Here is a 128,664-nt window from a genome sequence, read left to right as displayed (position 1 = left end):
ATTTTTTTTTTTAAACAAATGTCTATGAATTTCATTAAAGGTAAATTTTGGGGTATTATTTCTATTGCATTGGGTGATTTCCAAGAGAATGAGAGGAAAGAGATGATTTAACTTATTATCCTAGTTACAGTATGGCAATGTTTTGCAAGAACATGAGATTGGACATGAGAAATTCTTTTGGGAGGCTATTGAAATATTCCAAGAGCTGATCAGCACATCATCTGATAGTGGCTTGTGTTTGGGTGGTAATTGTGCAAGTGGTGAGAAGTTTGAGAATTCCAAAAATATATAACAGATTTAGCAGGACTGGGTTAAGTGATGGCACATGATGAGTGAAGTAGAAAGAGATATGGATGTTTTTCATATTTCTGGCATAAGCAACTATGTGAGTGTTAGTTCCATTGGCAAAGAGAATTGTTTCATAACAATGGATTTGTCTTCATATTTCTTTTTTTCTTTTCTTTCTCATGTTTCTCATATTTAAGAAAATAGTTGTGACTCTTATAAATTGACAGTTTTTTATTCAATAAAAAGGTAAGTCAATAAGATTATAAAGTTAATATTAAGACATGTCTGAAAGCTTTGAATATTTTTCTCCCAGAGTATAAATAAATTGCTGGAGTCTTCCCCCATGTCCTCCTACTTTGTGATCTACATCTTTCTTTCTTTTCCTTTTTCCTTTTTTAAGATTTTATTTATTTATTTGGGAGAGAGAAAGAGTAAGAGCACAGAGGGAGAGTGAGAGACAGAAGCAGACTGCGGGCTAAGCAGAGAACCCAGTGTGGGCCTGGATCCCAGGACCCTGAGATCATGACCTGAGCTGAAGGTAGTTGCTTAAGGGGCTGGAGCCACCCAGGCTCCCTCTACATCTTTCTTTCTTTATCCAGCAGTGGAAATGGGTGAAGCAGGGAATGACTGAAGCATAGTAGAGGATGTGGCATAAGAGAATTTTACGACTTTGGGAGTAAATAGTGCTTAAAACAGCCTGATACCTCTGAAAGGGGAAGGCGATGGAGATGTGTTATTCACACAGCAGAAAGGGTGTGGTTTTAAGGGTTCGCATGTGATGTGCTATGTAGTGCTTGGGGAAGATAGACTAAGTACACTATTCCTCAATCCTTACTTGACTCTGAAGTTAGAAAGTTATTTGGAATTTGGGATTTGTGTGTATGTCCTTGACAGTCTCTGGAAGTAGGTAAGCCATATTTCATAACTGTCCTCACCCCTATTACCAGCAGATAGGTACATTTTGATGGTGGAGAAAAATTAACCTCCCAGTGAGAATGTTTCTTGTTTCTGACTGTCCTACCTTCTCCCTACAAGGTAAATAATATAATGCCCAGGTTATGCAGATAATATTTGACAAGGAGCAGGTATGGGAGTGAAAATCTTAAGTTTAGTTTAGCATATTGAGGTTCAGGTACCTGTGAGATATCCAAGGGGACACCTCAGTTAAGCAACGGGATTGGCAAAGTGAGACTTAGAAATGTTTGAGCTGACGATATAATTTTGGGTGTTATCATATAGGAGGCATTTAAAACTGTAGGAATGGATGAGTTTGGCTAGGAATAGAGTGCAGAGAAGTGCTCTGGAGAACCTGGGATTCCCCCAGGCATACGCATTTAAAAGTTGGGGACAGGAGGGACACCTGGCTGGCTCAGTTTGTAGAGCCTTTGACTCTTGATCTCAGGGTTGTAAGTTCAAGACCCATGTTGGTACAGAGATTATGTAAAAATAAACTCTTCATTAAAAAAATAAGCTGGGTGGGGGGCGCCTGGGTGGCTCCGTGGGTTAAGCCACTGCCTTCGGCTCAAGTCATGATCTCGGGGTCCTGGGATCGAGTCCCGCATCGGGCTCTCTGCTCAGCGGGGAGCCTGCTTCCCTCTCTCTCTCTGCCTGCCTCTCTGTCTACTTGTGATCTCTCTCTGTCAAATAAATAAATAAAATCTTAAAAAAAAAATAAGTTGGGGAGAGGAGAATGGGTTACCAAGGGAAGTTGAGATGGGCTGGTCATAGGAAAATAGAAGGGAACCCAGGGAGATCTGAGCTCACAGAATTCAAGGGAGAGAGAATTTTAAAGAGGAGATCAAGGCCAATTACATCAAATGCTGTTAAGAAATCCTGTAAAATGAAGAATCAAAACTTTTTTTGAGTCACAAAGTATATTGGCTGTGTTGAAATGTGCTTTCATTGGTGGCATGGGAGAAGCCATGCTGGAATGGGTTGAAGAGTCACTAGAAAGAAGAGATAAGAAAGATGCAGAACTGTCCACTGAGCGTGAAGAGGAGAAAAGAGAAGAAAGAAGAATAGCTTAGGAGAACATGGGATCCAAGGACCTTTTTTTTTTTTTTTTTAAATCCTGTAAAGGGATGATTAAAGCATTCCCTCTGGGAGAGGGAAATATTCAGCAAACAGGCAGGGACAGAGAGCTGTGAAAAAGCATCAGGTAAGGTGTTTTTTTAGGAGGAAGGATATTTCCTCCATTTTCAAAGTAGAGAAAGAGGTGAATCCAAGTATCTATGTGGGTATGTCTGTGTATTTGATGATGGGAGTTCTATAAGTTCCCCTGTGATTGATGTCATTTATTTTAATTTATTTATGATTCTAATTTGTTGATTTTAGCAAACTCAGAGAGAGGATTGTCTGCTGAAATTGCAGTCGGTAGAGAAGGGTCAGGATTTAGGGAGAATGCAGAAGACTTAAAATGACCACTGTGGAGGGGTGGGAAACAAGCCAGGCAATCTTGAAGCCCTTGATGAGTTTAGAGACCGTATATGTGCCCCATTGCATTATATTTCCCTGGCATTTTAAAGCTATCTGAAAAAGATCAAACTTATGACCCTGGCACAAAGTCTGGCAAAAAGTTTCTGTGTTGTCTCTCTCCAATGTACTTAATATACTGCCACAGGGAAGCTAGTTTTATCTCTGTTGAGCAAACTCCCTTTGTTGCTTAACTGAGAACTTCTCATGCTAGATATGCCACCTAAAGTGACTTTACTCTCTTACATAAAATTACCCCATGGACCAGTGATTATAAAGGCCAACAGGTGGATTTTGACATAAGAAATTAAAACCTGCCTTTCATTGATTATACAGTCATTTTCCACAATTCTCTACTTGAAATTCAATTTAAAGTGTTTTTTTTTTTAATATTACTATGTGCCTAGCTATGTGGTAGACACAACAGATAAAGAAATACAGAACAGAGACTTTCCTTCAAAGCTTGATTTTAAGACGTTATTTTCTTAATATTTACATCAAACTTTTAAAATATATTAACTCATCAAATACTAAATTTACATATATGAATCTGTGTTTAGATCAGAAACAAGTTACTTCTAAGGCAGTATATTTTATAATACTTTATTTCTATAACAAAACCTGCATCCTAAATTTTTAGTTTTGCTGATATCCAAGTAATACTGTACCTTAGAAAGAGCAACAAGCTAACTTTGTAGGACATAGGTTAAAGGGTTAATATATATGGATACTTCTTTTTTTTTTTTTAAATTAGAGACCAAGTTCTAATTTTCTAAAATTCTCTTTTTTCTTACCCGTATCAGTATTAGAACTACTTTCTCATTCCCTATTTCTCAAACAATTCCAAGAAATGTCATAAAGATTAAAAAAAAAAATTAAAGTTATGTTTTCATGGGGTGGGGAACTGTTAAGTAATAATTGCGTATGTTGAAGCATGAATAGGAAGTGGAGGCAGAAAGTTAGCAGACATTGTTTTCCAGGAGGCAAGTTAACTCCTTTATTGAGTCTTAAGTATGGCTATGCATGAAAATTTTTACCGTGCATATCCAAACCCAAAACACAAAGAATGAAATAAAGCTGGTAGTTTTCAGCTGCTCTAGGTGACCTATTCAGAATTTCTAAGAAGGAAGAATTCTGTATATCTTTTTGTGTAAGAATTGTTTTTATAAAAGGTATATGTGGGTAGCTTTCCTCTAAAACCAAAATATTTTGACAGATCAAAACTTCAACTAGAACCACTGTGACTAAATTTAAATCCATACATTGAGATATAGAATGGCACTAATCACATATTTTAGCTGTCAAAATCCCTGGCAAGAGTAGATTAGTGAAAAAAAGAAGTCATAAAAGAACAAGGGAAAAAAATCTGACAAGGAAAAAAAGATGGTTATAAATGCAGCAAATTTTCTCAGCAGATTCTAATGTTTTCACTAAACAAGTCAAGAAAGGATAATTTAAAATCTCTGTAAGAGGATGTGGAAAGTCAAAATAGACATAAAAAAGAGAGGCTGTGCAAGTGACAGTTAAAAGTCTGGGGAGAAATCCCTGATAATTTATATCTAAGTTCTTTTAATCTCATTGAATTTGAATGCCATTCTAACTTGGAGACTTTAGGAAATCTAAGATCACATTAGTTTTTCCTATTGATATTCAGCTGGAAGGGTAAGTCATACATTATTTAAATAAAGAATAATAAATCCATTTGAAAGGGCTACATCAAACTCATAGAGATATGTATTATTCTCCCAGAACTTCACAGACTCCAAAGGCAAGTAGAAGACCCCACAGGTCACACAGTTCATTTTCCTGTACTTAGAGCACTCCAGAAAGACAGCTTTGTTTCTTCTTATTAATTTTGCAGACAGGCAGTTGCTATACCACTGGTCCAATATCCTCCATTAAGGTTTGGTTCAGTGATTTCTTCTCTATCAACTTCAACGTTCCATTTATTCAACAATTGGGAACCATCTAGTATATGTCAGGTACTGTACTAACCACTGAAGGAACCAAGGTGAGTAAGAAGGTCCCTCTCCTTGGAAAAGTACCAAGCGCTAAGTGGAATGAACGGGATGCCCTGGGTGTTTAGGGAAGGGCGTGAAAGCCAGATGAAGGCAGACCAAGAAAGGACATTTGAACTGTGTCTTGAAAATGCCGTATCAATTAGGTAGGAGAAAGAGTGAAAGCAGAACATTTCAGGAGGAGGAGGGATCACAGGCAAAGATGAGAGGGTGTTAAGACCGTGATGGGTTCCAGCAGTTCCGTATGCCATGGGTAAAGGCTACTGCTGGTGGGATAGAGTAGGAGGTGAGGCCAGAACAACACTTTTCGAAATAGTTTTTGGGGAACATTCATCCTGCTAGAAGCATTACAAAAAATGTTTTCAGATTCAGTTGGTATGGGGTAACAAAATAAATCATATTCTTCTTCTGGAGATTCATAAAGATATGATCACATTTTCATTGTAAGAAATCCTGTACTATTGAATTCTATTTAATACCAAACTCATTGTACTAAGGGAATTCTTGTTTTAGTACAACACTTTCAGTAACAGAAATGGTGCTCCGTAGTGCATACTTTGGGAAACATGGAACCAGCATGGGAGAATAAGCCATGATAGTTCGGCCTATAAACCAAACCAAGAGTTTCAGTCTTCATCGTGAACATCTTGAGGGACAGTTGAATTAGTATTTTTTTTGACATTAATCCAGCCCATTTACCAATACTTTTAATTACCATTATTTTTTGCAAAGCTGCCTTTTTAATATAGAATAATATTCTTTTGATCTATAATACTTTTAAAAATTTTCCTTTAGTGTGATTCTAAACTCAGAATTTTTTTAAAAACATTTTTTTTCAAAGTATATTCCATACATGAAAATATTAACGTATACAACTTGATGTGTTTGTAGGTAAGTATACTCCTGTGAAACTATCACCCCAATTTATGCCATACATCTATTCAACACTTCCCTTTTGTTATTATTATTATTATTATTTGTGTGTGTGTGTGTTAAGAACACGTAACATTAAGATCAACTCTCTTAGCAGATTTAACCGGAAAATTCACCAATATGTGGAATTTAAACAACACACTCTTCAATGTTCACTGGGTCAAAGAGGAAATCGAAAAGGAAAGTAGAAATAAGGTGAATGATTTTAAAGCAGGGAACGGACATGGTCAGGTCAGGTATTCCTTTTAGAACTTCCTCTGGCAGTTTTGTACGCTGTCAGCTTTGCCAGCTTCAGTGGCTACGTTAGCAAAGGGTGAAAAGGTCCAGAGAAACCAGTTGCAGACTGCGGTGTGATTTAAGAACAGCAATGCAGTTGTGAACCAAACAGCAATGAGACGGAGAGAAGAGGTGGAACAAGAAGAATGCTGATGAAGGAGATGGAATCTGATGGGGGTTCCCGATAAAAATAACGGGATCCGGAGGCTCTCAGGAGGTTTGCTTGGCAGGGCAGGCATGGGAGGAAGCGCTGGAGGCCTCAGAAAGCCTGGAGCAGTGTTGGGATAAAAGTCCAGGCAAGGAAAGCAAAACAGAGGTGTTCCTATTGGAAGCAGTGGCTTGGGAACCTGAGGCTGAGGGTAATGTCTGGAGCTTTAGTTTCTTCACTACTAGGTGGCGGGACTGTGGAGGTATTATTATGTAAGACTATAGGATGCTTCAAGCCTGTGGTCCAGTCAGGCTTCGTCTACAGATCTTTTGTAGTAAAATAGATTATGTTTTGGCTTCTCCCCAAGTGGTATGTATGGGTACCTACACATGTGTGTGGCTTCCTTTATACTTCCTTTCGCCATCGGATGTTTCCCTGTAGGTCACAGACTATGGAAGGTTTCCTCAAGGACCAGTTAGAGCTTCAAGGATTCTCATTTGGCTCTGTCAACTGTTCACTCACTAGATTCCCCAGCACCTCCTGTTTGTAATCTAGTTCTTCATCTTCTTACCAGCCCATTTAGAATTCTCTAATTCTCATGCTAACTTCAGTTCCGGATGAAGGCTAATACTTCCACTTTCCCTTTTGACTCCTCTCTGAAACGATAGTTTCACACTGTGGTCATATTCTTGCTGGCATCTAGATATAGTCTGTTAGATGGAATGTTCTGGTAGGATGGCTCACTGTCCTGGTTTACCTGTGGCTGAGGAGTTTCTGGGATGCAGGATTTTCTTTGCGAAAACTGGGAAAGTCCTGGGTAGACCAGGACAGCTGGCCACCCTAAGTTGTTTTTCTTCCCAACATAGTGCCTGTCACAGTAGACCTGTTTCAAATAAATACTAGCTTAATTAATCAGACATCTATGATTATCTTGATGGTAGATACTACTCTACTTATTTTACATATGAGGAACTTGAAACTCAAGAGGTTGTCATCTACCCAGGGCTGCAGTAACTTAGTAAGTAAGTGACAGAGTCAGGATTCAAACCCAGGTCTGTCTGATTTCAGACTTGAGTTATTTCTGGAATGCAACCATGTCGGTATCACACCTCCCATCATCCACCTGCTTCAGTTTTTGTGTTAGTGCTGAGCTTTAGGAGCTGTCAGAGGCAGGCTCCTGGGGAAGGAGGAGTGTTAACAGAGTGCAGCACTCTGCGTGCATGCACGCACAGTGATGGTTACCACCCTTTTCTCCCCAGGGCCCTTTTCCCCAGGGCAGCTTGTTATCTACAAAAAACATGAATTCACGAGAAAGAGCAAATTCCTCACTATCAGCATGAGTTACAAGTCAGACATTGGTAGTTACTTTTATCTTCGTGCACATATGATAAAACATATTGCTTTAATAACCCTAAGTCTTCATGTACTCTTTACACAACAGCTTTTGTAACTAAAACTAAAATACTACAAGATTAAAGGATAGGTTTCTTTTCTGTGTTTACCTACAGGTATGTTCACAGTGGAATAGATGCCTTATGTATGTCGTATGGACCATCTTATGACTAGAGCTGGCACATGACATCTTCTAGTTTGGAACAAAATTAGTCTCTAATCCCTTTGAATTCTCTTTGTAGTGTGGATTTATAATGTAACACTGAATACTTTTAATAGAATATTATTATCAGATTAGTTATTCATATGGCATCTATTATTTTAGTATAATAAACAAGTGCAGCTCATAATTGTAAATTATGTTATGATTAATGAGTGTGTCACCCTTGCACAGCAGTAACATATTTGCTCTTTGTTTAATCAAATTTAAAAGGAGATGGAAGAAGGGATTATGATATGACACTTACTAGAGATGAAACCGATAAAGGAGCTCCAGGTCAGTGCTTTCTTTTCCTGTATATGAGCAGTTTCCTTGATATAAATTATTTATGTAGCCAGAGATCACAGTGAACTAAAATGTACACAGGGTCACACATCCATCATTAATTATATAATGTGGTATGAAACGTTTCCTGTTTCTGAAAGAGCAATGAAAATGGAAATAACTGAGCCATGAAAATAGAGTAAATGCTTTGCCTAATATTTATTTTTAAACTTTCAGATTGTCACTGTTTTGGCTCCCAGCTACGTGAACTATTGGCAAATCTATAATTTGTGTATTAGTGGGCTTAGCAGATTAAACTTTTAGAACTGGTATCTAGACCACAGTCCTTAGAATCTTCACTAATAAAAATGACAGCCTAATGTAGAAACTAATAATTTGACTATCAGAATGGTGTAAGAAATAGTTATGGGAATAATTTAAAGGCCAATATTTTATAAGGGCAAGTCAAAACAAAACTACCTTTATCATTAGAAATTAGACTGGTTTTGGGGTGCCTAGGTGGCTCAGTCAGGTGGTTGTTTGACTTGGCTCAGGTCATGCTCTCGGAGTCTTGGGGTTGAACCGCACATGGAGCCCTGTCTTGAAGATCCTACCCTCTGTCTGGTTTCCAGCTCAGGCACTCAATGAGGAGTCTGCTACTTTTCCCCCAACCCCCTTTGTCCTTCCCCCACATCATGCATGCACATGTGCTTTCTCTCTCTCAAGTAAATCAATCAATCAATCGATTGATTATTCTATCTTTAAAAAAGTAATTAGGCTGTTTTGTAGTTTTCATCTTTGAGGAAAATAAGGATATTCTTATTTCTACCAAATATATCTACCAAGTATCTCATATCTACCAAGTATAATGAAGGCTTTGGGCAGCTAATGAAGCATCATGAGGCAGAAATCCAGTGTATGACAATCCGAAAACTGGTGTAATGGCGGTCATTGTTTTAAAGAGATTCAAACTACTCATTTGGCATACTTACTACATCTTCTTCTCTCTCTCCCTCTCTTTCACTTACAAAATATCTTTTACGTTTTTAGTTCCCAGTTATCTAATATTTAAGTACCTTGGTGACAAAAGAGATTTTATCTTTTCTTGTAGCCCCCATAAAGCCTACCATGAGCACTCACACCTTTATGGCACTTGTAAATACATATTGATTCCTTGATCTATAATTTTGGAATAACTGTGTTGAGAACATGGCAAGATTGCTATTGAGACAAGCAAAATAAATTGATGCGACATATCTCAAAGTTAAGGGATTAATCAATTATGCTTCAAATTTGATAGACGGAATAATATCCCACTAATTACCAGAATTTAATGATCCATTCTTGCCATCAATTTACTGCTGCTGCCAGGAGCTAGACGAGGGCCTGATTCCTGATTTGGATGTGGTTGGCTAAATGCAGCCTTCTTACTCATGCCCAATAAGGTCCAGCATTTTGCCAAACTTGACAACTATTTCTATTTAAAAGTCATATTTAAGTTGTTCTCACAATATTATGATATTTAGAGAATATCAGTGCTTTAGAATAGTTTCTACGATTTTTTTTTCTGGATGGGGGCTATCTTAAGTTATTTTTCAAAATGTAAACAGATAGACGTCAATTAAGCTATATCTGGCCGCAGTTTAGGCATCAAATAATTGCTGGGAGGGAGTTAAAAAGAAAGGGCAACCCTGCTCCCGTGACAGCAGGCTTTCAGGATGATCATGACCATGTGGCAGACGTAAGGTAGAGAACTAGAAGTCTCTTTTGCTACGGGTACAGAAGGGTGTAGAAGTTCTAAGAAGGGGTGCCTGTGTGGCTCAGTGGGTTAAAGCCTCTGCCTTCAGCTCAGGTCATGATCCCAGGGTCCTGGGATCGAGCCCCACATTGGGCTCTCTGTTCAGCGGGGAGCCTGCTTCCTCCTCTCTCTCTCTCTCTGCCTGCCTCTCTGCCTACTTGCGATCTCTGCCTGTCAAATAAATAAATAAAATCTTAAAACAAAACAAAACAAAACAAAAGAAGTTCTAAAAACAAGTAGGCTTGTTTTTAGGTAGGTAAACCAAATTATTTTCCTAGTTAATGTGGACACTCTGATTATAGTCTGGCTGTGACAGAGAAGTTAACAGAATCTTGGGACACTCAAATGCTGAGGATGGTTGAGAATAAACTTCTGGAGAGATTTTTAACCCCACTCTGAGGTGTGTATGTGTGTTAAAAGGGAAATGACGGAGGTTTTTTTGTTTTTCCTTCAAAGTAGTCACTAAGAAATATATCCTAGGTCTTTACTTCTGAAAGAAATCTTTCTCTAAAAGAATTGTATTTATATTTACTTGCTTTAGTAAAGAGTTATGTTTCAGTACCCAAATATATATTCTAATCTCTTAAATATAAGTGACTATACTCTCTTCTTTAAAGGCACAGATGCGGTGTGGTGATCTAAAATTGCAGGCATGGTGTTTTTCGAGTGGTGAATAAGCTTAATTTTAAAGGCTGGCTCTCCTAAACTAAAAAACACAGCCTAGAAGTACGTTGTGTGCCTGAATAGAATCACTAATAATAATGAACTAAACCATTGATTTGGGAACAGAAGGGACAATATGGATTCTATTTGCTAGGGCTCAGAATCTTTGGAGGCAAACCCCATATTCCTAAGCAATATTAAACCTCTCAATTCCTGGCTCTGTGTTCATTTATAGCAACATATACTTTATTATTGAAAAGAAAAATCTGCAGAGGCCAGCTAATTAAAAATTCTCCTTTCTCTCCACCACACAACTAGAGGAATGTTCTAAAAATTCTCAGGCAAACACAAAACTTTGGATAAAATCGGTAAATATACTATTAGTCCAGTGAGGAAGGTAAATGGTTGACATTGTCGGTTTTTGTTGTTGTTGTTGTTTAAAGATTTTATTTATTTGTGAGAGAGAGAGAGAGAACAGGCACAAGCAGGGGGAGTGGCAGGTAGAGGCAGGGGGAGAAGCGGGATCCCTGACGAGTGAGGAGCCAGATGCAGGACTCCATTTCAGGATCATGACCTGAGTCAAGGGCAGATACTTGACGGCCTAAGCCACCCAGGCACCCCAACACTGTCAGTTAAAAAAAAAAAAAATTCTATTGAGATATAATTTACCCACCACACAATTCACTTTTAAATTGTACAACTCAATTGTCTAGCGTGTTCAACAGTAGAGCAACTATCACCACAATTTTAGAACATCTTGATGACCTCAAAATGAAACCCTGCAACTATTAGTTTTCACTTACCATTTCTTCCCAATGTCTCCAACTTCTGGCAACCACTCCTTTCTATATCTTGGAACAAAAGGGGCTCTTTTGTGGCTAGCTCATGTCACTAGTACGTTTTCAAGGTTCATTCGTGTTTATAGCAGGTATCAGTTTTTCATTCTTTTCCTGTTGACACGTAATATTTCTATCATATGAGTATACCACATTTTATTTATCCATTTACCAGTTGATGGGCATTTTGTTGCCAGGGGAACTGGGTAGATTTTAACCCAGACCGTCCCAAAGGACTAGCTGAAGATTCTTAATCTCCTCTCTAGAAGGAATTCAAGGGCAGACACACAACACAGCAGAGGAGTGACAGAAGCTGATGAGGGAGCAGAAGGCTAGCTGAGAACAAAGCAGAAGCTGGCACCTTATACCCCTCATTCCCCATGTGATTATGTGTGACATTTCCTCAGGGGCTCCTGGCTGTCCTAAAGGAAAAACAAATGGTTAATGGATATAGATCACAGTTCTGCAGGACAGGAGTCTCCCTCAATTTACAAATGTCCTAGTGATTTACAAGGAAGACCCTTTCTTGGGCGCCTGGGTGGCTCAGTGGGTTAAGCCGCTGCCTTCGGCTCAGGTCATGATCTCAGGGTCCTGGGATCCAGTCCCGCATCGGGCTCTCTGCTCAGCGGGGAGCCTGCTTCCTCCTCTCTCTCTGCCTGCCTCTCTGCCTACTTGTGTTCTGTCAAATAAATAAATAAAAAATCTTTAAAAAAAAAAAGAAAAAAAAAAGAAAGACCCTTTCTTACCAACAGTCTATCTTCGAGAGACCCATAACTCCGTTTCCTGAAGCCTTAACATCACCCTCCCCTCCATAAAATTGGGCTGAGGAATTAGGCTGAGGAAACTTCATCAAAGCAAAGCAGAAAGGCTTATTAAAGCCAAAGTACACTCGGGAGATGTGAGTGGGAGAGCTCCAGTGAGAGAAAGCGGAGTCCCTGGGGTCCAGGTTTTTATCCTTTTATTGCCAGTTGTTAACAACAGGGTATGAGATACTCATTACTTGAGGCGAGGAGGCAGAGTTTCTGCCTTTTCCTTTCTTATTCGGTCAGGGGTTTCGTGTCATGGCACCCACCATCTTGGGCTTACCTGGTCTGATCCCACTTCCTATGGAGTGCTGCCTGGACAGGTGCCTAGTCTAACAATTTGCGTCATTTTCACTTTTTTATTCATTATGAATGCTATTGATGTAATTTTTGAATATAGGTGCGGTTTGGTGGGGCGAAATCTGGAGTTGATGACCAAGAAAGAATTCTTGAGATATGTTTGGTGCAGACTGGTGGTTTTATTAAAGCCCAGAGACTGGACCCGTGGGCAGAAAGAGCTGCTACACCCGGGTTGTGAAGGGTGTGGCTGATTATATACTCGGGAGCTGGGGGAGGTAAGGAAAAGGGAGGTCTCAGAAGGATTTTTTTTTTTTTTTAAAGGATTTTATTTATTTATTTGACAGACAGAGATCAGAAGTAGGCAGAGACACAGGCAGGAGGCAGAGAGGAGGAAGCAGGCCCTCTGCCGAGCAGAGAGCCCGATGCGGGGCTCGATCCGAGGACCCAGAGATCATGACCTGAGCCGAAGGCAGAGGATTAACCCACTGAGCCACCCAGGCGCCCCAGAAGGATTTTTATTTGTTAAAAAAAAAACCTCACAGGATACCGGAGACCTTGTCATTGTCAAATTATGGTTGTTTTCCCTTCTGGCAAGGCATTAACTGTAAGATAGTTGGGAGCTTCCTGGAACAATGTTGTACCTGCCCCACTCAGGAGTAGGGGAGGGGAGAGTTGCAGGGTGTCAGCTTGTGCTTTGACCTTAGCTAGCCTTCTCCTCTCTCTCTCATCACTATGAACATTTGTTCATACATTTTTTGTGTGGAGATATGTTTTCTTTTGTGGGGGGGAGTCAATGCTTAGCAGTGGAGTTGTTGGGTCATATGGAGCTGTATTTTTCAACTTTTGAGGGATCACCTCTTTTCCAAAGTGGCTACACCCCTTGGTATTTCTACCATTTTTTTCTGTGGGTTCCAACTCTGGATACTGGTGCACCCCCTCCAGGGCTTGCTGTGGCTGTTGATGTTTGTTTATATTTTTAGTTTCTTGGCTGGATTAGTTCTGTGAAATCTGTGTCCCCCACAGTGTCCCGCCTCAGTGGATACCACCTTTGGCACTGCACATAGTCACCCTGGGAAGACAGTGGCTTTAGCAGGGCTCTCTTTTGTCTTTTTCTCTGATCTCTGTTGTTAAAATTGTTTGCCTAGGGGCGCCTGGGTGGCTCAGTGGGTTAAGCTTCTGCCTTCGGCTCCGGTCATGATCTCAGGGTCCTGGGATCGATGGAGCCCTGCATCATGGGGCTCTCTGCTCAGTGGGGATCCTGCTTCCCCCTCTATCTCTGCCTGCTGCTCTGCCGACTTGTGATCTCTCTGTCAAATAAATAAATAAAGTCTTTAAAAAAAAAAAAAAACCAAACCAAAAACCTGGTTGACTCCAATGGTATCATATCCAGCTGCTGGCTTCCTCTAATTGCTGACTGATTGTTCTATTGTTTTCAGCAATGTCCTGGGGTTTATATCAACTCCAGTCTAATCCAATTAAATTTTGGTCTCAGCAGGGGTTGTCTTTGAAGCTGGCCTTTGAGGTTTGCTCTGACCCCAAGTGGAATCTTCTTAGCTCTTTCCCTGGTCCTTTCTGTTATGTCTGCCTGGTCTGCGGTTTAGCTTGTTGGAGTTACAGCCTTATTTTAATTGCTTGCGACCAAACCTCTGTATCATTGCTCTAGACCTTGGGGTAAGGAAAGTGACTCACTTATCTAGAAGTGACATCCCTTTACGAGTGGGGCATTAACTTCTGACCTTGGCTTGCCTCTTCAGACAGAGAAATTCTATCCCACCTGTAGGTGAGCAGAGACAGGCAATCAGGAATCAGTATTTTTGGTCTGATGCACCTGGTGTGGGGCCTCCACCAATGGAGTGAGGGCTGGGTGGAGAAAGGGAGCTCCAGATTGCTCAGCCACTCTTGCCTGGAATAGAGCTTCTGCCTCACAGAGCTGTGGGATGAGTTCTAGTGGTGTGCCCTGCCAAGACAGCTAGTGCAATCCTGGACAGGTTGCTGCGGAAGGAATCCCTGTGTTCTTGGCTGCACCTGCTTGGAGTAGGCTTATGATCCCAGTGCACCCGGGGAAAGGTGATAAAAGCTCAAAATCCAGACTCGCTGTTCATAATTTATGAAGATTGCATAGATTTTTCTTAAATAAATGTTTCTCCGTTTTCTATATGCCCATAGGACAATATCCAGAGACTTCATTTATTTTTTCAATAATTTTCACCAGTTGTGATTGTTTCACTGGTGATAGTGATATGGGAAACAAAGGCAGAAGGAAATGGAGATAAAACTAAATTTCCTTATAACCTGCAGCCCATTGACAAATCCTTGAGGAAGGCAGAGTATAACCTTCCTACAGGAAACTCTCAGTTGTCTTAATGTTAATGCCTTGCCAGAGGGAAAAACAACCTTAGCTTGATAATAGCTAGAGCTCCAGGATTATCTGAGTATAGTTTAGCATATGAAAGTCCTTTTGGAAATATTCCTTTGTCTTTACTTCCCCCAGCTCCAGAGTTTATAATCAGCCATTCCTCAGAAGCCCAGTGCAGCTCTTTTTGTCCACAGGCCCATCTCTGTGCTTTAATAAAACCACCTTTTTGCACCGAAGATGTCTCAAGGATTCTTTCTTGGTCATCAGTGCTGAAATCCAACATTTCCCACATCATTAGGGTCGGAGCTCCGCGTGTTGCTCTTTCAGATGTATCCCTATTCGTAGTCTCCCGAGAAGAATGCGTAACTTGTACATATGTCAATTCAGCTAAGTCGAAAAGAAAATTCTAACAAACACGAAAAGAACAAGAGCAAATCACCTAATCACCTACAAAGGACCCCAAGTCAATTAGTTGTATGTTATACTTTCTGCAACAGAAACCCAATTGCAGAAGATAATGGAAAGTTTCTAAAACATATTGAAGGAAGAGGAAAAATAAATAAATCCACTATTTTCTCACAGCTTCTGGGGGACAGGAGTATAGACACAGATGAGCTGGGGTTTCTGCTCAGGGTCTCAAACAATCTGCAATCAAGGTATTAGCCGTACTAGATTTTCATCAGAGCCTTGACTAAGGAAAGCTCTGCTTCTAAGCTCCTTCCAGTTGTCCACAGAGTTCATCTCCTTGTAGCTATGGAACAAATGAAGTGCGAGAGGGGGGTACTGGTCTCTCGGAGTTGAAGAATTAATCTCACAGACAAAGGAGAGTGAGTAAAGCCATCAAGTTTTATTAACCAAGGATACAGAAAAAAGCTCTCAGGAGTGAGAGGGGTCGCGACAGGGTTGCCATTGATGGCTTTTAGGCTGGTCTTTTATTGAAAGCTAAGCAAGGAACTTAAATCTTTTTAACTTCTCTATTGGCAGCACCATTGATTAAGGACTACTGATAACATCTTCAAGCGCTTACTTCTTTTTAGGGTCTGGCTGTTTTCGGTTGACCACAGGAGACTGTCACAGGACAGCTTGCCTAGGACAGGGTGATCTGGTGTGCTCCCTTATCTCTGATTTCCTTAACCCTCCACATTTGCTAATCACGTAGCCCCCTAACTATCTCTCCATACCTGGCCCTGCCTGTCCCTTACTCAGTGAGGGCACCATTTCCTTGCTCACTCTTGGCTGGGGTCTACACACCTCCCATGGTTCCTTGCTACGGGAGCTTCCCCATCAGTTCCTCACAACATGGCTGCTTACTTCACCACCACGGGGAGAATTTCTCTCTCCAGCCTTCTAAGTCAGAGGCTTATATAATATAACAAATTCATGGGAGTGACATTGCATCACCTTTGCTATATAAAGTAACTTAATCAAAGGCATTACATCCTATCTCTTTTGTTACAATCTATCATTTAGAAGCACCAGCAATTTCCACCCTCCTTTAAAAGCAGGCAGTTACACGAGGGCGTGACTCACCAGGGTCACTTTAGAGTGTGCACCAAATCTTTCTAAACTAGGAATATTTTAAAGGAATTCCAGGCACACGGTTTTTACTTAATTTTAGAATAGTCCGTGGTAGGTTACTCGTTGAACAATCAGTTTGTGGAGAAAAGCCTGCTGAACATCTTCCTTCCAAACCTCCCTGATGCAGAAACCCTTCTCTCCGGGCAGTGCCCTGACCTTTATGTATTTGCTCTGTAGACTCTGATGGGAATCACAACATCAAATTACAACATACATTATTTATTTTCCATTTTCACTTTATATTCTGTGGCTTCAGCCTCCAAGGAGTAGGGTACATCCTTGGAAACTTTTGAGTTCTAAACTAAATCTTCAAACAGTACAGGAGGAACTCTGACTAGGGAAGTTGTGCAAAAGCAGGACTGGGTTAGCCCTGGGAAAGATTTTAGGAGACAGATGCATACCTAAGATAAAGAAGAACAGGAATCACCGGGGAACAAAAGGGCAGACTTTGTAATCTTGTTCATAGTTGGGTAGCCAATCCAAAGAGGAGTAAAATCAGCTCAGTTGTTCACTCTCATGCCTATTTTTAATTGCCAGTGAATCAGTTAATGAAATGTTAAAAAAGGAAGTTTAGGAGGTGTGAGGAACATTCAAGGCTACGACATTACTCAAGATTAACCTGATGAGTTTCATTCTGTAGTCTGCGGTGACTCCAACTAAAATCTATTAAGGCAGCCAGTGACTTATCAACAAGACAGAAAAAGGCTATTTCTCTCTCTATCCTTGTGGATCTAGTACTCACTGGACTGCAAGTCTATGTCAGCACAGCGGCTTTGGTTGGCTTTGATTTCCAGAAGCTGATTAATGATGGTCGTCGTAAGTAAGCAGAAGTTACCAATAAAATTGACTCTAATGGGTGCTTGGGGTGTTGTTATTACACAGCTGCAGACAATAAGCCAAGAGGAACAGCTGATGTACATCTCGAGATCAAGATAAGAGGTGGTGCTTGGAGCTATAGTTCAGTAGAAATTGCAGAGTATTTATAGTACTTATTGTATTTGTGGTGCATTAGTTGAATTGGCAGGAGTATAGCTTGAAGAGAGCTATGGATCTACTGGTCAAAAGCATGTTGAGTAGAGGCTGAAAACTGCTAACTCTAGCTAGTCTTCTCATATGTCTGTGCCAGTCATTCATGTGGAGAGCCTCTCCAGTTGGAAAATCTGCTCATGGCTTTCATCTGCTTAATTTATGTCTGTTTTTATCCTTTTGGGTGAATTCCCCAAACCTTACATAACCTATATGATTTCTTCCTTGGCTCCAGCCCTCCTTTTGGGTGCTCGCCTTCCTGAATATCATTTTTCTTCAAAGTATCTGATTCATTCTTGCTTCAGATTTTTCATGCCTGCTGCCTCCTTCACTACAAGCACTGTCCCTTTCCCTCATTGACCCCGCTCATTGTTCATGAGGAGTCCTTTTCTTGCCCACAGAATAAGTCCTCATTGAGGAGTCCTTTCCTTGTCCACAGAATAAGTTAAGGGTTTCCCCATGACATGCTCTTAAAACTTCTTAAACCACTTATGGGCAGAACCCATAATGCCGATCAGGATGTATTTATTTTCTAGCTCTTCTACTAGACTGAAAGCTTCATGAGGGCATGTGTCCTCGGCTGCTGGTTCAGTACTGGGCACTCAACAGACCCCTTTGTATCTGTCACTCAGGTAGAGGGATGAAGGGCAGGAGTCTGGAGGCAGAAGCAGCTGGCTACCTGTTGAATGTGCAGTGTCACCGTGAGCAAGGTGCTTAATCTTGCTAACCTTATTTCTTTTCCATGTGAAAAGAAATGATATCTTCCTGGCACAGTTTCCTGAGAATTCAATGAGATCATGCATATCAATCTGTAGGAATAGCATAAAAACTATGGTTAATGAAGCACAGATAATTTAGATGTGGCTTTTGCATGATATGAAACTCTTTATCTTCCTATGTTTTTACTTTTCTTTCTTTCTTTCTTTCTTTTTTTTTTTTTTAGACTTATTATTTATTTGAAAGAGGGAGAGAGAGAGAAACTATGGGAGGGAGGCACGGAGGGAGAGAAAATCTCAAGCAGATTCTGGGTTGAGCATGGAGCTCGATTTCATGACCCTGAGATCAGGACGGGAGCTAAAACCAAGAGTCGGTTGCTTAAACGACTGCAGCACCCAAGTGTTCCTTTACTTCTTTTCTTAATGAAAAATGTACTCGACATATTCCAGAGTAATGAGAAACATATTTCATAATATACGTAACTAATTTAATCCTTTTTTGACAGTTGTGCTTAATGTCTCAGATTTTTTTCTCCCCCTCTCGGTCATCAGCCATTCTGTTGGGTCATTAAGGGTCATAAGTTTACACCTAATTCCTCCTACGGTCATGTGTGGACATTGTTGCCACGTGGTTGACACTTCATAAAGGCTAGGTCTCTTGTTTCATCCTTGTGCGATAGAAAATACCCTTGTCTGCGTATTCTCTTTCTTTCAAGAGATTAACAGTATTAGGAAGATGGTAAAAGACAAAAAAGATGTTTCAAAACCTTTCATCTTTTTTTTTTTTTAATTTTGAGTAGGCACCCCCAAGGGCTTGAATTCATAATCCTGAGATTAAGAGTCATATGATCTACCAACTGAGCCACCCAGGCACCCCAGAAGTTTCAAAAACTTTAAAAATTAGCTTTTAATGAAGAATAGTTAGCATGTTGCAAAAACGGCGAAAATGCAACAGTACAATAGGGTCACCACACGGATTTCATTGAGACTCCACTTTTTTTTTTTTTTTTTAATGTCTTACTATTTTTATCTCCATAGTGTGACTGTTAATAATAGTTGGAGCCAAGATTTATTGAGCCAGGAACTATACTAAACACTTTCTGTATATTAATATTTGCAACAACATTTGAGAACAGGTACTCTTATTATTCTCATTTTAGTTACCAACGCACGAGAAAAAAGGTAACATGACTTACTTAAGGTAAGGCACACCATTATTTGGCTTGATGGAGGTGGCATTCAAACTCTTAACTACTTTGCCATTCAATAAGACACTGGAAGTACATTTCTCTCATTTTAGGGTTATTAAGAGCCACCCGGGAAGCATTTTTTTTTTTTTAAGCATACATTTTCCCTAGACCTACTACTATAGATGATTCTGATTTAGGAGCCAGGGTTGGGGCTTAAAAAACTGCATTTTTAACCCGTGATTCTAATGGATTCAATGCAGGTGTTCCACAGATTACTTTGAGAAGCGTGGGATCTATACATCTTTGAAGAAAATTCAATTAATTCTTTGAGTTCTCCTATAAGGTAAAAATGCAGGACTGAAATTCTTAAGTCATTTCCTAGGAGAGAAAATAATTTCTGTGTGCAAAACCATTTCTATCTTGGTATAATCCAAACCAATACTAGCCAGATTAACTATTACTGCATTCAAAACAAAGGGTTTCCCATCCAAGTACTAACCAGGCCTGACTCTGCTTAGCTTCTGAGATCAGAAGAGATTGGGCGCTTTCAGGGTGGAATGGGGCACCTGGGTGGCTCAGTGGGTTAAAGCTTCTGCCTTCAGCTCAGGTCATGATCCCAGAGTCCTGAGATCAAGCCCCGCAGGGGCTCCCTGCTCAGTGGGGAGCCTTCTTCCCCCTCTCTCTGCCTGCCTCTCTGCCTACTTGTGATCTCTGTCTGTCAAATAAATAAATAAAATCTTTAAGAAAACAAAACAAAGGGTTTCATAATAAATGCTCATTGCATGTAGGCTGGAGGCATAAGATTGTCCTCAGGTTCTAAGAACCAACACCCTTGTCCATGACTCACGGGATGTGGGCTCCTCAAACTGGGCCTTCGTCCATGTACTCAATTCATTGCACATAGCTCTTTCAGATTTCTCTTCTGGGTTGCAAGCAAGAAAGAACTTGCTAAGAAAACCTGATAAAATACATTTGGTTAATTCAGGTGAAGGAAATCCAGGGCCTTCTATAAAATAAGCCTGTTGTCTTATTATTATAATAATTCCCTCTGCTCCACTCTGAGAAAATAGAATGGGTCTGGAATGACTTGTCTGCGGTTGATTGTGCCATACCCCAGTATCTTGTTTCTTTTTTTAACCTCTTTTTCGTGTTCCTCACTAAAAATTACATCTCCAGTTAGACAAAAATATAGCACCTGTCTTGACTTCGGGCTTTCCTTTGCCAAGTTGTGCTCAGTGAATCCAAGATCAGATTCTCCTGAGGCCAAGCAGGGTAATCAGCCTGCCCAGACTGACCCAATTAAGTTTAATTAGTTGTTTCTTTATCTTTAAATTTCCTAGCTAGCTGGATTTTATGGTTTTTATTAAACAACGAAGAAGAGCTGAATCTTTGGAATTAGTTGGCCTCTCAGGTATTTTCTGTTGGTAATAAAACTCCAGGAAATCTTCAAGTCTCCATAAGGAAGTCAAACGATACTAAAAAACAATTTGGCTGCTCTTCTCTCTGGCTCTCTCTTTGAAACGGAAAGTGTTCCTTTCTCAGCTTGAACAAATATCAATCTCCTCTATCATTCTTTGCCAAGATCGTGTCTCAGTGGCGAACCTTCCGCTGTGACAGTCTTGAGTGTCACCCCACCTCAACTGTGCCTTTGCAACTTTTTCTGGTAGCTGGAAGTCAGGTGGATGGGTGCCAGTGTAGGCAGTAAAGGGGATTTCAAGGAAGTCATGAAGTGTCTGGAATGGAAGCAGAGTTCAAGTAAGTCAAGGGGTGGATTAGATAGTTCGTAATAAAGGTGAGCAATGAAGGTTAAGAACATGGCTGTGTGGGCGTCTGGGTGGCTCAGTCATTAAGCATCTGCCTTCAGCTCAGGTCAAGATCCTGGAGTCCTAGGATCCAGGCCCACATCGGGCTCCCTGCTCCACAGGAAGCCTGCTTCTCCCTCTCCCCCTCCCCCTGCTTGTGTTCCTTCTCTCACTGTGTCTCTCTGTCAAATAAATAAATAAAATCCTAAAAAATAGAAAAAAAAAAAAAAAAAAGAACGTGGCTGCGCTGAGCAAATTTCATATTGAGCTGTTTTGTGACCAGTCATTTTATACAGATGTCACCAATACTGGGTGCCAGGGCACCTGGAAAAGTGTTTTACTTTAATTTTCTCAGTTCTTACAGCAGTAGTCTGAGGTAATGATTCTGCCCTTCTAATTAGTAGACACCTCGCTGCTTACTACTATCTTAGGATAACTATGGTTCTCTTTCCTTAGTGTTCCCCTTTTTGGCCCTTTTTTCTTGCTTTCCTTTCTGTTTTGCCCCTTCTCCTCTCTCCTTGCTCCCTTTCTCTCGCCCCTTCTAGTCCTTCTCCTTGGGTCCTCTGCCCTCCCGCTTTCCCTTCGCTCACTCTTGCTTCTCAGACTCTTTTGTACATTGCAATCTACGGGGGAGCCTGTGGAAAACAGCGGGGGCGGGCCTCTACCCAGAGTGTAGAGCTCAGTAGATCTGGGGTGTGGCCTGTGAACTCGCATTTCTAACAGATTCCCAGGTGAGAACACGGCTTCGGCTCTAGGGACCGTACTTCACGAACCACTTGAACGGACATGATAACCCAGTCTCAGCTTTCAGAGTTAAACCAGCACACCTTTAGATCAATCTTGAAATTTATTTGTAAAATTGCCGGGATTGTCCTAGGCAATCTTTATTGTCATTCCGTGTAATGAAAATTGGGGTTACAAATACTTAAAAATGAATATTTGATAGCTTTTCTTGATGTAATATTATAATATTAATACCATCAATCAGAATTACTTTCAAAATGGGAAGAACTGAAGCTCCTAAATTGGGGTAATCCCTGAGCTATGTGTAATGCTGCCGCAATGAGTTGTAGAGGCAAGAAAATTAGAAAAGCATAAACGATTGCAAAAATTTTCACCTGATTTAAACAACTTATAATTTTATGTCCAAGATAATTGCTTTTCAAGACTGTTTTTCTTTGCTTCTGCTATCTCTTGCACTATTAAACTATTGCCCCCTGATACATATTAAACGTGATTTACTTACCCTATCTTTAGGAAGAGATGCTAAAACTGAAAAGGGCTACTGTCTTGGTTGCGAGGAGGGAACCAGTTGTCAGAAGGCAGGGCAATGCTGGAGACAGGATAAGAGTTAATAAGGCCAGGGGGACACGGATAATGACAGAATGGAATTGCTGAAAATGGCTTTCAACTCTAAATTTGAAAATCAAGTGTTCAGCAGCATTTGACAACTCCTTCTTCCTAGAAACTTATTGTCAAGTATTTCTTTCTGATACTCCTTGGATCTCACTGACAGGTCTTCCTTCTCCATTTCCTTCGCTAGATCCTTCTTCCCAACCTCCGAATGTTGAAGCACCTCAGTGTCCTGAGACTTCTGTTTATACTCACGCCCTGTGTGATCTCACTTAGCTAAACACCTTGAAATGATGTATTTATGCTAAAGCATTCTACATTTACAGCTTCACTTCTCACCACTCCTCTTAATTCAGACTCCTGTGTCCAACTGCCTACATGGTATCTCTATCTGAATGTCTAATTTTCAAATTTCTAATTTTTATCGTACAGTGGTCACAAACGATGTCTTGTTTTCTTCTAGAAACTGTTTCTCTCCCTGTCTTTTCCAGCCCAATAAGTTCGATCTCCATTTCCCCCATTGCTCAGGTCAAAATCGTTGGTGTCCTTCTAGCTTCTTCTCCTTTACTTCTTGAATCCATTAAGTGAATTTGTTAGCTCTTGTTTCAAAATGTTTCTTGCCACCTTTGCCCTTGTCCAAGCAACATTGTTTCTCCAGCAATATTCCAGAAGTACGCCAGTAATATTCTTAGCAGTGTTGTTTCTCCTGTGAATTCCAGAATTATCCTCTTGACTTATTTATCTACTTTAGCCCTTACCCCTCTAGAGCCTTACTTCACAGAGCATCCAGAGTGATCTTATAAAGCATAAATTTTATCATGTCATGTTTTTGTTCAAATCCTCAATCATGGCCTTTCATGTGCTAGACCCTCAGTTATATTCATTTAATGGGTCTCATTTCTTGGCCGTCTGATTCAACTTTGCTTTGTCACTCACTTGGGACTATGGTTCACTGTGGATACCATGCTGCTGCTTTCTCTATACTTTCTAGACTGGGTTTCTGTGTTGGGAATGTTCTTTTTATTTCCTCATCTCCTACCTTTAACATGTCTCTCTTCTATCAGGTCTTTCTAGATATTACTTCTTCCTCCTATTGCATGTTTGGTTAAAGAACTGTCTTTGTTTCCCACATGCCCTTTTACTACATTTAATACAGTAATACATTAATACATTTAATACAAATAACAATCAATTCCCCATTTCTATGTTTTACGTGCTTGACTAGGCTGTGGGTTTCTTGAGAGTAGGGACTGGTCTTAATTCTTCTTCTATCTCCAAAGCCAAAGTCATTGTCCCATGAGTAGTAACAAATATGCAATGTGTGTTTACTGAAGAATGAATGAATGAAGAGAACTTTAGTTTGAGAAAGGAGGTTGGCAATTTTCCCTTCGAGGTTGTACCAAAGAGAAGAACAAGAGTGGATAGAATAGATTTGAGCACACACTAGTATGAGAATGGTCCAAAAAGTTGGAGGTTTCACATGAGAGACTTTTTTTTCCTTTTTTTTTATTTTTGGTATCACTTAGTAAGAACATCTACAAAAACTGGGAAAGCCATAAGTAGGTAGGATGTCTAAAGTGACTAGTGTTTGGGAATAGCTATTTTTAGAAAGTGGATTATTAGTTAGATTTCTTACGGGAACAAGTGACAGAATCTCTGCTCAAAGTACTTTAATCCTAACACCCCCCTCCTCCCACTACAAATGGGAGCTGTAAAAAGCTGGCAAGTCTATGGTCACGTCAGTGTCAGAAACTCACATGATGTAAGATAGTTTTCAGTTTCTTCTACTCCCCTTTTCTTCCTGTCTTTTTGTTTCCCTTTGTGGCCTGTCCTCCTTACTGTAGAAAGTCTTTCTCCTCATGTCAGGAGAAGTTTAGAGGCTGTGACTGTTCTACACGTGCATCATTCAGACTAAAACCCCACAGGAAGCAGTCTTAGGTACCTACAGTCTCTGAAGGACCCTGGTTGATCCCGCTTGGATTTTATGCTCATTGCTAGGCGATCCACCATTTGGGGGCTAGGGACTGATTCAGACTTGAGTGATTGCAGTGGATGTCTGTCCTTTTTAAATGAAATGATATTATTTTAGTGATAGGATCCCAAATTTTGGAGGTGTGTGTGTGTGTGTGTGTGTGTGTGTGTGTGTGTGGTGGTGGTGGTGGCAGTGGTGGTGGTGGAGTTTACTTGTCTTCTTACTGTATGCAACTTGGCCATTCCACAAGGTGTCCTGGCCTTTCTAATGGGACTAAGCTAGGTCCACCGGACTTTTTTCCTCTGGGATTTGAATGTTGATTTGAGTGATATAAAGACAGAAGATTGTTAGAACTCATTCTTTTGTGAAGAGACCATGGAGAATTGCCTGCTCTGTGGGCTGTGGAATACCTCTGGTTTCTGCCAGTTTCTAAGCTAGATATTTTCTTCGCTTTCCATTTAATTTTAGGAGCAGTCTGATACGTTTTTTCCCTCACATTTTTCTTAATGTAGCCAGAGTCATGTTTTGTTGCTGGCACCCAAACAATGTGTATATACACACAAATACACACACACACACACAGGTGCACGCACACACACACAGGCACACACACAGTGATACAAACTAGTCGACTATGTAGCTGTATTTGACCTTTTTACCAAACTCCCGAGAAGAACCTGTGTGATGAATTTATAAATCTGATCTGAAGGGAAAAAAAGTCACATCTTAATCTCTTCTGTATCTTTTCCCCACTGCTAAGTACAAAATTTTCTAGATGTTAAAGAGGGGAAGAATGCATCACTCTAAGGTCCTTATGTCTATTTGTAAGTGACACGGTCATTTCTCTTAACCTCCAGGAAATCTTATTTCAAGTTTCAGTTCTTTCTCAGTTCTTTTTATTATCTTTTTTAAAATTTTCCTGTTACAGTCATGATATGGAGGAAATCGTATCTGTTAGCTATCAGTGAAGTGCGATGCAAAATGCTTAATGAGTTACCATTTCCTCAAGCTCATATACTTCAGTAAATGAAAGGGGATGATCAGTCTACTCTGTCTAACCTAATTAAATTTAATTAGTGCTTTTGTTTTTAATTTTTCTCATTCAGGTGGATTTTGCAATTATAAGCACTGGTTTTCTATTGGATGCATCTCAACTATAGCCCATAAATTACTGAAAAGTAGGGGGGAAAAAAGTAAAATAAATCATCAGGTAGTCTTTATGATAGAAGAAATTGTTCAATTTTGGATTGTCAGAACAAAATACATTCATCAACAAGTAATTTTTGTGTGAGGAATGTGGAAGCTCAGCAGTGCAGTCAGGTCAGGAGAGGATGTTAAAAAGAAATGTAAAATTGTGGTCCTTCTTCTTATAGAAACTTGTAATCCAGTCTCATGAAAGGGCATAGGAACTAAATGTTGCTAGGAATTGACCACACTCTCACCTCATCTGAATTAAAACATGGTTTAGTCAAGTACAGTTAGGCATTTTGGCTTGGCTTTTCCTTTTCCTTCCCAAACCTTTCTTTCTGACCTTCTGTATATTTTTGTTGTTTCTTGTTTTTTTTAAATTTGATTTTAACCTTTGACTGACACCCTGACTTGAAAGCCTATTCATTCCCATACCCCCTTACCCCTCATTCCATGCCACAGACTATAGACATGGCTTTCTTGGAAATCTAAGAAGGACCTACTGACTTGAGGGTGCACGTTGGCATCAAGAGAGTATGTGATAGCATTTCAAAGCATAATTCAAAGTCATAAACTTGCACAAGTTTATTTAGAACAAATCTCTCTATATATCACATAAAATCATTCATATAATCTTTTCATAGTTTAACTTTCTGATCATTGTGACAGCATCAATTCCAGCAAAAGCTGTGAGGTTCCTGGCATAGAAGATAAGAAAAGTCAAAAGAACAAGTCAACAAATGCAAACTTTGTCTTCATGTCAAAGTTATTTCTCATGGGGGTGTTTTCCAGGCTTCTTCATGAGCCCTTCAAATTCTCAGGCATACTAGCCAACTAGGATTTGACAGTCCTCTGTCAATTTAGGTGTCTCTGACAAGATGCTGTTCAAGGGAATACTGTCCTTCTTAAACTCCAGAGGTAACTGATAGGATAGATGAAAAAATTCTTAATCAATATGAATGATCCAACCAGTAATAGAAAGCCCAACTCAAACTGGCCTAACTAACAAGGCAATGAATTGACTCCTTGTCCCAGAAGTTTCTTACGTGTCATCTTTGGAGAGCAGCCCTAACACCTGTGGCAATTACCTGTAACTTGTAGCCACAGATTATAGTGCTGTAGATTAAATCATCCCAACTCAAATTATATAGTAATAGGCTAATCATAGAGCCTATAAAAGTACTAGAATAAAATGGAAGTTTTCACTGGGTATCTTTTAAACAAAGGTGGTAGAGATTCATAAAATATTAGTAAGGTGAATTAATCAGTATGGAAAACATACATGGGAGTAAAAGTTTGATTATTGTCCATGGAAGGTCTAAGTAATGATCCCCAGTATTAATCCTCTTTCTTTCTATAATAGAATTCTGTAAGTTTTAGCTGGCACATGGCTGTATAGCTAAGGACTGTACTGCCTAGCCTTTGGCAGTGAGGCATGGCCTCACTAATATTATTCTTACTAATAGATAGAATAAATATTTTGGTAGGGAGTGGGGGTGAGGTAGGGAATGAACGGAAGTGATATGTGCAATTTCTCTTCCTCCTCTCCTTCCTCCTCCCCCTGCTTCTAGCTTCTTTCTCTTTATTCTTTTTAACCCTTCCATGCCAGCTAGGAAATGGCAGCAAAAAAATAAAAACTGCCTCAAGTCTAGAGTTGAAAGCTAAATGTTGAGAGTGGAAGAGCCACCCACCAGATTTGGACTAATCATATTGGGATTGTTATGTGGGAGAAAAATAAACTTACATTTTGTTAAATGGGTGGATTTTTTTAAAAAAATGTTTATTGTTATAGCACTTACCCTGAACTTTAAGTGATATACTAACCAAAAATGGTAGAATTGAAATGCTAATTGCTTTCCTTTATCCTTCTATCTTGGTGTTGCTCAGCCCAGTTCTGTTTGTAAAGCCTCCTTTCAAGTCTCCTTGAAGAATGGACTACTGGATAACTGAACCATGCATTCCCTATTTCTATGATCTGTTGACAATATACCGAAGGAAGACATGTCATTACACTACTACTCTCTGAGCTATAGCCACTTAAGTCTGTTGGTTATCTAACCTATGCAAACTGGTCAGGTTTATTCTCCTGGGAATTAGGAATTCTGACAAGAGAAAGGCAGAGGTTGGTGGCTGAATTATATTATTGGACGTAAACCAGATGAAGTCAGAAACTCCTATACTGAAGTCTCCTAAGCTCTACTTCGTTATGCTTTTCTTGATCAGATTGTTCAAATGTTTCCTTTGCCTTTAGTAATCTATTCCTATATACTTAGAATCATGTGTTTGTTTTTTTAAATAAAAATTTTAGTTTGGACATTTTAACAATGTTTATTCTTCTGATCCATGAGCATGAAATGCTCTTTCATCTTTTTGTGTCTTCTTCAATTTCTTTCATGAGTGTTCTGTAGTTTCTTGAGTAAAGATACTTTACTTCTTTGGTTAGGTCTATTCCCAGGTATCTTATGGTTCTTAGTGCTACAGTAAATGGAATTAATTCTCTAATTTCCCTTTCTATGTTTTTGTTGTTAGTGTATAAGAAAGCAAAAGATTTCTGTACATTGATTTTGTGTCCTGCCACATTACTGAATTGCTGTATGAGTTCTTATAGTATGGGGGTGGAGTCTTCGAGTTTTCCATATAAAGTGTCATGTCATCTGTAAAGAGAGAGAGTTTGACTTCTTCATTCCCAATTGAATACCTTTTATTTTTGTTGTCTACTGTTGCTAGGACTTTTAGTACCATGTTGAACGACAGTGGTGAGAGTGGACATCCTTCTTGTGTTCCTGATCTCAAAGGGAAGGCTGTCAGCTTTTCCCCATTGAGGATGATATTCACTGTGGGTTTTTCATAGATAGATTTTATCAAGTTGAGGAATTGGGTGAGGAATTTTTGTGCTTTCTGGTACTATGAGATGTTTCAGGTTCATGTTGCACATTTCCTGCCCCAGTCCTAGAATCGGTCATTTCTCTAAGGAACCCTAGTTCCTTTTTGGGGGGGTATAGTATTAGAAACTAACATCTGGGTACTAGATGTGCACATTACTGATGGGATATCACTGTTTCCAGGCCCTTCCAGCTGTCAGAGCAAAGAGGCATGTGTATATACTAGCCCATGTACATGCACATTTCTACAAATATTTCTGTATAAAATCATCTGTATCTGTATTAAGCAGAATATGAATTTATACTGATGTGTCCACCTCTAAATCCATTACAACATGGATCATTCTATCTTCTTTCCTTTGATTACTTATAATGTTTTATTCTAACAGTGAAAAATCTGGCTCTCCCATCTGCCATGCATTTATTTAATTATTCAATTTCATTACACATGCATTTTAATATCAGAATGGTAAACCTGTATCCCCAATGGAAAATTATTTTATAAACTAGAGTATAGTCCTTATGTACAGTTTGTTTTGCCTTTAGTCTTATAGACTGCTCATTTCCAAAGTTACTTGGATTAGCACCTTTCCCCCCAGTCATGTCAGTGGTGGTCTCATGTATTTATAGTATACTTAGATTATTTTGTCATATTCTGAATTCCTTCTGGGATTTCCTGTTATTATTATGTATTTTTAAAAATATTGCTAGAGCCAGTTTGAATTCATTTCATTAATTATAGCCAATCCAAATTTAACACACTGTACAATAAAATCTATGGGGAAGTAGGGTTTGCAATAGTAGACAAGTCCACATCAATCCCAAAGGATGCCTTTGTGTGAATTAGAAAGAGACTTCTCACCCCATTACAGTTTACTTCCCCTCCCTTCTGCCAAAAAAAATTGTTAGAATAAACTACAAATAGAGGGAGACCGTGACATGAAAAGTGTACCTTGTACAACTTGACCAACATTACCAAGTGACCCTAATCCATGTTCCAGGTAGCAGAATAACTAAGTGGATAGAGAATTGTTTGGTACAAATATGCAATGGTGCCCACCTGGAAGTGAGAGGAATGTCCATCTGTGGGACACAGAGATGACACTATGATAGAGAACATCTCCAGACATTCAGGTTCAGGAAAGTTCAAGTCTCAGGAAGGAGTTTAGGCAGCATGAAGAGTAAGAGATAGAGCAGCTCCACGGGATCTGAGAACCAGGATAGGAGTAAGGTCGGTAGAGTCAGGACACACCAGATGTTTGTCTCATGAAAAGAAAGAGATTGTGAGACTCAAGAATAAATTCAAAGTAGCACTGATGTTATCGCACTGTATATTGACTAATTGGAATTTAAATAAAAACTTAAAGAATCTGTAGTGGCACCTGAATGGCTTAGTGGGTTAAATGTTTGCTTCTGGCTCAGGTAATGATGCCAGGGTCCTAGGATTGAGCTCTCCATTGGGCTCCCTCCTCAATGGGGAGTCTGCTCCCCTGCTTGTGGTCTCTCACTAGCACACACTCTCTCTCAAATAAATAAACAAAATATTTTTTAAAAAGGTAGCACTCACATAAAGGCTTAGTGGAGGCTCTGCCTAGAGCTCTTTACATCTCTCATAATGGAGAATATCTAGAGCAACTTGTTAATGTATATATTACCCATTCATGTTTTTTCTATCATTTACACAATTATTTTAAAAATATTTTTTATTTTATTTTAATAGTTTTAAATATTAAATTAATTGCCAATATTGTAAGAAATCAGTAGATTGCATATTTAAAAATGTAGATTTCTGGCCTCTGTTGAGCAACTGGAAAATCTGACCACTTGGACCTGTTTTATTGCTGACAACAATAGGCTGGAGCAGAAGGAATCTGACACTCTGCTTTGCCAGCATCCCCATCATTCTTGCTGTCTTACTCTGGATTGCTGAGTTTGTAATCTCTGTTTTAGAGTCCAAATCTAGGGGTTACAAAGCCTCCAGTATGAAAGTTGAAAGGTCACAGAACCAAGGAACTTGGTAGATAATTATATCCATTCTCCTAGCTTAGCCCTGCAAGGCAGAGTGTGAGAAAGATTGCCTTGTCATGACGAATATGTTCTTTTTCACTAATCATATCTATTTCTCAGGTGTCCATCGTTCTCTAGCTTATTACATTATTTTATGTAACCTAAACTGCATTTATTTCCTGTTTGCTTGTTTTGACAGCTATCTGGTTTATATTGTTCTGTCTGGTTTATGTTGCTTCCAGGTTCCCACGGCTTATCTGTGCTTTTCAATCTTTTAACTATCATAACTGCTCTCATTCTTTCCAATGCAATCAGATATTTTTCTTCTGAAATTTTTGGGCATTCACTCACATTCATTGGTAAGAAATATGGATCAGAAAACATCAAAGTCTGCTTGAAGGTTTGAAGTCTTCAGGGGGGCACTAGCAAGTTCTGTCCCAAGGGAGGACGATTCCCCTCAGCATCACTTCCCATGAACTCACGATGGTCATTAGTAACCCCACTTTCTTTTCTATGTACTCATAATCCATTTGTATAATAACTTGTTCTGAACTTTGGCCAGGGAACAATGCCAGTGTAAACAGTCAGGACATACAGTATTCAATAATCTCTTCTTTCTTAAAATCAAGATTTTTGATAGTGTTTAGTATTGTAATACTCTCCTGAATGTTTCTGTAATTTGAAGATTCAAAAAATGATTAACCTTCCCTACAAGTTCTTTCTGTCTCCTAGATTTTATTTTTCCAAAAGAAAATTATCTTCTCATCCATATCATATTTGATTTTAATTATCTCTGATAACGTGTATTCCTACTCTTTCTATGTTGAAAATCATTGTGTATTTTTTAAAAGATAAAAGCAAGATAGAATTTTATTAAATCTACTTTCTGTCTCATGTGACTATTATACTATTTTTTGTAAGCTGACTTAAATCCTAGCAAGCTTTTCAATGCAAGGTTATTGTCCTCTTACTGTATAGAAGAATCTCACATGAACATTTCATGAGGAAAACTTTGATTTTTGAGTAGCTTAGCTCATTGTACATCATTTGAGTGAAAAAGGAGCAAAATATGAGCTCTTCAGTAATTATTCAATTTCTGTAAAACAAGGACATTTGCACAACTCTGTGTCCCCACAGTTCAGTGTTTAAATTTCTCTTCCAATGCTTACCCTGGTATCCCTTATAGACTTGATAAAACAGCTTTCTCTCTTTCCTTCAATTTTCTACTTAAAGACATTTTGATGAGTCAGCAAATAAATACTCTACCAAACATGTTCTCCTTGTTCTGTTCTCTTTGACATTCTTCCTTTTACTTGCTAAATTTCTTTATTCTGATATAAAACTGATAAGAATTGTGTGATTATTAATATTAACAGTATAATACAAGGATGTTTTTGACTCTGCCTCAATTTTTCTTTCCTCGAATACACAAACACATGCACACACACACACGAATTCCATGAACTAAACCCTCTTCTTGGGTTTAGCTAAATGGATGGTCACTGCTTTATTCATCCTTTTAGTATGTTCTATCTCCTACTGGCCTATCAGTAGGGTATTACATTGGTGGTTACTAACACTTTAAGGATCATTTGAGAATTTGATGGAAGCTATAAGATTCTCAGAATAATGCACACAGATTAACAAAGTATACTATGTGTGTGGCGGGGAGAGGATTGGATTTTTGGCTTTCTTGAATAGTGTTTGTGGACCCCACATTAAATACTCTTGCATTAAGGTACCAATCCAAACTTCTTTTGGAGGTATTTTTCACTCTCCTGAGACAGAGGAACACATAGTTTGTGTGCTAGGTAAGTGTTTGCTGTCTTTTTGACCTTCTGACCTGTCTCTGCAGAACAACGCTGTTGACTGGTAATGTTGGTTAGCCAGACCAGTACTGGTGGTTTGTAATGACTGGTATGAATACAGTCTTCTTTCTTTTCCTCAAAAGTATTTCACCTATATGTGTAAAAATAGAGATTCTTGCCTGCTGGGGCCTAAGAAGTCCCTATTTATGTTCAATAGAGAATATGGTCCTATGACTTTCATACTAACATTCCTACAAAACTTTGAATCTTTGATAAAGAGATGCAGATTTTCTTCTCATGTTCTTCCCTTCATTTTAAGATGGCTTATATTCTGCTCACTCTGTTTCAGCTTCTAGAATTCCTCCTGGCCCCTCTCCCCTCAACTTTCCCTGAATATATATATATATATATGTGTGTGTGTGTGTGTGTGTGTGTGTGTGTGTGTGTGCAGTCTCAGATCTGTTCATCTGCTCCCAAAAACTAGAGAGAATGAAGACATTCTCCAGACACCACCTCACTTCCTCCAACGAGATCAGCAAGTGTATAAGGACGATACCTTTACCTGTATCCAGCAGGAACACAGATCCTCCCTGTAGGTGAATGGAAGAGTTTCCGTACCTCTTGTACTTGTAGTCGTGGTACTTTGTAAACTTCCCTGGGAAAATCCTCCATAAACATCACAACAAATGGCCCATTTGCTCCTTCTTTTGACATCTGGACTACATGTTTCTGTGTTGATTTACTCCCTTTCCTGTTCGTTTCTGTCAATTCATTAATCATCTGCAATTGGCACTCACAAGAACTAAATGTTTCTTCCTTTCCTTCAGCAAACCCAAAGAAGTCCTTGACTTGTTTTGTAAAATCTTTTGTAGTTAGCATCAAACTGGACATCGAGTGATTTATTTTGGTTTGGGAAAAGATAAGCTTTGTTTCTCAGCTTTAAGTATGATAAAAAAGTGCTTCCCAGCCTGCTCAGTTTGACTAGTGGTAGTAGCATGCTCTTCTCTCACTGAGTTTGAAACTTTGCTCTGGTGAAGCCTATTTAAAGGAATGGAACATGGTTCCTAGTAATGACTCTTACGGGATGTAGTGGGTAAAGCAGGAGACTTTGAAAACAAAGCAGCTTTGTTGTTGTTGTTGTTGTTATTTTTAAAGCACTTGAGTCCATCTGATGGATTTTTAAGCTATCAAGTAGACAGAATGTCAGAAACAGAGAATTTACTGGTCTTCCATGGCTCTGATTTACCCTAGAAGGTGACAGTAAAAACCCTATATAGATGGATCGGCAGGAATACTATGTGGCATCTGGAAAACTCTTTGTTTGAAAAATAATGTTTTCCCCAATACTTATCTTTCTTCATTGATTATCTTTAAAATTTTTTTTTCTTTTTTTTTTTTTAGATTTTATTTATTTGACAGAGAGAGACTCAGTGAGAGAGGGAACAGAAGCAGGGGGAGTAGGATACGGAGAAGCAGGCTTCCCCATGAGAAGGGAGCCTTAGGAGGGCTCGATCCCAGGACCTTGGGATCATGACATGAGCCAAAGGCAGACAGTTAACTGACCAAGCCACCCAGGTGCTCCTGATTATCTTTCTTAAAGTGACTGGCCAAATTAGAATATAGGATTTTTATTTATTTATTTTTATTTTATTTTTTATTTTTTTAAAGATTTTATTTATTTTACAGACAGATCACAAGTAGACAGAGAGGCAGGCGGAGGGAGAGGGAGAAGCAGGCTCCCCACTGAGCAGAGAGCCCGATGTGGGGCTCAATCCCAGGACTCTGGGATCATGACCTGAGCCGAAAGCAGAGGCTTTAACCCACTGAGCCACCCAGGTGCCCTAGAATATGGGATTCTTAGATAGTGATGCTATACTATCTGTTTATGAATAGAAATGATTTTCACTTTTTAAAATGCCTATTGGACTATATTATTTTAACTTTGGGCTTCTGGGCTTCAAATATCCATAGCTTTCAATGTATGTATGCCAAATATAAAAGTAAATTTGCTGACAAGGAAATTGCAATTGATTAAAAATAACATTTTTGCAGGATCAGTATGTGGTTTTGTCATTGATTTTAATGCATGCCAAATTAAGTTACACTGAATTACTGTTGTAATTATTAATAATAATGGTCAGCATAATTATGAAAACTTTCACCCAGACAATCAAAGCATTTTACTCATTTTTTGTCTTAATTAAATACATGGAGAGTTAAGTAATTAGGGGAAATTCAGAAAAACAAAACAAAAAAAGTGTCTTTATTTATTGATCTTTTGTTTAAAACATTTTCTGAAGACTCTTCATACCAGTGACATCTAAAAAAATTATTTGAATATGTGTTTCTTTTGTTTTTTTTTTTTTTTAAGATTTTGTTTATTTATTTGACAGAGATCACAAGTAGGCAGAGAGAGAGGGAGAAGGAGGCTCCCTGCTGAGCAGAGGGTCCAATGAGGTATTGGATCCCAGGACCCTGAGATCGTGACCTGAGCTGAAGGCAGAGGCTTAACCCATTGAGCCACCCAGGAGCCCCTTGGATATGTGTTTCTTGATAAAGATAAAATTTACACAGTTTTGGATTATACTCATAATATTAAAAAGAATCACATATAATAATTAAGACAGAGCTTTTATGAAATACTCATTATCATGGGAGTAAATTCTGACTTGCAAATGTCCCAATAAATCTGGGTAGATGACACCTTTTTTTTTCTTTTTCTCCCTCCTTCTCTCTGCTTTTCTCCTTCTTTTTTAATGAAAGCTTTTTTACTTCTATATTGCTTTGTTTTTTGAGAACCCGGGAAGAACTGAAGCAAAATTACTGAATATCCTAATAGGAACTCAATTTGGACATAGAAACTATTATAGATCTCCTAATAAGGCAACTTGCTGGGGAAGTAGTGGCCCCTTTTTTAGTCCTACCAAATACTTTTTGTTCTAGAAAACACATGAATTCATAGCTGACACTAAACTTACCATGGGTGATGTGCAAATTTGACTTTGAAGAGATAAGAATGTTTTGATGAAAATTTTCTCTTATTGGGCAATCACCCTGTTAAAGGTACATAAGAATTCTCTGTATGTCCAGCTCTGTTAGTAGGTATGCAAATACACATCCAAGATTCCCCATTTACCATTCTGAAATTCTAAATCTCAGAAAACTAAAAGATTTCTTTCAAGTCACTTGGTGGCAAACTCTGACCTAAACTGAGCTGAGGTGACTTACAATCTTTTTAAAGCTGTACTTAATTTGAATATTCATACATTTCTCTACAGAATATTAATATGCTTAATTATGGGGTGCTGCCTCAGACCTTGCTGGAGGTATGAAATATGCAGGCTATGCTGTATATTACCTTTCTAAGATCTGAGTAATTCTGAATTTTGAAATGTGGCCCAAGAATTTTAGTTAAGGGACTGCAGACCTGTGCTACCATCATTACAAATCATTTGGCAAAATGCTTTATAATCAATTCTTCAGTAGTTATTTTTTTATACCATATTGATTTCATACTATGATCGATTACTTGTTTGGCATACAAAATTTCTAAGAGTAAAATGTATTTTTTGAAATGACTTTCTATTGAATATTTATTATGTCAGTGTTCCCACTAACTATGTTTTATGTATGTATATTATACAAATTAGAAGAGTGAGATAAAGCAATGTGCCCAGAATCCTGTCAATAGTAAGTGTCAGGGCCAGGTTTTGAAATCAGGTATTTATAACACTAGAGCCTAAACTCTCGATGGGAGTTTATATTATTATTACCTCCCTTCTTACTCTGTTATTGCTTCTGTGGTTAGAAAAAAGGAAGAAAACCTAAACAAGTAAAAAAAAGTTATATGGGGTTTAATTCCTATAAAAAAACAACAGCCTTATGAGGCATTGATATTCCTAATATGCAGATAGAGAAACTGTGTCTCAGTGAGGTCAGGGAACTAGCCTGCTAACCCAAGGGCTACATGACAAATAACTGATTGAGATAGATTTTGAACCCAGACAGATTGGTATTATGCTCTTAAGTATTATCTCAAATATAAACCTTTTGGAACTGCTTCTGTGTTAACCTTGTAAGTGCTTAGTTCTTTGCTCATAGTCTCCATTTTCTAGAAGTTTCTACTGGAAAATTATTGACAAAATGGCAGTCTTGTGAAGATGCAGGGTTTGTTTGAAATGTATTATGTGCAGTGTTTCTCATTTTTTTTTTGAAAGCCCCGTTAGAATCCAGCTGATCTAAGACTATATGTAATTAAGAGAACCAATAAATACTAGTAATACTGGTGGATTGATTATTTATCATAATATTTTTTCTTAATGCACAGTCATTTTTGATGTAAACTTTCTTATCCTACCATTGATAATTGCTAGTAAATCAGAGCAGATGACTGCTACATGAATGCTTCTGCAGTGATGTTCATAAATTGTATTTACAACTGCCAATTGAAAGTACCAATGTGGGGACTAAACCGGTGTCTAATGAAGTTAATGAAGTTAACTGATTCTGATCAATTAAATAAATGGTGATAAGATAACATGATGAGTCATGTGATCATATGGAAAACATAACTTTCCATGGATGCATAGTTAAGCTAGCTGAATCTCTGTCTTCCAACAAAGAAGTCTTTTGCTTTGTTTAGTTATTGTGAGGATGAGTATTTGATGATCTTAGAAATTCTGACCAGAAGAGCGGCAAAGTCTAGGGAGAAGCTACAAATAGATACACTGAAGAATTTTCACAACAGTTAGCTGAAATTATTACTGGAGATGCTATTGCTTACTTACTTCAAGTATTTAACTGTCTATAAAATAAGAAATTATTGAAGAGGAAATGACAGCCACAGACTCTTCTCCAGTCCCAGAACTCATCATCCAAATGATTTTAGGGACATTCAGGAAAATCAAATTGACAATGAAATTTTTGAGACAGATGATGATAATTTTGAGTATAGTTTAAAGATCCTTAGATTATTAGCATATATAACTGGTGAGAAAGACATGTATTATTTTTCTCTGTATTAAGCTGCTACTGTTATATATAGCATGTTACCAGGTTTTATAACAATTGGTTTAGTTTTAGGCAGTTAATGCTAAAAATATATACTTGTTTTATATTTAATGTTAGATACTTTATTATATTTATATAGGTTTATGTCAGAAATTCAACATATATTACTGAAATAATAATATAAACTGTTCCCTTGTAGTACCTCAAATTGAGATGCCTATCTAGAAATCAACTGTCTTAAATAGAAACTTCTCTGTTTAGAGATTTCATGATCCTGTATTTTACCATGAATTGATGAGGGTTCTATTATACTGAAATAAAAAGGACAGTAGTAACTCAAACCTCAAGAGAATCTCACGAGACAATATCAAAATGTGGCTTTAGAAGAGAAGAATAAGGAAGAGAGAATAGGTCAAATACTGCCTTGAAATTCTCAACATTCTTTCTCAATGAGTCACAGAGAACAGTAGGCATTGGAAAAGGATCCATTCTATTTACATTTTTTTATTATGTCTAAGAAGGAAATGGTTTATCAGAATGGGTCATTCTTACAACCTACTGCATATGCATAGTCTCCAAACTAATATTATACCATTTATTACTACATACTTAATATGTGGGTTTTTTTTTTAGTTTTTGTAACTTTTTATTTTGAAATAATTTCAAACTTTTAGAACAATTGCAACAATTCAAACAATTCTCATTTACTCTTTACCCAGACTCCTCAATTGCTAACATTTACCACATTTGCTTCATCATTTTCAGAATAAATAGGTACAGACACAAACACACATACACACACAATTACTTTTCCTGAGCCCTTTGATAGTATGTTACAGGTATGATGCCACTTTATCCTAAAATACTTTAATGTACATTACTTACTGATAAGAGCACTCTTATATACTAGAGAATGATGACCAAACTCAAGAATATTATATTGGTATAATATTATTGAATCTACAGACTTCATAAAAATTTTACCAATTGTCTTCAGTGTAACATATATCTAAGTATATGTTATGAATATATGTACATATAACATATGTATATGTTATGAATATATGTCCAAATATGGATCTGGTTTAGGATCCAGAATCACACATTAAGTTTGGTTGTCATATTACTTTAATCTGGAACAGTTTTGAATATTTGTCTTTCATGAGCCTTATTATTTCTTAAGAGTAAAATTTAGGTATTTTGTAGAATTGAGCTCAATGAGTTTGATATTCCCACATGATTAGATACAATATATGAGGAATATAAAAATCTTTTGAGCAATGAGGAATATATGTTTATTTAGGGGACATGTATCTGGTGAGGAAGGCAAGATATTCCATCTCTATTAAACCAGTACTTTAATACACTTTAGTGCTTTATATCAGTTTTTATATGAAATGTTTGCTTTTAAGAAATTAATGTTTCTAAAAACAGTTGTGTATTATCTTTTTAATGTTTGATATTTTTATAAGATCTAAACACATGTGTTACAGGTGTGATATGTCCTTAGTGCGGCATATCAGCAGGTATATGATGTTGATTTGTCCCATTACTAGTGATATTAACTTTGAACACTAGGTTAAAGTGGACTTTGCTTAGTTTCTCCTTCAGAAAGTGGTTTTTTTTTTTTTTTTTTTTTGTCTTCTTTGTAATTACCAAGTAACTTGGAAGATACTTTAGAACTATGTAAACAGTTTGCTTTTCATCAACCTTTCAACCACTAGTTTTGTCATCCAAAGATGATTCTTATATAATTGACTCACTATAATTGACTCATGGTTTGTCTCCTTCTCCAATTTCCCCCAACTCAATTCTCTCCATCTCCCAAAGTCCTCCATGTTTTTCTTATGCTCCACAATTAAGTGAAACCATATGATAGTTGACTCTCTCTGCTTGACTTATTTCACTCAGCATAATCTCTTCCAGTCTCGTCCATGTTGCTACAAAAGTTGGGTATTCATCCTTTCTGATGGAGGCATAATACTCCAATGTATAAGTGGACAATATCTTTTTCAAGATCAAGTTTCTGCACAGCAAAGGAAACAGTCAAGAAAACAAAGAGGCAACCCACGGAATGGGAGAAGATATTTGCAAATGACACTACAGACAAAGGGCTGATATCCAAGATCTATAAAGAACTCTTCAAACTCAACACGTACATTAGGGAGATTCAAATCAAAACCACATTGAGATACTACCTTATACCAGTTAGAATGGCCACAGTCAACAAGACAGGAAACAACAAGTGTTGGAGAGGATGTGGAGAAAGAGGAACCCTCTTACACTGTTGGTGGGAATGCAAGTTGGTTCAGCCACTTTGGAAAACAGTGTGGAAATTCCTTATATTCTTTTGTAACTTCACCATTGTTGCTACATTAGTCAGCTGGATTCTACTATAAGGAAGAGATCTGCTTCACTTCTCTTTGTTTATTATATTTGTATCAGCATAGATACATGGATTCTTTTGTTAAATCAAATTGAGGTGTAATTTACATATATAAATGCATTCATTTTTAGAGTGCAATTCAGTGAGTTCTGGTAAGTATGAATATCCATGCAACCACCATACCATCAAATTATAGAACAGTTCCATCACTCCAAAAAATTTCCTCATGCCCTTTGCAGTGAATCTCTAGCATCACACTCAAACCCAGGCAAACAATGACCTGCTGCCTACATCTATAGATTAGAGTTCCCTTTTATTTTGTGTCTGGCTTCTTTCAGGTAACCTAATGTTTTTTACATTCATCCATATCATTGCATATATAAGTTGTTTGCTCCTTTTTATTGCTTTTTATTAATTTTCGTATGTATAGACATGTGAAAATTCTATTGAACAGTACTGTTTTCACTCATTAATTTTTGCATTTTATTATTTCTTTCCTGTGGTTTTCTTTGGTTTATTTTATTGTTGTTTTCTTGCCTTTAATTGGAGAATTTAATTTATTTAGTTTGTTTTTCTATTTTAATTGACATGAGTTTCAGTTTATGAATTTTCATCTGATTACTGTTTTCAGTATAGCTCAGAGGTTATAATACATAAAATTGTCATTATTATTACTTTTGAGAAATCTTATCATTCTGGTTTGTTTTTGCCTTTGCAAGAGTTGTTCAGTTTTTTTTTTTAATTTCTATATAGAAAGGACTGTAAAACTTTTGTTATTAATTTCTAGTTTTATTTTGTTTAGAACAGAGTATTTGTAATATTTCTAGTTTATGGAATTCATTGGTGCTTTCTTTATAGCAGCATATATAATAAAAATTTGTGAATATTTCCTGTGTTGTTAAAAAGGATTTTTCTCTGCTGTAAAGGTATAAAGTTGAAAGATTTTATTTATTTGTCAGAGAGAAAGAGGGAACAAGCAGGAGGAGTGGCAGGCAGAGGAAAAAGCAGGTTTCTGGCTGAGCAAGGAGCCCAATGTGGGAGTTGATTCGCAGGACCCTAGGATCATGACCGGAGCCAGCAGGCACTTAACCAACTGAGCCACCCAGGTGTCCCAAAGGTATAAAGTTCAGATACATACAATACACACACAATCTAGGTTATTGATTATATTGTTTACATTCTATATTCATGCTTATGTTTTGTGCCCTTAACTTGTTCTGGTATTAAAAGTAGTATGTCAGGGGCCCCTGGGTGGCTTAATCAGTTAAACATCCAGCTCTTGATTTCAGTTCAGGTCATGATCTTAGGGTTATGAGCTAGAGCCCCACACTGGGCTCCATGCTTAGTGCAGAATCTGCTTGAGAGTCTTTCTTTTTCCCTCTGCCCCTCCACTGTTTTTCTCTCTTTCTTTCTCAAATAAATAAAATATTTTTTTAAAACAGTATGTTAAAATCTTCTACTAATGTATGTCTCTTTTTTTTCTTCTTCTTTTATTTATTTTCAGCATAACAGGATTCATTATTTTTGCATCACACCCAGTGCTCCATGCAATCCGTGCCCTCTCTAATACCTACCACCTGGTTCCCCCAACCTCTCACCCCCCCACACTTCAAACCCCTCAGATTGTTTTTCAGAGTCCATAGTCTCTCATGTATGTTTCTTATCATCTTCTGCAGTTTTTACTTCTTAACCATGGTCACTGTGTTGTTTGGTGTACACTAACAACTGTTTCAACTTTATTGTGATTTTTAACAATTGAGAACAAATTGTTCTCTTTTAATATATTCACTTTTGTCTTGAATTGAACTTTTATATGAATATTTTAAACTCTCTGTTTTAAAGAGAACAATATATTTATATTTCATAAATATAAATTTTTTTATATTTAAGGCTATAGCATTTTTCTGTGATTGCCTTTATAATTATACACTTTATGTCCTATTTCTCTGATTTTTAAATTTAACATTTTAATGTCTTTTGTCAGTTTTTAATAATATATTTTGGCTGCTTCTTATTGCCTACACTACACTAGTAGTCTTATTATATTTCCATTTTATATCTGCTTGTACCACTGACTTTTAGTTGCATTATTTCTACTCTTCAGAACATAAAAATTTTATATATTATTATTCCTCTCTTACCACCACATTTTAAAAAATAGACTTTATTTTTAGGACTGTTTTATGTCTACAGCAAAATTGAGCACAAAGCACAGATGCCCCATTTATTCCTGATCCTACTATCAAAAGTCTCACCTGTGAGAATAATACATTTGTTGCTATCATGAACCTACATTAACACATTATTATCATGACATAAGTTTCACTCCTGATGGCTTTTGACAAACGTATAATAGCATGTATCTACCATTATAGTATCATACAAAGTAGTTTCACTGCCCTACAAATCCTCTCTGCTCTATTCATCCCTCCCTTCCCCCTAACTCTTGGCAACTACTGATCATTTTACCATCTCCATGGTTTTGCCTTTACCAGAATGTCATTTGGTTGGAATCATACAGTATGAAGCCTTTTCAGATTTTCCTCTTCCACTTAGTAATATGCATTTAAGGTTCTTCCATGTCTTTTAATGGTTTGATTATTTACTTATTTATTTATTTAGTGTTGAATAATATTCCTTTAGCTAGATAAACTACAGTTTATATATTCGTGAACCTACTGAGAAACATCATTGCTTCTAACTTTTGAGATGAATACAGCTTCCATAAACTTGTGTCTAGGTTTTGTGTGGACTTAGGTTTTTAATCATATGGGTAAATACAAATGATTGCTGGATCATAGGGTAAGTGTATGTTTAATTTTGTAAGAAATTGCCAAACTGCCTTCCAAAATGGCTGTACCACTTGCATCTTTACTAGTAAGGAATGATGAGAGTTCCTGTTGTTCCATATGCTTGCCAACATTTGTTGTCATCAGTGTTTTGGATTTTGTCCATTCTGAGCATGTAATGGTATTTCATTGTTGTTTTAGTTTGCAATTCCCAAATGACATATGATATGGAGCATCTTTTTATATTCTTCCTTGCTACATATATATCTCCTTTGGTGAAGTGTCCATTCAGGTCTTCCAGCTTTCTTTTAATTGGGTTATTCCTTTTCTTATCGTTGAGTTTTCAGAGTTCTTTGTATATTTTAGGTAACAGTTCTTTATCAGATAATGTGTTTTATGATATTTTCTGCCTCTCTGTACTTATGTTCTCCTCTTGACATTATCTTTCACAGAGCAAAAGTTTTTAATTTTAACAGTCTAGCTTTTCAGTCATTTCTTTCATGAACTGTATTTTTGGTATTATATCTGAATATTCTTCTCCATAACTAAGGTCATCATTTTCTCCTATCCTATCTCCTAGGAGTTTTATAGTTTTGTATTTTAACATTTAAATCTGTGATCCATTTTGAGTTAATTATTGTGAAGTGTGTAAAGTCTGTGTCTAGATTCATTTTTATTTTTTTTTCCTGCAAGTGAATGCTCAATTGTTCAACACTATTTGCTGAAAAGATTATCTTCGCTCCATTGTACTGCCTTTGGTCTTTTGTAAAAGATCAGTTGATTCTGTTTATATGGTTTATTTCAGACTTTCTGTTAAGTTGCATAGATCTATTTTCTTGTTCTCTTAGCAATACCACAGTCAATTACTTTATAATAAGTTCTGGAACCTTGAGGATTCTCCAACTTTGTTCTTTTTCTTCAATATTATGTTGGCTATTCTGGGGCATTTGCCTTTTTATATAAACTTTATACTAAGTTTGTCAATATCTACAAAGTAACTTGATTTTTTTTTATTGTGATTATGTTAAATCTGTAGATCAAATTGAAAAGAACTAATATCTTGACAATATTGAGGTGTTTTATCTGTAAACAGGGAATATCTCTCCATTTACTTAGTTCTTTGATTTCTTTCATCAGGGTTTTGTAATTTTCCCCATATAGCTCTTATACATATTTTGTTAGACTTACAACTATTTCATGTTTTGATATTAATGTAAATTGTATTAATTTCAAATTCTACTTGTTTATTGCTAAACATGATCAACTCTTGTATATTAACCTTGAATCTTGCAACTTTACACGAATTGCTTATTAATTTCAGGAATGTTTTGTCAATTCTTTGGATTTTCTACATGGATGAACATACTCTCTGCGACAAAAGACAGCTTTATTTTTCCTTCCTATTCTGCTTCCTCAAAGATAGTTTCTATTACCTTCTGTGAATCAGCCACGCTTTTTGTTTCTTTGTATGTTTTCTACTTTTTTGGTTGACAACTTGATATTTGAATATAATCATGTGGTATCTGAAGAAATGAGATTCTTTTCCTCCTCAAGGTTTATGTTGCTTATTGTGTGTAGGCTGTACATATTTACTTTTTAGTGACTTTCTAACCTACTTTTGTAAAGTCTGTATTTTTTGTCATTGTGAGCTCTGAAGTTTGTTTTTCTGTTCTTTTAGCATATATTCAGCTACTATTTTGACAAAGACTTTCTTGAAGGCCCAGAGACAAAAAAATTAAAGAAGTTTTAAAAAAAGGAAAATAAAACTCTTAATCTTTGCAGGTTGGATCTCCTTCAGTGCTTGGTCAGGTCCCTTACCAGTTTGTTTTAGCCTTACCTTGGTGCTCAACCTGAGCCTTAAGGATAGCTAGAGGTTGAAATCTTAGGGTCTTCTCAAGTCTTTTCTGAGCATGCATTTTTGCCCTCCAGTATACACATATGTGCTTTTGGATGCGCTCATTTCCCAAAGGGACTCTCTCTAGGACTGTCCCCCAGTTTCTTCCCCCATACTTTCCATGTCTATTGTTGGCCTCATTTGCTCATTTGCCTACAGTGTTTACTGGGAAGCCCTCAGCATTGCCTCTTTTCTTTCCTGAGCACATTCTAAGTTAGGCAAAACATGCTTTCTTCCACTACTCAGGTAAGTTAAAACAGACTGACACAATTCTCTGAGAATAAGATCTGATCCATTCCCTCTAGAACCCAGGACCAAGGTCTCTCACTGTTGAGTCTGGGCTGTGTCTCACTGAGCTGTGAAGGCAGGTGGGACAAGAATAAGTAAAAGTGTTGTCAAGTTTTCTTACCTTTTTTAAGTTGTATTTTTCTTGATTAAGGGTTCTGTATGTTTTGAAATCCTATGACTTCTTTTTTTCAGAATTCTTACCAAGTTGTTTCTTATAGTTAGGTTTCATTTTTCAATAATTCTGTGGAGGGATGGGCCCTTGGAGTACCATCTCTGTCATTTTTGCTGACATCACTATGTAAATTTTTAAGTTACTGTTCTGATGTAGTATGACTCCTTTTTTGTTTTGTTTCTTTCTTTCTTTCTTTCTTTTTTTTTTTTTAATTCTCTGTGGGAGTATGTTTTATCTCCATCCCCTCTTCTCTCTTTTGGACTATATTTCCAAATCTCACTAACTCCCTACAAAAGACTGTGACAGGGGTTCAAAAATTGTGATAGGGATTCTGGTGGAAATTGATATTTATTTTTCTACTTTTAGTTAATCTAAGTTTGTTATGTTCTCTGTCTTCCACTTTTTTTTTTTTAAGATCTCATTTATTTATTTGACAAAAAGAGAGAGAGCACAAGCAGGGGGGAGCAGCAGAGGGAGAGGTAGAAGCAGGCTCTCTACTGAGCAAGAAGCCCAATGCAAGGCTTGATCTCAGGATCTTGGGATCATGACCTGAGCCACAGGCAGACACATAACTGACTGAGTCACCCAGGTGCCCCACTGTCTTCCACTTCTGCTGAAAACATAGAATTCATGTGGTTTCATTTGTTCTTTTTGTTGATCTGTATAGTTTTTGGACGATGTATGGAGAGACTTGGGTTTAGGCAGCTACTATTATCTTCATTACCTAGAAATTTCTTTACTATATGTTTTATTGGGTATGATTGTGAGAGTGGTGATGTCATTTTTATTCAAATTGGGTTATCACTGATTACTGTATTAACAGGTAGTTAATAGTTACTGAGCATATCTTAACTGTTAAATCCTGTGTTGTGTTTCGTTTTACAAGTGTGGAGAGACTGACATGATCAGTATCCTGAAGGATTTGCATTCTAGCAAAGAAAGAAACAGATTTTCATATAATGTAGTCATTGCTCTTGTCTTACCACTTTCTATACTCCATTTAAAGGGCAAATATATGTATATATCTCATTTTCATGTTCTTAAGAGGTATTGTCTGCTGGCAAGTGAGAAACTCAAAAACTCTTTGTATAATTCAACAATATGATATATATTTTATAAAATTATTAGTTGGCAGCTGCTACCAGTTGTTGATACCAATCAAAAACAAAAGTACTAGGGAAAGGATGGTTGACTTTCATCTCTAAATCTCCAAGTCATGGTATTTCAATTAATTTGTAAATATCTGTTGAATATCTACTATTCCATGTAAGACCCTATGATGTGTTGATCTTCTGCAGATAAACGATAAAAATTAAACAAGACAAAATTACTGCTTTTCATGTACCTGGTTTTAATCAGTGAAGAAAAACACATACACAAATTATTCAAAAAAGGCAAGACTTGAAATAAATGCTATAATAATGCTGTATTTGAGGCATAGGCCAAAAGATATAGGCACAGGGTGAGGTAAGAAGGTTAGATGTCAAATCACTGTGTTATATACCTAAAACTAATGTCATATTGTGTATCAATTATACTTCAATAAAAAAACTAAATAGATAGATAAACACCAAGTCAATCGCTAAAGAAAATCAAAGGGTTAGGTGTTAGGGGCTCATCTGGAACCTTAGAAGCAGGAAGGCATTTTCAGAAGCCTTAGGAAATGTTGCACTTGGGGAAAATGTTCATTCTTTTGCATATTTAAACTTTGCTTTGAATATAGTTAACAGTCATGCCAGCCTCCCTGTGAGAGTAAACTTTTCATTTCCAGAGTGAGACAATGACCGAGACAAACAGGGTACAAGAATGAACAATAACACCAACCTTATTAATCGAGCCTCTGAGTATTTCTAAGAGAGCAAGTTAACAGGACTTTTGACTGGATGGCATCCTATAATTGTACTTGTGAAAAAAAACTTAAACAATGTTTTCTTTTCCTTTCTAAAAGGGAGGCAGGTGCATAGAAGCCTAGAAGCTATAACTTATGTATATGTCAACTGAAGATTTATTTCTAGATAAAAAATAGCTGGTTTGGCAGCAAGAATTTTAACTGTTGAATCTGTTATGATTCTCGTTTTAATTAGTTGTTTATTGCTTATTTAAAACAGATTGATGATGTTGATTTGAAACAGTTTGTGATCATAACCAAATTGCTTATATAGGATTTTTCCCGATATTTTTCTTAGAAATTGTTCTGCCTGTCGGAGCACTGTGTGTTTGCCTAATTGAAATAAGCCCACCCCAATCCTCTTGCACATGTAAGGTAATATTGCTCAATTAGTTTGCATAATTTTACAACAGGAATTGGATTTATTTTCCGTATTAACTTTCATAAGCTGAATAATAAGCTCACAGTTTTATGTTTGAGTGTCTGAGATGTGTAGTACTCTGTTCCCATTAGTTAAGGAAGCTGTATGATAGGAAATTAATCTTCAGTATTGTCTGACTAAGAAATTGCAAGCAAGTGGCCAGAGGTCTGAAGCTGGGACATATACAGGTTCCCATCACCTACCCATCTAGCCACCGCACATAGCTTTGAATGTTAAAATGCACACTATTGATACTTTAAAATAACATGACATTTGGATTTCTGGCTTTCTTGAAAATTCAGGGTGTCTGGCGATGCTTGGCCTCAGTTCCCAAATGACAAATTCCAACTAGAATGTTGGCCACATTCTCCATGTTAACAGTCTGTGCCTTCTGTATTTCTTTATTCTTCCTCACTTTGCTGCCTAGTCATTGTAGGCATTTGAGCTTAAGTGAAATCGTATTTAACCTCTGTCTCAATGCCCAAGTTGCCACACTTTAAACTCTCTTAATTTTTGAACATATAGTAATAGTGATAGCATAAAATATGTTCCATACAGATCAGGCATAATTTTAAGAAATTATTTGGATGGTTTAGCAAGATCCTAGGAATCTTGGCCATGTGTGTTCATGTCTAGAAAATATTAGAAAACAATGAAAAAATGAGACCCTTAAAAGCAGGTGTCTAATTCTATTCACTGTTCTGAAAATTACTCTTTACTACATGACAAAGCTTACTCATTTTGTTACATAAATATTTGGTGGTATATATTTAGTAAATATTGGATAAATAATGTAATTTTAGAAAGAGTAGAAAGCAATTGCATTCATTCCTTTTTGTTTATCTTGGATTTAGTTATACATTGTTTATATATTCTGATACACTGTGGTTTACCTTTGTATCTTATAAACTGGCAATTATATGTTTGCCAGTATATAATTACTTTCATAGTCAGGAAAAAATTAATTACATATCTATTTGATGTTTGCTTGGTAGAGATAAAGATCTTACCAGTAACTTAACATAGCCCAATCATTATTCTTCTTCTTATTGTTGTTATAGCAAACTTTAATGATGTCATATTTTGGGAGAATACTGTTTAGGAAAAGTACTGCTACATCTTAGATTCATAGAGATGGAGAGGGAGAGTCTATGATGGGTTTTTCCCAAGAAATTTATAATCAGAGTGAGGAAAGAAGATTTATAATCTTAAACTTTCAAATGAGAACACTTTCTTTTCTATTCTTCATAGCTTATGGTTTAGATCAAAGGTGAGAACAGTAGGTTGGGAGAAAAACCACATCATAAGAAGTTGACCCTCTCTAAAATTGTGATATTCTTTCTCTATTTTCCTTTATTATATGTAGTAAGAGCAAAAGGTAAGGTAAACCAAGCCTCAATCTTCCACACTGCAGCAGAGAACATTAACCTTAAAATTCTTGGTGGTTATCATATGACATCCTTCTCCTTCTTCCTACCTCCAACTGTCTACTGAATTTGGTTTATGAGTAGCCTTATAGGCTATATTTTTATTAGCTTATATTTATTAGGATTAGGTCTTAAATGATAAATCTACTCTATCATTCAAGTGACAATTTTAACGTGTCATTTTATTTATTGTAGTTCACTTTTGAGTCCATGTTTCAGCCAACGAACCAAACTGTTACAATTATTTATCATCCACAAAACTGTAATGTTAAATTCAAATCTCCACTTAGTAGACCCATATCAATAAATTTGGCCTGATACAACTCTATGTTGCACTACCATCTCACATAATTAATATCCATTCTCACACATATTCCCAGATTTCTGTTTTCTGTACGTTGGAAGCATTACAAAGTTCTTTTAGAGCATAGCTCACATCTTCATGGGTCATGATTTATATATAACCTTGTTGGGTCTGCTGGGGCTTGAGTTAGCTTAGATTTAGAAGCAAGGAGGAGTGGTGGGCAAGTTCACGTTAGGTGAATTTAGAGTATCTTCCTTAGGGAAGGCCATTTCAGTTTCCTCAGGTAAAGCAGGGTTATTTGCCTCAAATAAGGATTGGATGGCTGATTCTACCGGCAAAGAAACTTCAACAGAATTTAGGGGTTCAATGTCTCCACCTTCATCAGGATCTTCCCATATATCCCCATGCTAATTTTCAGGATCCCATTCATTTCCAGTCCATGCCTTCATTTTAACAGAAGACACCCTCTGAGGTTAGGAATTAAATTTGTGTTGTAATCTGGACTTGCATAGAATGAGAATCTGGGTTTAGTTTGCAGCAACCTCAGTCCTGCAGCTATAGGTGGTAAGGGTTTCTTTCAGGGTAGACCTAGAAATTTGCAGATCATTTATACAGTGCTCTAGCAGGGAATTTTAATCCCCGAGCTCATCCTTTTCTCTCTCCAATTCACCCAGTGCAATTAGGAGCAGTCAACCAATCTCATAATACTCATTAGTTTGGTAAAAATATTCTAAGTTTTCTATCAAATATGTGGTTACTTAGAACCTTTATCTTGTAAGTATTTCATTAGGAATATCCAATGGTGATATTTTCTGTATTTCTGTTGTCACATCATACTATGAACTATTACTGCTCTCTTTACTACTGGAAATAGAGTCATTCATCTCTTCAGATCTAATCAGAATTGCAATTTCAGAAACCCCAGAACCAATTTAGAAAACTCATCCTTAAGATTCTGTTTTTCTAGAACTGCTTTAAGTAACAAAATCTGTGTTAGGGTTCTCCAGAGAAAAGAAGGAGCCTGGTCCCAGGCTTATACCAGATAATTCTACCTCTTGGAGCAAGGATGGATTCAGAATCCAAGCTGAGAGTATCAGATTCTCTTTTTTATAGAACGTATTTAAGCGAAACAGAAGCTGAATCTGATTTATTAAGCTTGGAGGCTTAGAAGTTTAGTCAATTGAGAATTCAGCATCAACATCATGGTGATCCAAATCCAATCATAACCCAAAGTTTGGAGGAACAAAAATTATCAGCCTATTAGAGATAGTTGGCAGACAAAGGACTAGATCAGATATATTGCAGAGAGTAAAAGAGAACGAGAATAAGAAAAGACCTCTCAGTTCCCGTGCCAGTTGGGTGTCCTTTCTGCACTGGGGGCCTGCATTCCTTGTATTGTGTTTCCTCTTTCTTAGTATGATTGGGTTTCTGATCATTGCTCAGTTCACCCCCCTGCCTTTTCCGTGGATTGTTTTATGTAAGTTTTATTTATCTTCTAGAGAAAAACACAAGTTTTAGAAGAGTTAGATCCTTTTTGTGAGAAGTTTAAGTACTCTGCACTTAGAAGACCCTAAAAAAATCTCTCAGATTAAACAGTAAAATATCTGCTTAAACTCTTACTTTTCTTGTTGCTACAATCTTTTCTTTCTACCGATTGTACCATAGTTCTTAAATTTGTTGGGTAAAAATGCTCTCTGAAACTCTGGTGAAATCTATGACCACTCTGGAAAAATCCATAGTACACACACACACACACACACACACACACGCACATACAAACACAGAATTTTGCACATGATTTCAGGGATTTTGCAGACTTCAGGAAACTTAGTAATGAGCCCTTATAACCCAGCTTAGAAATCTCAATCTTTAAAGTATAATTGCATTTCTATAAACATGTCGATAATATATTAATAATTCACTATGGGAGTTTTCTATTTGAAGGAATCCTATGGTAATTCATAGATTAAAGAAACCTCCCTGAAACACAGAGATATTTAAATTTTTTTCTTCTATAATTCTGAGTTTTAAGGCATATACCTTTAATACCAATATTATAGAATTCTAAGCATGTGTCAGATTTAAATTGCTTACATTTTCTTGGTTATAAAACTTCCACACCATATGTCTAATCCAGAGAATGTAGCTATATCCATCTTTCATATGAGAAAAAAATTCCACTTATAAGGGAGGGTTTTTAAATTTAATATTAAATAATTAAAATCCATCCTCAAATAGACATCTCAAATTAAGATTGTTTACATGCTCTTTAATTAAGCACAATTAAGAAGCTCTCTCAAAACATTTATGCCCGGAGGGAGCCTTGGTTGCACGGATAGAATGACTCTTAACACACAGGAAGTTGCCATGGTACTTGTGGAGGAGTTTCCCTTTGGAAGACACAGCAGGTACACTGGTTTCTGCCACATGAGGAAACAGATGCTGAGAGTTCTCATTAGAAAAGGATGGATGAAAAGTTCTGTCTGCCCGTCCTGGACAGTAAGAAGGCTCCTCTGTCCTGCTCTTGTCCTTCCAAATCTTTTCTCATCCCAGCAGCAGTCATCAGGACAGCTAAGGCAGACCATGTTGTTCCTTTGCTCAAAACCCCTCAATGCCCCCCCGCCCCCCACCCAATGCCCGGAGATGCCTTTCGTGGCTGGCGAGGCCCTGGGACTGTGTGAGCTCATGCTCCTCCCCCCTACCTGCCTTCTTCTTTGTTGCCCTTTCCTCATCTCCATCTGGGTTCGCTCTGGCTCCCTTGGCTCTGACACACACCTGCCTTCTCTTCCTGGAATGCTCCTTGGATATATGCCTGGATTGTTCCTTCATCTCTGTTCGGTATGTGCTCACTGCCCCCCTTTCAAGGGGTCCTTCCCTTATTACCTTCCTCATTCATTTCTGCCCCTTTTCCTCCTTGACCCTGACTGTTGGACTCTACTTCCTTAATTTATTTTTGCCATGACACTGATTACCAGCTGACATATTTCATATTTTATTCAGTCAGTTTATTCTTTTTCTGCTAAGATATAAATTCTTAAAAAGCAAATGTTGTGACTTTTTTCTTTGCTTTGTCTTCAGAACCTATAAAATGATACAAATAGGTACTCTGTAAACATTTGCTGAGTGAACGAATTCTTGAATGAAGGAATAAATAAATAAATGAATGAACAAATGAATGAAATTAATGTGACTTTTCTGATTAAAAAATCATAATTATGGTTCTATTGAATTTTTATTTTTTTATTTTTTTAAAAGATTTTCTTTATCCATCAGAGAGAGGGAGAGAGAGAGAGAAAGCATGAGAAGGGAGAAGGTCAGAGGGAGAAGCAGACTCCCCATGGAGCTGGGAGCCCGATGCGGGTCTCAATCCCAGGACTCCAGGATCATGACCTGAGCTGAAGGCAGTTGCTTAACCAACTGAGCCACCCAGGTGCCTGAATTTTTATTTTTTAAGTGATTTTTTTTTTTAAATTTGGGGGGCTTTAGCTTGTCTATGCCTGTTAACAACAAGGCAAACCCACTTTTCCCATGTATACTGGCCACTTTTCCCATGTGTACTGGCTTTATTTAGTTATGGAAGCAACTCCTTGAGCTTAAGTAGGAACTTCATGAAATTAGGTGACAGTAGTTGCTATAAACTGCCAAATAAGATGGTTCGATATCACCCCTATTCAAAACAGTGTGAATAAAGTTCGTGGAGAAGACAATGCATCTGAAGAATTGATTAGGAATCTTATGACCTAATGTAGAGTTTGAGAAGGAACTTGGAAAAGAAAATAGGTTTTGGGGTCAGTCTTATCATTTTTTGGATGTGATCAGTAATCATTAAAAGCTCAAACTGAGGGGCACCTGGATGGCTCAGTCAGTTAAGAATCCAACTTTTGACTTCTGCCCAGGTCAACGTTTCAGGATCCTGAGATCAAGCCTCATGTCAGGCTCTGAACTGAGCATGGAACCTCCCTGAGATACTTTTTCTCTCTCTCTCCCGCCTCTGCCCCTTCCCTCTTTGCACATACACACACTCTCTCTTTCTTTAAAAAAAAAAAAAAAAAAATTAAAACATTTTTTAAAAAGCTCAGACTGAAAGTGGATGAGCTAGATAGAAAGTAAAAGTAACTAAAAATTCCATGTTTAGAAGAATTCTCAAGGGACTTAAATAAGGAAGAGCTGCAATATATTCTGATTTCTGGGCGATGAACTCTTCAATAGAAGAGAGGCTCTAGCTTTTTTGCTAGGAACGTTTTGTGTTGGAACAGTATAAGAGGCAAAAGATAGACAAGCTTTCAGAAACAGACCTTTATGCTATAAAAATTACTCTTGGCTAATCCTTTTCCTTAACTACAATATGCTGTGAGTGATGGGAGAAACCCCAAAGGGATCAGAGCTCTAACTTTGAACCACACCATGATGCATAGAAAACATACATCTTTTCTTAGAGTCCAAAATACCAGACAGCTAGAATCGGATTGTATTTGTAGGGATTCTTTAGGTTATAATGATTCTGTTTTTATAACCAGGAACTTAGAACATGAGGTCTGGCAAGAATATTGGAAGTTACAGCTGTATGTTGTTAACAGCTAGGAAACATAAACCACTCCTCCAGCAGGAGCTGTCAATAGGCTGTCTTTCTTCCCCAGTGGGTCTGCCAGATTGGGTCATTCTGCAGTTTTGTTAAGGGACTGTATTAAGTCCAAGTCAAATGCATGTCTCAAGAGTGGCCACTGCTACAGCTAATTTAGGTAAAAGGACGCAAGGAATTTAGTAGTTACTACTTTGGTAATTCAGGCAATCTCAGGGTGGTCAAATGACCTTGTGCAATTTAATGTGAGAAGCGGCGAGAAGAGGAATTTGCTTAGTTTGAATTGGGCTGTTGCGATGGATTTAATTTCTCCCTTCAGTTGTACAGCCCATGGATTTGTGCGGCTACCTCTTAGTCATAATCTGTTGGTGATTATTCATATAAATGAGTTTATAGATCCGACCGGGACAAGCTTTATATTTGTTTTCTATGAGCAAATATTATCAAAATTACTGGCACATAAAAGAATCTGTACCCGTGGTTAAACTGTTGAGATGTAAAATTCTCTTTCTGTTTTGTAAAATACAAATGATAGATTATTAGGTCACTTAAATAAAGTGAATGTTCTGATGTGTCAACACATGTCACCAGTCAGAATATTTAACAATAATTACAGGATGTTCTGAATTTTAAATGACTAGGAAAGAGAAAGAATTCTTTTACTAATGAAAAGTGGTTTTTGTTTTTGTTTTTTTAATATTCAGGTTGTTTGAATCTATTTTCTGAAGTAGTAGTAGGTTTCATCTGAATATTTCATTTTTGTGTTTCTATATTTCTGCAAATTTTTACCAGACTAGCTGTCTTATTGGCCTTGCAAGTGAGCATTACCTGTCTTAAATAAATCAACTGCTGCTGGTGTTCTGTTCAGAATTGATAGTTGCCCGTAGGAGAAGTAGCTTAGATAGAAGACAAACATCTGCAGTTGAAAACATCTGTCCTCAAAACTTTAGTTTTGAGGCTTGTATTGGGAGCCACTTCCTTCTTTTTCTTGCATTTTAATACATATTGTAGCTCTTCTGATTGTGTCCCAGCTTCACATTTTCTGAAGGGTGCTGGCCTATCTTTTTGAGGAGACTCCTCCTGCACATCTCAAAGAAAGAATTTCGAGAATGCTTTGTAGCCTGTATTTTCTCCCATAGCCTCCAAACCTGTGCAAATATGTTTGGGCATTTTCTGCCTAATATGAAAATAGCCCAACAGAAATTTTAGCTTTTTCTAAAACTCAGTAAGTACGAAGAAAACAGTGAGCAAAGAATTCTGAAAGAAGTAGACAGATTTTCTTATGGGAGATACATCATGACATGCAAGCTTCGATGTCATTTACTTATTATGAATATGTAAGCAAAGAATAGAGATGTCATATTTACCATTCTTTTTTTTTTAACAACTTTTTATTTTTTTTAGATTTTATTTATTTATTTGACAGAGATTACAAGTAGACAGAGAGGCAGACAGAGAGAGAGGAAGGGAAGTAGGCTCCCTGTTGAGCAGAGAGCTGGACGTGGGGCTCAATCACAGGACCCTGGGATCATGACCTGAGCCAAAGGCAGAGTCTTTAACCCACTGAGCTACCCCGGTGCCCCGCATATTTACCATTCTTAAAAGTTTTATGACTTTACTCAGAATTTACTATATATCTAAACCTTATATTATTGCACATATACATTTGAAGCTCTGAAAATTACAGGTTAATAAACTTCTTTATTACAAAAAAACCACACCATTTTTAGAACTCTGGTAGTAAATCCATAAATTCTCAACATTTCTAGGTGGCCCAGGTAAAGTTCAGAGCATGAGGACAACCTACGTGCCATTATACGAGGAGTATTTTGAAGAACAGAGGTTCACCATGATGATTCTGTAGGGGTGAGGGGTAAGTGCCCGGCTTCAGGAATGGTCTTTCCTAAAGGAATCATCAGGTTGTGTTTTGGTAGGATGGTTGGTGTTATAAGTAAACAGTTTATAGATTACCTTAAATTATTCCAAAGAAAGATCCAAGAGTCAAACTGTAGGAATCAAACACTATGTAACAATCTCCACTTATTTGGGAACTAACTTTGTTGGCATTTTTTCTAACATCTCTCCTTTGTAAAATAAAGCAAAAACTCAGAAGACAAAATGTTAAAAAGACGTTTTCTCCAATACTGAGTATAAACTTTGTCCAGGACCCATAGTAGCTGCGGCTCCAGCTGACTGACCCCAGTAGCCTGTGTAGCCAAAACAAAGGCTGGAAATGATCTTCTGATCATCATTAGGAGTTTCGTTATCAAACACAGTGTGTCCTAACACCGTGCAGTGATTCAACCATTGTACAGTGGTAAAAAGTCCCTCATACAATGATGTTAAGAATAACTCCCTCACATTCCCTGAGATGTATACTTTCTTCAACACACTTCAAACAAACATTTGTTACCATGTGTTGGATTGCGAAAGGAACGGAAGGACAGCAGGATATGACCACAGGAATTCAGGAGACGCCATCCCCAAATATGCCACTTAGGCATCCTGGTGATTTTGAGCTGTAGGCACTCAAAAAACAGTAAGTGCAGGGACATGCTTTCTCTGAACTCTCCTTATCTACCTAAAGACACATCCTCCAAAAAGAACTCAACTGTCTCCTCCCCAGGAGTTTCATCAAACAGGGAAGATTGACTCTTGTCAAGGCAACTGTGGGGGTGGGGGTGGGTCATGGAATAGAAGCCACACCACACCCAGACACATTGTTACCAACTCTCACAACTCCCATCCATTCTTTGAAAGGCCCATCCATTTTTCCTAAAACTCGCATACCCCGAAGAGACCTCCATGTCCCTATTAAGGCCTCTTTCCCTTTTCCTGGTATTGTATTTAAGCCTGAATTTTAAAGTCACCTCATTAGGTTACTCATTTTTCCCTGAGTATCTCTCATGTGTCTGTGAGGTACACATGTTTACTTCTAATTTTCTTTTGTTAATCTGGGTTTTATTACAAAGGTCTTAGCCAAGAACTGAGAAGAGTAGAGGGAAAATTATTTTTCCTCCTCTATGCAACAGAGATCAAAGACATGGGAAAACATGCAATTATTACACAATATGGTGTAGCTAGAGTTACAATAAAAGGAAACTTATCAGAGGCATCCGGTCCCAACAGTCTTTGTTAGGAAAGGATTGGACTAGGGAAGTCTTAAGAAAGGTGCTTTTGAGGGGTGTCTTGGTGGCTCAGTCAGTTAAGGATCCAACTCTTGATTTCAGCTCAGGTCATGATCTCAGGATCATGCTTAAGAGTCTCTCTCTCCTTTTCCCTCTACCTTTACCCCACTCTCTCCCTCTTAAAAAAGAAAAAGAAAAAAAATGGAAAAAGAAAAAAAAGGTGCTTCTGAAAGTATTTTGAGAGGATGGGATTCATTTGCCAGATGACTCAAATAAGAGGAGATTAATGTCCTGGGTGTGTATTAGGGAAACTAAAAATCATTTTGATGTGATTTATTGTGAATGGGAAAATGTAATCAAAATTTAAAAGAAATAATCCCCAAAGAGGACAAATTTGATTACAAGAAACATGAATAATTTGAAGACAAATGTAATGAAAATTTTTTGTTGCTATGCAATAGTGTAGGAAAATGAAACTCATTGGGATCTTTATATTATTAAAGTGGAAATTGAAATGACTTATTACCAGAGCAAGTGTGGTTCATCTTCTGAAAGTAAGGAGCAGATGAAGTGGTAATTTGAAAGAAGCATCCATCCTAAAGTAGAAGGTGACAAAGCAGGGGCAAAAGATCATCTGTCTCTAATTGGGGAGTGGTTTGTCTTGTCTCAGTGTCCAAAATGAGAAGAAATATGTACCCTATGTTAAATGGAAGTTAACCTGAGACATCCACAGAAATTGACCTACTTTTTTAATTTTCATGGATAAGTGGTCTTTTTTTCTTACTAACTAACTGGTATTGGTAACACCAGAGCTCATTACTACTTCTCAGGTTATTTTTTAGAAATACTGAATTTTTTTTTTTTAATTTGCATTTTAACCATATTTAGAAGGCATCAGATCTGTAATTGTTTCTTGCTGCAATGAAAAGAACTGGCAGCTGGCTCCTTCGAGCCAAGATTCAGCTGCCTTTTCTTCTCAGTAAGTGTAGAACCAAAGATAGGGATTACTTTTATAAATATGTAATTATAAATTTTTTTCAGATTCTGATTAATAATTCATCTGCCATTCCTATAACATTATGTTATGAATGTTAAACAACTGGATGAGTCAAAATTTGATATTTAAGGAGATTAAGGGGAATATCATGCTTGTATTTTAGTTTCCATAGCTGCCTTGTAGAATATTAGTAGAGTATAATTTAAAATAAATTTGTTTCTCTTACTGAAGCCACATATCTGTATGTTTTACTCAAGAAAGGTCATTATTATCAGTGGCTTTTAATACTCATGTGGATTACCTTATATGGTTCTGATCCAAAACAGTGATGCTGCTTTCTACCAGAAAGCAGAACTAAGTTAGAAGGTGTTCTTTCTTCCCCCTGCCCAACTTTTTTTTAACACAGAATTTGAAGTCTACTAAAAAAAAAAAGTCTATAGTGTAACATAGCAGTTAAAAGTTAGAATCTTTTAATTCAAGTCCTAGTTTAATCGCATAAAAGTTGGACCAATTTGGGTAAAAAATGACTTAATATCTCCATATCTTACCTGTAAATAAGAATAATAAAAGTCTTTCCTGGGGCGCCTGGGTGGCTCAGTGGGTTAAGCCGCTGCCTTCGGCTCAGGTCATGATCTCAGGGTCCTGGGATCGAGTCCCGCATCGGGCTCTCTGCTCGTCGGGGAGCCTGCTTCCCTCTCTCTCTCTCTCTCTGCCTGCCTCTCCATCTACTTGTGATTTCTCTCTGTCAAATAAATAAATAAAATCTTAAAAAAAAAAAAAAAACCTATTTAAAAAAAAAAAAAGTCTTTCCTTACAGGGTTGTTATAAAAATGAAAAGACAATGTCTATGAAGTTCTAAGTACAGTATCTAGCACATGATAGGACTAAACCTATGGCACATTCGCTATTTTTGTTCTTATTGAGGCAGGGGTGCAATGGAGGATAAGTGTGTATGTGCACGCATGTGCAAACGCGCACGACGGTGACTAAGTGGGAGCAGAATTGGCTACCTAATTAGTGGGGCCCAGGCCAAAGAAAAATATGGATTTTTCTCATTTAAATATTACTAAGAACTCGAAAATAGCAATGAAAGAGCCTTATACCAAGCAGGGGACCCTCTCCAGCCTGTGGCCTGTGTGACTGCACAGGTGGCCTTTGTGACTGCACATCCATGAAGCTGGCCCAAGGAGGAACAACAGCAAGCATGAGGACCTTTTTTTTTTTTTTAAGGATTTTATTTATTTATTTGGCAGACAGAGAGAGAGAGAAAGAACACGAGTAGGGGGAGCAGAGGGAGAGAGATTAGCAGACTCCTCAAGCAGGGAGCCCGATGTGGGGCTCAATCCCAGGACCCTGGGATTATGACCTGAGCCGAAGGATAGAGCCAGCTGCTATAGTAAAACAAACCCTCGCACAGCTAACACAGTTAAAGTTTTCAGGTCATCATCAACGACTATTTATTTATTTATTTATTTAAATTTTTTCGATTTATTTATTTTCAGAAAAACAGTACTCATTATTTTTTCACCACACCCAGTGCTCCATGCAATCAGGATTTTCCGGTCTCCACCCCAGGAAGCACCCCATGAAAAATTTGGGCTACTTGGAGGTGACTTAGATACCCAACAAGCTGACAGGCCAGTGGGAGTAAAAAAGTCAACATACTTCTGGTATTTGCAGGAGCAACTGGCAGATGTGGAACAGGTCAGTGATGTGGAAATCAAGGAATGAGTCAAGGAATGTAAAGGCAAGCACACTGGAAGATTTCTTATGGAACCAAGTGGAAAAGGAAATACCAGTTATGACCCAAGTGCATTTGCAAGAATGACAGTGAACCAGCGTCTGAAGTTTCATGAAATAAAAGGGAGTGATGCTCGACCCTCTACTTATCTGAGTCTGTGGGTTCCTGTGAGAAGGAAGTATATGTGGGTGGTGGGTTGGATGGAAAGGGTGTTTTTTTTTTTTTTTTTAAATTTTACTTATTTATTTGACACACAGAGATCACAAGCAGGCAGAGAAGCAGGCAGAGGGAGAGAAGGGGGAGGAAGCAGGCTCCCTGCCGAGCAGAGAGCCCGATGCGGGGCTCGATCCCAGGACCCTGAGATCATGACCTGAGCTGAAGGGAGAGGCTTAACCCACTGAGCCACCCAGGCACCCCTGGAAAGGGTTTTTAAGGAGACTGAAGAACAAGGACATCTACCCCACCTCCAAAGACAGTCATGTGGAGAATGTGGAAGGGAACACCACCACCACTTAGACGCAGTGTCCTTAAGGTAGAGCCAAGTTTCTGTTCAACAAGTAAGGAGTCATCAAGAGAAACATAGAAAGAGAGGGATTTGCAGAGTTTCAGAGGCCTCCGTAGTTGCCTATCCTGTCTTTACTCACCGTCTGCTCTAGTCTATTAATTCTCTCACTACTTATGAGCTCAATGCATACTTATCCCCCAGCACACAGACACACACACACACACACACACACACACACACACTACACACACACACCCTTCATGCTTCTGTGCATGTTTGTCTGAAACGTGCACGGCTCAGGCACCTGCTCAGCCACGCTACATGATGGAGCGTCACACCACGTTGGATCCAGTACTGCGCCCAAACCAAGGCTTTCTGAAGGTGTAGTTTCCCTTGGTTTGTGTGTAGAGCAGTGGAGTCTCAGCCTCTGGGTTTGGATTCTCCCAACCCCACGTGTGCTGTTTCTATCCCTTAGCATCTCGTCCTCTACCACCTCGCCCCCTATACTCTGAGCTGAAGGAAGTGAAAGTGAAAACAGTTCTCACCCCTTCATCGGGCCATTCTTTTCCTCCCCAGGTTCTACCTCCCTTTCCTTCAAAACCTAGACAGCCGCTCTCTCCAAAGTAGTTTTTCTCCCGCTGAGGTGGATGACCCTACGACAGCTTTCTTCTTTCCTCTTTTAGGTGCTAATCTCTTGGCTTACCCATGATACAGGGCTTAAGGAGAAGGAAAGTCTGTATTAAAAAGAGACAAGATGTACCTAGCGTCACCGTCACATACGTTTCTAGAAGGCACATCCGCGTATGATGCTTGTTTTCATTGAACTTGATCTGGAAGTAGCTGTGTCAAATAATATAATGAATTATATTATTTCTATACCTAACATATATTAAAATGGTTTTCACCCAAGTGGGTCCGTTCTCCTTGCGCTTCTTCCTTGTATTCTGCATTAGTCTGGTTTAATAGCACCTATTTATTACTTCCCTTTCTCTCTTTAATTGCCCTATTATTATGTAGAAATAGGTATTTTACAGTGATCCTGGTTCTCTGACTTTTTATCTGCATAAATAAGCCAAATAACTTATGTCTAAGAATATCAGAAGAGGGGCGCCTGGGTGGCTCAGTGAGTTGAGCCGCTGCCTTCGGCTCAGGTCATGATCTCGGGGTCCTGGGATCGAGTCCCGCATCGGGCTCCCTGCTCGGCAGGGAGCCTGCTTCCTCCTCTCTCTCTGCCTGCCTCTCTGCCTACTTGTGATTTCTCTCTGTCAAATAAATAAATAAAATCTTAAAAAAAAAAAAAAAGAATATCAGAAGAAACCAAACAGGCTTAGGAATCCAGCGACATTCTAATTCTTTGATACCAACTTTCTGGTTAATTTTGCGCCAATCCAGATGTGCTTACTCTGTGTCCCCTGCCGTGTGCCAGCTCTCTCAGGAGCTCCCTCCTGGAGCTCTTGTTTCCCTTACTGGTAAATGGAAAAGGTTAATCAAGATAATCTCGAGGGTCCATTTCAGCTCTTTAGCCTAGGAGCTGGATAATGTTTACCTTACATATTTTTTTCTCTAAATGTTTATAAGCCGTGAGTTCATAAAATTAATTTATTGCTGATATAAAGGCCATAGACTTCATTACATATAAATATGTAAACGAGCCTGGTTTTTTTTTCTTTTTTTTTTTTCCTTTTCCCTCCTTAATTTTGTTTCCCTTCTTCTGTGGGAAACTTAGACATCAAGCATTCAATGAATATTTGTTAATTACAGTCCATTGATCTGCTTCTCTGTGCTTCTCCGAGATGAGGAAAAAAGGTGAAACTAAGTTTTTCCTGTTGGTTGCCTGCTGAAAGGTGCTGAGGGAAGCCAGGGGCAGCTGCCCTTTCTGAGCAAGGCTGGAAGCCTTCAAATGCTGCTCTCTGTGAGCTGCACACTGGGGACCGTCTACCTCCACTTCTTAGAAGATTCATTTACTTGCAAGACTGGAAAATGCCAATATTCTAAAGGTTAATAGGCTGACGTGACTTATGAAAACTGTCCTCGGACCTTACAAAGTCGGTGGTAAAGAAGGAACACTGAACAGAATGTACTGTACGGTGGGGGTCCCTAAACGGGCTCTCAGACCAGGCAGTACCCGGAGAAAAGAAAGACTGACAAGGCTGGCTGGGATTTGCCACAAGACATTCATGACTCACTCCTGGTGATTTGATAGCATCTAGTGGTTTGCCGTGGGGTTTTCTTTAATGATATGTAAATGACAGCAACACTCGGATTCCCTCCAGGGTCCTGGGAGTCCTCCACATTAAGGACTCCCATTCTGGTGGAGGGTAAAGCGGTAGAGAAATGACAAGGCAGGTGGCTCCCTTCCCCTAAGGGATGTCCCAGAAGATGTTCTTCCTGGAACGAGACTCATCATTAGGGAAAACCCCCGGAGTCAGGATTCTCTGCGCGTGGATGGGATTCCTGAGAGTGCTAGAGCAGCTTTCTGGGCTCCAGGCTGAATTCCGAGGGCTGCTCTTGACAGAAGCTGAGCCACCTTGATGGTGATTATCTGATGACAGTTTCACAGGCTGTCAGTGTCCGTTGTGCCTGAGTGGCCCTGCTGAAGGGTAATGGGGTTTAATTGCTCTTTAGGGGGAGGAGGTGGGGATACTTGGGGGTGAAGTGTGGGAGAGTGTTTTATGAAGAGGTGTTAGATAGACATGGAGGGATCAAAATCTATATTCATCGGCACAGTGGGATGGTGCTGCTTAAAATAACAGCCTGAAGTTCGAAAAGCGTTTTAAAGCTAAATTTGAAAGAAATGCAATGGGTTCTTTCTCTTTCCTTCCTTCCATTTCTCCCCTTCTCTTCCATTCTTCCCTTCCCTTCCTTTCCCTTCTTCTCTTCTCTTCACATCTGGTGGTGTTTGTTGAGCATTTCTCCCTAGTAAGAGCTGGGAAGGATGCCTGCCTTGGCCCTGCCCCATGATTCAGCCAAGAAAGGGAGGCTGAGTGATCCTGCAACTACTTCTTTGTGCCCCCGGACCTCACCACCTTTGGCATTCCGATCTGTTTTTGCATACAAATGGAAGGAGTGTGACAGTCTCCTGGGTGTCCCTAGTGAATTCCTGTCTCTATCAGGAGAAAAAAAATCATGCCCACCAAAGCACAAAATGAATTTAGCCTATGACATTGTCAGCAGTGTCTATGCAGTCTTGCCTTGGAGGAGGCCAGAAGGAGCTGAGGGGTGCTTTGCGGCAGTCCTCTTCTGTCAGATCGCTTTCACTAGTGTATGTCTCTCCTCACTACCAGAACTACGACATCAGTCTTTACGGTGGGTAAACAGAGGGAACGGAATTTTTCCTAAATCGTGTGCATTGCTCTGGAATGGGACAAGGCCACATTCGTTTTTTTCTCTTTGTTCTCCTTCTCTGCTTCTCTGACTGGTGATGCAGGCTCTGGCAGGTCCAATCTGTTTATTCATTTTTCTTTCTTAACTGTGTATTTGAAACCTTAACTAGTGTTATGGGAAATGAGCCACACTTTCTGAGCACCAGTCCCTTTAGGACAAAGCTCTAGTCTCAGCTACTGAGGGATGTGACGTCTAGATGGAAATCTGGCTGCTCCTTTCCAATGTCTAAGGTGGTTCCTATGCATGTAACATTGGAAATTGCCTAAATGGCAAACCCAAATCACTACTTGGTTAAAAAATTCAGAATTAGCTATTTAACAAAGATGAGAAATGCAGCTACCGCTTGTTTTGTGTCTGTGAACAATTGCACATGTTCCTTTCTAAGGAAAGCTAAACCCACAAAATATATATTGAGCTACAAATGAAGTCTGTTGTTTATCTCATTGTCTATTTTACACATATTCTCGGAATCTCCATTTAAACTTCAACGAATATCAGCAAGTCTTTTGCCCTAGTGTTAATATAATAATTTTGTCATTTGTCAGAAGCCTTCATAATTTAAACTTAAAAAAAGTCTGTCTGGGAAGCAATGATAATGATATGAATAATTAAGCTGCTGCTTTAAGACATAAAATGCTACACGATGCAACTGCGAGGCATTCCCCCATCACTTCACGCCTGTACACCTGCCAGATGACGTGGAGATGAAGTTAGGATGTGCCGTTCTGGGATAGAGTGAGCATATTGTCTAGAGGTTGCATTCTGAATACTCTAAACATTTCTTTAAAATTTAGAGTTCAGTTTTATGAGGAAAGAGAAATCATACCTGAGGTATAATTTTAGACTTACCCGACTACGCGGCTCACGCTCTGCCTCATGAGGTTGCATCCTTTTCACTTCGAGGGCAAGAGGATTGGGAATCAATGCATTTGGAGTTGCAGTGAACTTCCTCCCATAAATCCATTTTCAAAGGAGTTGCTGAAGGAGATTAAAGCCGTGTATGCTGCATCTTTTGTTGCAAATCCATTTTAAAACTTCTCGGTTGGCGAAGATTCAGATTTTTTTAAAGCCGGATACCAAGAGCCTTTGACTGATTGGATTCTAGCCGCTCGTTAAGATCATGGGGTTCCTATAAGAAACACGTATGTGTGTGTGTGCGTGTGTGTGTGTATGTCTGTATATACATATACAAGCTTACAATTGTAATAAATACCATCTATCCTATAATTCTAGTTTGTATATAAAGCTTCTTTTTATTTTATAACTTTGATATCTTGAAATTGAATATATGCTACATGTATGTCACTTATGAAGCACAATAAAACAAATGTCTATGATCTCCTTCTAGGAACTATAATTTCTCCCTATCATGTATAATCCAACCCATTCTTCAGTTTCCAGGTCAAACGTCACTTCCCCAGCAAGCCATTTCCTTACATCCCAGTGTAAACTAGTTCCTCGGCTATTTTTGATAACGCCACCTCCCTGCCCCCCATACCACTTGCTGCATTTTGTAATGATGGATGTTTAGTATTTGTCCCCTCTTCTCTACTGTAAGATCCCTGGTATTATAATCCATGTCTGTTTCATACATTACTCTTTTGTTCACCTATTATGGTGGCTGGCATATAGATTTTCTGTGGAAATTTATTGATAATGGTTTAATCAAGAATACATAAACAAAGCTCTGAAACTTAATAACTGTACAAAGTCAGTTATTAGCAAAAGCTTGGACACAGTGATTAAATTACGGATGCCTAAAATCACTCCACTTTTTGATGGGGAATCCCTGGTTTAATAGTAACTTTTAATCACAAAATATGAGTATGAGTGAGGAGCAGTCTGAAGATGTATTCAATGCAAGAAAAACGTATTGAACTTCCTCTATGTGTGCACTGAGGATATATGTATGTGTGTGTTTATGGGTGTGTATGAACATATATGTATGCATGTATATGTACATACGTGCGATGTGTGTGGGGGGAGAGAAAAAAATAAAGAGAGAAACAATACATTCCATGTGAAAGGTTTATGAAGAGAAAAAAAGGAATTATTAAAATCTAATAAAAGAACAGGAAAGAAGGAACCATTAGAGAAGTGGGAGGAAAAACAGAAATATGTACCAGAAGCCATGGGTGGAGAGCATTTCATAGGTGAAATGAGATTGGCGTTTTCTTCTAAATCTAGGTATTGAAATAATTAACAAATAAAACAAAGAACAAAGAAAGAAAATAACAGTGGTATGACCGCTGAACCAAATGGGGTCCAAATGGACTTCCTACCAGGGTTCTAAAAGTTAGCTAATTTATTGATCTGATCACAGTCAATTCTATATCCGGATAGGCTGATGTGAGTATCTGAATGTCTAAGTCTTAGCTAAGGAGAAGCAGAGAACACAAGTTCTCAGCAGGCAGATTCAGCTCCGGAAAGAAGCAGCTGGAGATGAGCTCAACAGGCCTAGTTTTCCCTCCCAGATTTCTAAGTCTGGTAAATCACATCACCTCAGCAGTATCACACTGCAGCCCAGAGTCATGTTAACTGAGCCCTTTTCATAGGAAGGAGATGTCAGGAGTTGAAAAGAGAAGCGATCACTTTTCTAAGGACAACAACCAGGTTATCAGATTTGGAGCGTATAACCGGTAAATACCGAGAATGTTTAAGCGTAATGGCAATGGCTGGGACAAAGGTCAGATTAAACACGTTAAGAAACCACTAGTTCCCATCCAAGAAAAGGACAAAATATAGTCTTTTATTTTATTTAATTTATTTATTTTTAAAGATTTTAAATGTCTTTTATGGTAGAAGAATATATTGGTAGCCAAGGATTTTTTTCCCAGAGACAAGGAGAAGCTTTTCATCTCTGAACGTAGAGTGGGAACTTATTTTGGGGAATGAAAGATGGAAAATGCTAGAGCTGAAAAAGAAAGGGTTCAAAGAGACAGGGAGGTGGTAAGGTCATGGGCACTTCCTCATCAATTATTCATTCTGTCTAAAGCAAATTCGGGATTTCACAAAAGCAGAACTTTTCACTGGCCCATTGGCTTCTGGCAAATTCCACCTGTTCTTTCCTATATGGTCTGAATATCCTGCCAGGGAGAGAGCTTTTAAAAAATAGCAACACGTTGAGCTTTAATTAGTTCACATTGTTTTTTTTTTCCCATGGATATATCTTCCTTAAGAAAATTGCTAATTTTTACAAAGGAACTTATGTAAAATAAACCATATGTGTATTTTTACATTAATTAAGACATTTCTTTATTCTAAAATACTACTAGGGTGAATGATCTACATTTTCCTTTGTCGATACAGCATACTATCAATCTGTAAATAGGGCAAATGTTACACATTGATCCTTTAATGATGGAATTGTATGAACTGTCTGTGCTTTCACTTTTAATTCTAGTCTAATGACTTTCGTCTGATACAGCGTTGCCAGAGCCTAATAAATCTAGTTGGCACATGGAGGAAGTCATTTAACATTGTTGGCCTCAGTCACAGTCGTTTAAGTTCTTTGAATCAAAGTTTCAACTAGATAAGTTGCTGTAGTTGCTTCTTATTAAAAAAAAAAAAAAAAAAATTGTTTCTTTCATCCCTCATTGGTTAGGCCTGAGCTGTATCCTCCGAAATCTACATTTCCTACATCAAGATTGACTATTCAGAGTCTCATTTTAAGCACACAAAGGAACTGAAAAGAAATGCTATGAATGGACATGGATTTGTAGGCAGAACCAAGTACAGTCTTTTCCAAACAGACCAAGAGCCCTTTAAGTAAATAGGCCCCTGGGTCTCCTCTGATTGCTATGGGAAACACACACAGGTAGGGCTGTCTTTATTGTTGTTAAATTCTATTCTTGCTAACAAAAGCCATGTCTATTAGTTTCTTGAATAAGCTCTGGTATTTCACAAAGAAATGCATCCTTTGTCTTGGGTCATAAAAGATTTTTTGGGTGTATAATGAAAGATACATTTACCAAGGTGTTTTATTACTCCATGGTTGGAATTAATCTCTCCCTGGTTTATGCTTCTTTGGCATGTTGTAAGTGCTTCTATTATAGCACTTATCACCATCTGCCTCCATTCAGAGTTGTTAATGTATATTTTTAGATTATGAGCTGCTGAAGGGCAAGGACCATGCCTTCCTCATTTTGTATCTCCATTAAGGCCATATGCAGTGACTTGCATTTAGTTGGTGCTAAGTAAATGTTTATTAAATTGACTGAGTAGGTGGCATATACCTAGAAATAGACTGCTGTTCGTTGAAAGGACTGTTTTATTTTAAAATCTTGGTTGCCAGAAAAATATGGAAAAATAAACAGGTTTGAATGTTATGGGGGACTTTGGTAGAGCAGACACACTCTCTTGGTCAGTTTTCTTTGGTATCACATTTTAATATGCATTAACATATGTTATTTATGTTTTATTAATCAGGGTTTTCCAGAGAAACAGAACCAATAGGATATACACATAGATAGACAGAAATGTGTTGGGAGGGAATGGGCTCATGTGATCTGGCAGCTGAGAAGTCCTATAATCTGCCATCGGTAAGCTGAAGGCTCAGAAAAACGGGTGGTGTAGTTCTAGTCCAAATCTGAAGGTCTGAGAGCCAGGATAATCGATGGTAGAAGTCCCAGCCTGAGTCCAAAGGCCTGAGAACCAAGTGTTAATATCCAAAGGCAGGAGAAAATTAAAATCCACCTCAAGTAAGACAGCAAACCTGTTCTTCTTCCACATTTTTGTTCCATTTAGGCTCTCAAGGTATTGGATGATAACCACCCACATTGACAAGGTCAGTCTTTTGCACTCAAATCTACTGCTTCGAATCTTAATCTCTTCTGGAGGCATCCTCACTGGCACACAGAGAAATAGTGTTTTACCAGCATCTCTTAGCTGTTTGGGCTGACACATAAAATTAACCATCAGACATGTAGTAAACGAAAGACTTCAGCTTTGGAGTCAGGCAACTCCGATATCAAATCCTTTTTATTCCCGTAGATAGCCAATCCCATATGATTTGAGCCACGATTTCCTAACTGTAAAATGGAAACAATAGCATCACTGTCATAGAGCTCTTGTGAGGCTCACATAGGCTATGTAAGGAAATCAGGTAGCACATCTAAATAAACAGAATTACCTTCCATTTCCTTTGATCCTTCTCATCTTTAATCTAAAATATTTTGATGAATTATGATCATTATATGTGGGAGGGCGCTTTTTTGAACAGTGATTTATTGAACACTGACTGTGTCTGTGGCTGAACTAAAGCACTGTAAACACATCTCACAACACTCACCGTCCTACAAGTCAGTTTGGAAGATAATGTCAGTGGACTGCTATCTTACAAGAGAGTTGTATTTTGGGCACTTTAAGAGTGGAGAGGATGGGGTGCCTGGGTGGCTCAGTGGGTTAAGCCGCTGCCTTCGGCTCAGGTCATGATCTCAGGGTCCTGGGATCGAGTCCCGCATCGGGCTCCCTGCTGAGCAGAGAGCCCGCTTCCCTCTCTCTCTCTCTCTGCCTGCCTCTCCATCTACTTGTGATTTCTCTCTGTCAAATAAATAAATAAAATATTAAAAAAAAAAAAAGAGTGGAGAGGATGATAACCCATCCTATCCTGTGGTCTCAGTAAAGTGTTCCTGGAGATGATGATGTCTGAGCCTACTTTAGACACAAGAGTGAAGTGAGTTAGGTGAAGAGAAATGGGAGGAACATGCAAGGCAAAGGCAGAAGCATGAACCGAAGCAGAATCAGCGTAAACCGTGGTCTGTGTTGTGAATTACTAGAATGTAAAGGTATAGAGGAGATGCAAGAGAAGAATCTACAGAATTAGGTAAGGGATAGTTCATGGAGATCTTGATTAGATTTGCTAAGGCGCTTTGACACTTTCCTGTAAGCCAGGGATTATTTTTAACTTATTTTAAACAAAGAACATCTCTCTCTCTCTCTTTTTTTTTTCCTTCTGTTTTTTTTTTTTTTTCAACAGAAGTCTACAGAGGAATATCATCTAATAAGAGTAGAGAGCAAGATAACTCAAAATTTTCTTATGTAGGGTTTACTAATTCCTCCATCACCACAGGGACCATTGAAACAATTCCAAGGAAACCTCAGAGTTTCAGGAATCTAGTTTGAAAACTATTGCTGCAGAGGGTGAAGTATGGCTGGAGAGTTTTAAGGAGGTTCTAAAATGAAATGGAAATAGTAATGCCAGTGTTTTGGGCAATAAACTTGAGTTTTGAACTCAGCAAAATATCTCTACTTGATAGCAAAGGTCTCATTTCAGTTGTTAAGGGTTCTTTTGAGATTGGACCTTTTGAGGTCTTTGTAAATGAAGAGTTTTATTCCATATGCTTTGGTTGGCTGGGGTGTTTTCCTATCTGACTACCATTTTAGATCTCATTGATAAGTTCTGTGTCAGGTTTTGAAGGTACTGTATAAAGATTGTCCCTACCTTCAGCAATCTCACAATCTAGGAAGGTAACAGGAGATAAATGAGATAATTTAGTAATAAAAAAAAAACTAGATCAATTAATTATAGATCATAGTCATTAATATAATGTCAGTTATTATGCACATAGTGGGGAAATCCTTCTGATAAGAGGCGATAATGGATTAGAACCTGAGACTGAGAGAAAATAGTCAGGGAGATATGGGAAGAAGACTGATACGGGGACATACATGGCAGACAGGGGAAGAGCATGGGCACAAGTACTGCTGAGAAGGGCATGTTTGGAGGACCTCAGCTATAGCAGTACTGTACCTGGGGATCGTGCATCAGATGTGTCAATCAAGACTCAGGCAGGGAGAATTATGAAATAAAGATCTTATCATAAGAATTAGACCTTACACAAGATTAAAACTGCATAGAAGTCTATGGGCATTTGTTAATCTTGGTGACTTCCACCTCTGTGAGTTTGTAGAATAGAGGCTGCTCATTGGCTTGAGGCCTCTGTCACTTAGCATGGTTGGCAATCAGGAAGAGAAACTGGAAGTGGAATGGAAAAGAGACAAAAGTGGAACTTTCTGGCACATATGTATCGTGTCATTATCTCTGAACAATGACCTTCACAAGGTAATGGCAGTTGTTTCACTTTTGCCTCCTAAATCTCTTGTAATCTCACTTTTGGTCAGGTATAACTTGAAACTCTATAGGAACAGTTCCTAGTGTAACCAAGTTGACTAAAAAAAAAAAAATCTAGCCCACAAAAATTCATGGTATACAACTCTTGAAAAATTGACATTTTATTGCCATGTATATGCTTTAATCAAAGCAGTGATATTAGACTTGCATTGAGACTATGTAAAATGGATAGTCAGGGCCTAGAGTTCAAAGTGGGGCAGTCATGTCTCAAGGCAATGAGGCTATTATGAAGCTGTTGTATTTATCCAAATGAGAGAAGATGAGGACCCACACTGAAGCACTAGTAATAATCAGAAAGACAGAGGAAAATGGGATGACACTCATGTTTCTGGTTTGGAAAATTATGTAGATGTTGATAGGACAGAGTACATTGGGAATTAAATAAGAGGATCTAGTTCATAAAGAAGAGAGTTAAATAGGTTCATTTTGGATAGGTGAGTTTAATATATCTAGACAACACCTATCAGTAAGTAGTAGATGGTTAGAAATACAGTTATGCGTCTTAGAAAGGCAATATGGGCAAAAGGTATAGATTTACTAGCTGTCAGCATAGACATGGTGGTTGAAGTTAATAAATGGATTAGCCATGGAGACTACGTACCATGAGAACACCCAAGGCCACACCAACATTTAAGGACAACACCGAGGAAGGAGGGCCAACAGACAGGAAAGGAATAGGTGGGGACCTGGGAATAGAAGCAAGAGTCGAGTAGGTTGAAAGCCGCGGTGGCAGAATAGTTCCATATGGAGGGAAAATTCATTGTGTTCAACTTGTCACAGAGATCATGTTAAGAAAAGCATTGAGAAATACTTGTTTTTCAGTGAAGTCATGAAAATAGAGCATGATTGGAGAATGAGGGAGTGATGAGAAAATGGAGAAAGTCTATGTAAATCAAATTTTGGCTATGAATTAGAGAGAGGTAAATAATGCTAAGGAAATGTATAGTAAGTAAGTTTGAAGTTATTTTTTAGTAACTTAAAATCATATCTTGTCACTATCGCTTGTGTTGTTTATTCTATGTAAACTATCTGTGTTAATTGAACCAGGCTATAAGGTATCGGGGAATGTGCTAATTGATTGACTGGATTGAAATATGGATTGACTGAAGTTTGTTACTGATGACAATTTTCTTCTATACATGGAATAGTTCAAGTGAAAAAGCTACTTTCAGGAAGTAAAATGTGATACTGCAGTTAGTCTACCTCTTTCTGGTACAAAAGGGTAGAATGCCAAAGTGCTTTAAAAACATTTATTTAGTAGAGAGCCTGAGGCTACATTATCATCAAATTTTCAACCTCCTATGGTTGGACATGTTTTTTGATTTGATTCTTTATTACAGGTGATGATTAAAGGGAATTTTATCTGAATATTACAAACGTGGAAATGAACAAGAAACCAAATGTTTTCCCACTTAGGTCTTCCAGGACGTGAGTTATTTACCATTTTATAGCTACAGATTGAAGTCTTCTGTCTATGTTGACAATATTCAAGCCATTGGCAAGTCTATATTTTCTAAAGTCTCAAATTTGAATAGAAGTGCGTAGTGCTTATGGCCTCATAAGCACATGTGCAGAAAAATTTCTCTAATGAAACATGACTTTTATTCCCACTAAGCTTGGCAGTGTTTCGTTGGATCTCTACATGCTGCACATCAAATTAGAGATTTATCATCAATATCGTTATGTACAGCTCCCATGTAAAGGATTATTTATAGCTACCATGAAGCCAAATTCTTCCCTCAACATTTCATGGAAGTGCAACTCAAATCCTATTATAGCCAATTCCAAGGAGATGGCTCTTTTGTCATGTTGAAAATAGATTCAAAATTTTCCTTGAAACAGATGAACTCTTGGCAGAGGTTGATGCAGAGATTTCAGATGGGTTAGAATTTGACCTGGTATGCCACAAACCGATTTTGGCTCTTGTAATGAGGTTAATCCAGAAACCTCAAGATGGAGAATATCACACGTTTTAAAAGCCACTTGTAATGAAATAGTTCTTTCTTGATGAACCTAAACAGCATTTCTTCACCTTCTTTTCAGGTTGTTTAGTAAACGAGCTTGCTCTGTAGGAATGTGCTTTTCTTTACCTGAATTCCAAATATGTTTATATTTGGCCAGATGTTAGTTAATTGAAACTAATTACATTTCCAGAGTAAACCTGGCATCTGGAGTCAGTCAGGCTGTAAAAGTAAAGCTGAACTGAAGCATGGTGTTGTCTCTGCCTTTCTCCAGCTGCTGCCGGAAAGGCGAGATTGGTGGTATAAGCACTCTGAAGTCAAATAATCCGATTCAGTGCATTTATTTTATTTTAATTCTGTTGTAAGTAGTAAGTAACATCCTGCGTGGTTATCGTTAAGCAGGGTTACCATGTTTAGGCTAAAGAAAAAGTCCTGTAAACATATGAATGAAAAGCAGCAGAGAAATTACGTACTGCTTTTTATGATGCTGAGTATTTCATCGACACTCTGCTCGCATACACATTCGTGCCTAACAAGTTTTCTCGTGTGGTTGTAGTTCTAAGTCCTTAGCAATGCAGTCTGTATTCTGGAAAGGAGGCTTAGGATTTTCAGTGATAAATTTTGTTTAACAAAGTCTTAGTGATGAGACAGAAAGATTTTTAAACATTCCTCAGTTGTTTTTATTTTTATTTTTAAAGATTTTATTTATTTATTTGACAGAGAGAGATCACAGTAGACAGAGGCAGGCAGAGACAGAGAGGGAAGCAGGCTCCCCGCCGAGCAGAAAGCCCAATGTGGGACTCCATCCCAGGACCCTGAGATCATGACCTGAGCCGAAGGCCGCGACTTAACCCACTTAGCCACCCAGGGGCCCCCATTCCTCAGTTTTTAAATTGCCCCTGTTTTCCATAGCTTTCAAAAGGCTGAGGAGAGTTTTTAAGTAGCTCTTAATTATTGATGATTTTCATGGGAGTTCATTATTCTGTGGGGTTTGCCACCTTGGCAGCAGGCTAAGTGACAGAAAATAGCTGTCCCCACGATGGGACTGAGTTCATTCTGAAACCCTGTGATAGGGTACTGGACTTTAAACCATCTTCAACACCTAAAGCACAGGACAAACACTCAGCCAAGTGAATGAATGAATGAAGTCATTAATACATCATCCTATGATATCTCTGAATATGATAATGCTGGGAAACTTGTGAGACCTCTAGAGATAGAATGGCTTTTGCCAAGTCTTTTCCATCCACCTGTACCTACCATCAGAACTGCTAGTGAGGGCGCCTGGGTGGCTCAGTGGGTTAAGCCGCTGCCTTCGGCTCAGGTCATGATCTCAGGGTCCTGGGATCGAGTCCCGCATCGGGCTCTCTGCTCAGCAGGGAGCCTGCTTCCCTCTCTCTCTCTCTGCCTGCCTCTCCATCTACTTGTGATTTCTCTCTGTCAAATAAATAAATAAAATCTTTAAAAAAAAAAAAAAAAAAAAAAAAAAAAAAGAACTGCTAGTGAACTGTAGAAGGAAGCTGAGCACCAGTAGGAAGGAAGCCAAGAGCTGGCAAGAGTGGCTAAGTCTGGGAGAGAAATTGGTATTGAGGCTTATTTCAACAGGGGCACAACTTAGGTATAGGAGAAAACTAAGATGAGATATTATCTGGGATATAGGTTTATTTATAGTACTGGTAGAAAGTTTAAGATGATCATACTATTAAGAAAAGGTATGGATAGGTGTTGGTATGGACAAGTGATTTGGGAAATAAGAACTCCTTTAGGAATTGCCACTCAAATTGATGACCGCAGAGAGAGAGTATGGCAGTCATCATCATTTTGAGAAAAATAGCTACTATTGGTAATAAGCTGAATTGCTGGTATGTCTTCCCTCCAATATGTGAAATACCTTCTCTGAAATAATATAATACCTATGTTGATTTGGCTATTTATTTTATAAAGCCAAAAATTTTTTTGGCAGTGAGCATATCCAACATGACCTGTTTTTGGTTATTAGAAGCTGGAGGGAATTCATGGCTTATGAATCTACTTCTGTTTTTATTCCATATAAATTTTAAAATTATTGATTTCCTCAGGCCAAATCTACAGGGTTTCTGAAGGGAATCCTGAGTGCCTTTCACTTGCTTCTTTACTTATAATTTCTCTGAGACAGCAAACTTCCCAAATCATCTTTCTATTCAGTGGATCATTTACTTAAAGAAACAAGCAAAATGAAAGACTCTACCTTCCTTCCAGAGGCATGTGAAGGTTATAAAACCTAATTTTTTTTAAGTTCATCCATCCATATGTTAAACATGAGTTGACTGTCTATCACATGGTAGACTCTCTGATAGAGACACCTTTCCACCTGTGGGAGACCTATGGACAAGGAGAGAGTCCAAGCCAAAGGCTTCTAAACATGAGCTTGTCCTGCTGTTGTTATGTCCCAATAATGGGTCCGTGATTAAAGGAGCGAGACTGATACAAAGCAAAGGTCAAGCAAAGATTTATTTCACACCAAGCATCAAGAATCTAACCAAACATTCGGGGCCGCACCTCCTACAAGAGAGGGTGAACCTTCTCTGTTTCACAGTCTAGCTTTTAAGGGAAATGGCCATGCGGTCGGGCCTGGCCACGCACAGGTGGCCAATGAGATTGTAACACACACAGGAAACATCACAGTGATGCTAAGTGACCAGTCGAGTTACAATTTACCCTAGTAGACATTTGATTTAGCCTATCACACCTTGGTTAGGATTGGCGACAAACGGCTCCCAAAGGGCAGGGTCCATACTCCTTGGTAACCAGGGAGACAGTGTGCATCCCCCCACTGAATTCTCCACCTGGACTCACCCACCCTTGTATCTGGGCTTTGTTACCTGAAGATGGTTTCCTGGACCTGTCTCCAAGTCAATCCCCTGGGGGAAGGGGAGCAGGGACAGTTTCTAAATAGGTCCTTACACTGTTTTGCTCCATGTTTTTTCATAGTGAATGTTTTGTAACAACTCTGTCTTTTCCTGATATAAAAGTCATAGCTAATGTAACCCATCTATTTACCTAACTCTTAAGAACTTAATAATATCCATAAAACAATATAAAAGTAATTTAAAATAAAATATTGTATATGTCAATATTTAAAAACTCTAGTGAAGGGTATGGGGCAGACTTAAGCCAGGAGACTTAACACAGACAACCTGACATGAATGCTTACATCTAAAACTCTCAAGGCTTTCTAGGGAATCCATAATCACTAAAATTGTCTTCTCTCATAACCTCATTGTCCTCTTCAAAGTCCAGATGCTTCCACATTAGTTTCCAGCCAATAGGCTTAACCATCAATTTGTACTCACAAGATTCACTGTTGCTGGGCTAGAGCTTCCCTCTTCTTATATATCCTTTTTTTTTTTTTTTTTTTTTTTTGCCTTTATTATTTTTCAACCTACAAGCTTACTCTCATATTTGAGAAACTAATTTTAACAAGCAAAATAACTATGTAACCAACTCTGAATTATTCTTTGACATTATGAACATGTTCTGGAACTACCACAATAGAATAAAGGATGAAATAAGAATGTAGACATATTTATAGTGAATAGGTTTTCAAAACTTATAAGAAACTTTGTTTTACATTTGACAATTTGAAATCAGTGAAATATATTTCTCTATATGGGTATAATTCCGTAAATACAACAACTGCAAATACAAAATGACTTAGGCATGATATATTGGTAATGGAAGTGACACATGCTTCTTTCCCAAGATGGCCATATTTGAAAGAGATGAACAAACTGTGAGGGAGTTATAAACAAGTTCCCATTCTTCACATGGTATAAAATCCAGTTTAGATTATAACCATACAAAAGTATATCACATTTGTATAAAAAGACTCAAATACTTACAAATAGGATTATCACCTATTTGGCATCAATATCCAGAAGCACATTTGAAACTAGTGGAAAGCATAAAATACAGAAGTCTTTTTAGGCTTGATCATGATGCACATTGAAGACTGTCTAGGATCCCTGACTGGTAAACCATCAGTGCTCTGCCATCACTGCAACCAAAAACATCTCTACACATCTCCAAAACACCCGCTATGTGTGGCATGGTTCCCACCGAGAATTACTGCTCTGTGCATTAGGTCTCAATCCTGTGTGTAGCATCCTATGGATCAATAGCTTTTTCAGTAGAGTATTTCTTGACTCCTTTGTCACTATTGACCTGCCAGTGTGGGCTTCAGGCAATCCTGTTTTCAGCAGGCCTTCTTGGTAACTCCCTGAAGCCATCCTCTGGACTGTTCCCCCAGTTTTTCTAGAGAAGGAATAGAACCATCTCATCAGTGAGTTATCTGGCAATAGCACCACTGAAATGCAAATCTGTTGAGAGAAACTTTGCTAAGAATTCTCTCTGTATTGTTTGTGATTGCCTAAGGAAACAAATTCATACATGAGAGTGTCACATTCCTGACTCCCCAGGGCTTCCTTTATGTTCCTTTAGCTCCAAGTGAGTTTCTACTCTCTAGGCTGCCAGGGACCTCTTGTGTTGTCCCGAGGGCATCTAAATTCAGACCTTTAGACACATCGTTAATCTGTGATTTCTTTTATAGTCCTCCTCCAACAAAACCAAACTCAGGTTTTGTGGAGCCTGAAGCTTATACAATTTGGAGTTCTTCTTTAAGAAAAAAGAATAGAAAATTACTTAAAAGAAATATTTTATGTAGAATGAAAAAAAAGAAATCACAACAAAGTATAAATTCTGAAAAAGGAACAAATGTTACAAGAAGCACCAAATCCAGAAAAACAGCTTTATTTTTTGTTAATTAAATGCTCGACACACCTCTGTAATAAATTTTGTCCTGCATTTTGGCTGTGTAATCTCTGACAACAATTTTGCAGTGCCAGTTTCTACAGAGAAAAGAGAGAGACGACTGAGTATTTTCTTGACCATCATTCATAAAAAGACTATATTTAATTTTGAAAACAAGGCAAAGTCCTTTTTATCTTTTTAACTCTGGTTTTGTCATGGAAATTTTTAGAATTATTAGATTTAGGAAAATTTTCTACTTGAGTTGTAAGATATCAGAGCATTACATGTTTCTATGTGCCAGGAGTATTCTTCAGTATTGTTTAATTTGAGAATTCTCATGAAGCAATTGCCATCGGTGTCCTCATAATAATGGCATATGATGATTTTTATATTTGCCAACATCAGCACTTTGGGTTAAGTCAACCAGAATTTAATAAGAATCCATAGAAATATTATTGGGTCCGACTATTTCAGGCCAAGGGAAGAACGTGTGTGAGAAGACTTGCATGAAAAACAAGATGGGATTGGGAGGGAGACAAACCATAAGTGACTCTTAATCTCACAAAACAAACTGAGGGTTGCTGGGGGGAGGGGGTTAGGGAGAAAGGGGTGGGATTATGGACATTGGGGAGGGTATGTGCTTTGGTGAGTGCTGTGAAGTGTGTAAACCTGGTGATTCACAGACCTGTACCCCTGGGGATAAAAATATATGTTTATAAAAAATAAAAAATTAAAGAAAAAAAAAGAATATAGGGAATTGTGGTATACTTTAGTGTATACAGCAAGGGAGCAACCGGGGGGATAAGGCTGGACAAGTGTGTCAGGGTCAGGTAAAGACCTGATGTCAGATATTGGCAGGTAGCTGAAAGCTCTCTACTCCTGCCTTTAGGGTAAGGAACCAAATGCTTATGATGGATCATTATGCATACGAAGAGTCTTTTCGTGTAGTGTTAAGTTCATTACAATTGGAGTCAGACAAAGGTCAGTTTAAGTTCCATCTCTTACCCTCACGAGTTGAACAACCCTGTTACTAGTAACTTAACTGTACAGGAATGAGACTGTAAACTACACAAATATATTTTGTATATTTAATTTAATGTATCTCCAATTTAATCCACCTTTAGCCAGTTCCAAAATGTACCAGCAGGTACTCTAATGCCACCGGACATAAGGGGGAAATACAGTAGAGGAAGAGATAGAATAGAAAAATTTAGCAACTTTTATAAAATTTACAAAATATTTGAGTATGTACAGATATTACTAGGAACTCTCTCCTTTACCCAGGGTCTTGGAAGGGTCCCATGCAAGTGGGGGTCCTACAGCATAGGAATCTTTAAGTCTGGATTGAATCTGCCTCCCTCAAAGGACACAGCAACACATCTGCAAATGGAATCCCAGGGAAGGCACAGGCATCCCAGAGCTCCCCAAATAATGCAAAGTAACTCTAATTACAACCTTAGGCTACCTATAAATACTGACACTCTCCTCGCACAGTGCCATGCTGACCTAGAAAGCCACAAATAGACTGTTTCTGATGGGTGTGCCAACTGGATGTCAAGGATGATTAGTGAGAAGGGAAAGAAGCCCTCCTTCCCCCACTGACTTCAGGGGCATGCAGAGCAGAGTGTGACAGAGGTCTGGAAAGCAGCTGCCACATGGTCTGGAGGGTGTGTGTCCCCGCAGAATTACAATTATCTCTTTCACTTTGAAAGGTTGTCCACCTGTGCCTTTACAGACTTCTCTGTCTTCTGCACAGTTTTCCAACTTTTACTGCACACAGACTTTTTCCCCTGGAGGGCTTGTTTCTATGAGATTAAGGCTTGTTCTTTAGTCTTTTATTTTACTCATCAATTTCATTATTACAGCTATTACATGGCAATCCAGAGTGGCAAAAGTGAGACATATACTTGCCTCTATTTAGTATTTGTTGGTTTGTTCTCCATTTCCTAAGTATATAATAACTCTGGAATGCACGTGGACCTAAAGTTCTGGATAGAAAGCAAATTCCAAGGGAATGAGAAAGGACTTAGTCAAATTTTTATTAGCTATGTGTACCCAGGCAAGTCAGCCTCTCTGAGCCTCAGTTTCTTTTCCTCAATGTTGAGGACTCTTTCTGACTCTACAAAAAAGATTATGAAGATTATCAAATAAGGTGGTAGATGGGAGAAGTGATTTCTAAAGTGTAACTGCTGATGTGGGTAGGGATGACCATTTCACCTTCTTGCTTTGGCACCTTCCTGTTCTGCCACTTAATGGTAATCTTACAGTGTTTCACTCTTGGGCGTCCAAGGAAACAATGTCTAAGTAGAAGTCTAATTAATAACTAAATGTTTCCACTATATTGATTATAGCAGGGTCTTTTGTTATTGCTGTCTTTTTTTTTTTTTTTAAATGGGTTTTGAGTGAGGAGAATATAGTTTTGGCAATAAGGTGTCAAGTCCAATAATGGAATAAATGTAGGCATAGAATCACTAAGTGACATGAAGTATCAGTGGTTTGGTATGTTTAACTGAGTTAGATGAAACATTAAAAAATTCAACAAATGTATACTTGGTGTCAAGTATATACCCAACATTATTTGGGTGCTTGGAAGGCACTATTAAACAAACTGAGCTAAGAGTCTATCCTTGTGTAGTTTATATTCTAGTGATTCAGAGTAGTGGAGAAAGGCAATGCTATGGCAGACTTATACAGAATTTTGGAAATTTTAACAAAATATTTGGGGGGAAAATAAAGAACAATTTATGGATTCTGCTGATTGTTGATTCAATCCAATTCTAGAATTTCATTGTAAAACAAACTTGGATTGGGGTGGTCTTCTTGGAAGAATGTGGCAGTTGACAAATCTTGAACTGAACTATATATAGAAAGATAGCAAATTGTTTCAATATAGATTTCATATTTGTTTGAAATGACTTTGGGGAAGAGGTGATGGAGGTATGAATTCTAAAACCCCCTCTCCCTTATCCCAAGCTTTCCCTTATTTCTATCACTGATTAATTATTTTTAGGCCAAAGTGAGTTTGTTAAGTTATTAAATTGCTAATAAAATTCACTGTTTTACTCATTCATTTATTTATTCATTCAAAAACCAACATATATCTAATGATATAACAGTTATTGTATTGGATGGTAATGAAACAACATAATATGAAAAAAAAAAGGCTGACATTTTGGTTCTTAGAGGATTTATAGTTCATAATTACACTTTTAAATTCCATATGATCCATGTCATAATGTGAAGGTCATTCGTAGAGAAAGATTTCTATCTCACGTCTCAATGAGTAAAATCTAAATCATTTTAGATGCTGTTCGCAAGAACTGTTTCTCTATGTAAATTACTCACTCCTACCTGAAATGTTTAGATTGCACCTTCTATACTGCTTGGGGAATTGAATTAGACATGGAGGATATATTCAGATATTAAAGTGTGTAGACCATTTCACCTATCACAAGATAAATGTTAAAAAAAAATCTCAGCATGTCAGTGTAAGCCACCCATCTATGACTAAGAACTCTACAGATAGAAGGTGAGAGAGGAAAAGAATGAATAAGCAAGAGTAATAGCATTCTGAAAGTCCCATAAAACTTATGCTGCCATAGAAGATCAGCAAATTTAGTGTTTAGATCTCGCTGTCACATAAAGGAAGAATAAGGTGAAAATTATCAAAGTGCTAATCAGAAAGTCACATTAATATGTGTCTTCCAGCAGATGCTGGTACTGTATGGAGGGAGATAGGTTTTAGTGTACTTGGAGTAGGTTTCAGTAATTCTAAATCTCTTCTTTGGATTGAAAATTTGGTAGCTGAAACACTTTAACCTTTTTTCTTATTTTCATGCATATCAAGTTTATTGTTTTCTCTTTGGAAGTACTTCTAAACTCTTTGGAATGAAAGGAAGTCACTGATTATCAGCATTTTTTTTTTTTTTTTTACAGTTCTTCACAACCTTACTGTCAGTTTGACCTTTATAATCAGTTAATAATAAAAAAATGTAACAATCAGTAGATACTATGCTTTCTGGAAATATTTCAAATACATTTATGTATTAGAGTCAGTATACATTTTGAAAGTACATTTAGGTACAAAAGATGTTTTATTCATTCTACTAACAATGTTGCCTTTGCTTTTGGATTTGAAGACCCTTAATTACGCCACAGATTCCCCCAGGGATTTATGACTCCTAGAGTAGGAAATAGTTCTATGATTCCCACTGGAAGATTCTAGAATAGCAGGCATATATATTCTACAAATAACTGTAGGAATATAACCATTGATATTTTGTCTTCTGATTTGTACATCTATGTTCTCTTCCTTTGTTCAATGGTCCATGGAGACGACTTGGCCATGTATTGCCATTCATTTCCTGCTCTGGCCCCTGGAGCTTTCTAGATCTCAGAGTTCCAAAACTTTATGTGATTTGAGACCTAGGACTTTAAAGGATAGCTATAGATGGGCTCTACTACAATCACACAGACCTGCCATTGCCATGACTTAAAGAAGATTTTGGGATTTTCCTAAATATACTCTATAAACCACTTTCTGACCTCCTGAAACTTGTAGGCTAAATATATAAACTTGAGAATATCAAATGATGCCAGGGATGTAGGTTAATAAAGTATTTAGTCAGGAGACCAGGCAGAAAAAGAGATAAGGGAACTATAATAGTACACCACTTGTAAAAGACGATGGTTGTATCAAAAGCTTCTATTTATTTCATGACATATTGTAAGGATTAATAAACCAGTGAGCATCGAGAAAACTCATGCCTAGCTAAGGCCTAAAAGTAGTTCAGAATGAGGCAGTGGAATCGCCTGCAAATGTAAAAGTCTTTCCTAACCCCCAAATGCTAAGCTACTGACTCCATGTAGAGACAACTTGCTCTAAACTAAACTCTGGGTGTCCTCTGCCCTTGCCAAGTGTCATTTAATTAGAGAGATTTTGTTTAGTTACTCTACTGTTGAGAATCCTGTCTGTCTTCCTGGTCATGAAATTGCTCAGTTGAGCTAAAAGGCAAAGTGACAATAATTGGAAACAAAATGTCTTTGTTCCCTTTCCCTCTGAGCAACAGACTGCACCTTACAAGCACCATATTGGTGGAGGCGGCCTCTTTATTAAGCCCGCTGACAGAGGCATTCTGGCATATTTATAACAGCTGAGGATAGCATGCCCTGAAGAGTGAACTTAATTCTTAGACTGCCAGGTAGTCTTCTGTGAATGACAGTGATTTGTCCCCTGTGATTTCTCTTTCTTCCTTACTGACTATTCATAAAGCAGCATTTGACAGCCTAATTTTATATACCTAATAACACTAAGGAGCAAAGTGATTTCAGAATGTCCATTAGACTTATTCATGTTAAACTATTTTTAATAAACAGTTCTTTTCTATCCCCATCTTTGAGGACTCACCAAAATTTGATTACAGTGTTTATTATGCCTTTTATTAAATAATCTTTCCGAAATGCAAGCTTAGGAACATGTAAACTACCCTTGATTCCATTTGGCGTTAAGTAAAACATGAATTTGGGTGTATCATAAAAACATGCTTAGGTAATTCAGTGGTTGCATTAAGGGAATAATTTATCCCATATTTTATCCAACAAACACTTTATTTTCTACTATGAAAAGTAGAAGACACCATATTAAGAATTGGATATAGAAGCTGATTTCATGAAGCATATTCTGAGCTTTTGAAGAACTTACAGTTAAGGAAGAAGAAAAGCCCTTTTCATCATATATGATATAGGTACCAATGTAATCCTCATTTTACAGATTAAAAAACTGAGACTGAGAAAAATTAAATGCCCTGCCAAGACCACACTGCTAATACGTGTTAGCATTCAGTCCCAGATGGTTCGATGATAGTGTCCGAGCTCTTACACACAATAATATATTTCCTCTCATAGTTGTGTCTAGGGATAAACCACATTTATATCTGGTTTTTATTCTGGTTTTTCCACTAAATTCCTTCATACTCTTCTAATCAGTTATGCTTCTCTGTAGTATTTGTGTTCATTGTCCATAAGTGATATTTACACTCAGAGGTAGTGAGAACAGAAGTGAGGAAGAGAAAATCGTTTGCTGTTCTTTTTATCCCAATCTAATAAAATGTTTCCTTAGACTGAAGCTATGCTCAGGGACCACAGGTCATCTTTTCATCATTTCTAGCCCTCAGCTATATTTTACTTTTATGTGCTATTGGTCTCCCACAGGCACCCTTTAAGGAATTTTTTTCCATTACAGGACATGGTCTCTACAGACTTTGCCACTCAAAGGTCAAGCTTCAAGCTCGAGAAATAACTTTACTTTGTCAACCTGATTTTCTCCAGAAGCTCCGTTTTGTTTTCATGTGGATTTGATTTTAGTATATATAGCTCCTCCCTTCAATTTACTTAGCCAGCACCATTAATGTTAAGAGGAGGAAGTATCGTGGTCATGGTTGAAACCCCCCTCCTGGGACTGGATTCCTCCAAAGACGGGTGGGTAGCTGCCTCAAGGCTGCTGCACATCATGGTCCGAATAGATGATTCGATGGTTAACTTTAGAGTGGTGGTGGGTTAATGTCACTTTTTCAAGGGTAGTTGTCCTCTAGAACATCCAGAGAAATAGAATTTCCTTCTCTTTCTTCGAGTTTTCAGGTCAGACAGAAGGGGAGAGTTTTCTAAGATGAGAGGGCTGATTCCTTCCTTAGCAGAAGAACCCATCAGAAGCAGCATTGTCCTGTGGGCATGGCCGCATGTCATGTATTATGAGAATCCACGATTCCAAACCAAGTAACCTTATCACTCAGCTACAGAGCTCATGTTTTCTTCTGCAATCTCTTTAATGTAAATAGGGAAATTATTTTTTGCTTTTTAATGAATTTCAGGCATAGATCTTAGAAAAATCTGGTCTGACTCTCATAGTCTTTGGCAGCACTCATGTATCTTTCACCCATGCGACTGCTGGAGTTGTTCCAAATGGAACGTACTCTAAGACAAAGTTTCCTAGCATTAGCTTTTGTACTTTTTAAACAGACTATCTCTGAACGCTTTTAAAAGGGAATGTCACGTTATGATTTTCCTCTTTTAGGTCACTCTAATAAAAGGCAATAATATCAAGGATGAAAAATAACTTTCACGAATTAAGTGTTTACCATGTGGCAAGCACTGTGCCAAGTGTTTTGCATAAATTATGTCATGCATTAGGGAGGAAAGATTTTAATTCCATTCATCAGATGAGGACATCAGAGCATGAAAAGGATAAATAACTTTCCCAACATCATAGACCATAGACAATCTGATTCCAAAACCTACATTCTCATCCTCGACATTCAGCGAAGTATTTCCTGCTTCCCATGCTGTTTTTCTAAACACATTCTATTGCCACTCAATTTCTCCAGTCAGAATGGTTTTTAAATTGCACTCACAGACCTATTTTCTTCTTTTATACAGTATTTATAGTAGCCGATTTTGATAGCTGAGTATAGTACCATATAAATAGTGATGTAAGACCTCAGGCAAACCACTTAACCCTCTGAACTTCAGTTTCCTCGTTTGTAAGATGATGAAATAATAATACTTGCCTCATAGGATTGTTCAAAGATCAAATGCAATAATGTAAGTGAAGTGCTCTCCATGAATAAATGTTAGCTCAATTCCCTTCCTTTCTCTGCCCTTTCCTTATATGTTCAAGGATAAGGAAACATGGCATGACTCATGGCACATTTGAATACTATCAGGATCCCTGATTGATTAAATCATTAATTTCTCATTCAATTACCCAAAGGATTTGAAGCAGCTCGAGGAATGTAAAAGAAATAAAATCATTATACACACGTTATGTTTCCTTAATTTTATCCTGTTAACTATTCTCCCCATTTATTTCATCCCTTTGTTCTGGTGCTCATTCACTCATTTATTGCTTCCGTATTGGTTGCATGCTCCACTACTCATAAATCCTCTTCTATTGTCCAATTGTTTTTTGTTTTTTTCCTTTCTCCCTGTCTGTAGTAGTCCCTGGTTCCTTTTAACCTTCCATTCACTTGTCAACTACTGCAACCCAATTTCTTTTTCTTTTTCTTTTTAAAATTCTTTTCAGTGTTCCAGAATTCTTTGTTTATGCACCACACCCAGTGCTCCATGCAGTACGTGCCCTCCATCATAACCACCACCAGGCTCACCCAACACTCTACTCACCTCCCCTCTGTAACCCAATTTCTGACGTTTTGTTATGGTCCCAAGCAACTTCTCCTTTTTTTCTCTTTTTTTAATCCCAAACAACTTCCTTTTTATTTTTTAAATCATTATTTATTTGTTTTTGAGAGAGAGCAAGAGAGAGCATGTGCAGGGCAGGGGCAGAGGGAGATTGAGAGAGAGAAGCTCAAGCCGACTCCGCACTGAGTGTGGAGCTTGAGGGGGTGGGGCTTGATTTCACAACCCTGTGATCCTAACCCCAGCTACTATCAAGAGTCAGAGGCTTAACTGACTGAGGCTTAATCAACTTCTTAAATGCTAAACCCAAAAGAAGTATTTTCTTTTTTTTGTCTTTGTGGACCTCTTTGTTACATTTAACAGTGCTAATCTCTTTCTTCTTAAAACCTTGTGGTGATTTTCTTGATATTTTCCTTGTTCCTCATACTGTATCTTTTCTGACTCTATTATATGCCTTTTTTTGCATTATCCATCCCTTAAATGTTGGCCCATGGAGTTTAAATAGATTCTTCTGGTGCAGGGGTGGTTAGGTGGCTGTCTGTTAAGCGTCTGCCTTTGGCTCTGGTCATGATCCCAGGGTCCTGGGATGGAGCACCACATTGGGTGCCCTGCTCCATGGGGAGTCTGCTTCTCCCTCCCCTTCCTGCTTGTGCTCTCTCTATCTCTGTCTCTCTCAAATAATTAAAATATTAAGAAAAAATAGACTTCTTTCTTGTCTACTGCTTTGCTATAATTTTAATTCTATTTATATGCAATGGCACTAAATATAAATATCCAAACCAGGATTGTCTTTCAAGACTCAGATTCATATATAATTATATAATTATATAATGAATATATATAATTATATAATTATATATGAATATATATAAAAATATATATAATTATATATATAATTATATATAAATATATATAAATATATATAATTATATATGAATATATATAATTATATAATATAATATAATTATATATAAATAATAATATAGTATATAATATATTATATATATTTTATATAAAATAATATAAATATATATAAATAATTATATAATACATGAATCTGAGTCTGAATATATACTGTATATAATATATATATTATTTATGACTTAACTTGTCAAATACACCAACCTGAAACTAAAACTGAATTTATCTCTACCCTCCAAATAAATATTTGTTCCTCCAGCATTCTCCATACCTCTAGCCAGTTACGGTGCTTGGAACCAATCTAACATATATTCTCGAGTCCTCCTTAACCCTGAATTTCCCACATCCAACTAATCACCAAATCTTCTCATGTCACCCCCACATATTATTCTCAAAACCTTTGTCCTGGTTTGGGCCGTTTGCCTTCTTTATCTAGACAACCGTGATTAGTCTCCCAACTCTTGCTCTGCCTCCCAGCTCACAGGCTCAAATCTGTCTTCTTTACCCATCTCAGAATGATATTCAGCATCTAAGTTGTGATTGGGACATGTTCATCTTTTGCTTAAAACTATCGAGTACCCTAAATAGTTGACATGAGCAGTTTTCAAAATGGTTCTCTGAAAGCCTTAAGATTCATTAGAAATGTCTGTGGGTCCATGTAGTGATGGCAGGGTTTGGTTGGGGGAGTTTATGGAGACAGAGACAGTCTAACTCCTGGCTTCTCACCACATCTATGTTCTATGTTCTAATTCTTCCAGTCTTAACCAGAGTAGGTCCATTTTTATATTTTTTTATATATTATAGTGCCATATGACACTTGGGGGAGGTAAACAGATGGAGGATGTGGAAGAAAGGAAAGAAACTGACTGTTTTTACAAAGTCTGAAAGCCATCAGCCTACATAGTATCCAAGATTGGCAACCCTCTGCATGACCTAGCTCCTGACCAGCGGGCCAGCCTCATCCCTTAAATTCTCCTGCTTTTTAATTTATGCTCCATCACATTCATCGAGCCACTTACTTAATAAAGGAAAGATGAGGTTTCATGGTGCTACTGCCCTCGGAAGAATATTCAATTTGAATTAGACCGGTTCTAATTTTGTTTCTTCTTGGACTCATGAATATGCTTTACATTGCACAGTTGTTTCATAGAATCGAGACACTGAATCCTAATCTTTCCAGTTTTTCATGCTCATTTCCAGGAGGTTGGCTTTTTTCCCTTGCTATTCAAAGCGATCCCATCCTTTTCATCAGTATGGCAGGTGGCCCTATAAAACTGAACAGCTGTGAGTCTTTCTAAGAGACCCTTCGGGGATGAGTTGAGAGCAACATTTGACCTGTTTATGTTTGGGAAGGTTTCCCCCCCCCCCCCGCAAATCCTCTTTCCAGACTACTTTTAAAATGAACCATACCACTCTATCCACTAACTAGGCAAATGTTTCTTAGTTTCCTAACTCAGCTGGGTGGGAGGCTGAATCTAAAATTAAAGTAGCTGCCATTCGCCTAAGTGACATTCTCAATGTGATATACTTTTCCAGAAAGCATTCATTAATATGCATTTTAAGACTTAATTTAGAAACAGAGTCCGTCATTGATCACCTCTCTGTTTACATTTTAGCAGTCTGCTGAGAGTGCACTTAGACTCCCTCACAAGCTGCTTTTTCTTCTCCCTTCTCTCTTTATTACCCGCAACACCTTCCTCTAGGATCTTTATTAAAAAGATCAAGAAGAGAGGTTTTAGATTTCATAAATATTGCAGCAGCTCCTTGCTCTTTGGAGAGTGGGTTCTTTAGATCGAAATGGCTTCCTATGGGGCCAGACTGTGTTTTGAAGCCAACAAGCCAGAAAGAATAAAACAAAAAGCTCTCCTCAATAAACATGCCAACACATTAGGGCGTGGGCCAAATAAATAAGTGTGATCGTGTAAAAGACGCTCAGTTATTTTTAAAAACTAGGGGTTTTCTACAAAATCTTGAAGCTGAATACACTGGAGTCTCTGTCTTGCACAACTTTGATGACTGGGATAATTTTGTTAAAAAGCTAAAGGGAGTTTTGTTAACCTTTTAAAAAATTGATCACTACCATCATGAAAGTCTCTGGTGAGGAAATCTTTCATTGCACTGAAGTCTGTATGTTTTGGAAAAGCTGACTTTTTTTTTTTTTTAAACTCACTCAACCTCAAATATTGTGTGCATATTCTGGGATATTCTATGTATTTGGATGTCTGCTGGGAGTCTGAGAAAGGGAGTTGGAAATAAGAAGGTATGTAATAAGTGGTTAAGAACACTACTATATGGGTACATTATAATTTGTATATATGATTTTTGATTGGACCCATTTGGCTAATTGTAAGATGTTACAGAGTTGGAAAATGAATTAAAGTGTAGGAGGCAGGAAGCCTGGTTAAAGCACTGGGACGTTTGGATAACTCTTTTACAAGTAACTGAAACAAATTACTTAACCTTTCACTCTTTAATATGAAGATTAAATCCAGGTCTTAAAGTGTGGGCTTGGTAAATGAGATGGAATACAGAGAGAAATTTGTATGGTCCTACTTCACACCTTATGCTGTAGACCGTATATTTGCAGAGTGTGGTGTTTTGAAAACAAAAATGGAGAAAAGAAGAGAAAGTGCACCAACGTAGTTTGTTCTTGCTCTAATGTTGGGAGAAGAATTAAAAATAGCAGAGCAAGATCCAGAGTACCACTTCCCCTTTATAAATTCCACCTCAATTCCTGGGTAGAATAAGCAGATTTTTTGTGTGTATGTGTGTCATCACACCTGAAAGGGTGTCTTGTATTATCTCCCTAACTGGCCTTCTAGAGGATAAGACCCCTTGATTTCCAGTTACCATAATACTTGTTGCAATTTAGAATAATTAGAATCACCTGCTTAGCTTTGAAAGCCCACCGATGCCCAGATTCACCAATTAAATCGGGAATTAGGGGGAGACCTAGGCTACATTTCAAGCTTTCCCATGGGATTCAAATGTGCAGCCTCAGTTGAGAACCACCGTCTTGAGTAATATTTTACAAATGCTAAAGCCAGGCATTTTCCTTAATCATTACTTTTATCACTGACCCAATCTTTTTTGGTATTTCCATTGACGTTTGAATGAAATCTAAATTCTGCCCAGTCTTTAAGCATGTTTACTATCTCATGATTTGGTAACATTCTACAACTCACATTGTCTGTTTCAAACGTACAGGTCTCACAACAAACTTACTGTGCACATCCCAGTCTATCCTGCTCTTACTCATGCCATTTTCCTTGTGTGCATAAATAGCTCTCTCCTGTCTATTTTACTTCATGAAATCCCATCCAACATCAATCACACCTCTGATCCTTCTCTGCTAAATTTCCAATTGTGGATTTTCCTGTACAGTCTAGCATCCAATCTCAAACTGCCTATTAGAATGAAGTATTCATGGAATTTTTTTAAGGCAAATATTTATCAAGTATCCACAATGTTTCTCTGTATCAGACCACTTCTGTTCTTTAAGAAAGGTTATACTTGTCTTAATGAGAAACAAACTAAAATTCTTAGTACTTGAACAAATGAGAGTTTGTTTCTCACACATGAAAACTTTGTTATAGGTCTTCTGTGCAGTGACTCAGTGATTTAGGTGCTCTTGGCTCATCCCTCTGTCATCAAACTTCAAATGATTTGGTCTGAACATGATTCGTGGCACTTTTGATAAATCTTTGGCAAGAAATAGTCTCATGGCCCTGTCCAACCACAAGAGAGCAGGGAAATATAGGGAGATTGTGATGTTTAGAGTGAACATAATGTCTCTGTTGTACTTTCCAGGTTTGCAAGCTCATCTATCCTTTGTTGGAACTCTCCAACATTGAGAGGTATATTTTAATTTTCATTATTTTATAATTACTACTATTCTTAGTATATTTATAGATGAAGGTAGGTGAAGAACTTCTCCACTATCACCCAACTGAATGTAGGACCCACAATCCATAGAGTATAAACTCTTAAAGGTAGATACCACATACTCTATTCATAAGTAGGTGTGATGGTTGCTTTTTAATAAATTCTATTTGATTACTTGGATGGATTTTACTTAAAGATCAGGTGTTTATTGGCTTTTATTCTTTATTGTGCCTCAGACATTCCAATGTGGGAAATTAAATATGCTTAGAAGGCTTTCACTCTCTGGGACTTGAGTTCCAACAATGAGGCTCAGGATACAGGAAAGGAAAGAGTGGTGTGTGAAGGAAAAAGGATGGGAGAGTTAAAGAAAAAGCACAAGGAGCTCACATTAATACTTGTGTGTAGAGATTGCATGTAATATTTTGACCATTTTCATATGGTCTTGAGCTGTCCATATGTACTCAATAAGAATTTATTGTTAATTTGCAAGAAAATAAAGCAATGAAAAACTAAAATGCTTTCCAGGTAGAGCTGAAAACCAGGAGCTGTGCTGTCGCCCAGAGCCTTGATGCACCAAACTTCCTTAGAACACGCCTCCAGGTTGGTGATGGACTGTTATGCTTGCAGCACTCACAGATCTGCCTGAAGGGTTCCCACGCGGAGGAGACAGAGTCAAGGAGGCACTGATTTGATGATCTGGATTCTCGTCAAAACTCATGATGTGATGGGGGCAAAGGGGACTGAGGATTTTCAGATTTTTTTCCCCACATCCCCGAGTTCACTCTCATGGTGGCTGCCAGGAAGCCAAATTACTATTGAATTGATGATCTGTAGCAATGTCCCTGCTCTCAGACAGTGGTGAAAACAATCAGAAAACAGGGAGGCAGCCTGCTGTAGTAGAAGGAACATGGGTCTTAAACAACCCACATGCCTTGGCTTGAATCCAGGCTTTACTTATCTATCTATTTATTTATTTATTTATTTTAGTTGTGTGAGTTTGGAGAATTTATCTAACCTCTTTGAATCTTTTTTTTTTTTTTAACAATATGTATTTTATAATAGTTACTAGAGGACCAGAGATAACGACTGTAAAGCATTCAGTTTAGTTTTTGGTTTATAGAAAATTTCAGTAAATAGTGCAGCTTAACGAATAGCAAGGCTTAACAGTGGATGCCAGGGCAAGCTGTGGTTAACTAGGTTAACCCAATTTAGCATGGTTTCTATGTGACACCCTTACAATTTTTTTTTTCCCTTTGAATAAATAGTTCTAAGTTTAAAACGATATCCCTCCTTGACTTGCCAATTAGCACTCAATGTCTGAGTTGAGATTAATAGCATCAGGAACTAATAAATGTAACATGAGATATGAAGACTAACATAATATTCTAGATAATTGGGGTTGAAAGTCTCTATAAACATCTATCAACACAGCCTGTCATTATCTTTTGATCCTAAGTCATTAATTGTTTGTGTTTTAGTGTGTGTGTATGTCCATCTACTTCTTATGCTTGCAATTCATTGTACTCAAACCACAAAATCCCTATGGCTTAGCAACAGGTAAGACATTTTACATATAATCAGGAATTATATATAATAAGGTATTCTGTGACTTGATTTGGGCAAATACTCAATTGGATCTATCTTTTTTTTTTTTTTTTTTTAATATTGAAAATAAATATTTTATTCTGCTATAGAGTAAATTCATCATGAATTGAAGATAATAAGCTAGGATTCATGGACAATTTTGGGTACAAATGATGGACAAAGAGAAGTTGATTTTTAGTTTGGTGTATAATATGAGTCTTTTTTTTTTTTTAATTTTTTATAAACATATATATATATTTTTTTATGGTTTTAGGTCTTTATTTTTTTTTTATTTTTTTTTTGAGAGTTTTTAATTTTTTATTTTTTATAAACATATATTTTTATCCCCAGGGGTACAGGTCTGTGAATCACCAGGTTTACACACTTCACAGCACTCACCAAATCACATACCCTCCCCAATGTCCATAATCCCACCCCCTTCTCCCAAACCCCCTCCCCCCGGCAACCCTCAGTTTGTTTCGTGAGATTAAGAGTCACTTATGGTTTGTCTCCCTCCCAATCCCATCTTGTTTCATTTATTCTTCTTCTACTCACTTAAGCCTCCATGTTGCATCACCACTTCCTCATATCAGGGAGATCATATGATAGTTGTCTTTCTCTGCTTGACTTATTTCGCTAAGCATGATACGCTCTAGTTCCATCCATGTTGTTGCAAATGGCAAGATTTCATTTCTTTTGATGGCTGCATAGTATTCCATTGTGTATATATACCACATCTTCTTGATCCATTCATCTGTTGATGGACATCTAGGTTCTTTCCATAGTTTGGCTATTGTGGACATTGCTGCTATAAACATTCGGGTGCACGTGCCCCTTTGGATCACTACATTTGTATCTTTAGGGTAAATACCCAGTAGTGCAATTGCTGGGTCATAGGGCAGTTCTGTTTTCAACATTTTGAGGAACCTCCATGCTGTTTTCCAGAGTGGATGCACCAGCTTGCATTCCCACCAACAGTGTAGGAGGGTTCCCCTTTCTCCGCATCCTCGCCAGCATCTGTCATTTCCTAACTTGTTGATTTTAGCCATTCTGACTGGTGTGAGGTGATATCTCATTGTGGTTTTGATTTGTATTTCCCTGATGCCGAGTGATATGGAGCACTTTTTCATGTGTCTGTTCGCCATCTGGATGTCTTCTTTGCAGAGATGTCTGTTCATGTCCTCTGCCCATTTCTTGATTGGATTATTTGTTCTTTGGGTGTTGAGTTTGCTAAGTTCTTTATAGATTCTGGACACTAGTCCTTTATCTGATATGTCGTTTGCAAATATCTTCTCCCATTCTGTCAGTTGTCTTTTGATTTTGTTAACTGTTTCCTTTGCTGTGCAAAAGCTTTTGATCTTGATGAAATACCAGTAGTTCATTTTTTCCCTTGCTTCCCTTGCCTTTTGCGTTGTTCCTAGGAAGATGTTGCTGCGGCAGAGGTTGAAGAGGTTGCTGCCCGTGTTCTCCTCAAGGATTTTGATGGATTCCTTTCGTACATTGAGGTCCTTCATCCATTTTGAGTCTATTTTTGTGTGTGGTGTAAGGAAATGGTCCAATTTCATTTTTCTGCATGTGGCTGTCCAATTTTCCCAGCACCATTTATTGAAAAGGCTGTCTTTTTTCCATTGGACATTCTTTCCTGCTTTGTCGAAGATTAGTTGACCATAGATTTGAGGGTCTATTTCTGGGCTCTCTATTCTGTTCCATTGATCTATGTGTCTGTTTTTGTGCCAGTACCATGCTGTCTTGATGATGACAGCTTTGTAATAGAGCTTGAAGTCCGGAATTGTGATGCCACCAACGTTGGCTTTCTTTTTCAATATCCCTTTGGCTATTCGAGGTCTTTTCTGGTTCCATATAAATTTTAGCATTATTTGTTCCATTTCTTTGAAAAAGATGGATGGTACTTTGATAGGAATTGCATTAAATGTGTAGATTGCTTTAGGTAGCATAGACATTTTCACAATATTTATTCTTCCAATCCAGGAGCATGGCACATTTTTCCATTTCTTTGTGTCTTCCTCAATTTCTTTCATGAGTACTTTATAGTTTTCTGAGTATAGATTCTGTGTCTCTTTGGTTAGGTTTATTCCTAGGTATCTTATGGTTTTGGATGCAATTGTAAATGGGATTGACTCCTTAATATCTCTTTCTTCTGTCTTGCTGTTGGTGTAGAGAAATGCAACTGATTTCTGTGCATTGATTTTATATCCTGACACTTTACTGAATTCCTGTATAAGTTCTAGCAGTTTTGGAGTGGAGTCTTTTGGGTTTTCCACATATAGTATCATATCATCTGCGAAGAGTGATAATTTGACTTCTTCTTTGCCGATTTGGATGCCTTTAATTTCCTTTTGTTGTCTGATTGCTGAGGCTAGGACCTCTAGTACGATGTTGAATAGCAGTGGTGATAATGGACATCCCTGCCGTGTTCCTGACCTTAGCGGAAAAGCTTTCAGTTTTTCTCCATTGAGAATGATATTTGCGGTGGGTTTTTCATAGATGGCTTTGATGATATTGAGGTATGTGCCCTCTATCCCTACACTTTGAAGAGTTTTGATCAGGAAGGGATGTTGTACTTTGTCAAATGCTTTTTCAGCATCTATTGAGAGTATCATATGGTTCTTGTTCTTTCTTTTATTGATGTGTTGTATCACATTGACTGATTTGCGGATGTTGAACCAACCTTGCAGCCCTGGAATAAATCCCACTTGGTCGTGGTGAATAATCTTTTTAATGTACTGTTGGATCCTATTGGCTAGTATTTTGTTGAGTATTTTCGCATCTGTGTTCATCAAGGATATCGGTCTATAGCTCTCTTTTTTGGTGGGATCCTTGTCTGGTTTTGGGATCAAGGTGATGCTGGCTTCATAAAATGAGTTTGGAAGTTTTCCTTCCATTTCTATTTTTTGGAACAGTTTCAGGAGAATAGGAATTAGTTCTTCTTTAAATGTTTGGTAGAATTCCCCCGGGAAGCCGTCTGGCCCTGGGCTTTTGTTTGTTTGGAGATTTTTAATGACTGTTTCAATCTCCTTACTGGTTATGGGTCTGTTCAGGCTTTCTATTTCTTCCTGGTTCAGTTGTGGTAGTTTATATGTTTCTAGGAATGCATCCATTTCTTCCAGATTGTCAAATTTATTGCCATAGAGTTGCTCATAGTATGTTCTTATAATAGTTTGTATTTCTTTGGTGTTAGTTGTGATCTCTCCTCTTTCATTCATGATTTTATTTATTTGGGTCCTTTCTCTTTTCTTTTTGATAAGTCGGGCCAGGGGTTTATCAATTTTATTAATTCTTTCAAAGAACCAGCTCCTAGTTTCGTTGATTTGTTCTATTGTTTTTTTGGTTTCTATTTCATTGATTTCTGCTCTGATCTTTATGATTTCTCTTCTCCTGCTGGGCTTAGGGTTTCTTTCTTGTTCTTTCTCCAGCTCCTTTAGGTGTAGGGTTAGGTTGTGTACCTGAGACCTTTCTTGTTTCTTGAGAAAGGCTTGTACCGCTATATATTTTCCTCTCAGGACTGCCTTTGTTGTGTCCCACAGATTTTGAACCGTTGTATTTTCATTATCATTTGTTTCCATGATTTTTTTCAATTCTTCTTTAATTTCCCGGTTGACCCATTCATTCTTAAGAAGGATACTGTTTAGTCTCCATGTATTTGGGTTCTTTCCAAACTTCCTTTTGTGGTTGAGTTCTAGCTTTAGAGCATTGTGGTCTGAAAATATGCAGGGAATGATCCCAATCTTTTGATACCGGTTGAGTCCTGATTTAGGACCGAGGATGTGATCTATTCTGGAGAATGTTCCATGTGCACTAGAGAAGAATGTGTATTCTGTTGCCTTGGGATGAAATGCTCTGAATATATCTGTGATGTCCATCTGGTCCAGTGTGTCGTTTAAGGCCTTTATTTCCTTGCTGATCTTTTGCTTGGATGACCTGTCTATTTCAGTGAGGGGAGTGTTAAAGTCCCCTACTATTATTGTATTATTGTTGATGTGTTTCTTTGATTTTGTTATTAATTGGTTTATATAGTTGGCTGCTCCCACATTAGGGGCATAGATATTTAAAATTGTTAAATCTTCTTGTTGGACAGACCCTTTGAGTATGATATAGTGTCCTTCCTCATCTCTTATTATAGTCTTTGGCTTAAAATCTAATTGATCTGATATAAGGATTGCCACTCCTGCTTTCTTCTGATGTCCATTAGCATGGTAAATTCTTTTCCACCCCCTCACTTTAAATCTGGAGGTGTCTTCGGGCTTAAAATGTGTTTCTTGGAGGCAATATATAGATGGGTTTTGTTTTTTTATCCATTCTGATACCCTGTGTCTTTTGACAGGGGCATTTAGCCCATTCACATTCAGGGTAAGTATTGAGAGAGATGAATTTAGTGCCATTGTATTGCCTGTAAGGTGACTGTTACTGTATATGGTCTCTGTTCCTTTCTGATCTACCACTTGTAGGCTCTCTCTTTGCTTAGAGGACCCCTTTCAATATTTCCTGTAGAGCTGGTTTGGTATTTGCAAATTCTTTCAGTTGTTGTTTGTCCTGGAAGCTTTTAATCTCTCCTTCTATTTTCAATGATAGCCTAGCTGGATATAGTATTCTTGGCTGCATGTTTTTCTCGTTTAGTGCTCTGAAAATATCATGCCAGCTCTTTCTGGCCTGCCAGGTCTCTGTGGATAAGTCAGCTGCCAATCTAATATTTTTACCATTGTATGTTACAGACTTCTTTTCCCGGGCTGCTTTCAGGATTTTCTCTTTGTCATTGAGACTTGTAAATTTTACTATTAGGTGACGGGGTGTGGGCCTATTCTTATTGATTTTGAGGGGCGTTCTCTGAACCTCCTGAATTTTGATGCTCGTTCCCTTTGCCATATTGGGGAAATTCTCCCCAATAATTCTCTCCAGTATACCTTCTGCTCCCCTCTCATTTTCTTCTTCTTCTGGAATCCCAATTATTCTAATGTTGTTTCGTCTTATGGTGTCACTTATCTCTCGAATTCTCCCCTCGTGGTCCAGTAGCTGTTTGTCCCTCTTTTGCTCAGCTTCTTTATTCTCTGTCATTTGGTCTTCTATATCACTAATTCTTTCTTCTGCCTCATTTATCCTAGCAGTTAGAGCCTCCATTTTTGATTGCACCTCATTAATAGCTTTTTTGATTTCACCTTGGTTAGATTTTAGTTCTTTTATTTCTCCAGAAAGGGCTTTTATATCTCTCGAGAGGGTTTCTCTAATATCTTCCATGCCTTTTTCGAGCCCGGCTAGAACCTTGAGAATTGTCATTCTGAACTCTAGATCTGACATATTACCGATGTCTGTATTGATTAGGTCCCTAGCCTTCGGTACTGCCTCTTGTTCTTTTTTTTTGTGTTGAATTTTTATGTCTTGTCATTTTGTCCAGATAAGTGTAAATGAAGGGGCAAGTAAAATACTAAAAGGGTGGCAACAACCCCAGGAAAATATGCTTTAACCAAATTAGAAGAGATCCAAAATCGTGAGTGGGGAGAAAGGGGATAAAAAGAGGTTCAAAAAGGAAGAAAGAAAAAAAAAAAAACAAAAAGAAAAGAAAAAAAAAAAGAAAAGAAAAGAATTTTTAAAAAAAGAAAACACCTAAGAAAAATGTAAAAAAGAAAAAATATATATATTAGATAAACTAGTAAAAAATCGTTAAAAAAGAAAAAGGTAACAGTTAAAAAAAAAAAAAAATTTTATCCGAAGGCGAGAAAAAAAAAAAAATGAAAAAGAAAAAATTAAATTAACTGCAAGACTAAAAAAAATCACAGGAAAAAAGCCATGAGTTCCGTGTTTGGCTTTCTCCTCCTCTGGAATTCTGCTGCTCTCCTTGGTATTGAAACCGCACTCCTTGGTAGGTGAACTTGGTCTCGGCTGGATTTCTTGTTGATCTTCTGGGGGAGGGGCCTGGTGTAGTGATTCTCAAGTGTCTTTGCCCCAGGCGGAATTACACCGCCCTTACCCGGGGCCGGGGTGAGTAATCCGCTCGGGTTTGCTTTCAGGAGCTTTTGTTACCTGAGCGCTTTCCGTAGAGTTCCGGAGGACGGGAATACAAATGGCGGCCTCCTGGTCTCCGGCCCGGAGGAGCCGAGAGCCCAGGGCCCCACTCCTCAGTGCGCCCTCAGAGAACAGCGCCCAGTTACTCCCGTCTGCCTGACCTCCGGCCGCGCTCCGAGCTCACCGAGCCTGCGACCGGTTCAAGGTAACACGGAGCTGCGAGCTTACTGTCGGCTCTGTCTCTGTAGCCGGCTTTCCCGTTCCAATACCCGCAAGCTCTGCGACACTCAGACACCCCCGATCCTTCTATGACCCTGCGGGACCTGAGGCCACGCTGACCCCGCGTGGGCTTCGCCCCGGTTTAGCCTCCGGAGCGATGTCCCTCAGCGGAACAGACTTTTAAAAGTCCTTATTTTGTGCGCGGTTGCTCCGCTGCTTGCCGGGAGCCGGCCCCTCCCCCCGGGGTCTATCTTCCCGTCGCTTTGGATTCACTTCTCCGCCGGTCTTACCTTTCAGAAAGTGGTTGTTTTTCTGTTTCCAGAATTGCTGTTCTTCTTCTCTTCGATCTGCCGATGGATTTTCAGGTGTTTGCAATCTTTAGATAAGCTATCTAGCTGATCTACGGCTAGCTGAAGCAGTCTCAGCTTGCTACTTCTCCGCCATCTTGACTCCTCCGGATCTATCTTTTTATATTCATTTATTTATTCATTCATTCAGTGAATGTATAAAGAACGCCAAGCATCATTTAAGGCACTTGGTATACCTATGCTTCAACAACAACAAAAAAAGATAAAATTTCCTAAATGTGTGGAGATTACATGGCATTCTAGTGGGGGAAAAAATCAGACCATAGATAGTAAATGTTATAAATATAACCATTATATGTTAGAAGGTGATGAATATTACATTATAAACAAACAAACAAACAAAAAAACCAACAAGAAATAAAGAGAACAGAGAATAGAGAGTGCCCATGGGATTGTGATGGAGAAGGTTGACTTCAGCATAAAATAGGGTTGTCAGGAAACACCTCATGAGAAAGTAACACTTAGCAATCTCCTGAAAGAAAGAGGGCTGAGCCATGCGGTGTACAAGGAGAGTTCTAGGCAGAAGCAGCAGCCAGTGCTGCCAGATTCTCAGCATAGCAAAGGCCACTATGACTGGACTGGCTGGAAAATGGGGCAGCTAAGAATGTACAAAGGTATATCAGGCAAGGTGGCAAGTAATATAGGGCTCGGTGTGACTTTGTAAGTTATTCCACTCCACCACCAATTTATAAAAAAGGCAGGTCAATCACAAGTAAATGAAATGTGACAATGTGATAATAACAATGGAACATTCAAGGAGAATAGCACATCTCAAAAAGTTGAACATTAAAGTAAATCACATTGTTTTTCATTGCAAACTACTGTTTAGTCTTCCAGAAAAAAACAAAACAAAACAAAACAAAAATTTAATATGAGATAATACTCCTTGTTAAGGTTAATACTCCTTGTTAAGGACTCTACTAGCCATGATGTGTTAGGATGTTAGACTTAGTCTCTGTTTGAATTTATAACACATCTTTTGAGAAGGGAAGCTTTATAGTCCTTATAATTACATTTTTAAATGTTAATAATCATTCTACATTTTATTTTATTATTTTTTAAATTAATAACCACTTTACATTTTAAAAAGGGATTTCTACAATAGTTCTGATGCTATTGTTTTTAAAATTTTGCTGTGTTTTACAATGCATTTCCTCATAGTCAGTACTCAGTGGAAATAAGGAACAGCTGGTCAACATCTTGCATATCATAATCTATCATGTGTGTAATGATTATTATTAATTTACCTGGAAGATGGCCTCTTTTCCCAAATAAAATATACTTTTCCTTTAATCTACTCTCATAAATTTTCTTTCATATCATTTTAATTCTTTGGCATTACAGTTGCTATCTAAATTCAATACTTTCTATCTGATTTGTACTTAAGTTTCTTCTAATTTACATCAAATAAGATTAAAAATTATTCTCATTAAGAATTATCTGATAAATTATCTGAATAATTTATGCCAAAATTCCTGGTTATTGGGAAAAGAAAAATTTTTTTAAATTTATTTTTTTTTATTTATTTATTTTTTATAAACATATATTTTTATCCCCAGGGGTACAGGTCTGTGAATCACCAGGTTTACACACTTCACAGCACTCACCAAAGCACATACCCTCCCCAATGTCCATAATCCCACCCCCTTCTCCCAAACCCCCTCCCCCCAGCAACCATCAGTTTGTTTTGTGAGATTAAGAGTCACTTATGGTTTGTCTCCCTTCCAATCCCATCTTGTTTCATTTATTCTTCTCATACCCACTAAAGCCCCCATGTTGCATCACCACTTCCTCATATCAGGGAGATCATATGATAGTTGTCTTTCTCCGCTTGACTTATTTCGCTAAGCATGATACGCTCTAGTTCCATCCATGTTGTCGCAAATGGTAAGATTTCATTTCTTTTGATGGCTGCATAGTATTCCATTGTGTATATATACCACATCTTCTTGATCCATTCATCTGTTGATGGACATCTAGGTTCTTTCCATAGTTTGGCTATTGTGGACATTGCTGCTATAAACATTCGGGTGCACGTGCCCCTTTGGATCACTACGTTTGTATCTTTAGGGTAAATACCCAATAGTGCAATTGCTGGGTCATAGGGCAGTTCTGTTTTCAACATTTTGAGGAACCTCCATGTTGTTTTCCAGAGTGGCTGCACCAGCTTGCATTCCCACCAACAGTGTAGAAGGGTTCCCCTTTCTCCACCTCCTCGCCAAAAGGCAGTCCTGAGAGGAAAATATATAGCGGTACAAGCCTTTCTCAAGAAACAAGAAAGGTCTCAGGTACACAACCTAACCCTACACCTAAAGGAGCTGGAGAAAGAACAAGAAAGAAACTCTAAGCCCAGCAGGAGAAGAGAAATCATAAAGATCAGAGCAGAAATCAATGAAATAGAAACCAAAAAAACAATAGAACAAATCAACAAAAGTAGGATCTGGTTCTTTGAAAGAATTAATAAAATTGATAAACCCCTGGCCCGACTTATCAAAAGGAAAAGAGAAAGGACCCAAATAAATAAAATCATGAATGAAAGAGGAGAGATCACAACTAACACCAAAGAAATACAAACTATTATAAGAACATACTATGAGCAACTCTACGGCAATAAATTTGACAATCTGGAAGAAATGGATGCATTCCTAGAAACATATAAACTACCACAACTGAACCAGGAAGAAATAGAAAGCCTGAACAGACCCATAACCAGTAAGGAGATTGAAACAGTCATTAAAAATCTCCAAACAAACAAAAGCCCAGGGCCAGACGGCTTCCCGGGGGAATTCTACCAAACATTTAAAGAAGAACTAATTCCTATTCTCCTGAAACTGTTCCAAAAAATAGAAATGGAAGGAAAACTTCCAAACTCATTTTATGAGGCCAGCATCACCTTGATCCCAAAACCAGACAAGGATCCCACCAAAAAAGAGAGCTATAGACCGATATCCTTGATGAACACAGATGCGAAAATACTCAACAAAATACTAGCCAATAGGATTCAACAGTACATTAAAAAGATTATTCACCATGACCAAGTGGGATTTATTCCAGGGCTGCAAGGTTGGCTCAACATCCGCAAATCAGTCAATGTGATACAACACATCAATAAAAGAAAGAACAAGAACCATATGATACTCTCAATAGATGCTGAAAAAGCATTTGACAAAGTACAGCATCCCTTCCTGATCAAAACTCTTCAAAGTGTAGGGATAGAGGGCACATACCTCAATATCATCAAAGCCATCTATGAAAAACCCACCGCAAATATCATTCTCAATGGAGAAAAACTGAAAGCTTTTCCGCTAAGGTCAGGAACACGGCAGGGATGTCCATTATCACCACTGCTATTCAACATAGTACTAGAGGTCCTAGCCTCAGCAATCAGACAACAAAAGGAAATTAAAGGCATCCAAATCGGCAAAGAAGAAGTCAAATTATCACTCTTCGCAGATGATATGATACTATATGTGAAAAACCCAAAAGACTCCACTCCAAAACTGCTAGAACTTATACAGGAATTAGTAAAGTGTCAGGATATAAAATCAATGCACAGAAATCAGTTGCATTTCTCTACACCAACAGCAAGACAGAAGAAAGAGAAATTAAGGAGTCCATCCCATTTACAATTGCACCCAAAACCATAAGATACCTAGGAATAAACCTAACCAAAGAGACACAGAATCTATACTCAGAAAACTATAAAGTACTCAGGGAAAAGAAAATTTTGAGCACATTTTCAGTATTGCCAAAGTGTTACAGGAGATAGATTAATTCTTACACCTTTTCTCATTTTATTAAGATAGTCAAAGACACATGAAATGTGTTGGTTATTTTTGCTGTGCTATTAACTAACAAACAGAAACGTAACAAAATAAAAGAGCCTTATTATTCCCAAGGTTAGCTATAAATTCATTAGTCTTTCATCTAATCTTTGGGGGAAAGAAGATATTAGAAATTCATGGATAAATAATTTTAATGCCTTAGGGTACTCGTCAGGTTACAAGTACTTGAGGGAAAAGAAATCTCAGAAGATATAAATGAAACCTCAGAAGATATATCATGTCACCTATCATTCTTGAACAGAGCACCATGCCCTGTTTACCAATCCCAGGGAAGGATTGGTATTTTAAAAAAGTCATATTTTTCGCTTTTGTTTCCTTTGCCTTTGGAGACATATCTTGAAAGAAGTTGCTGTGGCTGATATTGAAGAGATTACTGCTTATGTTCTCTTCTAGGATTCTGATGGATTCCTGTCTCACATTGAGGTCTTTTATCCATTTCGAGTTTATCTTTGTGTATGGTGTAAGAGAATGGTCGAGTTTCATTCTTCTACGTATAGCTGTCCAATTTTTCCAGAACCATTTATTGAAGAGACTGTCTTTTTTCCACTGTATATTTTTTCCTGCTTTGGCGAAGATTATTTGACCATAGAGATGAGGGTCCATATCTGGGCTCTCTATTCTGTTTCATTGGTCTATGTGTCTGTTTTTATGCCAGTACCATGCTGTCTTGGTGATCGCAGCTTTGTAGTAAAGCTTGAAATCAGGTAATGTGATGCCCCCAGTTTTGTTTTTCTTTTTCAACATTTTCTTAGCAATTTGGGGCCTCATCTGATTCCATACAAATTCTAGGATTATTTGCTCCAGCTTTTTGAAAAATACCAGTGGAATTTTGATTGGAATGGCATTAAAAGTATAGATTGCTCTAGGCAGTATAGACATTTTAACAATGTTTATTCTTCTAATCCAAGAGCATGGAATGGTCTTCCATCTTTTTGTGTCTTCTTCAATTTCTTTCATGAGTGTTCTGGAGTTCCTCGAGTACAGATCCTTTACCTCTTTGGTTAGGTTTATTCCCAGGTATCTTTTGGTTCTTGGTGCTATAGTAAGTGGAATCAATTCTCTAATTTTTTTTTCTGTATTTTCATTGTTAGCATATAAGAAATCAACTGATTTCTGTACATTGACTTTGTATCCTGCCACATTACTGACTTGCTGTATGAGTTCTAGTAGTTTGGGGGTGGAGTCTTTTGGGTTTTCAATATAAAGTATCATGTCATCTGCGAAGAGAGAGAGTTTGACTTTTTCATTGCCAATTTGGATACCTTTTATTTCTCTTTGTTGTCTGATTGCTGTTGCTAGAACTTCTAATAGTATGTTGAACAAGAGTGGTGAATGAACTTTTGGGACTTCATCAAGATCAAAGCCTTCTGCACAGCAAAGGAAACAGTCAACAAAACAAAGAGGCAACCCACGCATTGGGAGAAGATATTTGCAAAAGACAGTACAGACAAAAGGTTGATATCTAGGATCTATAAAGAACTTCTCAAAAACAACACATGCAAAACAGATAATCACATCAAAAAAAGGGCAGAAGACATGAACAGACACTTCTCCAATGAAGACATACAAATGGCTATCAGACACATGAAAAAATGTTAATCATCACTAGCCCTCAGGGAGATTCAATTAAAACCACATTGAGATACCACCTTACACCTGTTAGAATGGCCAAAATTAGCAAGACAGGAAACAACGTGTGTTGGAGAGGATGTGGAGAAAGGGGAACCCTCTTACACTGTTGGTGGGATTGAAAGTTGGTGCAGCCACTTTGGAGAACAGTGTGGAGATTCCTTAAGAAATTAAAAATAGAGCCTCCCTATGACCCTGCAATTGCACTACTAGGTATTTACCCCAAAGATACAGATGTAGTGAAAAGAAGAGCTATCTGTACTCCAATGTTTATAGCAGCAATGTCCACAGTCACCAAACTGGGGAAAGAACCAAGATGCCCTTCAACGGATGAATGGATAAGAAAGATGTGGTCCATATACACTATGGAGTATTATGCCTCCAACAGAGCGGATGAATACCCAACAGAAAGGATGAATCATCATGGATGAGACTGGAAGAGATTATGCTGAATGAAATAAGTCAAGCAGAGAGAGTCAATTATCATATAGTTTCACTTATTTGTGGAGCATAAGGAATAACATGGAGGGCATAGGGAAATGGAGAAGAGAAGGAAGTTGAAGGAAATTGGAAGGGGAGATGAACCATGAATGACTATGGACTCTGAAAAACAATCTGAGGGTTTTGAAGAGGTGGGGAGTGGAAGGTTGGGGGAGCTAGGTGGTGGGTATTATGGAGGGCACGTATTTCATGGAGCACAGGGTGTGGTGCATAACAATGAATTCTGTTATGCTGAAAAGAAAAAAGTCATATCGGATAGCAAAGATCATCTCTCTGCCAACCACTAAGAACAGATGTTCAAATACTTCTTACCATTGCATCTTGGTGTCTGAGTCATTGAAGAAAACACAACACAGTCAGGGGCTGGATGAGTAAGAAGAGATAGAGCAAAATCAGCATTGAGAGGCAGACATCAATGCCCCATTGTCAGTGTGTTCTCACAAGCATTCTCATGCCAGAGTAAAAGGAAAGCTGTCCTCACCCCACAGAGCACAGATAGAGCAAGGAAGTTAGCCAGGTGTTACATGATGTGCATACTGTAAACAGAACCAAAGAGCACGTGCTGAGTATGAAACAGAAAAAGATATTCCCATACAACATGACAAGCCCAGCACAGCTGTGAGGACTCTATATCTGGAAGGAAGTGTTTCTATATAAGTAAGTGTTTCACACTTAAGGCTAGTTCTTTCCCAAAAATCATCATGGAAGAGAATTGGTTAATGTTAATGCAGTTTAGGTTTTGATGTTTTAGTTAGTTATTGGTTTGTGACAAGCCACCCCAAATTTGGGGGGCCTTAAACAACTATTTTGTATTTGCTTACAAATTTTCAATTTGGTCAGGGCTCAGTGGGATACCCAGCAGAGTCAAATTCCCATCTTGATACAGTAACTCAATTTGTGAGGTTTCTAAGGAGAAGAGAATCAATGATAGGGAAGTTGATCATAACATTTTTTTCAGCCAAAGTGGAATATGTGTGTGTGAGAAGAATACTGTTAATAATTGAGCTGGGAAAACTAGGACCACCTTTTGAAAACTGGGACCGATGTTCACCCTATCTATAAGGGACCATGGAAAATGAGGAAAAAAGTACCATTTTATTATTAGTCAGGTGTCTGTGTCTCAATACAGAGTTTTCTGGTAAACTGAACTGGGACATTTGACTAAAGTACAAATATGCTTTGCTCTCCAAATCACCAGGGACTTCCAAATCCCGAACATTCAGAGAACATAATTTGATGGGGGTGGGGTTGGAGGAGCAGTTAAATCAGTTTTCATGCTGTCCCTGGGTCATTATTGATAGGAGACAGAAGAACAGAGAATGAAATATTTGTGCTTATCTGAGGGAAAATTTCTGGCTTAGTTTTTCCCTTGCCACACTACCGTATGGGGAGAAAGAGAAAGAGAGGAGGAGAAAGAAAGAGAGAGGGACAGGGAGAGAGAGGCTCTCTAATGAGAGTAACTAAAGTGGAATTCTGCAAATCCAGATAGGTCTGATTTTCTCTCTGTACCATATGTAGGGATAAGTTGTTGGGTTTTTCTGTTGGTTTGTTCATCAATCCTTTTATTTCCTAGTTATATAAGCTGTATGGACACACAAACACACATAGACACAAACACAGATTATATAGTATACACACATTATATAGTGTATCTATATCTTTCTTTCTCATGCACATGCATAACTTCCTTCTATATTCTTAATTGGTTATGGTCTAAAATTCTATGAATTATAACCAAGAACAAAGTCAGTAAACCAGCCTGATGTCGTCTTCTCATACGGAGGGTGATGGGAGAGATTTTTGTTCCGCCCTCTATCGCCTTACTTTTCAGTGCTCCCTGTTGGCTTCCTGGACCAAATTGCTGAGATTCTGAGGATCCAAAGATGAGCTGCCTCTGCTGGCAGATGATATTAACAAGATTCCAGGTAAGTCTTATTCCAGCATTTGTGAAACTTGGTATATTTACAGATTTTCTTGTACATCTATGAACCAGACTCACCCAAAGGATGGACCAGATTTGAAAATTGGTAAGGATATGATACTAGAAATTTGGCTGAAATTGATTTTACTTTATCATCACCTCCAAAATGATCTAGTGAGTTATGCCAAACATAAGATCCAGGAATACATGTTCAGGTAATAAGATGTACCTCTCAGCTCATTTCTTGATTCTCATAGAAGTTCTTAATGAAGTGAGGAAACTGCCAGATCAGAAAACTGCAACCATGTAGATTTATTGCCTTTATACTATTCTAGGTTGTGGTGAGGATATGCCAATCCTTAAGGTTCTACCTCATCACCATGGAAAGAATGTATCATTGTGCCAGTTATATTTATTTATATTTCTTTCTTTCTTTCTCTATATTTATTTCATTATCCATATTTACTTCTTAATATCCATTAAATATATTTGAAATTTCAGTGAAGTTAGCTGGTCATAGCCACAGTCCACTAAGTGACTCTAGAGAAATGAACAGTTCAGATGTTATAGCCTAAAAGCTCGAGTTAGCAGCTTATAATAATATTAATGAAAAGTATATCATATATTATGTTGAAGATTCACTCACTATTTTATTTCTCATCTCAAACTATGGCCTGTTATGTTGTCTGAGATAATCAGAGAGGGTTTTATAAAGAGCATTACAGACATATTATGCTAAAAAGTATAGCTACAAAGTAAGGATCTCAAATCATCTTTTCATTTTGAATTTCTAAAAGGAAAATTAAGATCCAAACCATAAAATTTCCCTTCTCTTACTGTCAAAGCCATGTTAACTTCCAAAATACAATCCCTTCTCCTTGGAAGGAATGAGTTCATATATCATTTCTTCCTTGTTTTCTTGTGCTTACTCTTAGCCAGAGAAATTCTGTACAGGTGCCAACAAATCTAGCCTGAATCAGTTCCCTTGGAAAGGTAGGGATACATAAGAACCCTCAGAGTTACATTAATCTAGTCTCAAGTACCTCACATCTCCAGTTTTCTGGTTAAATGTGCTAATAGGGAAATATCAGAGCACACACTATAACACAACTCAACCATAACAGAAAATTCATTTAGTTTCTTGGTAATTATAACATTATTATCTAAGCACTATCCCCTAGCCAATGTGATATATATCTATATATATCTATATAGATATATATCACACACATATATCTCACACACACACACAAACACGTATATATATATATATATATATATATATGTATATATGTATATCCTTCAAGAACCCATCTTGTATAATTGAAGTCTGCAATCTTGTTTTCTGCTGTAAGCCAAAGTAGAAAGTTCAGTGTTAAAGGAGCTATGCATGGATGTTTTGAGGAATGGGGATGGAATGAAGAAAATAATCATAGAAAGAAACTCTTCACTTCAGCTTCAGCAGATGTGTTAATTCATCACTTGATGTGTAATACAGGTCTCTTATCATAGTGTATTTCCCTACCATTCTATATGACATTACTGTTAGTCATTTTACTTATTCGTATGTTATAATTACTATTTTTAAACAAAGTCTTCTTTCAGATCAAGTAAGAATAAGAAAATTAAATATTTTATTTTATTTATTCCTTTTCTGAAACTCCTTTCTTTCTGTAGTTCTGAGTTTCTTACCTATATTATTTTCCTTCTCCTCAAAGAAACCCATTTAACATTTTCAATGGATATTTCTGCTCAGTTGTTTTCCCTCAGTTGAATTCCCTCAGTTTTTTTTTTTTTTTAAGATTTTATTCATTCATTTGACAGAAAGAGATAACAAGTAGGCAGAGAGGCAGGCAGAGAGAGAGGAGGAAGCAGGCTCCCCACTAAGCAGAGAGCCTGATGTGGAGCTCGATCCCAGGACCCTGAGATCATGACCTGAGCTGAAGGCTGAGGTTTTGACCCACCGATTCACCCACGCGCCCGTCCCTCAGTTTTTGTTTATCTGAGTTTCTATGTTTGCTTCCCTTTGAAGCATAATTATACCAGATATGGAATTTTAGGTTGGTGGTTGTTTTGTCTGTGTGTGTGTGTTTTTAAAAACATTTAAAATATTTCATTCTACTTTCTTCTTTCTTGCATGGTTTCCAATGAGAAATCCACTATAATTTTTATCCCTGTTCCTAAAGAGCTAAGTCATTCTTTTCCCCCTTTTGGCATCTTTCAGGATTTTCTTTGATTGGGTTTTCTGAAGTTTAAATTTAATATGTTTAGTTATATTTTTTTGTTGTCTTTTTGGTGGTTGTTGTTTTTGTTTTTTGTTTTTGTTTTTATCCATCTTGTGGTGTTTCACATTTCCTGAATTTGTGGTGTGGTGTCTGTCATTACATTTAGAGAGTTTTCAGGATTATTATTTCAAATAATTCTGTTTTGTTTCCTCTGTATTTCTGATAATCTATACTCATGTTAATATATTTTGAAAAATAGCAGTTCTTGAATTTTCTTTTGTTCTAATTTGTTTTTCTCCTTGCATTTCAGTTTTAGAGGTCTCTGGTGATATGTCTTCAAGCTCACTGATTCTTTTCTCAGCCACATACCGTATACTGATGAACCCGTCAAGGTATTCTTTACTTTTGCTACTGTATTTTTGATCTCTAGCAGTTCCTTTTGATTTTTTCTTAGAATGTCCATCTTTCTACTTAGGTTTCATTTATTCTTATATGTTGTCCATTTTTTCCCTTAGAGAGCCCTTAGCCCATTAACTGTAGTTACTTGAAATTTCCTGTGTGATGATTTCAACATCTGTGTCATTTTCTCTTCACACTGTGTTTTTTTCCTATCTTTTTGAATATCTTGTACATTTTTTTGTGGGAAACTAGGAACACTGTATTGTGTAATAAGGATTAAGATAAATAGGGGTGCCTGGGTGGCTCAGTGGGTTAAGCCGCTGCCTTCGGCTCAGGTCATGATCTCAGGGTCCTGGGATCGAGTCCTGCATCGGGCTCTCTGCTCGGCGGGGAGCCTGCTTCCTCCTCTCTCTCTCTGCCTGCCTCTCAGTGTACTTGTAATTTCTCTCTGTCAAATAAATAAATAAAATCTTTAAAAAAAAGAATTAAGATAAATAGGGCTTTAGTGTGAAGATTTATATTCATCTGGCTAAGAGTTGGGTTTTAAAAATTTTTTTTATTTTATTTTTTTAAAAGATTTTATTTATTTATTTGTCAGAGAGAGAGAGAGAGAGAGAGAGAGCAAGCAAGCGCACACAGGCAGAGTGGCAGGCAGAGGCAGAGAGAGAAGCAGGCTCCCTTGCTGAGAAAGGAACCCGATGCGGGACTCGATCCCAGGACCCTAGGCAGCCGCCTAACTGACTGAGCCACCCAGGCATCCCAGGAGTTGGGCTTTTTAAAATGTTTCCTGTAACAAGTAGGTGTCAGCTTCTAATGTCTTTGTATTTGCTTTCTTTTTTTGAATTTGGGTTTCTCCAAGTACTCCTCTTCAAATAGAGTCTCTGGTTTGCAGCTCTTCTAGGTATAATCTACCGTACTCAGACCCTGTGGGTGTATGGCTGTGGTAAAGGATAGGGAAGGTAAATATTTTGTAATCTTACCATTTTAGTGAGTCTGTGTATCTGGGCTGTGACTTTTGTTTCTAACAGTATAGATCCCCTCTCCCTCCACTTAGATGAAACAGGAAGGCCAGTTAAGGCTGGTATGGGAAGAGAACTGTCCTTCCTATAGTTAGATTAAGGCTCTGGTGAAGTCTTTTTCTCTGGAGAACAGGTCTGTGTAATGGAGAATCCTCTGGGCTTATTTCACAATGATTACACTTTCCCTCCCCTTGCAAGAGCCATAAGGAAATATTTTAAAAATCTTTATTGTGAGACCTTTCTGAGGTCCTTGGAGAAAAAAACTAATGAAAATGTGGGATTCCTTCTAAGACTGTGGGCCCCCAGGAGTTTCTCACATTCAAGTTAAACCATGTTCAACCTTCATTAATTTGTAAAAATTACCATTTAAGTTGTCTATAGTCTAGGCTCCCCGCAGCTCCTCCTCTCCGGATTTCAGGTTTTCCCTGAACCCTCAGTACTCTGATAGGTACAAATAAAGACACTAATTATCAGTTTGTTTTTTTGTTTGTTTGGTTTTTTGTTTTTTGTTTTTGTTTTGTTTTGTTTTGTTTTTTTGGTTTATTTTTGGAAGGATGAGTGATAATTTCCAAGCTCATAATATGAAGGAGATGAACTTGAAGTCTGGACTAGGATTTAAATCTTGGAAGTTTAGATTGTTTTCCCCTTATGTAATGCTTAATTATTTAAAAGAAAAAAGAATCCCCTCATTAATAAGACTTGTTTTTCCAGTTACATTCCTTTCAGTGATATTTCCTCAGAGTTCTAGTTTTTCTGTCTTTGCTCCATAGTTACATCATAGTTACATTCATAGTTATATCAAGTAAAGTGGGGATTTAGATGGACTGGATTGGAATGGACAAGCAGTGGCTGATCTTAACATTATAGTCAAAGTTCTTTTATTTGTAAGCCCGAGACATTGTAGAATCTATTTTGCTTTGGTACAAGTTGCTCTAATAAACACCTCTGACTCAGGCAAATAGTCAAGTGCTTAAAGGAAAGGTGAATGGTATAAATAGAGAAAAAATTGAGAGCAGGTAGCACAGGGCTGACCATTTAAATGGGTCATTAAAGGAAGACACAATTTGACTGTATCTCTCCCTGGAGAGCTCCTTGGTGTGGGTTTATGAACTCTGGGAGAACAGCCAAGTTAGTTCTAATTATATTTAGTTTAACGCTGCAATTTAAATGCCTAATTTTTTTCAATTCTTTTTTTTCTTCCTTTCTCTCTCTCTTTTAAATTTTGAAGAGATCTTATTTTTATTCCTTGACCTGTCTAATAATGTTTGCTAAATGGTTTAATCAGCCATCACTTCTATATCTTTCCTGAAAAAATAATTAAGAGATGAGAATCTGTTCACTCATATGCTTTGAAAGAAAATGATATTATGATAATATTTAAAAATAAAAACATGTTGAAACAAATATAAGCCCACCATTATTTTTGCTTGTTTGTTGCCTTTGCATTTTAGGTGACTGATTTCTTTTTGAATAAATTTTTTAAAAATCAGAAAAAAAATTGAGAATAATATAATTTGGGCTCTGGACATAGTTAAGGAAGATATTTTTTTCTCTTTTGTTTTGAAACTTGGAGGTTTTTTTTTCTTTTGTTTTTTTCCCCACAATGAATACTTATTTTACCATGTTCTTTTTCCTTTACACAAGACAGTAAATGAGAGGCTCTTTGCTTTTCAGTGTTGTCTTTTTTAAAGTGGTACATATATCCTTGGAGTATTTTTCCTCTTTCATTTTCTTCCCACAATGAATACTTATTTTACCATGTTCTTTTTTCTTTACACAAGATGGTAAATGAGAGGCTCTTTGCTTTTCAGTGTTGCCTTTTTTAAAGTGGTACGTATATCCTTTTGTATGTATATAATACTGTAGTTTGGTAGTTCTTAACCTTTTTTGGGGGAGGGATCACAGCTTCATCTGAGAAAATGATAAAAGCTGGGGAATCTACAGAAAAATGCACATATATATACAATTGTTATATACAGTTGACTTCGGGAGATTTACAGATTCCTTAAAGGCAAAATAAAGGTTTCTTTAAGTAAAAAACACTTCACATATATTTATCGCTCACAGTGGCTCTTGTCATGTGACATGCAGCCAACCTGCCTTCTGGAAGCATCCTGTACCAGTGTGGTCCACTCTGTAGCACAGACATATTCTGTCTGATTTAACAGTTTGCTTAATCTTATGTGACACTGTTGTTTGCCTATGGGCTTTATAAGGAAGACAATAGGATTTGTTGAGAATGTCCACTCTGTGTGTAATAAGAACAACACTACATTTACTGAGATAGTGACCTATATAATAAGTTATAAAGGATATCCAAGTAGTCTCCTATTCCCCTGATCTAAGGAACTAATTGTAACCCTTAATCAGAGTGACTGAGGGAATGGCCTTGTTATAATTGGGATCCATTGTTTTCCTTTATTGTGATCTTATTTCACTGGGTTTTTACTTTATTAACTTATTATCAGATCTTAGATTTTGCTTATAAATTTGCACAAAATACAGACTCTGACAACTGAGAATTGATTTTTGCAGAAGGCTTTGCTTCCCTCTAATATGTTCTGCAATATTTTGACTATAGCAGGGTGAGGTCTTTTTAATTTGGGTTCACAGAGTTGCTGTTCGTGCTCTTTAAATAATTATTTGGGTATGGGACAAGACATTCAGACAAAGCACTGTCAGCAGTGGGGAGAAATGGGCTTCTCTCTGCCTGTGTGAAATAGTAGAAGCAGAAAGAAGCAGAAGTTCCATTACAATGGACAAACACCATCATAATGCCAAAGACTGAGCTTACTTGATTTTCGTGACATGTATTCTCTAAAAATGTGTGAATGCATATATATTACTAGTAGGTGTCTAACTGCATATGTATTTGTAGTTTGTGTGTATGAGTGTAGTCAATGTTCTAGTTAGTTCTCGTTTGTGCAAATTCTGTTGTGATTTGAAAAATGATTTGGTGAAGGCATTGGCAGTTTATAAGAGGGATGATAATATGTCTGTGATTAACATGAGCTAAACTGAAGTGTCCCAGACTATTCTTTGCCAGTTATTTAATGGATAAGGGAAATGTCATCATGATGCTTTAGTGTGTAGAATAGGTTTTTATCCACAAGAAGAATATTAAAGCTCTCTTTTTTTATTTTCATGCTCATTGTATAGTTTCTCTGAACTAAAAGGTGACATAGTGATTACATAGTGCTAAGAATATAGGATTTGGAATTAAAGGACAAAAGCTGAAAAACTAGGCGTATAGCCTCAGGTCTAGCACTTATTTGCTGTGAGACCTTTATTACTCTCAAGAAATGATCCTGTGAAGAAGAATGGTAACAGGACTATTGGGTTTCTGGGAACTGATAGACGAATGCATGGGAAGTGATTTGCAGAGTCTTGGTAAATAATACCAATATAAATATATAATACCAATAAACATATAGTACCAATAAAAATAGGCTCTTGGGGTGCCTGGGTGGCTCAGTGGGTTGAAGCCTCTGCCTTCAGCTCAGGTCATGATCCCAGGGTCATGATTGAGCCCCGTGTTGGGCTCTCTGCTCAGCGGGTAGCCTGCTTTCTCCTCTCTCTTCACCTGCCTCTCTGTCTACTTGTGACCTCTCTCTCTGTCAAATAAGTAAATAAAATCTTTAAAAAAATAGAAATAAAAATAGGCTTTTATCATTATCATTATTATTATTGTCTCCTTAGTTGGTAGTTGTCACTGAGGACTACGAATTGCATTGGAGCTTCTGGGGTGTGCAGGACAGTTAGCCTCCATGGTATAAGCCCTCCTCTGTAAAAGGTTCAACCTAACATCTTCATTTTCTTGTCTATTTCTGTGGAAAACAGCCATTTCCATGTTTTTGTTTTTGTTTTTGTTTGGAACTTTATTTGTTAGAGCTCTCTCTCTCTCCAATGTCTAGAACAGTCTCTACTATTTTAGTAACTATTTTCTTTGCTTGAGTCATTGAGTAAAGCACTTTTCTGCTTAACAATGCATATTTTACCTTGAGCCTTAATTCTTTCTGCTATTCTCTCTGAAATGGATCTAATTCTGAGCGATCCTAGGATAGAATTGCTGATGAGCCATAAGATAACCAGATGACTCAATGATTGTGTTCTTGCTATATTTACAGGATGAGAGCTAGAATATATTTTTTTCTGCTTCTTTTTAAGTAAAGTATTATTTGTTTAATCCAGTTTGCTGATAATTTTACCAAAGCCCTCCAAAGAGCTATGCCTAGGACAGGATGATGTGATAATTTTCTTTTTGAGGTTTTTTAAAAAATTTTAAACATTTAGTTAACAGAGAGAGAGAGAGAAAGGCAGAAAGAATGAGCAGGGGGAGTGACAGGTGGAGGGTGAAGCAGGCCCCTGTCCCATGCAGGATTCAATTCTAGGACCCTGGGATCATGACCTGAGCTGAAGGCAGACCCTTAACTGACTGAGCCACCCAGGCATCCTGATGTGGTAATTTTCTTAACTATATCCCAGTTATCTAGCTAAATTGTCTAAATAATTATGATTCAAAAATGGCACCCTGGGCCTACTTTTGAAGCACAAGTATTAATATTCTCTGTGGAGTGTGTTTATACAAATTTAGTCAAGTAACCAATAAAGACCAGAATATTGCAGGTTCTTTTATTTTTAAGGTCAGAAAACTCTCCAGACTGTTCTACCAGGGGTTGAGTTTCTGTGTTTATTTTTAGGGTATCTACCTTTGCTCTGATATGTCCCCACATACCTTCTTGTAACATCACCACCATGTTTAGTATGTGTTATCAATTTCAGCTAAAATAATTTCCTTGACAATTTAAGATTTTCTAAATCCCAGTCACTAAATCTTATCTGATTCTCATTCATATCATGAAATATAAAACATTTTTCTTTATGATATGATTGGGCTATGTTTTTCTATTATAATTTCCTTTTAGTTTATCTCTAAAGAAAATTTAAATGTTTTTTTCAAGAAATATTATATTTGTTACTTCTTTATAAATGACACTCCATCCTGGGATTTTATTCAACATTCTACTCAATATCAGCATTTTTCATGGGTTCTTCTTTCTGGCACATTAACTAATTAATTCTCTTAAACTTTCATGGAAAATACTTCTCCCCTAATTTCTTAGATGAAGAAACTGAGGAACAGAGACATACGGTAGTTTCTCCTGGTTGTAGACTGACCAGATATGTAGGACGGAGATTCACACTCAGGGCTCCAGTTGAAAGTCTTTGCTCTTTCTACCAGACAGAACTAAACTCATAAAAGTGACATTTATGTTAGTGGAACTAAAGTATACAAAGTCTCAAAGGCAATGATTGACTTTGAACATGCACTTACATTAAAATCTGCCTCTCCTCTTTCTGTCACTGAATCCTGGGAGAATGCCTTTTTATGCCCAGGCACATAACAATATGGTTTCTAAATGATAGTAATGTTAAAAATAACATTTTCCGGCAGTGTCATTCCAGGAACTAATCTATGGTGTAACAGAAATCTCTTCAGTTTGATGTTTTCTCTGCTGTGAAGAGAAAGTGCAGCTTTAATATATCATGATGTCTCTTTTATTCATTTCTTTCAACTTTTGGTTTAGTGCTTATAAATTACATATAACAGATTTGCGAGTGATGCCTTACTTGGACATCAAATTGGGTAACATGATCTAGGAGGCTGCTGAAATATTTTATGCAAGTTTTACATGCTGAGGAGTTCTGACTGTTGATGTCTTTATGTATATATAAACCTTATAACCTGGCATCCTTACAGCACTGAGATTTCAGACATAGGGTAATTCATATTTTGTGGGCTGTATTACCAAGATGCTATTTTATATAGCTACTAATATTGGCTGGCGTATTTTTTAGCTAATAGGACTTTTGAATACATAAGATAACAAATTCACAATAACTGGTGTATTAGATAATCTTCAGAGAAACAGAATGAATTATATACGTGGGGGGGGGTGTGAGCAAGAGAGACAAAGGGAGCTTGATTAATTTTAAGGAGTTTGTTCATGTGATTGTGGTGGTTGGCAAGCATGTAGGCCAAGCATGTAGCCTAGAGACCCAGGGAGAGTCTTAAGGCAGTATGGAGTAGAAACTTTCTTATTCCCATGAACCTCAGTCTTCTTTTAATGCATCCAACTAATTGGATGAGACCCATTATAGAGGATAGTCTGCTTTATACCAAACTCACTGACTTAAATATTAGTCACATTTTAAAATTTTCTTCATAACAACATCTGGACATGTTTGTCCGAACATTTGGGCACCCTAACCTAACAAGCTGACACATAAAATTAACCATCACAACTGGGTTCTAACTTCTTACATTGATTTTTTTCTGAAAAATTATTGTCATTTAATTCCAAAGATATTGGCCTTTGAAAATTTCAAAGGCTTATGTTATGCATAGACAAGTTAATACGATTTAATATAATATTCATCTTTTTGATTTTGAAGTTAAATCTCTTTTTACAGTAATGAAATCTATACTTACCTTCTTTGGGACTAGTGATCACTATAACATAATTAAGATTTTTGAATTTTTGTTAGTACTATTATTAATTATATCAAGGTTCAAAACTTGATTGGCATCTTTCTATAGTTATAAGAAAAGCCAGTGGTCTTTGTTTAGGATTACTTAATATTTCATCACATTTCTGTGAACTTTAACCTGAATTTTCATTTAAAATGTTCTCATTTACAGATTATTTTAATGAGATCACCATCATTTTCTGTGTGTGTTTGGAACAGTATTAATTATGTTCTTGAATCTTTAATTTATATCTTATTGTCTTCTGGTTATAGGCATTCAATAAATATTAGTACCCTAGTGGGGCACCTGGGTGGCTCAGTGGGTTAAAGCCTCTGCCTTCGGCTTGGGTCATGATCCCAGGGTCCTGGGATCGAGCCCTGCATTGAGCTCTCTGCTCAGCGGGGAGCCTGCTCCCTCCTCTCTCTCTCTGCCTGCTCTCTGCCTACTTGTCTATCAAATAAATAAATAAAAATCTTAAAAAAAATTAGTCCCCTACTTTCCTTAAGAGTATGAATTGAAATGATAGTAACAGTATATCTTAGCATGCACAGGAATATTCTACTAAATCTCTTTAAATGGTTTTATTGGTCCTATGTTTCAATTCTTCTAATTTTTAACACATTTTAATGAAATCACTACAGCAGATCCTGGGACAAGGAAGCCTGTGTCACCACTCTGTGACCATTGCTTGTATTATGTCGAAATGAGTCAAGACAGGCCAAGTATTGCTACATATAAAACAACTATAAAACCTCAGTGGCTTAATAAACCAAGAGTTTGTTTCTTGCATATCTACATTTCCCACATGGGTCAATATGGGGGAGCACTGCTCATCATAGTTATTCAATAACCCAGGTGAATTGAGACTCAATTTACATGCAGGCACATAATCACTGTGCCAGGAGAAAAAAAAAAAAACACTTGAAGTAAGTTGTATTTACTGCTTCTTCTTCTTCTTCTTCTTCTTGTAAGGTATGTATCTATCTATCTATTTATTTATTTATTTAAGAGAGTGCGATCAAGGGGAGGAGCAGAGGGAAAGGGACAAGCAGACTCTGCACTGAATGCAGAGCCCATAATAATAGAGTACAATCTCAGGATCCTGAGATCACAGCAGAAGCTGAAATCAAGAGTCAGATGCTTAACTGACTGAACCACCAAGGTGCCCCATGTATATGATGCTTCTTAAAGGTTCCACTGGAGATGCACCGCATGCCTTTTGCTCACATTTTGGAAACCAATGCAAGTTTCATCACCATATGCCTAACAGCAAAATAGGTGATCTTGGAAGGAGGAGAACAGGAATATCCCAGTTTTGTGACTATATTCACTGTTTCAGGTGTGATTTTGTTTTTTAATATTTTATTTATTTATTGGAGAGAGAGAGAGAGAAAGAGAGAGAGAGAGAGAGGTGGAGGGATGGAGCATGAGCAGAGGGGAGCCCAACATGGGACTTGATCCCAGAACCCAGAGATCATGACCTGAGTCCAAGATAGCCCCATAACTGACTAAGCCACTCAGGTACACTCAGGTGTGATTTTGTATCAGGAATGATTTTCGCTTTCTATGGCTGGGAATGGCTCATAAAGACATGTAGTTACTTCGCGTAAGAAGAGAGTATAGGAAGGAAGTCTGAGTTGATGTGGGAGCTCATGGATGTTATAAAGGATCAGGCCCTTTTCATATTTCTGTCCTGTTAACCCAAGAGTTGTGGATTTTGGTCGTTAGCCTCGCTACCTTGTGGTTTTGGGAAAGCTTCTGCAACTATAAAGAGCATATCCTCACTTATCTGGCCCCAAATCACAAAGGAGGGAACATAGTAGCTTCCTTGATTGCTCTCTTTAATCACAAGGAAAATCCTCCCTGGAAGAAACAAGTCTGCTTTCCTAGCAGTTTTTCCCTATTTTTCTTTAATCAGAGCCATGTCACCTGGAGATTCTAAGCTGCAAGGAAACCTGGGAGGGTGATAAGCTGAAAAAGGGCAAAGAGTAATTATAATTGGTTTAGAAGATTATTATATGATTATTATATATAATCACATAATTTATATGATTATAATATATAATCATATAGTTTATATGATTATGTAATTTATATGATTATAAATTATAATCATATAAATTATGTGATTATATAATCATATCTTATAATAATGATAATAGTTATAATTATAATATAATATAATTATATTATATTATAATATAATTATATTATTATAATAATGTAATAATATATATAATAATCATATGATTATTATAAGATTATCATAGCTTTGCCATCTTTTTTTCTGGAGTAGGCATTTTGCCCCTTGATCAAAATTGTAGCTCTGATATTAAAAAAGAAGAGGAAATGTCTGTGGAGAGAACACAGGATTACCTTCCACAGAAAAGAAATGGAAAAAAAAATCCTTCATGGGGTTCCTGGGTGGCTCAATCAGTTAAGCATCTGACTCTTGGTTTTGGCTCAGGTCATGATCTCAGGGTTGTGAGAGAGAGTCCCACCTTGGGCTCCACACTCAGTGGGAATCTGCTTGATCCTCTCTCTCTTCCTCTCCACCTGCTCATGCTTTCCCTTTCTCAAATAAATAGATAAAATATAGATAAAATCTTTAAAAAATCCTTCATAACTTAATAGGGAGATGATCATTTGAAATACATTGAAACCAAGACAAATAGTCATGTAGTCTAAAATAGCTAAAAGCAGCTTTTGAGAGGGTCTGGTAGGGTGCCAGGTCAGCCAGTGAGGTAGTAACATATGAGCAGATCCTTGAGAAACTGGTAGTATTTCAATGCCAGAAAAGGCATTGCAGGTGGAAAACCCTCAAGGCAAAGAGCCAGAAAAATAACAATGCTGTGGAGTGAGATTGGGATTAAATAAATATTGTAGAGACATGAATGTCAGACAAGAGTTTGGACTCTGTGGGGGGCCTTACAACTTTGGAGCCTCCTGATGTGGTGGTTAGGAACAGCTACTCTACTCTGATAGGAGAAATTTGAGAGGCAGTGCAGGGGGTCATGGGGGAAGGGAGGGATAAAATGAAACAAGATGGGATCAGGAGGGAGACAAACCATAAGAGACTCTTGATCTCATGAAACAAACTGAGGGTTGCTGAGGAGTTGGGGGTGGGGTGGGATAGAGTACCTGGGTTATGGACATTGGGGAGGGTATGTGTTATGGTGAGTGCTGTGACATGTGTGAACCTGATGATTCACAGACCTGTACTCTTGGGGCAAATAATATACTGCATGTTAATTAGTTTATAAAAAATAAAAAATTAAAAGTAAAAAAAAATGGGAAAAGAAAAGAAAAGAAAAAAAAAAGAACAGTTGCTCTGGACTTAGTCAACCTCAATTCAATTTGAGTTGTACCACCAACTCATTGTGAAATGGTGAGCAAATTCCCTTACTTCTTTCAGACTCCATTTCCTCATCTGTAATAAAAGGGTACCTATCTGTATTATTTAGGGTTTGCTAAATAGCTGAAATAAATAAATGCAAAATTGTGATGGCTGAAATACATAAAAGTTTATTTTTCACTCATTTAACCAGGTAGTGAGCAGGCTCTACTTTATGAAATCATTCAGCAGCCCAGGTGAAATCAACTTCTCCATCTTGGACATATGTTTTCCATAATGTCTCTGTGATAGTTCTCCAGAAAACCTCAGTGGGTTCTAGAAAGCACTGCTTAGTATAATGCATATGCATTCTTAGCATAATGCCTAATACAGAGTAAGCAATTGATGAATACTAATGATTAATGTTAGCTATAATTTTGGCTTAGAAACCAAGGGACTTAGAGGTGAATTGAAATAAATGTGAGTCTTCTTAAACCATAAGAGAAAGTTTTATGTATTAATTTATTTTGAGCAGAAAAATGAGACGATTAAAATTGAGATAAGAATTATTCTAGCAAACGCATGTAGGGTGGTTCTGTGGGAGTGGTGGTTGTAGGCTAACCATGAGCTAGAAGACAGCTATAATGATGTATACAGAAACTGGGCGCCTGGGTGGCTCAGTGGGTTAAGCCGCTGCCTTTGGCTCAGGTCATGATCTCAGGGTCCTGGGATCGAGTCCCGTATCGGGCTCTCTGCTCAGCAGGGAGCCTGCTTCCCTCTCTCTCTCTCTGCCTGCCTCTCCATCTACTTGTGATTTCTCTCTGTCAAGTAAATAAATAAAATCTTAAAAAAAAAAAAAAAAGAATGCCCTTAGAAAGTAATGATAATAGAAGGAAGATGGGTAGGAAGAAGAGGCAGAGCTAATAGATTCTACTCTTTGAAGGCTTTTTTTATATTTCTAGACATGCCACATTCAAATGTTTGGTGTTTACATTTGTTGCTGGAAAAATCAAAGTATTTCTCTTATAATCTCAAAATCATTTTTTAAAAAGATTTTACTTGTTTATTTGAGAGACAGAGAGGCAGAGAGAGCATGAGCTGGGCTAGGGACAGAGAAAGAGGGAGAAGTAGACTCCCTGCTGAGCAGAGAGCAGGATGAGCGGCTCAATCCCAGGACCATGGGATCAAGACCTGAGCCAAAGGCAGACACCTAACCAACTGAGCCAACCAGTCACCTTCTCAAAATAATTTTTTATAATATTTGGATTTGATACCAAAATATAGAATGAGAAGGTATTATAGGAGATCCCTTCAACATTAGATTTGTCACTATAGAAATTGAGCTAAAATGATTTTGTATTAATTTCCTCTTGATATTGAAGAATAATCAATTTCTTAGTTTCTCCCTGTATGTCTCTAGATGATCAATATATTTAGTTACTTCTCTGATTTGATTTTTTTGTTTTGTTTTGTTTTCCTCTTCTTGTTTTTTACAGTTTTCTTCTGCCTTTAGGGTAATTAATACCAATTTTCTATGATTCTAATGTAAAAAAAAGTCAAAAGCTGTATATTAAACTGTAATATTCCAGAATTATGTCAGTCGATTTGTTTAGCCTTTGCCAAAATTAGAATTGCAAAAATTTTCATCAGAATTTCTCACTAATAGCATTACTTATGGATATGCGTTTTCCTTCCTTTTCTAAAAGTGCTAGAGAGTTTGAAAACAAGTGTGGGAAGTAAAGGGTAGAATTCATAAAAATGAAGGCCCTCAGTATGTCACAGAAAGAGTGGTCATGCCAGCAGTGATTAAAGATTCATTGTACTATTCATCTAATTTGATCTTTAGCTGTAACTCCCTGTGGAAGCATTAATTTTGGGGATGTAACACTACCATTATGTTATTAATACAAACCCAATATATGCCCTGTCTTTTGTCATCGGTAGTCTGAGTCCTTGAAGCCTGTGCAAGCTTTTAGCCACTGAGGTTGGGTGCTGGTGAATCTTCAGTCTCACGATGCGCTTTACCCCAGTGAACTAGACCTTGTCTTGAGCTATTTCTGTGGAAGACTTAAAATGCACCTACAAGGGACTGAATTGAACCTCTCAAATTGAGTTGAAATCTGGAATAGTGGGGCACCATAGTGGCTAAATAGTACATTCCTTTAAGAAGGGCAAGCTCATATCATTGTTTAGACCAAGGCTTCTCAAATTTAATGGGTGTGTGTGTATGCGGGGGTGCGGAGGGAGGGCAAAGAAGCTGTAAAACTGATATTCTGCATGGTGATATAACTGATCTGTGGTCCACAGTGTTATTAGAATGTAGTTCTACTATCTTGGCTTCCAGGCTACAAAACGGACTTACAGTCTATTGGTGAAAACTGTGTTCGGAACTTTGAAACTCAGTGTGTCTTTTTTTTTTTTTTTTTTTTTTTTTTTTTTAAAGATTTTATTTATTTATTTGACAGGCAGAGATCACAATTAGGCAGAGAGGCAGGCAGAGAGAGAGGAAGAAGCAGGCTCCCTGCTGAGCAGAGAGCCCGATGTGGGGCTTGATCCCAGGACCCTGGGATCATGACCTGAGCCGAAGGCAGCGGCCTTAACCCACTGAGCCACCCAGGTGCCCCGAAACTCAGTGTGTCTTAATAAGAATGATTCTGATACATTTTTTAATGGACAATTATTTATTTTTATTTTTTGAGAGAGAGAGAGAGAGAGAAAGAGAGGGTTTGTATGAGAGGGGTGGGGTGGAGCTAGTGAGGGAAACGCGGAGGGAGAGGGAAAGAGAGAATCTTAAGCGGACTCTACACCCATCATGGAGCCCGGGGGGGGGGGGGCTAGATTTCACAACCCTGATATCGTGACCTAATCTGAAATCAAGAGTTGGGCTCTTAACCAACTGAGCTACCCAGGCACCCCTAGAATGTTATTTTAGATGGTGTTTCTCAAAATGAAATAACCAGAAACTTATTTCACCCAAGATTATTATGAACCTAGGATTTACCTATATAATGAACCATAAGACATATACAGATGAGAGCCAAAGGTTATTTGAAAGAATAAAAGCCTGGTGGTGGGTATTAAGAAGGGCATGTATTGCATGGAACACTGGGTTTGGTGCATAAACAATGAATTTTGGAACACTGAAAAAAAATAGAATTAAAAAGAAAGAATGAAATGTTTATTGGAACACAGTTCTATTTTCCCATATAATGAAAGAAATCATGTATTTTTAAGACACATGACCAAGCCTGAGATTCACCTGGAATACCATCTTAGCTGTATGGGTTCTTTCAGCTGATACCCTTGCATGTGTATTGGTCAGGGTCATTGCCTGATATGGAGATGCCTTTGCCATACATGATACTGAATAGTTTGAAGACCATCCCCAAAATGTTTCCAGAGTGTAGTGCAACAGTACAATTTCCTTTCCTTTCTCCTGTGACTGAGTGGGCCCTTCATTTTTCACAGTTGTTGCTACTGAAGCAATATTACCAATATACAAGCACTGAGATATTTAGCTATATTGACGTTTATAGTCCATAGGTCCCCTTGAAGTCACATAGCTCTTCTGTTTCAATGTACCAAGGTTCAGGAATCCAACATCTGGAGGGTACCATGAAGCCACTTCACCCCAGCCACCTGCCCAGGACACCAAGAAGGAGTAGTGAAAAAAATCTATAGATATTTCCTCCTTTCTGGGCTGTAAAAACTCTTCTATCCCACTGTCTCCCTTCCTCTCTCTTCTGAACACCAAACACAATCTCCTCAATGGCTTTGGCTTTCCCCAGCATAGGAAGATAAGTTATTTCAGAGACGTCTGCTTTTGCCTTACAATATGGACTTCCACTGAAAATGAAAACACAGATGGGGCTGGCAGCTGGGGAATTCAGGGGAAGAAAGCCGTGTTCAATATTACAGGACATCTCTTTGCTATTGCCTCTCTTTTATACACATACTCCTATCAAGTGTTGTTCTCCTATCAAGAAGAACAACTGTTACTTCTGGTTGGTACAATTCTCTTTAAATTTCCCTCATTTCCCATTGCTCAGATGCTGAGAGTAATTGTTTAAAAATAAATTTCGAGGTGGGCCCTCCAACTCTGCTGATTTCAGGTAACATTTATTTGATTCATGCTGGTTTCCTGACCAAATCCCAGGGTCTGCCCCAAGACATGAATCTCATTTTAGAACCAGAATTTTTTCATACCTTCTTCTCTGGGGGTATATGAATTTGCCTCTCTGACACTTTATGCTCCAAAACACTGCGTTTAAAAGACATAATAAGTCCTGACTTAAGGTTGATACATCCTGGGCCATCTACCCATACATCACCTTTGATGGAGCCCTGCCTGAAGGCCTTATTTCTGAACTTCATATAAATGGAATCTAAAAATGTGTACCTTTCTGTGCCTCATTTCTATTGCTCAATGTAATGTCGATGGGGCTTATCCATGTTTTTGCATGTATTTTGTTCATTTTCATTGTGTACTGTATTGCATTGTGTGAAAGTTATACAATTTACTTATTTATTTTACTGTTGATGAACATCTGGATTGTTTCCAGTTTGGGGCTGTTAATAATATTGTTATGAGCATTCTTGGGCTTGTAGTTTGGTGAACATATGTGTGTATGTCTGTTGAATTTTGAACTGCTGCATGGTAGGATTTATTTAGCATTTAGTATTAGTAGATACTGATATACCCCAAACTTACTGTATCATTTTATACTTCATAGGCAGTGTTTGAAAATTCCAGTTCCCTTACAGTTTTACAAACACTTGATGTAGTCAGTCCTTCTAGTTAGTAGGTAGTGGTATTTCTTGTAATTTCACTTCACATTTTCCTGATTATTACTGTGGTTGCAAACACAGGTGTTCAGATGTTTACCAGTTATTTTGCAAAGTGCTTGTTTAAGCTTCTTGTCCATTTTTTTTTTTTTTTTGAATAGGTTGTTTTTTTCCGAAATACTCTTGATATGAGCCCTTTGCCTTTTTTATGTATTCAAATATTTCTCCCACTCAGGGGCTTATTTTCATATCCTCTACTGGTATTTCATGATTTACATAAATTCCTAATTTTAATGCAAATTCCAACTTATCAATTTTATTTTATGTTTAGTGCTTTTGTGTATATGCGTGTGCATGTGTCCTGTTTAAGATAACTTTGATATCCCAAGGTCATGAAGATATTCTTTTGTGTTATTTTTCAAGAAACTTTATAGTATTCCCCTTGTATTTTGATCAAAAATCCATTGGGAATTAATTTGCATGTGATATGAGGCATAAATAATGATCATATTTTTCCCATATATATATCCAACTGACCCGGCACCATTTGTTGAAAAGAACATCCTATCACACTATACTGTAAGGCCACTCTTGTTATATATCAAGTGTCTAAATAGACGTGAGTTTTCTTCCGAATTCTCTCTTCCATTCCATTGGCTTATTTATCTATAATTACCACTTGGAATTTGTCTATAATTACTACTTGGAATAAACACAGTTATGTGGTAAGTTTTGAGAGTAAATTTTGTTGTATAAATCATCTAATTTTTATTTTTAAAATTATATCATTATATCAGCTCATTCTATTTCCATGTAAATGTTATCTTCACATGTCAATTTTTGCCAAAATCACTTGTTATATTTGCATGAATAGTTGATCTGTGTATGAAAATTCTACAAATCCTGATTGTTACTGTGTTCCTTTCAGGATCGAAACTTAAAGTCTAGAATTTCAGGGACACTTTTCAGGGATGCTCTTTCTTTGTGGGATCTAGACTTCGTTTTTGTGTCCCATGCTCGGTGAGACTGTGGAAAGCTATTCCTACCTTCCCTGATTCTTAGACATCCGTGCTCAGTTCTTAGCTTCTTGTTCTGTGCTCTTTATAAATTGTCAAATGCCTCAAGGGGAAAATAGCTGCAGAATGTTGTACTTGCTTATTGCACTTTCCATCTGCCCAGTGTCTTGGCCTCAAATCTGGCTTGTTTTGAAAGCTCCAAACTTCAGTGTTTGTCTCTGTATCCATCCAGAACTGATGGAAACTTGCCTCAGGTTCCCAGGCTCTCTGCTTCTAATCTCTGCTCCACTTTTTAGCTTCTTGGATTCATGCTCCTTATCAATCAACAGGTAAAGCACACCCAAATATTGAACTCCTCCCAATGGCCTTTCTTTTTCTCGGGGAGTGTGGACCCACAAGTCCTGGCTGCTTTAGTAGCTTTTTGATGACTTTGAATGTTTCTTTTTTTTTTTTAATGGAATTTTACACATCTTCTCAACTTGTTTTTACAGGAATATTACCAGAAAGAGAAGATACTTAAAAATTTAAAATTTCTTTCACTTATTTCCTTTTTTTTTTTGAAAATAAGATAATACCTACTTACTTGACCTCAAATAATGTGATATATTTTGCATATAATTTCATAAAATATGACAATTTAAAGTCACTATCTCCTTGAATTAATATTTTTTTATTTTAAAACATTTTTTCTCATGTTCAACCTCTTATTAGGATTCATTTTTCTGAATTTATTGTAGGATTTTAAAATAGCATGTCTTACATTTATTTCTGACATGAACATATTATGATTTTTATTCTGAAAAGAAAGGTATGGGGGATTTCTAGTATTATTCATGTTTGCATTATATTTTAGCGACTAAATATAAGTAAGTCTGGGGAAATGAGGATTTTTTCTTTCTTATTTTTTTTTTTTTTAATATGGAATGCTTTTACTCCCCTGTCTCCTGCTTTCTGTGTAATGTAATGGATTTTTCCAATGAAGCCCACTGCATTCACACCATTTTCTAAGACCTGAGAATATGCTCTCTGCACCCTAAAAATAACAATTTCCTCACTATTTTCCAGACCTGGCATGTTTTAATGAAATTGCTTGCACAGAAGCTAGCACGTTACTTTGCTTTATGCCTTTCATGACATTGATGCTTTTCTGCTCTATTTCCTAGGTCATCCCATGTGATTAACAGATTTCTTTTGGTTTCTTATTTGTTTGCTACTTTTTTTTCTGCAAGCCACTGTGAAAATTCATTTACTTATTTTTTGATAAGCAATGATCTACAATTATAAACATTTGCAACATAAATAATCTATTAGTGACATCATTACCTGCGGTAGCTAGCAATGAGTCCCTCTGTGTGACACATTGTGTGTTAGTTACTACAGGAAATCCCAACCCCCATCCAGATTTGGGTCATAGCACTTGGATTTTGTGATTTGAACTTTTTAAAGAATGAGACTCTGTGATTCAATGGGTAATCCAGGTCTAGCATTTGAGAACTGTGTCTGCCTAATTGTGTTCATGTTAATTGTGCTGTGCCTTTTTTCGTGCAATGACCCCTTCTCCATGCCTTTTCCTGGTTGATTCTATTATTCTTATCTATATCTCTACTATGTTATCAATATTTAGATGGTAGTAAATTGCTATAAGGTCCAATTGATTGTAGGTGGCCTCAAAAACCTACAGTGTCTTGCTTATCTTTGTTTATCCTATATATACTTAACATACATTTGCTAAATTACATAAATTGATTAGAATAAGGAACTAAATAGGACATTTACTAACCTAATCATAGGGTGGTTTGATAAAATACATTGGAAAATAATCATAATACTTCAAGGGATTATTTGTCCCTTTCCTCATTATTCATTTACAAGACCTCCCTCAGATAGATGTGTCAGGAATTTAACAGATCCCTTAAATTCTGAGTATTTATTAAGACTGTACTCAATGTGACAGGATATTGAATATCTACATTTTGATCTAATATTAGTGGGGTCATTTTATATATATGTGTGTGTATATATATATATATTTCTGTATAAATACTCACAAGTGAAATGAAAGGTAACATGTAAACCCGATGTACACACCTTGCATATTGCATGGTCCCAGGCAGTTTTACTCCCAATTACTTTTTTTCATGAATCTTGTGGTCATTTACAACGTTCCTTTGTTCTTGATCTAGATTTTAGTGAGGAAAGGTATTTGGCCTTTTTTTTCTTTTAAGTGTTTAGGTTTTTCATTTAAAAACAGGATTTTTTCAGCTGTGTGATATCAATGGTATTTCTGACTCAGTAGAACCTTTCTGTCCTTAATGTGACCAGGAACCAGTCTACTCCTGGGGGATGTTTGATCACTTCTCCAGAGACACTGATCAGTACTAATGGGCCATGGTCATCCCACTGTTTTTCATTTTTTGTGTATGTTTGTTTGTTTGGAAAGCAGAGGAACCTCCTCTTAGGGGATGTCTTAGAAGGTTATCAATTTTCTGGGCTTGAGCCTATGTTATAATACTTACTGTTATCCTTTTATTTAATCTCTGACTCATGATAAAATTTATAAATGAAATATAGATAATATTGTTGTAGTAAGCAGTAAAATTTGTGGGTAATTTATAAAGTAAGAGATTTTTGAAAAATTAAATATGTATTAAAAAATTCATGGTGCCCATAAATGGGATTTGATGAATAGAAAGATCTCAGGGCCCCTGGGTGGCTCTAATGATTGGGATCTGCTTTCGGCTCAGGTTATTACCTCCAGGTACTGGGACTGAGCCCCACGCTGGGCTCCCAGCTCAGCAGGAAGTCTGCTTCTCCCTCTCTCTGCCTCTCCCTCTCTCTGCCTCTCCCCCTGCTTGTGCTCTCTCTCTTTCAAATGAATAAATAAAATCTAAAAAAAAGATGAATAGAAAGATCTCAAAGCATATAACTGGGGAGTATATACTTTTCTGTTTATGTATTATATTTGGTTATTTTTCATATCAGTGGAGATATGGGATTATTATTATTATTATTATTTTAAGATTTTATTTATTTGATAGACAGAGATCACAAGTAGGCAGAGAGCGAGGCAGAGAGAGAGGGGGGAAGCAGGCTTCCTGCTGAGCAGAAAGCCTGATGTGGGGCTTGATCCCAGGACCCTGGGATCATGACCCGAGCCAAAGGCCGAGGCTTTAGCCCACTGAGCCACCCAGGC

General features: G+C 37.7%; 1 long non-coding RNA gene across 3 annotated transcripts; it reads left to right on the top strand.

Annotated features, from left to right (window-relative positions):
- The first annotated feature begins 7,585 nt into the window (after window positions 1-7,585).
- Window positions 7,586-91,361, top strand: LOC131828193 (uncharacterized). Of its 3 annotated transcripts, XR_009352280.1 has the most exons (7): window positions 7,586-7,643; window positions 7,961-8,023; window positions 19,538-19,620; window positions 47,015-47,091; window positions 55,217-55,320; window positions 90,005-90,051; window positions 90,605-91,361. It is a non-coding gene; the product is annotated as an uncharacterized LOC131828193 (long non-coding RNA). The 3 variants fall into 3 exon arrangements; XR_009352282.1 differs by lacking the exon at window positions 19,538-19,620; XR_009352281.1 differs by lacking the exon at window positions 47,015-47,091.
- Window positions 91,362-128,664: the final 37,303 nt, after the last annotated feature.

Source organism: Mustela lutreola, chromosome 3 (assembly GCF_030435805.1).
Source record: "Mustela lutreola isolate mMusLut2 chromosome 3, mMusLut2.pri, whole genome shotgun sequence".
In the NCBI taxonomy this organism is placed as follows: Eukaryota; Metazoa; Chordata; class Mammalia; order Carnivora; family Mustelidae; genus Mustela; species Mustela lutreola.
Note: the sequence above shows the minus strand (reverse complement) of the source record. Positions and strands in the feature narration are given on the sequence as shown.